This window comes from Chiloscyllium plagiosum, chromosome 5 (assembly GCF_004010195.1).
Source record: "Chiloscyllium plagiosum isolate BGI_BamShark_2017 chromosome 5, ASM401019v2, whole genome shotgun sequence".
Taxonomy (NCBI): Eukaryota; Metazoa; Chordata; class Chondrichthyes; order Orectolobiformes; family Hemiscylliidae; genus Chiloscyllium; species Chiloscyllium plagiosum.
Genome location: NC_057714.1, coordinates 27,566,263 through 27,694,996, shown reverse-complemented (window position 1 = coordinate 27,694,996; position 128,734 = coordinate 27,566,263). Strand labels below are relative to the sequence as shown.

The 128,734-nt window shown below is 40.6% G+C and overlaps 1 protein-coding gene across 6 annotated transcripts; it reads left to right on the top strand.

Annotated features, from left to right (window-relative positions):
- The first annotated feature begins 53,265 nt into the window (after nucleotides 1-53,265).
- On the top strand, nucleotides 53,266-112,885 carry LOC122549773 (transmembrane protein 196). 6 transcript variants are annotated; one of them, XM_043689780.1, is made up of 5 exons: nucleotides 53,266-53,782; nucleotides 56,672-56,728; nucleotides 58,412-58,666; nucleotides 65,523-65,598; nucleotides 111,704-111,787. In XM_043689780.1, exons 1-4 carry the CDS (start codon nucleotides 53,621-53,623, stop codon nucleotides 65,553-65,555), a joined length of 507 nt encoding a protein of 168 aa, XP_043545715.1. In that variant the 5' UTR covers nucleotides 53,266-53,620; the 3' UTR covers nucleotides 65,556-65,598; nucleotides 111,704-111,787. The 6 variants fall into 6 exon arrangements, with proteins under 6 accessions (XP_043545715.1, XP_043545716.1, XP_043545718.1 ...); XM_043689781.1 differs by lacking the exon at nucleotides 111,704-111,787 and adding an exon at nucleotides 103,627-103,882; XM_043689783.1 differs by lacking the exon at nucleotides 65,523-65,598 and having other exon boundaries at nucleotides 53,266-53,764; nucleotides 58,472-58,666; nucleotides 111,704-112,885.
- The last annotated feature ends 15,849 nt before the right edge of the window (nucleotides 112,886-128,734 follow it).

The following is a 128,734-nucleotide window of genomic DNA, read 5'->3' as shown; positions in this document are numbered from 1 at the left end:
CGGGGGACTTGTCTCTCCTCAAGTTGTTCAAAATGTCCAACACATCTTCCTTCCTAACAGGTATCTCTTCTAGCTTACCAGTCCATTTCACACTCTCCTCTTCTCCAATACGGTCCCTCTCGTTCGTAAATACTGAAGAGAAGTACTTGTTCAAGACCTCTCCTATCTCTTCCGACTCAATACACAGTCTCCCACTACTGTCCTTGTTCGGACCTACCCTCGTTCTCGTCATTCTCAGGTTTCTCGCATACGCATAAAATGCCTTGGGGTTATCCTTGATCCTATCCGCCAACGATTTTTCATGCCCTCTCTTAGCTCTCCTAATCCCTTTCTTCAGGTCCCTTCTGGCTATCCTGTATCCCTCCACTGCTCTGTCTGAATCCTGTTTCCTCAACCTTATGTTAGCCTCCTTCTTCCTCTTTACCAGACATTCAACCTCTCTCGTCAACCAAGGCTCCCTCACACGACCATTTCTTTCCTGCCTGATAGGTACATACATATCATGGACACGTCGTATCTGCTCTTTGAAAAAGTTCCACATTTCCACCACATCCTTCCCTGACAGCGTATGCTCCCAACGTATGCTCCTCAAATCCTGCCTTACAGCATCGTAATTTCCCTTCCCCCAATTATAAAATCTACCTTGTTGTGCGCACCTATCTCTCTCCATAACCAAGGTGAAAGGTCACAGAATTGTGGTCACCATCACCAAAATGTTCACCCATTAACAAGCCCATCACTTGTCCCGGTTCATTACCGAGTACCAAATCCAAAATGGCCTCCCCTCTGGTCAGACAGTCTACATACTGAGTTAGAAAATCTTCCTGGACACACTGCACAAACACCGCCCCGTCCAATCTACTTGATCTAAAGAGCTTCCAATCAATATTTGGGAAGTTGAAATCGCCCATGACTACTACCCTGTGGCTTCTGCACCTTTCCAAATTGTTGTTGAAGGGAAAACAGCCCCAGCCTATTCAACCTCTCCCTATAGCTCTCCAACCCTGGCAACATCTTTGTAAATCTTTTCTGAACCCTTTCAAGTTTCACAACTTCCTGCTGATAGGAAGGAGATCAGAATTGCATGCAATATTCCAACAGTGGCCTAACCAATGTCCTGTACAACTGCAACATGACCTCCCAAATCCTGTACTCATTACTCTGACCAATAAAGGAAAGCATACCAAATGCTGCCTTCACTATGCTATCTACCTGTGACTCTACTTTCAGCAACACTCCCTAGGATCTTACCAGTAAATGTATAAGTCCTGCTAAGATTTGCTTTCACAAAATGCAGCACCTCGCATTTATCTGAATTAAACTCCATCTACCACTCCTCAGCCCATTGGCCCATCTGATCAAGATCCTGTTGTAATCTGAGGTACCCTTCTTCTCTGTCCACTACATCTCCAATTTTGGTGTCACCTGCAAACTTACTAACTATACCTCTTATGCTCACATCCAAATCATTTAGATAAAGGACGAAAAGTAGTGGACCCATCATCGATCCTTGTGGCACACCACTGGTCACAGGCCTCCAGTCTGAAAAACAACCCTCCGCCATCACCCTCTGCCTTCTACCTTTGAGCCAGTTCTGTATCCAAATGGGTAGTTCTCCCTGCATTCCATGAGATCTAACCTTGCTAACCAGTCTCCCATGGGGAACCCTTTTGAATGCCTTCCTGTAGTGATATAGATCACGTCTATCACTCTGCCCTCATTAATTCTCTTTGTTACTTCTTCAAAAGACTCAATCAAGTTTGTGAGACATGATTTCCCAAGCACAAAGCCATGATGAATACCCCTAAACAGTCCTTGTTTTTCCAAATACAAGTACATCTTGTCACTCAGGATTCCCTCCAACAACTTGCCCATGACCAATGTCAGGCTCACTGGTCTTTAATTCCCTGGCTTGTCCTTACCACCTTTCTTAAATAGTAGCATTACGTTAGCCAACCTCCAGTCTTCCGGCACCTCACCTGTGACTATTGATGATACAAATATCTCAGCAAGGGGCTCAGCAATCACTTCCCTAGCTTTGTACAGAGTTCTAGGATACACCTGATCAGGGATTTATTAACTTTTATGCATTTCAAGACACCCAGCACTTTCTCCTCTGTAATATGGACATTTTTCAAGATATCACCATCCATATTCTATATCTTCCATGTATTTGTTCACAGTAAACACCTGATGCAAAATATTCATTTAGTGTCAACCCCCAAATCTGCGGCTCCACACAAAGGTCGCCTTGCTGATCTTTATGGGGCTCTATTCTCTCCCTAGTTACCATTTTATCCTTAATGTATTTATAAAAACCCTTTGGATTCTCCTTAACTCTGTTTGCCAAAGCTATCTAATGTCGCTTTTTGCCCTCCTGATTTCCCTCTTAAGTATACTCCTACTGCCTTTATACTCTCCTAAGGATTCACTCGATCTATCCTGTGTATACCTTACGTATGCTTCCGTCTTTTTCTTAACCAAACCCTCAATTTCTTTAGTCATCCAGCATTCCCTATACCTACCAGCCTTTCCTTCCACTCTAACAGGAATATACTTTCTCTGGACTTTTGTTATCTCATTTCTGAAGACTTCACATTTTCCAGCTGTCCCTTTACCCACTAACATCTTCCCCCAATCAGCTTTTGAAAGTTTTTGCCGAATACTGTCAAAATTGGCCTTTCTCCAATTTAGAACTTCAACTTTTAGATCTGGTCTATCCTTTTTGGTCACTATTTTAAACTAATAGAATTATGGTCGCTGGCCCCAAAGTGCTCCACCACTGACACCTCAGTCACCAGCCCTGCCTTATTTCCCAAGAGTAGGTCAAGTTTTGCACCTTCTCTAGTAGGTACATCCACATACTGAATCAGAAAATTTTCTTGTACACACTTAACAAATTCCTTTCCATCTAAACCCTTAGCACTATGGCAGTCCCAGTCTATGTTTGGAAAGTTAAAACCCCCTACTATAACCACTCTATTATTCTTAAAAATAACTGAGATCTCCTTCCAAATTTGTTTCCCAATTTCTCGCTGACTATTAGGGTGTCTATGATACAAACCCAATAAGGTGATCATCCCTTTCTTATTTCTCTGTTCCACCCAAATAACTTTCATGGATGTATTTCCACGAATATCCTCCCTCAATACAGCTGTAATGCTGTCCCTTATCAAAAATGCCACTCCCCCTCCTCTCTTGCCTCTCTTTCTTTCCTTCCTGTAGCATTTTTATTCTGGAACACTAGGCTGCCAGTCCTGTCCATCCCTGAGCCATGTTTTTGTAATTGCTATGATATCCCAGTCCTGTGTTTCTAACCATGTCCTGAGTTCATCTGCCTTCCCTGTTAGACCTCTTCCATTGAAATAAATACAGTTTAATTTATTAGTCCTACCTTGTTCTCCGCTTTGTCCCTGCCTGCCTTGACTGTTTAACTCACTTCTTTTCTCAACTGTACCAGTCTCAGATTGACTTCTTTTCTCACTCTCTCCCTGGGTCCCACCCCCCACTGTACTCATTTAAATCCTCCGAAGTAGCTCTAGCAAATCTCTTGAAATTAACTAAAATGATCTGTATCCAGTGGCGTACAGATTATGTGAAATGGCCATGCTAAATTCCCCATGGTGTCTAGGTATGTGCAGGCTAGGTGGATTAGCCATGGGCAATGCAGAGTTATAGGGATACAGTAGGCGTCCTGGGTCTGGGTGGGCTGATCTTCAGAGGGCTGGTGTGGACTCAATGGGCTGAATGGCCTGCTTCTACATTGTAGGGATTCTAAGATTAAGTCAAGAACATTTGAATAAGGGCCAAAAACTAGTAAAAGAACCAGTATACAGAAAACCATGAGCATAGCCAAACATCTGTGACAGAATTTTAAATAGAGGAATTATTTCACTAGAAGAACTCATGAAAGAAAAACATAAGCAAAAAATTAGACTTATTTTTGGGGACGTACAATTAACAATTATAACATGTCTCTTTCTGCCACAAAAGAAATTAGAAAACAACAAATATATTAAAAGACATCCAGAAGATGCAGCCAGTTTAGGACAAAACTGTGTTGAGATTAACACTAAAAATGCCCTTAAATGCTGAGACAAAAAAATCTAATGAAATTATAGAGGTTAGTGAGTATTGATTTCTTTAAATCAATTTCATTGAATATCTAATTTTTTTTGGATTTGAACATAGTTCATAAACTTAAAGTAGAAAAGTTGTGTTATGATATTCTATGATATTAAATTCATTCCTACAATATAGTTTAGAATTGATTCTTACAATAAGTATTCATAAGCATGCATAAAAGAGTTATAGTCTCATACTTATAACCTGCATCAATATAAAAACATCAAAGAATTCTTTTAAGTTATGATATAAGGTTCTGCTACTGGTAAACTTAAAACAAAAGTTGTTTCTGCTACAGTATAGCTGTAGATATCTTCTTCCCTGCGATAATTGTGGATGTTTGAAAACTCCTGGGGGAGAGATTTATCAATACAGCACCAAGTCTATGGTTGGTATAGCTTACTAAGTTCCTTTCAATGCTCTTGGTTGAGGTTTAAAGCTGACATTACTGGACCCAAAACATTAATTCTGATTTCTGTTCACAGATGCTACCAGACCTGCTCAGCTTTTCCAGCAACTTCACTTTTTATTATTAAATTTGACTGAGTAGTTTACATTGCTGGAGGTAAAGATAGTCACATCATTAATAGTTGATCTGAATGTCCTCACAGGCTGCATTGAAATTAGAAAGGAAGACATGGCACAATGGCATGAGTTCAGGCTAATTTCTCAGTACTTAGAAACTTCCTTTCCTGGAATATTTTAGGGGTTGTTGTGGTTCTGTTCGCCGAGCTGGAAGTTTTTGTTGCAAACGTTTCGTCCCCTGGCTAGGCGACATCATCAGTGCTTGGGAGCCTCCTGCGAAGCGCTTCTTTGAGGGGTAGTGTGACCAGGTACAAGGTAGCTGTTTTTGCTTTCATCAAGATTAAAAAAGGCTGCCAGTGCCACAGAAGAGGAATAAACTTTATCCAAATGGCTGAAAGATCTAAGGAAGAGATTTTCCAATTATCTTTACATTTCGTAGAATCATTGAAAGTTTTATGACACAGAAGAGGCCCATTTTGTTTGCTACGACGAAAATACAGTCTAACTCCACTACAATTGCACGTCCAGATGCTTATAAATTGCATTGATGTTTTCTGCCTCTATCATCCATTCAGGCAGTGGGCTCAGGACCCATACTGCTGTCTGAGTGAAAAGGATTTTCTCACCTCCTCTGTAATGTTTATATCTATCAATTTAAATCTGCTCCTCTTTGCTCGGGTGAGTAGGCCCTTCCCATCCATTGTGTGCAGGCCCCTCAGAAGTTTGTGTATCTCAATCAAATCTCCCCTCAGCTCCATCAGTTCAAGGAGAACTAGCCCAGCCTATGAAAGCTTTCCTCAGAGTTGCACTTCTTCCCTGTCCTGGCAACATCCTTATAAATTTCCTTTATAATGAAACCAAAATACTGTGGATGCTGGAAATCTGAAACACACACAGAAAACGCTGGAGAAACTCAACAGGTCTCACATCTATTGAGAGAGAAACAGAGTTAAAGTTTTGAGTCAGATACGATTCTTCTTCAAAATACCGTATTGAAGAAGAGTCATAGCAGACTCAAGTGTTAACTCTGTTTCTCTTTCCACAAAAGTCCTTCGTATGCTCTTTAGTGTCATGCCATCCCTTCTGCACACAGTACGCAAATCATTGCCTAACTAATGATTTATGCAATTCTATTGTAACAACTGTATTGTTGTATTCCACTCCTGTGCTGATAAAGTAAAGCAAGACATAAATCTTTATAACCACCTTATCGACTTGTCCTCCTACCTCAAGGATAAGCGGACATTCACTTTATGTTTCCACATTTTGTCTATCCCACTCAATATTCTTAAATTAATAATATATTCCTTTGCATTGTTTGACCTTCACAAATACATTATTTCATACTTGTCCGGGTTGAATTCCATTTGCTAGCTATGTGCCCACCTGGCCAGTCCATTGATATCTTCCTGCAGAATGCAGATGTCCTCCTCAATGTCAACCATGCAGCCAATCTTTGCAACATCTGAAAATTTCTTAATTATGCATCTTATATTTAAATCCAAATTCTCAAAAAGCAAGGGACATAGAACTAATTCCTGCAGAACTAAAATCAGCCTTCTAGTCAACAATTACTGCTTATTTCCTGTCACTGTGCCAATTTTATAGCCAGCCTTCTACATTTCCTTAGTCTTCATGTCTCCCCCATGGAAACCTTTGCTAAAATCTATGTCAACCTCATAAATTACACTACCCTAATCAATCATTACCGTTACTTCCTCAAAAATTTCAATCACGTTAATCAGACATAAACTTCCTTTAGCCAATCCAGGGTGACCATCTTTGATTAATCTGTGCCTTTTGTGACAGTTTATCCTGTCTCTCAGAATTGGTTCCAATAATTTGCACACTAAGATTAGGTTAGACTAACCATCCTGTAATTATTCAATCAACTCCTCATTCCTTTTTCCAACAATGATACAACATTAGCAGTTCTTCATTCCTCCAGCGCCACATCTGTGAACAGTGAGGGTTTGAAAATGTTAGTCAGACCTTCCGTTACTTCTTCTTTGGCTTTTTTTAACCAATAGGAGTACACTTTGTTTAGAATTGTGATTTATCTACATTCAAGGATTTTAATCCCATTTATACTTACTTTCAGCTTATATTTATCCCATCAAAATTTTCATATTTCTCTTTCTTCACTACATTGCCCCGTCTTTTGCAAAAACAAAGACGTGAAATAAGCATTAAGAACCACACCAACATCTTCCAATTCCACTCATGTATTACCTTTTTGCTCTTTTAATCACCTACTCTTTACTTAGTTATCCTTTTAGTCTTTAATGTATTGACAGAACATATTTGGGATCATAAAGATTTTCATTGCCAATACTCATTCATATTCTCTCTTAACTTTTATAATTGTTTTTATTTTTGCCCTCCACTGTTTATACTCTTCTTGGCTTTATATATTACTGTACTGAGTTCTTGCTGTTGAACAGAAGCTTTCCTTTTAAGCCTTATCTTATTCTGTAAGCTCTGTGACTTGCAGGCAGCTCTAGATTTGGAGAAAGTGAAGACTGCAGATGCTGGAGGTAGAGTTAAAACGTGTGGCGCTGGAGAAGCACAGCAAGTCAGAAAGCATCCCAGGAGCAGGAGAGTCGCGTTTTGGGCATAAGCCCTTCATCCTGATGGGAACATGTTCTCATGAGCCCCTTAAATCTTTCCTATGAATGCTTCTCACAAGTCTGGTATTGATTTACCTTCAAGTAAATTGATTTACCTTCAATCCTTGGCTGAATTACTCCTCAGCTTTAGAAATCTAACTTCAGGTCTATACAATAATACAATACACCTTTGTCTTTTTCCAGAATTATGTTAAACAAATTGAATCAGGATCACAACCATTAAAACGCTCTTCCATTCCCTTTCCTTCCACCTGTCCAGTTTCATTTCCTGAAATTAAAGCTAGAACCAGGCCCCTCCCTTGTTAGACTTGCTACGTATTCACCAAAATGATTTCCTGAAGGTTCCTCATGAACTCTGCTACCTAAATTCCTTTAACATTAAAATATCTTACTTAATATTAAGATAGTTGAAATCTCCAATTGCTCTATTGTTTTTGTGTTTCTCAGAAATTTGCCTTCATATTTATTCTGCCAACTCCCTCTGACTATAGTTCTATAATACATTGCCAATAGTTTTAGTTCTTAGCTCAAAATACAGGGATGATCCATCTAACATATTATCTCCCCACTCAGCTGTAATTGTTTCCACAACCAAAATCGTCAGCCTTTTCAATTTTCTATCCCTCTGTATGTTGTTTGAAAACACTGTACCCACTTGTGTTGAACTGCCATTCCTGTCTTTCTTGAGCTATATTGAGCTATGTCATGTTCCTACCTGTGCCCTCTTTGTTTACTTCCTTGGGACTTTGTAAAACAAAAAGTATTTAAGACTTCTTCAAATTTGTTTTTTTGTAAATATACAAGAATAATCAGGTTAAAGGTTGATTTTATTTGACTTAATGTTTGATAAAGGCAGACTTAAAGCAGAAAGAGATGAAATCATGGTATGGTTATAAGTAATGTAATGGCTTGTAATGTGTAATACTGTCAATAAATATAAAAGTATGTTAAGATTGCCTCCTACAGCTATCAGTTTTCTGAACTCAGACGTTATCCATCTGTCATTTATTTGTCATTTCAAAGAAGCTCACATGTTCATACATGTTTTCACATTTAGTTATTCAAAACAACATTGTGATATTCACTTTTCATAATCCCAGTATCTGACTGAGAACCAGTTACTGATCTCTCAATAATACTCATCAGATGTTTGGACCTTTCTGCACAGTCACTAAGATTTTTTTTAGAAAGGCCTCACCAGCACCAAGCATCCACCATTCAAGGACATTATGAGCTATTTTACTCCAAAATATATATGAGTTTGTGTTTCATTATCGGCAGGAGGGAGACTTATTGGGTTCTTTAGAGACTAAGTATAATTCACTAAAAGCCATTTCACGCCTTAAGTCTATGGAGCACAGATAAAACATCTTTACAAGCACTTAGCAATGCCCATCTCCAAAGGCAATTGAATTTTATGACCACTTGATTTCGTTTGATCCTAAACATCCCATCCAAGCAGATGCTTTGTTATTCATTGCATCATTTTTCTTTTAAAACTTTAACTTTGTATTTTCAAAGAACTGCATAAAATCGAGCAGTTTGCATTAAATTTATCAATTTCTTCCCAACTTTCTTCCAAGTTTCATGCCATGTTGTTGTTCAGATTTGGAGCCTGTACTACCTTCATTCCAAACTAAGGGCAGGATTTTCCTTCCTGGTAAAGTGGAATTTGGGACTAACACAGAGAATGCTGGAGAAGCTCCACAAGGGTGTAGGTTTACTCGCTCAGCTGGAAAGTCCATTTCCAGATGTTTTGTCACCCTACTAGGAGCATAGATTAGATTACATTAGATTAGATTACATTACAGTGTAGAAACAGGCCCTTCGGCCCAACAAGTCCACACCGACCCGCCGAAGCGAAACCCACCCATACCCCTACATTTACCCCTTACCTAACACTACGGGCAATTTAGCATGGCCAATTCACCTGACCCTGCACATCTTTTGGACTGTGGGAGGAAACCGGAGCACCCGGAGGAAACCCACGCAGACACGGGGAGAACGTGCAAACTCCACACAGTCAGTCGCCTGAGGCGGGAATTGAACCCGGGTCTCAGGCGCTGTGAGGCAGCAGTGCTAACCACTGTGCCACCGTGCCGCCCAAATAGGTAGCATCTTCAGTGGGCTGCCGGGCAAAGCACTGCTGATAATTCCTGCTGCCTATTTATATGCTTGGGTTTCTTTGACTTGGTGATATCATCTCCTGAGCTGATGTCATTTCTTGTCATTATGTTATTTCCTGTGATTATGCCATTTCCTGTTCTTTTTCTCAGGGGGTGGTAGATGAGGTCTAACTTGATGTGTTTGTTGATAGAGTTCTGGTTGAAATGCCATGCTTCTAGGAATTCTCATGCGTGTCGCTGTTTGGCTTGTCCTAGGATGGATATGTTGTCCCAGTCGAAGTGGTGTTCTTCCTTATATGTATGTAAGGATACTAGTGAGAGAGGGTCATGTCTTTTTGTGGCTAGTTGATGTTAATGTATGCTGATGGCTAGTATCCTGCCTGTTTGTCCAATGTAGTGTTTGTTACAGTTCATGCACGGTATTTTGTAAATTACATTAGTTTTGCTTGTTGTCTGTATAGGGTCTTTCAAGTTCATTAGCTGCTGTTTTAGTGTGTTAGTGGGTTTGTGGGCTACCATGATGCCAAGGGTCTGAGTAGTCTGGCAGTCATTTCTGAGATGTCTTTGATGTAGGGGAGAGTGGCTAGGGTTTCTGGATGTGTTTTGTCTGCTTGTTTGGGTTTGCTGCTGAGAGATTGGTAGACTGTGTTCATTGGGTACCCATTCTTTTTGAATACACGGTATTCCAAAGAAACCCAAACATATAAATAGAAAGCAGAAATTATCAGCAGTGCTTCCCCCCAAGGCCCACTGAAGATGTTACCTAGTAGGGTGACGAAACGTCTGGAAATGAACCTTCCAGCTCAGCAAGCAAATCTACATCCAGAACCTTAACCCGAGCTACAAATCTTCTCAAAACCTGCAAAGATCCACAAGGTTTGGCAGCATCTGTGAAGAAAGATGCTATCCCGCTATGATGTTTCCTCAAAACTGCTCTTGTGGTTCAGGGTGGTGTCCCTACATCTGAGTCAGGGGCCTGGGTCCAAGTCCCACCTGCTTCAGAAGTATGTCAGAACAAACTTAGGTTTTGGGTCTGTTTTGAAACCCGATTATCAACAAATTGAGGATCACCATTAATTAAAAGTTGACTGGATTAGCTATGTCAGAAGTCACACAACACCAGGCTATAGTCCAACAAGTTTATTTGAAATCACAAGCTTTTACAGCACTGCTCCTTCATCAGGTGAAGTCATTTGCTCATCATAGTCTGTATTGCAGGTTGATTTGAGTGGGTTTGTGATCTGTAGTCTTTCAGGATCTTCTTGGTTTCTTGCATTTCTGCAGAAACTTGGTGCCTATGTTCATGTGTGCAATCTTCTTGGTGATCCTCTCCACTTTGAGCCAAAGGTTGTCGTGTCAATGGTAGCCATGATGTGAAGGTGCCAGTGTTGGACTGGATAAACAAAGAAGTCACATGACACTAGGTTATAGTCTAACAGGTTTGTTTGAAATCACAAGCTTTCAGAGCACTGTTCCATCATCAGATGAAGTGAGTAGCGCTCCAAGAGCTTGTGATTTCAAACAAACCTGTTAGACTATAACCTGGTGTCATGTGACTTCTGACTTTGTCTACCCCAGTCCAACACTGGCACCTCCACATCATGGATTAGCTATATGAGTGGCTACAAGAACAGGTCAGAGTGTTCAGAATATTGTAGTGAGCAACTCACCTCCTGCCACCTCAGAACCCATTGTCTTTTAAACTTTGCTTCTTCTTTTTTCTGACCTATGGTGTATAGCTAATATAACTTCTTTTTTCTTCATTTCTCTATTCCGTAAGGATTGTACCTAGGTAGCTTTGTACCTAAGAGAGCATTGTAAGTGGTGACTTATAATCTTTTTGTTGTACTCATTTGAATACATGTGACAATAAAACTAATTCAAATCAATTAACCGTCTACAAGGCACAAGTCAGGAGTGTGATGAAGTAACCTCCTTTATCTGAATATATGAAGTTCCAATAACACTCTCAAGAACTTGACACCATCCAGGCAAAAGCAGCCTGCTTAATTGACACCACGTCCACAAATATTTACTCCTTCCAGCACTGACACTCAGTAACAGCAGTATGTAGCGCCTACAGGTTGCATTGCAAAGCCTCACCAAGGCTCCTTTGACAACACTTGAAATATCATGACTGCTACCTTATAAATAAATAAGTTCAACATATACATTGGAAACATTGTATGCAAGGTCCTCAACAAATCCTGACTTGGAGGTACATCACTGTTCCTTCACTGGGACTAAATTCTGGAACTCCCCCCATCCACCAACCCACCCCCAACGGCATATAGATCTGTCAACACCAAATGCTTTGCAGCAGTTCAATAAGATAGCTCACCATCATTTTCTTCATTGAGTTCATCTATCAGGTTTTCTCCTGGTCTGTAACGTTAATTTGATTCAGTCACCCACAAACCCCTTCCTAAGGATATTTTCACCATTAAGGCTGTAGTACCTTAAAACCATCAAATTAGCAATTGGCAATACATGCTGGGCCAGCCAGTGATACAACATCCTATCACTGAATTTTTTTAAAAATCTCACCTCCAGTAGAAAGCAGTCTTAGCTGATATTCCCTCTCTAAGCTGTGTGGCTGCACAGCCATAGGAAGGTTTGTCACAGGCTGGTTGGAGAGCTTCCAGCAGCCTCTGCTTGCAGTGACCTTTGAGGTCTACAGACACAACTGTGAGAGGGAATGTTGGTTACAACCTGGACTTTTACAAGGGATGACTTTTAATTGGCTAAAGTGTGGGTTAGGTAGCAATTTAGCAACCGCAGGACAGGAATGAAAAGTGGACCAGACTTGATAGAGCACTGTTGAGACATCTGTCAGCAGTGAGACATCCAGCTTTTAATTACATGAGTCCTTGGCATTTGTCACAAAGTCTTGATTATTTTTGTCATTGCAGAAGCAAGGGACATGTATTGACCACAAGAGGATGCAGACTGGAGGAGAGATTCCTTATCTACACTTTATCACTGGCATCGAGGAGGAAGACATGAAGATCATTAAAGACACTATTGAGAGCAAGTGAAGAAGACAAAATGTACACCCATAATGGCATTTAGTGGGCTAAAACCTAGCAAAGAGAGTTAAATGTAGTAAGGTGTAAAGTCATGCACTTTGGTATAAATAATTAAAAAGCACATTTCCATTTCACTTTGACTTGCAAAGAAACAGGCTTGATTATGGCGCTGAAAATGAAGGAGTCATCGGTCAGTGTACATAATATGACAGGATTCACCCTGCAGTTTGAGAAGGATAAGTGGGAATAAAATGTAACAGCATTACAACTGGGGAAAGGTAACTATAAAGACATGGGGCAGGAGCTGGCCAGAGTTGATTGGAAGGGGACCTTAGCAGGGAAGATGGTGCAGCAACAATGGGAAGAAGAGACATACGAAGGGGACGATGAGGTCGATGAGACTATTCAGGGACAGCAAAAAAAGTAAAATAGAAAGCATACAATGTGCTGAAGATTAGTGGGAAGCCAGAAGATTGGGAAGCCTCTAAAACCCAGCAGAGGATAACTAAAAAAGCAATAAGGGGGGAGAAGGATTCACAAGTTTTTTTAGGTATCTAAATGGTAAGAGAGGGGGAAGAATGGGCATTGGACTGCTGGAAAATGAGGCTGGAGAAGCAGAAATGGGGAACAAAGAAATGGCATAGGAACACAATAGGTACTTTGCATCAGTTTTCACAGTGGAAGACACCAGCAGCACATCAGAACATAATGATATCCAGGAGTAGAGGTGTGTGTACTAGCCATTACTAAGGGTAAGTGGTTGGGGAACCTGAAAGGTCAAAAGATGGACAAATCACCTGGACAAGATGGACTACATGCCCGAGTTTTAAAGGAAATAATTGAGGAGATTGTAGAGATATTGGTCATGATCTTTCAGGAATCACTAGAGTCAGGGAGGGTCCCAGAGGATTGGAAAATGGTTAATGTAGCACCCAATTTACAAAGGAATGGAGGCAGAATACAGGCTAATTAACCTGTCCTCTTTTGTTGGTAAAATTTTAGAGTCCTTTATTAAGGATAAGATTGTGGAATACATGAAAGTGCATGGTAAAATAGGGCAGAACCAGCATGGCTTCATCAAAGGGTGGTCATACCTGACAAATCTGTTAGAATTCTTTGAGGAGGTAATGTGGAACTTAGACAAAGGAGAGCCAGCAGACATTCTTTGTTTCGATTTCCAATAGGTCTTTGACAAGGTACCACACAGGTGGTTGCTAAATAACATTACAGCCCATGGTGTTAAGGGCAAGGTACTAGCATGGATAAAGGATTGGCTGATTGGCAGAATGCAAAGAGTAGGGTTAAAGGTGTCTTTTGTCAGGATAGCAGCCAGTGACTAATGGAGGTTTGCAGGGGTCATTGTTGGGACCACAACTATTCACATTATACATTAACGATCTGAATAAAGGTACTGAGGGCATTTTGCCAAGTTTGCAAATAACACAAAGATGGTGGGACAGGTAGTGTTCAGGAAGGGGGGAGGCTGCAAAAGGACTTGGACAAGCTAAGAGAGTGAATGAAGAAATGGCAGATGGAATACAATGTGGGAAAATGTTAGATTGTGCACTTTGGTAGGAAGAACAAAGGTGTAGACAATTTTCTAAATAGGGAAATTCTTCAGAAAGCTGAAGCACAAAGAGACTTGGGACTTGTCATTCAGATTAATATGTAGGTTCAGTTAGCAGTTAGGAAGGTAAATGCATTATTAACTCGAATACAAGTACTGTTGAGGCTGTATAATGCTCTGGTCAGATTGCAGCTGGAATATTGTGAGCAGTTTTGGACCCTGTATCTAAGGAAGAATGTGTTGGCCTTGGAGGGGTTCTAGAGAATGTTCAGAGATTGACACGAGAGATTAAGGGCTTGACATAAGAGGACTGTTTGAGGACTTTGGGTCTGAATTTAATGGAGTTTTGAAAGATGAGGAGGGAATCTATTGAAACTTATAGACTACTGAGAGGCCTGGATTGAATGGATATGGAGAAGATCTTTCCACTAGTAAGAGAGACTAGGATTCAAGACACAGCCTCAGAGTGAAGGGACTCCCTTGAGAACTGAGAAGAGGAGAAATTTCATCAGTCAGAGGGTAATTAATCTGTTGAACACATTGTTGCTAAGGGCTGTGGAGGCCAAGTCATTGACCATATTGAAGTCAGAGATAGATAGATTCTTGATTAGTAAGGGGATCAAATGTTATGGAGAGAAGGCAGAAGAATGGTGTTGGGAAATGTATCAGCCACAATCAAATGGCAGAGCAGAACCACTGGGCTGAATGGCCTTATATTGCTCCTGTATCTTACGATGTTAACTGGTGGAAAAATCCAAAGATGCACATAAAATGTTAGTGTTCAGTTGCAGTGAGTAATTAAGAAGGCCTGTTTTGCTAGGGAGTTGGAGTTTAAAAATATACAAGTCTTGTTACAACTGTACAGGGTATTGTTGAGGCCATACTTGGAATAACATGTACAGTTCCAATCCCTGTATTTAAGGAAGTTTAACCACAAGCATCCCCAAACCTCAAAGCCAATGGACTATATGACAGGTTCCTGCCATCCCAGCTGCAGACCATTGGTCTGTACATGGACGTAGTAGAAATACAAGGACAAAAAAACCCTTCTGAGGGTATATAGGTTGCTTGGGTTCATTGTAAGTAGAATATCACATTTATACATAGCACAAATATATTGACATAGATGAAGCAGTGGGTGCAATATATTTGGATTTTCAGAAGATGTTTGAAGGTACCACACAATAAACAACTTAATAAGATAAGAGCTCATGGTGTTTGGAGGTAATATAGAGGACTGCTAAAGGCTGTGGAGGCCAAGTCATTTAGCATATTGAAGTCAGAGATAGATAGGTTCTTGATTAGTAAGGGGATCAAATGTTATGGGGAGAAGGCAAGAGAATGGAGTTGGGAAATGCCTGGATAGAGGACTGGCTAACTAATAGAAAACAGAGAGTCAGGGTAAGGGGAATTTTCAGAATGGCAACCTGTGACTGGTGAAGTGTGATTAGAATCAGTACTGGGGCCATATGGAAGAAAGAAGTTATTACTACAGTCAAATTTGGACATGACACAAAAATGCGTAGAAAGGCAAGTGATGAGGTTGATGTAAAAAGTGCAGAGGGATTGGGATAGTTTGAACAAGTGGCTAAAAACTTGACAGATGAAATATAATGTAGAAAAATATAAGTTAATGCAATTTGGTAGAAAACATAGAGGAGCTAAATATTATTTAAATGGAGAAAGACTGCAGAAAGCTACAGGGCATACGTATTTGAGAGCCCTTGTACACGAATCTCAAAAAAGCTACCCTACAAGATCAGTAGGTAATAGGGAAGGCAAGTAAAACATTGATCTTTATTTCAAAGGGGATGGAGTATAAAAGTAGGGAGCTTTGCTAAAACTATACAAGGCACTGGTCTGACCACAGATGGAATACTGAGATCAGTTTTGGAAAGGTTGGAGGCAGTGCAGAGAAAGCTGATAGCAGGTATGAAAGAACTGTTTTATGAGGAGAGGTCGATGAGGTTGGGCCTGTACTCATTGAAGTTTAGTAAAATGAGAGAGATCGCATTGAAACAAACAAGATATTTAGGGGATATGTCAGAGTAGATGCAGAAAAATTATTTCCCCTTGTGAGAGGTTCTAGGACCAGAGGGCATACATTGAAAATCAGGGATATGCCAATTTAAGACAGAGATGAGGAAGAATTCCTTCCCTCAGAGGGTAGTGAATCTGTGGAAGTCTTTACTGCAGAGGACTGTTGAGTTTAGATCAATAAGTATATTTAATGCTGGGTCAACATATTTAATTAGTATAGGAATCAAAGGTTACAGGACAAAAGCCGGAAAGGAGAGTTGGTCAGATCAGCCATGATCTCTTTGAAAGCTGATGCAAACTCAATGGATCGAATAGCCTACTTCCGCTCTTACGGTTTATGGTCTTATGGTCATCTGTCTGATCAACTGTCATTTTAGCATAGCATCTTGTCAATATTGAATATGGGAGCATCATATAATGTAAAACTTTCAAACGGTTTAACTTTTATTAAACAACACAAAAAACAAATAAAGAATGAATAATGAAACTGTATTTGCTTCTGAAACTGAATAGGGACTACTTGCTTTTTGAGCAGCAACCACATTACACCCAATGAATGAAGTCTTCACCCAACACAGACCTATCGGGAGTGGGTGTCAATTACATGCTGTCTGGCTTGTTGCACCCAACACTGCACCACTCTGTCATGGCAAAGATCATGGTCGTCCCACTCAGTGTCTTCATCCTCCTCCTTGAAAGACTGATACTGTTCTTCCAGCTCTTCAGTGTCCATCACTTCCCCACTCTAGTTGTGCAGAGAACAGCAGGTTAAGATTTTGCAGCACACCAGAGACCAATCCCATCTTGAGGAATCTATCACCTATTATGTAAAGTCCATGGAAGAAGAATTGCATTGTATCTATACTCAGCCTCAAACAAGAAGGTTAGGTGATGGAGCCATTAGCCACGCTCGGAGAGGATATCCCCTATCTGTACGAGTCATCCTTGTGTTGTCTAAACCCTTTAGACACGGTGATCAATAAATTATAAATGAATTTACCCAGGGGTCCCACAATAACATAATGGTCAAATTACAGGAACAAATTAGTACTGATGCAAACTGTCACAATATTATAAAGGAACAAGTAACAGTCAGGCTTTAATACTATTCCTAATCCTGCCTGAACCCCTTAGTCATTACAATACTTCACAGAGTCTCTTGTAACTTAAGTCAGGTTCACAAAGTAGTTGTTCTTTTTCTCTCTCAGTCTGGATGGTCAATCATTCTTTGCCTTTGCCATTCCGGTCACCTCTTCTTTGTCTCCAGAAGAGATTGATCTGCAGGTTAGCCCTGTTTTTAAACTTTTTTGAATGGCTTTATGGAACTTTCTACAGTTACGACCAATCAGGGAAACTTGTTGAATGGTTTGAAACATTGTCAACTGTTTGGATGGCTCATTAATGTTTGTTTCTTTGTGTGGCAGGGCCTGGGTGCCTTTCTGTCAGGTGTTTGGTTGAAATTATGCATTCCTTCTTTGTTTGGTTGAACCGTTGATGAGACGTATCCTTTTACATTATTCTGATGTCATTAGCAACCTGGCAGCTGTGTTTGTACTGGGTCTAGTTTGTGGATTTGCAATTTGCAGAGCTTGACTTGGCCAACGTATCCCTTGCCCAGCATCCCCTGCTGTTTGGACAAGTTGGCAATCGAGTTGTGTTTTAGCAGTCATGAGACTATGACACTTGTAAGGCACCCTACCCATGGAATGAAGCAGGCATTTGGGAGTTCTCATGGATATAGGCATCATGGCAGCTCCCAGGTATTTGGCACTGACTTCTAAAATATTGCAGGAATGGTCACAGGTAATTTGGATATTGACTACTTGGAACTCTTTTCCATTAATAAAGTCAATTATATTATAAGGTGGCACTCTCAACACAACAGTGTACAGTCTATAGTGCACTGCACCTGACAAAAACCTGCCATGGAGGCAAAGGCTACTGCCAGGGCTGTGGCACTGATCTCCTTATGGGCAAATGAGTGTGATATTGCACAAAGTACATCAGTAACATAAGAATGAGAATTAATAACAGGCCTCCAACTGTGTCATCTGCTGGAGCAGCACTTGTGATCTGAATGGTGGGTAGCCATCAAAGTAACAGACAATAACTTCAACTGTGAGAAGCAGACAGTTGAAGTTGCTGTCTGTTACTTTGATGGCTACCCGCCATTCAGATCACAAGTCCTGCTCCAGCAGATGACACAGTTTTGTGACCGTGTTCTGGGACATTCTCACTCTGTGGTAGTAATGTGCTTTGCTCATCTGGAAGAAATGGCAATGTGACTCTATGCCTCCTGTATGTCCTTTGCATCCTGAGGAGACCTGCAACTGTAGCTTGTCCATGTGGAAGTTGTTTAGCAGTTGCAGGAGCTTGCTGCCGGTTTTCTGGTGTAATTGGCTCCCCCTCAAATTTCTCTGCACCTTTTCTAGTGATTGTAACGAGGTCAGCCAGGTGGACCTCACAGAATATGAGTTGACTAATTCGGGCTTTTAACCTGGTTCAATCAGGGACCCTTGCTGACAGAGAAGAACAAGAGTGTCGCTGTGGAGTCCGTGGACCACGTGTATATTGGGTGTGGGCGTTTGCACTCCCTTTTTGATTTTCTCAAAAACCTCCTCCTCTGTTTTTGGCTGCACTTCAGTTCCACGCTCCAGATCTTTGGGCACCTGGTACGGAGGAGGGAGGGCAGGTATGAAGACCTCCTCGTGGGTCTGCTCCTGGGCCTGGCCAAACTGGCCATCAACAGATCCAGGCAGCGGGCTGTGGAGGGGGTCGTTAGGGCCGGCTGCCTGCCACTCTTCCGTGGTTACGTTAGAGCCCGGGTGTCCTTGGAGAAGGAGCACGCGGTGTCCACCAACACCCTGGAGTTGTTCAGGGAGAGGTGGGCGCCGCAGGGAGTGGAGTGCATTATTTCCCCCTCCAACTCTATTTTGATTTAGTCCCTACCCTCCCCTTCACTGTTTTGATCACACAGCACTGCCCTTTGATGTGAAGGGCACTGCTTGACACTGGCCACTGGGTGTTTTCCTATCTTCCTGGTGGTGGAATTGAATAAAGATTCGTGCACTTTGTGTCTCTCACTGTGTCTCACACCTGCACACACACACACCATGGATGCTGGGGAAAAAATAAGCACTACCACGGTTAGGCGGTAGTGTGGGGAAAAAAAAGAAAAAAAAGGGAAAAAAAAGTAAACAGGGGATCACACCTGCACACACATACCATGGGTGCTGGGGAAAAATAATAAGCACTATTGCAGTTAGGCGGTAGTGTGGGGGTTATATATATAAAAAAAACAGGGACTTGCCCTTTGATGTGAAAGGCAGTGCTTGTCACTGGCCACTTGGGTGTTTTTCCCTATTGAGAGTTGGATCAGTGTGTGAGTGTGCACATGTGCAAACAAAAAGAAAAAAAAAGAACAAGAGTGTCAGACATCCTCCTCACTCTGAGAGCTGGCTCTGAGGGAGCTGGATCAGTGTCAGAGAATCGCCACGTATAAATAAAAAGTGACTCGGTGACAGGATGCTAGTCTCTCTGGCGTTATTTCACCCTTGTTTTGCTGTGGTCCCAGGAATGGTAATGACTGCTGAAGCTGGATCCAATGATCGATCCAAATCATGGTTCCAATGACCCTATCTATTGGCATCAGAAATCTAGCTGCTATTGCAGACTACTGAAAGTAGCTCTAATTACTGCGGCAACCACAGTTTCATTGTGTGCATTTAAAACTATTGATATTGTGCTTTCAATCATGCAGTAGTGTATGAACTGATTCAAGCAAAATGCCATCCAGTAATGGTGTAGTTCTTTATCTTTTTCCGTCAAGTTTGAAACATGAAGAGACAGAATACAGTCATTGTATTCACCAAGGCTGATTAGCACATACGTGAGCACTTAGCTCTGTGCTTGGTTTTGAATCTGATGGGAAAGTGGCCTATCAAATTCATGCTGAGTTTGTCCAACTCTGTAGTTAGGATGGAGTTGTAGAATTGACCGTTTTGATACTTATCTACAGTCCAGAGAAAATTTATGGAGTATGAATGCATCAGGTTTACCGTGATCTCTTTTACTCAGAACTGAAATGCATGATTGGACCGGAAAATCTGGTTGAGTCCCTTTAACAGTGTTTAGCTTTTTGGCAGTTAAGTGTAAATTCAGAGTTGCTTATGGACTTTCAATAATGTGAGCAATGTATGTACGAACTCCTGACAAGAGTTTTATTTAGTTTGCACCCAACAGAATGCATTAATTAAACCTGGCAGTCACTTCTGAGAGGAAATAAAAAAGCTACTACAGCTCTCAGAAGCTATATATCCCATTAACGCTCAGCCCTGATTCTGTATTTCAGCTCAGGTTAATATATCCTGTCTCAGTAGAGATATCTTACTCTGGATTTATTTTTCTTCTGTGGACTGTGATCATTGGATCCAGTCTCAGCAGGGGTTATCATCACTGTGACCACGTGGCTGTGAGTATCACTTCGAAATCTAATAATTGTTGCCCACCCCTAATTGCTATACAGAGCTTTAAAGTCAGCCCAATAGTGCTGTGGATATGTAGGCCAGACTGGGTAGAAAGGCAGATTTCTTACCCTAAAGGACATTATGATGAGTTTTTATGTCAACTGATGATCATTTCATAATCACTACTGAGACTCTCTTTCCATTCCATAATTATAAATTAACTGAAGTTAAATTAGATTGACTGCCTTGGTTGAAGTTCACAGTGGTACAATACAGTCTTTGCAGGATACTGGGTGGGAGGAGGTGTAGGAAGGGTTACACCTGAAATGTTGACTTCTCCATCTCCTGATGCTGCCTGGCTTGCTGTTTTCTTCCAGCCTCCTGCTTGTCTACCGTGGTAGGACTTCAACCTGTGCAATTATATTGAAATGATTTTAAGCACGGCCTATGTTGTGTGCAATTCTGGTCTCCTTCCTATCGGAAAGATGTTGTGAAACTTGAAAGGGTTCAGAAAAGATCTACAAGGATGTTGCCAGGGTTGGACAATTTGAGCTATTGGGAGCGATTGAATAGGCTAGGGCTGTTTTCCCTGGAGCGTCGGAGGCTGAGGGGTGACCTTATAGAGGTTTATAAAATCATGAAAGGCATCGATAGGATAAATAGACAAAGTCTTTTCCCTGGGGTCGGGGAGTCCGGAACTAGAGGGCATAGGTTTAGGGTGAGAGGGGTAAGATATAAATGAGACCTAAGAGGCAACTTTTTCACTCAGAGGGCGGTATGTGTATGGAATGAGCTGCCAGAGGAAGTGGTGGAGGCTAATACAATTACAACTTTTAAAAGGCATCTGGATAGGTATATGAATAGGAAGGGTTTGGAGGGATATGGGGCAGGTGCTGGCAGGTGGGACTAGATTGGGTTGGGATATCTGGTCGGCATGGACGGGTTGGACCAAAGAGTCTGTTTCTGTGCTGTACATCTCTATGACTCGATGACTAAATGCAGAATGTTGCAGATACTGAAAATCTGAAATAAAAACAGACAATGCTAAAGATAGGAGAGACTGCAAGGCAGGACATAGCCTTCCAGGGCCAAAATAAATGGTAAAGGAGTAAAAGAAACAAAAATGCAAGAAAACAAATATGCAAAGAGCAGGAATGCTCCTCTGTCATTCCTTTTCTCCTGTTGCCATCCCACCTTCCATTTGTTCTTGTCCCATTCAACCCTTGACAAAATCAATTTCATTTCAAGCTTTTCCCAATTCTGGTGCAAGATCACAGATTGAAAATGTTAGGTTGAACTTTGTTGTGCTTTGGCTAAGTGTCAATTTCAGAGAGTTTCATGGACGGTTTCTTCCCTGAGTCCTGCAATCTCACATAATCTTCTGTGGCTCATCTTGTTACTTATGCATCCGGGGTTCACAATATCCTTCTCAGACAATCATGCAATAATCAAAGGTGCAACCAGTGCCAGAACCTTTGAGTGTTCACATGGGTGGCTGTTATATTTAAACTCCAGCCGAGCACCACTTCAAGTTGCAAGCCAGGAGCAGCCAGTCCAAGCAAGTTACTCACGTGCAGTTCGAAAGGAAATGCCTGAGAAAGGGAAATTGGCACCTCACCTTAAGGTCCTGGTAGACAGGGTATGGGATAGGAGGGTTGTCCTCTTTCCTCAGGAACACAGGAGGAAACTATGGCAGCAGACGTTGCCAGCCTGATCAACATAGCAAATTGGATCATAGTCAGAAGAAATGCACAGCAATGTTCTAGGAAGGGCAAAAATCCTCTGTACTCTGCAAGGTTAGATCATAGGACCATAAAACCCAGGAGCAGAAGTAGGCTATTTGGCCCATCAAGTGTGCTTGGTCATTCATGGTCAGGATCAGATTATCTTCATCTTCACTTTCCTGCCTTACCCCCAAAAGTTAGGCTATCTTAGCCAGGTTAAGTGGCAGCAATTTTTCTCAGTTACCTCACGTTCACTGCACACCTCTATGAAGGCTCATGGTCTATTATTCCTACTGATGATATTCATTTATTCAAGGGATGTAGGCATTGCTGGCTGGACGTGCATTTATTGCCCATCTCTAACTGCCTAGAGGAAAGTCAAAAGTCTGGAGTCACATGTAGGTGAGACCAGGTAAGGATGACAGATCTTCTTTCCTTATAGGCATTAGTGAACCAAACGGTTTTTTTTCCAACAATCGACAATGGATGCATGGTCATCGTTACACTCTTAATTCCAGACTTTTTATTGAATTAAAATTCCACCATTTGCCATGGCTGGATTTGAACCTTGGTCCCCAGAACATTACCTGGGTCTCTGGATTAATATTCCAGTGATAATGCCACTAGACCATCATCTCCCCACTAATGCATGCAATATCTCTCCAAATGGCTCAAATCCTCTTCATCTTCCAAAACTACTGAGTATCCTGCCCTCTGTGCTTTCTACACCTTTAATGAGGACAACTCCAAACCTTTCCTGCTGCTGTGGTGCCACTACAACTCTTACATACACTTCCATCATACTCAGTATTTCCTTTTTTCTTGTTACAGAATGAAGTAACCTACCACCTAGACTGATAGCTCCACAGCATCCTATCTGACCTTCCTGTATTTCTCAGATTGGCCAGACTTAATCTAGAGGAATCATGGTGGCTGAACCTCTGGACTGCGGTTGGACAATAGCCATGACTGACTGTGGCGGCACACCCTAACTGATCATAGTTGCCCTTGACTCAACCAAGGATTATTCCTCTTAGATGTTCAGATGGGGCCACCTGGCTGAATCATATGTTGTGTGGCTACCATGTAAGCTGCGGGCAAATGCAGTAGGTGTGACATTGATATAGCGCCCTGCTAATAGAAACATGTCCATACCCATGACTGTTCCATGCTGGCAACATGACAGGGTGCCTGGCTTTCTCTCTGTGATAAAGGCAGGGCAGAAATGCTGTGAGCATCCAAGCAAGCACAGAGTGTGTGAGCATTAAGAAAACAAGCCAGCACTCCAAAGGTACACTCTGTTCCAAGGCATGAGATGGGTGTGCACTCGGGTAACCTGGCAGAAACTTTTCAATATAAGACCTTGTGAGTTGTGAAGGAGTAGTGGAGGTGTACTGAAGTGATTTTATAAGTTAGTCCAAATTCAGTCATGATGTAATGGTGAGGTTGATGTTTTGCCAATTCTAACTGCAGTACATGGAGGGTGGAGGATTGCTGCCCATCAACCGTCTCTGACAGGAATGATGATCAACATGGAGGTCCAGAGAAGCCAGTTAACTGCTCTATGACTTATCTTTAAGCTCTATAGAAGTTCATGTCACAAATTGGCACCATCACATTTCTCACCAACAACTGGGAGAGTCGTAAACAGTCTAAAAGTGAGAAGAGGTTAACCAATAATGAGGTACTAATAGGGTTAGGTAGTTAGCCACTTGGAATATTGTGCACCCGTAGATATTTGCAGTTAATGAACTGTATAAAAGAACGATATTAAGGAACAGGTCCTCGAGTTCATTATCCCCAGATTACAGCCCAAGCCATGTGCAAATTGGCTTAGGGTTAGGAAAATTAGGGAAGTAAACACGTAGCTAAGGGAGTGCGTGTGAAAGAGGGGTTCCATTTCATGGGGCATTGGCATCAGTTTGTAACTGGCGGGATCTGTACTGATGGGATGGTCTCTACCTGAACTGATCTGGAACCAGTGTTCTAATGAAAAGGATAAATAGGGTGGTCACTAGGACTTTGAACTAGTGAGTCGGGGGGAAGGGAAGGGGAAAACGACTGGAAGTATGATGGTACATAAAAAGGTAAGCAGCAGATTAGCATGTGTGCAGGGGGGTTTAAGTACAAGGCAGACTATGAAACAAGTAAAATGGAAGGATGACTCAGGAGATATCATTAGATATGTTGGAAATCATGAGGGTAAGAAAGCTAGCATCAGGGCACTTTACCAGAATGCTCATAGCATTTGTAACAAGGTCGATGAGTTAATGGCACAAATCATCGTGAATGAATATGATTTAGTAGCTATTACGGAGACATGGTTACACGATGGTCACAACTGGGACCTACATATCCAGAGGTACCAGACTATTCCGAAGGACAGACAGGAAGGTAAGGGAGGTGCTGTAGCTCTGATATTCAAGGACAACATCGGGGCGATACTGAGCGATGATGTAAGTTCTGGGGAAAATAGGGTTGAATCCATTTGGGTGGAAATTATAAATTTTCAGAAGAAAATGTCACTGATAGGCATGGTCTACAGGCCATCAAATAATAACATCACACTGGGGCAGGCAATAAACAAAGAAATAACTAATGCCTATAAAAATTGTACAGCAATTTTCATGGAGGATTTCAATCTACATGTTGATTGGTCAAGTCACCCTTAGGAGGAGTTCTTTGAGTATCCATGATAGTTTTCTTGAACAGTGTGTAATGGAACCGACAAGGGAGCAAGCTACACCAGATCAGGTCCTGTGGAATGAGACAGGAATAATTAATGACCTCATCGTTAAGGATCCTCTTCGAAGGAACATTCACAGTATGGTTGAATTTAGAATACAGATGGAGAGTGTGAAGATAAAATCCAATGCCAGGGTCCTGTGATTAAACAAGGGAGACTATAATAGAATGAAGGAAGAGTTGGCTAAAGTAAACTGGAATCAAAGATTTTATGGTCAGACATTTGATGAGCAGTGGAGGATTTCCAAATAAATTTTCCAAAGTGCTCAGCAAAAGTATATTCCAATGAAAAGGAAGTACTACAAGAAAAGGGGTAATATGTCATGGGTGTCTAAGAAAATAAGGAAGGCTATCAAATGAAAGAGAAGGCATACAAAGTGACCAAAAACAGCAGGAAACTAGAAGAGTGGGAAAACCACAACAAGAACTGTAAAGAAAAGTAAGATAGAACATGAGAAAAAAACTAGCACAGAATATAAAGGCAGATAGCAAAATTTTTTAAAATATATAAAATGAAAAAGAGCGGCTAAAGTAAACTCTGGTCTTTTAGAGGATGAGAAGAGACATTTAGTTATGAGATATGATGAAATGGCCGAGGCATTGAACAGGTAAATGTTTTGATCTTCACAGGGGAGGACACGAATAACATGCCAGTAATTGATCAAAGAGATGAAGGTAGGTGAGGACCTGGAAACAATCATTATTACAGAAGAGATAGTGTTAGGCAAACTAATGGAGCTAAGGATACACAAGTCTCCTGGCCCTGATGGAATGCATCCCAGGGTACTAAGAGAGATGGCGGGAGAAATAGCAAGTACACTGGTGATATTTTTCCAAACTTCACTGGACTCTGGGGCAGTCCCATCAGATTGGAAAACAGCAAATGTGACACCACTGTTTAAAAAGGGAGATAGACAAAAAATGGAGAATTATAAACTGGTTAGCTTAACCTCTGTCGTGGGGAAGATTATCAAGGAAAAAATAGCAAGGCATCTCAATAGAAATTGTCCCATTGGGCAGACGCAGCTTGGGTTCATGAAGGGAGTGTCATGCTTAACAAATATTTTTGAATTCTATGAAGACATTACAAGCAAGGTAGACAATGGGGACCCAGTGGATATGACGTACCTAGATTTCCAAAAGGCCTTTGACAAGGTGCCGCACAACAGGCTGCTGCGTAAGATAAGGATGCACGGCATTGTGGGTAAAGTATTAGCATGGATAGAGGATTGTTTGACTAACAGGAAGCAAAGAGCGAGGATAAATGAGTGCTATTCTGGCTGGCAAACAGTGACTAGTGGTATGCCTCAGGGATCGGTGTTGGAACTGCAATTATTCACAATTTATATAGATGATTTGGAGTTGGAGACCACGTGTATTGTGTCTAAGTTTGCAGATGGCACTAAGATGAGTGGCAGAGCAAAGTATGCAGAGGTCTGGGCATCTTTGCAGAGAAACATAGATACTTTGAGTGAGTGGGCAAAGGTCTGGCAAATGGAATATAACATTAACAAATGTGAAGTCTTCCATTTTGGTAGGAGTAACAGTAAAAGGGATTATTACTTAAATGGTAAAAAGTTGCAGCATGCTGCTGTGCAGAGGGACCTGGGTGTCCCTGTGCATGAATCACAGAAGGTTGGTCTGCAGGTATACCAGGTATTTAGGAAGGCAGATGAAATTTTGTCCTTCATTGCTAAAGGGATTGAGTTTAAAAGCAGGAAGGTAATGTTGCAGCTGTATAGGGTGCTGGTGAGGCCACACCTAGAATACTGTGTGCAGTTTTGATCTTCTTACTTGAGAAAAGATGTACTGGCACCAGAGGGGGTGCAGAGGAAATTCGCTAGGTTGGTTCCAGAGTTGAGGAGGTTGGCTTATGAGGAGAGACTGAGTAGACTGGGATTATATTCATTGGAATTCAGAAGAATGAGGGGCCATCTTATAGAAATGTATAAAATTATGAAGGGAATCAATAAAATAAAAATAGAGATGTTTCCACTGGCAGGTGAAACTAGGATAAGACGGCATAGCCTCAAGACTAGAGGGAGCAGACTTAGGACTGAATTGAGAAGGAACTTCTTCACTACTTTTTTTTGAACAATAAAGGAATTAAGGGATACGGTGAGAGAACTGGTAAGTGAAGCTGAGTCCACGAAAAGATCAGCCATGACCTTATTGAGTGGCAAAGCAGACTCGAAGGGCCAGACGGCCTAATCCTGCTCCTAGTTCTTATGTTCTAATGTATTAAAAAAAACAGCAATCCTTTTAAATAGTAGGCAGCATAATTTAGCTAACTTTAGGGAAAACCAGACATCTTTTTCTTGATGTTGACAAACTAACTTTTTCATTCTCACCATACTTTCCCAAGTTTCTTGCCATTGCCCTGGTCAATAATGGAAAATTCTGCTGGAAAACTGGGTTTCTCTCTTTACTCAGATACTGCCTAACATGCTGAGCAACATTTTACCCAGGGATTTTCTGTTTTCCTTTTCATTTATAGTCTGTCCTTCTGGTTGCTGGTCTATTCACACATTGCACCCAATAGAAGCTGCGCAGTGCAGAAGGTAGAATTAAGACAGCATATTCCTCATTCCAATGTCATGTTATCCTAAAGTCAGTTGAATCCATCTGATTTAGTGGGATGGCTCCAAAATTTACATAAACTGGAGTCTTCTCACATAGATAGTGCCCAATAGACATTTTTATTGTCTTCATAAGAATATGCCATACTTGGTTTGGCTGCTGGGCCAGAGATGCAAGACCATCAAAGAAAATATTTTTAAAAATGTAATTCTTGAGCAATTCCTTCTGCTCCTACCTTCACATTGAGCTCTCCCATTCCACCAACTCCTCACTCGCTGTTGGGCAGCCTCTGGACTGACTAACATTACGATGACTCACATCAGAAAGTCTTTGAGAGCATCTTTTTTGGGACAGGCAGGTAGGGCAACTCAATTTAGCTGATAAAATAGTGAGGAGCTACTGCTGCAGTTCTGCTGAGCAACAGCCTATTACTTAAAATTTTCACATATGTACTTACATACACAGATTGTGGAAATTTATTGTTATTTTTCAGCTAATGTTGCCAGAGGTGACAGTTGTGACAAATAAGAAAGGAACTGCAGGGACAATTACAGAATGTATTACTTATCACAAATAACTGGAGGTGAGTCAGGTTCAATGCAGTTTCAGATAATCAATTATAATTATGAGGTGTTTGATTTACCCTTTGAACTTCGTTGGTAGCCATGACTTCTCAATGGATAATGAAAGACCAGGGCTGCTTACAATCATGAAAGGGGATTATTTTGATCAAATTTCATTAACCTTAAATGGTAAATCTGCTCCACTATTTGATCATGGCTGATACGTTTCTCAACCCAAGGAGACAAGGGAATGGCGTTGAGAAATATAAGAGCCATGATCGAATGGCAAAGCAGATTCAATGGGCCAAATGGCCTAATTCTGTTCTGATCTTTTATGGTCTTATAATCTATGATCTTAACTCTGTTTCTCTTTCCATTTACACTGCCTGACCGAATGGGTATTTCTATCACTTTCTATGGTTATTTCAGATTTCCATCATCTGCAGTGCCTTGCTTTTATGACTTGTTAATGATCCTTTTACTGTTTGTGAGTTTTGCAGTGTGCACATTGCTCTCCACGTTTGCCTACATAATAACAATGTCCACAGCTCAAAGATGAAGTGGTTTGGCATGTCCCATATATATGATGGCGTTGTATAGGCAATAAAAAACATTTTAAAATACTTTTATTGATGAAGAACAAGGCATAAGACTGATGATGAAGTGATTGAATTATAAGGGCAAAAAAAATGGAATAACATCCAGAGAAGAGACTGCCTATATTTCAATTATTTTAACAAAGCTGGGAATTTACAAAGATCTCTTAGAGCACAACATCGAGTGCAGAAAGAAGGGAGGACTGAGGCATTTGGACAACATTATGTCATAGTATGGTTACAGATGAGCTATTAAATATGTGTGAGGATGTCACAAGACAGATAAAGATGATGTAATATGTCAGCAGATCTTTTGGTAAGAGCAGTTATAAACAGGATAGGACGAGACAGGGCTAAGTTTTATAAAACAAGCAAAGAATGCTGGAGAAACTCAGCAGTTCCCACAGCATCTGTGGAAGGATGTTTACAGAGTTAACATTTCGTGTCCAGTATGACGTTTTTCAGAACAAAGTTTGACAACGTTGCATTTTTGGACATCGTAAAGCAGTATGCATTCGTGACTTATTCAACCTTTTCTTTTTATACAATTGTGCAAAATAAATCAGGAGGGCTTAGTTAGGTCAAAATCTAACTAATCTAACTAATTTCAAGAACTTCATCTTGAAATAGAGTAGTCCCCCGTATCCGCAGGGGATATGTTCAAAGACCTACCGTGGAAACCCAAAACCATGGATAGGAGTGAACCTATTCATTTAAATTTGATAGATCCAAAAACAGACAGAGTTACCACTGTGTGATTTGCATGTCCACTCATGACAATTGAGGTAAGCAGGCTAAATTATGCTGCCTGCTGTTTGTTAGGATTGCAATGTTTTTATTCTGCACTTCATTGATTGCAAATATCTACAGGGTACCCAATATTCCAAGTGGCTGACACTACCTAAAGACAGCCTGCATTTCTTAAATAAATGCAGAAAGTGTTGCAAAAAATCATTAGCCTGGTGACATCTGTAGAGAGAGAGAGACTTAAGTTTGAATAGAGGAAGATATGTTCACATTTCTATGTTCCTATGCACAGAATCCAGCCATCAGCTGATAGCTGAGGGTGAAAGGTTGAATTAATCTTTCTTCACTTGCACCATTTTATGTCAAATAGACATAACTCAGTTTAAAAACTAAAGCAGAGGGTGGGAAAAGGCAATTAAATATGGTTGCAAAAGGTATGCTCAGAGAAGAATGATCATTAATTTCAATAATATGTTTCAGGGAGTGTGTGAGTAAGTAAAGACTAGTATATTCACTTGTGACAATGCAGGCAAGTGTGGATTTCACTTGAAAATGAGTTATTCCCCTCTCAAATTCATGAGGATGGTGGTTTATATTTTCAGCAATTGCAATGTGAAATTATTAATATCTTTCCATGAGATCCTCATAGAAATTCAATCACACTATAAACTCTCCTGATGGTGATAATAAATGAATTACGCAGATCTTCTCTGAATCAGCTAAAACAGGAACAAACTGTAGCAGAGTTTCCACTGAGAAAGAAAACTTACCTAGGAGTTTTAAGTGAATTGATCCAAAGAAACAATTACAGATGCATTTGCACAGAATGACACCATAGGTTTGAAAGTTTAACATTTATGTTTGTTGGGGGGGGAGCATCAGTTTAGCTCAGTTGGCTAGATTGTCATACAAAACACCATAGGTTCAATTTCTGCTCTAGCTGAGATTCCCATGTTTGTCAAATTCTCCCTTTGCCTGAAGTACGGTGACCCTCAGGTTAACCCACCTCCAGTCATCTCTGTCTAATGAGGGAGCAGCCCTATGGTTGGTAAGACTACTGCAACTTTATTTTTTATTAACATTAGATTAGAATGGATTAGATTATTTACAGTGTGGGAACAGGCCCTTCGGCCCAACAAGTCCACACCGACCCGCCGAAACACAACCCACCCAGACCCATTCCCCCACATTTACCCCTGCCCCTAACACTACGGGCAATTTAGCATGGCCAATTCACCTAACCTGCACATGTTTGGACTGTTGGAGGAAACCGGAGCACCCGGAGGAAACCCACGCAGACGCAGGCAGAATGTGCAAACTCCAAACAGTCAGTCACCTGAGGCGGGAATTGAACCCGGGTCTCTGGCGCTGTGAGGCAGCAGTGCTAACCACTGTGCCACCGTGCTGCCCACTTGCCACCCTGCCAACCAGGCAGCTTAGACAGCAACAGCAACAGCATAAAGCCCATGACATAAGAAAACAAATGTTGGCTAAAAAGAGTATTGATGATACAATAACATGCACGGTGTAATCAATGCTGTCAAAATTATTTGTGGCCCAATCACTCACGTGTCCACCACATCAATAGCCAAGAATGGAGGGGAGTTCATCAGGGCCAGAAGGCTTACTGGGGAAAATATTTTGAGGAACTCCTGAATGGAGATCTGTCTTTGACTCAAATGTTCTCAACTCCACTACTCAACAGCTCAAAAACTCAGTCTACCTGATGTGGGTTGACACACAATGCCATTAGGGAGAGAATTCCAGGATTTTGACCAAGTGACAGTGAAGGAATGGTGTTATATTTCCAAGTCAGGATGATGAGTGTCTTGGAGGGGAACTTGAAGGTGCTGGTGTTCCGATACATCTGCAACCATTGTGCTTCTAAATGGTAGTGGTTGTGGGTTTGGAAGGTGCTGTCTAAGGATCTTTGGTGAATTGCTGCAGTGCATCTTGTAGGTAGTACATGTTGCTGTGACTGAGCATGCTTGTGGATGTAATGCCAATCAAGCAAGCTGTTTTGTCCTGGACAATGCCAAGCTTCTTGAGTGTTGTTGGGGATGCACTCATCCAGGCAAGTGGGGAGTATTTCCGTCACACTCCTGATTTATGTCTTGTTGTTGGTGGACGAGCTTTGGGGAGTCAAGAGGTGAGTTACTCACTGGAATACTCCTAGCCTCTGACCTGCTCTCATAGTCACTGTGTTTATGTGGTGAATCTAGTTGAGTTTCTGCTTAATGATAACTCCCAGTTTGTTGATAGTGGGGGATTTAGTGATGGCAATATCACTGAAAGTCAAGGGGTGAGGGTTAGATTGGCTCTCATTGGTGATGGTTGTAGCCCGGCAGTTGTGTGGCATGCATATCACATGCCATTTGCTAGCTCAAGCCTGGATATTGTCCAGATCTTGTTACATTTGAATATGGACTGCTTCAGCATCTGAGGAGTTGCAATTGGTGCTGAACATTGTGACATCATCAGCAAAATCCCCATTTCTGGCCTTATGATGGAGGGAAGGTCATTGATGAAGCAGCTGAAGTTGATTGGGCTGAGGACACTATCCTGAGGAGCTGAAATGTCTGACCTCCAACAACCACCACCATCTTCCTATGTGTCAGGTATGGCTCTAACCACCAGACACACATTGATTTGCCCTCTGACACACATTGATTCCAGTTTTACTAGGGCTGCTTGATGCCATAAGAGAAAATGCCTAACAGCATCTGTAAGGAGAGAAAAGAGCTGATGTTTCGAATCTAACTGACTCTTTCTCTTTCTCCACAGTAATTTGTTTTTATCTGCTTGTTGCCATACTCAATTGAATGCAGCCTTGATGTCAAGGGCTATCACTCTGTTTTTGTCCATTGATAGAGACTTATAGACATGATCGTCATGTGTGGCAACTTCAAGAAAAATGCAAGGAACATCAACAAACACTGTATGTCATCTTTATTGAGCTAACAAAGGCCTTTGATTCTGTCACTATGAAAGCATATTGAGTATCCTGCTCAGATTTGTTTGTCTCTGAGATTTGTAATCACCATCCCACAATGATACGCACACTGTGATTCTCACCAATATGACCATCTCAACCCCATCTCATTGAAAACCTGAGGCAAGTTAGACTGTATCATTGCAACAACTCATTTCTATATTTTACTCATTACAACACTGCCCCTCACCTCCAGGAAATTACTCACACAGGTGGAGATAACCGACAGAAACCACAGGAATCTGTTAATCCTACTTCATCTTCAATCCAAAACCAGAGCCATTCTAAACTCAGCCACACAATTTCTGTATGCAGATGGTGTTTTCATGAATGTTCAGGTTTTTTTTTGATCTCCAGGTCATCCACAGTTAGCTCCTTCTTTGAAATATATGAGGAAATCAACCTTCCACTAAATGCTCAGAAAACGAAGGTCCTCTTCCATCCAAAACAACAAAATATCTCTTTTCATTGATGAAATTCAGTGGTGAAATCTTGGAAAATGTGGATTGCTTTCTGTAAGATGGGAGTCTTCTATCAATGAAAGCATAAGGAATAAAATTCATCATCATCTCCAATGTGGTAGCTCAGCCTTCAGCTGACCAAGGATTGGTGTATTTGTGGACTCCATCCAAGCCAGCTGCTGTTTAAAGTTCCCTGAACCAGTTTAAAAATGGATGGTTCAGATCCCCTGTAACTTAGATGGAGGAAGCCATGAGCGGAAAGGGAGCCTGATCTACTTCGAATGAGTGGGGTCATGAACCCTGGCAGCACAAAGAGTGTTTCCCGTTTGACAGATCATCAGGATATGCCACAATCTGAGACATATTGGTGTCACCCATAATCAAAGCTGGGCAGATTTTGGTACAAATGTAACAGCACTTTGCCAGGTTGGCTTCGTCTTCTTGTTTTGAAAAGGCAGATGGCATTCTCAAAGAGAGTTTTAAATGATATGATTATTTTGAGAAAAGTATGACTCTCTGATGGAACGTATTTTGCCCCCAGACATTTATCGACTAATATTTTATGCTTTGTTTGAAATGGGCATTTGTAATGTATATGGGCAAAAGTGAAAACTGGGTGAAGGTAGATATTGGTTCTAGTGAAGAGGTGAAGGAAGGGTGAAGGTGGATTTGTAATGTTTTATTTGTAGTTTTGAACTAGCTGCTGACAGAATGTCTCTTGTGTCTGAACCGCCAGCCTTCCAGCCTGTGGTCTAGGTGAAACAGTGTGCTGAGAACTGGTGCATGATGATAAATCATGGCAAGAAACCAGGCACAGACCTGCACCCGTGGTCTGTATTCACAAACAGATGGAATATTTAATAAATGGAATCTTGTCAAGTCTGTACTTTATTCTTAATGGTTCCAGGAAATGCTATTAGGAAATCACAAACATCAATATCAAATGTGATGTTTTTATTTTGATATTCTGCCTTACTCTTCTAAAGCAAGAACTTTTAAATTAGTTCTGCTTGCCATTCCCTTATCTGCATTATAAACACCGTCCTTGACCTAATCTGTAATGTTTCAGACTATTTTAATCATTAATTTTACCTTCCTGTGCCCTTGGAGAGAGACTGTGGTGTTTGTCTTTTTAACTTTGCTTCTTGCTTTTCGATCTATGGTTATATGGTGTATGGCTGTAATGCAACCTTTCTTTTCTTCATTTCTCTATTCTGTAAGTAAGGATTGTACCTCGGTACTCTGTACCCAAGATGGTGCCATGTATTGGTGATATTGTTACACTATAACTTAACTTGTAACTGAAGAAACTGCACCTAGATACCTTTGTACCTGAGACGGTATTGTTGGTGGCGACTTATCAACTTTCCACTGTACTAATTTGAGTGAATGTGACATTAACATTAACTTCATTCAATTCAATTCAATTCAATACACAAGCTAGCATTTGTTGCTCATCTTGAGTTTCCCTTGAGAAGGCAATGCTGAGTCTGAGCAACCTTCTTAAGTGGCTGCACTCTACCTGGTGCAGATAAACTGACAGTGCTGCTGGGAAGGGAACCAGCATTTTGATATTCTATGGCAATAAGGAACAGCTACTTCAAGTCAGAATGGCACGTGACTTGGATGGGAACTTTGAAATTTGCAATGTTGCCATGTGTCTGCTATCCGCGTCCTGCCAGATGGCAGAGATCAGAGTTTTGGAAAGTGCTATTGAATGAGCTTTGGCATGTTCCTGCCGTATATCTTTAAATGATGCATACTGCAGCACTGTACATCTGTGGTGAAGAGTGTGAATATTTAAAGTGGTGGATTAAGTACTGATCAGTCTCCTTTGTCCTGGATTAGGTTGAGTTTCCTGAGTAATATTGGAGCTGCATTCACCCTGGCATTGTTGCAAATAAGTTAGAATATTGAAAGTACTGATAGAGGAAAAACAGATGGTTTGGATTTCTCTTAGAGAGATGTAAGTGTCCTGAGTCAGGGTAATGCTTTGTCCCATTTTAAAAGCCAATAATTAAAGTCACTCTTTAAATTATGTTAGTGTCTGTCTAGAAGCAAGACCTGCAAAAATATCCCAAAATCTTTGAGACATGATGAAGCTCTGCTCTTCATCTTAAACTTCATTCTGATTATACTCAACACTGACACTAAAGGGATCACTTTTTGTGATGGAGGGAATCTATATACGGTCTCCAGTCTATTAGAAATGGGAACATACACTTTAAGAAGAATTGAGATGTGCCAAAGTGAGTAGTGCAGGAATTTATAAGTTTGTGACCCTATAGCTTTGAGGTCCTCATAAAAATGCTATATAAAGCAGTCAGGGAAACTCTGCAAATAGCTTTCAGTTTGTATTTAGGACTTGTGCAATTAGGGCTTGGGTAGTACTGTGGAACAGAGGGACTTTCAGGGTTCCGGTACGCAATTCTTTGAAGTTTGTCACATTCAGACAGGGTGGTTAAAAAGGCGTTTGGCATGCTTGCCTTCATTGCTCAGTCCTTTGAGTATAGGAGTTGGGACGTCATGTTGAGGTTGTAGAGGACATTGGTGAGGCCTCTTCTGGAATACTGTGTCCAGTTCTGGTCACCCAGTTATAGGAGGGATATTACTAAGCTGGAGAGGGTTCAATAGAGATTTACCAGTATGTTGCCAGGTATGGAAGGTTGAATTGTAAAGAAAGGCTGGATAGGTTGGGGACTTCTTTTCACTGGAGTGTAGGAAGTTGAGAGGCGACCTTATAGAAGTTTATAAAATAATGAGGGCTATTGATAGAGTTAATGGTAGTTGTCTTTTCCCTAGTTTGGAGGAGTTCAAGACCAGGGGACACAATATTAAGATGAGAGGAGAGAGATTTTAAAAAGACATGAAGAGTATTTTTTTTACACAGAGATAGTGGTTCATATGTGGAATGAACATCCTGAGGAAATGGTGCACGTGGGTACAATTATAACTTTTAAAAGACATTTGGATAATTACATAAATAGGAAAGGCTTGATTAGATTCCCTACAATGTGGAAACAGGTCCTTTAGCCCAACAAGTCCACATTGACACTCCGAAGAGTAACCCACCCAGACTCATTTCCCTCTGACTAATGTACCTAACACTACGGGCAATTTAGCATGACCAATTCACCTGCCCTGCACATCTTTGTACTGTGGGAGGATACTGGAGCAAACCCACACAGACATAGGGAGAACATGCAAACTCCACACAGACAGTCACCCGAGGCTGGAATTGAACCTGGGACCCTGGTACTGTGAGGCAGCAGTGCTAACCACTAAGCCACCGTGCCACTCATAATGAATTATAGAAACCTACAATGTGGAAACAGGTCCTTTGGCCCAATAAGTCCACACTGACCCTCTGAAGTTTGGAGGGATATGGACCAAGAGCACGCTGGTGAGACATATTTAGTTAGGGATTATGCTTGGCATGGACTGATTTGACAGTTTCTGTACTGTATGACTCTATTTACAAAAAAGCAGAAGCTATCCTCTGGCATTTAGCAGTGAGATTTATGAAAAACACTAGAAGGTATTGGTTCCCATCCCATAAGCCTACCCTGCTTGGATGCCAAATGGAAGTTTTCTTCCTGGAGTTGACACAACTCTCAATCTCCCAAAATCTTCTCCAGATCCTGATCTGTCTTTCCGATTTCAATCTCACTTCAGTTTTTCAATAGTCACCTGAATGCAGTTTTCTACAAAGAAAAATTAAACACTAAAGAACAAGCCTGCTTTAATTGGGATGAAGAAAAATTACACTTTCTTTCATGAGTTATATAAAAGCAGAGAATTGAGACATAGAAACATGGAGAAAGTGAGGATTGCAGATGCAAAGCGTGTGGTGCTGGAAAAGCACAGCAGGTCAGGCAGCATCCGAAGAGCAGGAGAGTCGACATTGATGAAGAGCATATGCCCAAAACGTTGGCTCTCCTGCTTCTAGGATGCTGCCTGACCGACTGTGATTTTCCAGCATCACACTTTTTGACATGGAAACATGGATCTACCATTGGTCATAATACTGCTGTGATGAACTTTGACCCACTGTAAGGATGCATCCCTAGCCCTGATTGAGTTTTCAGAGTGATGTGTAAGTAAAGTGGACAGAAACTGGTTGTTTTAGGTCTCAAAGCATAGCAACACACACAGACTCTGAGGCAGTTGAAGAATATTTTCAAGGTTGTTGAGCTGTGGAATTGAACAAATTTACTTATGACCAATTCCACTCCTTTTGGAGATTTAAAAATTAAGCCCATTCTCTAACTCCTTACTGTCCGTAACAATGATAGTGTAAGGCAAAAATAGAGAGACACAAGCTGTCTCTTTTACCTGTTTTTGTAAATAATTGAAAATCTAGAATCACCAGGATTCTAAATTACACTCGGCAGCATGTGAGATGTGCAACAAGGGAGAGCAAAGCTAATATAGTATAGAATAAAGGAAAGAGACAGGACCCAGAGATGTAGCTACAGTGGCAGTTTTCAGAATTGCTTACAAGTTTATAAAAGGATGTGTTTGCATCATTGACTACAATACGTAGGTAGGGCTGCAGCTGAATCATCCTGCATTTACAATACTATGCAAAATCTATTGTAAATTACATGAAGGCAAAGGAGTAAAGAAAATAACTGACAAACTTGTAGAAGCTTCACCAAAGCTGTCACTGCCGAGGGATGAATCAGCAATTCCAAGTAAGGAGCCTTTTCCACTACCACACGTAAAGGCTGGAACAAGAGAGGGAAAATTCTATTTTTATATTCCTGGAACTCAAGTGCTTGAGGCACAAACTGCTGAAGCTACTGATTCAGTGCCTCAATCTGCCTGAGATCAGCTGTTTTCCATGAGCACTGTTTTGAAGAAAATTGGATGTCATTCATAAGTGATGGGCAACTGTAACATGATAGAGAAAGGCAGGGATAGCAAATTGTGAATTAAAATTCTCTTTTTTTGTAATAGCACTGCCTAAAACATCATCCTGAGCTCATGATTGCGGACACTGTTCACAACACAACCAACTTTAATCATTCGAAAACCTCTGAAGAGAAAATGACAGTTTCTGCTGTCATTCAGCAAATAAAATGTATATTTGTGAGATGTAAACTGAATAACGTGGCCATGTCCTGGACATGGGCCATGTGTGATTAGCAGTTTCAGTAGCTTACAAATCATGTAACTGTCCTAGAAATCTCTCCATCAACATTTCAAGACTGTTAATACTTTGTTTCATACCCATCCCATGACATACAAGAATTATAAAAGCTTAAACTGATTGTCCTCCAATAGCTAAGTTACAGACCTTGCTCGGGGATGTGCTGAAGAGCTATCAAATCTGTTACGGAAAATTCATGCCCAAGTCATTATCTTGACACATACAAAACACTGAAATAAAAGGCTGTTGATAGTCTTCAGATATTTCAGAGTTACACCGAGGAAGAAATTTGAGGAGGTTTCACAAAGGCTTGGCAGAGTTCAGGCCTGTATCTCGAGTTATGGTGATGTTACTACTGGACAAATCTGATCCCAGATCGAAATCTGGCTTGACAGATCATATTTTGTTATTTTAGTTTTAATTGTTGGTCTCTCACTGAAACATAAGTGTGCATTGTTGGGTATTTTGTTTAAACAACAGAACAGACGTTTATGAAGCAAACAATATTAAAATAAAGTAGAACAAAGCAATTCATGTACTTATAATATGAATTTAAATAGTTTCAAACAACACAGTAAAAATATAATTCTATTAGTCCTAGAACATTCATTTACTAAATCCAAAAATTAAATCTTTTTACAATATCCAAAGGAACCTTTGTACTGTATAGTACTTACACCACAATCCCTTTCTATAAGACTTGATAAGTTTAAGGTAACTGTGACGTCAACTCCTTGACTGAAATCCCTGATAACTATTCCCAGATCTATCACACACCTTCATCTTCACTTCAAGTTCCCTTTGGAGTTTAATCTCAACACTTCCAGTATAGAACATGTACTAGTCACTGAATCTGAAGTAATCTCATTTTATTTTCATTTTTTATCAGAAGTGCTGCTCTATATATGCAACTCTATGCAAGGATTTCACAGAACTGCCCAAAACAAAGTAAAACAGAAAAAAAAACACTCCATTTGAACTCAGGGTACCTTCAGGTAAGAAGACTCACTAAGTCTGGAAATTTCTAACATACCAGAAAGCACTATGGTTCACCCTGTTAATGTATATTCATAAGTAAACAAGCACTCATTAGGCTGCTAAAGCAGACCTCACAAACTATTTTAAAAGAAATCACCATGGCCGCAGAAATACTGAAAGTTCATTATTAACTTTTTACACACAGAAAATCCATTTATTACTAGCCAATGATTCAAAACCTACATTTAAAATAACCAATATTAAAGGTATGTATAAATCATTGTTCACATCAGACCATCAAGCCAAACTGAAAACCAAGCAACATTTGCAACTTTTGCAAAGATTCATGCAATAAAAAGCAATGCTTATAGCATGATCTACACTGAGGTTTGAACAATCCAGACTGCACTGAACAGGATCAAGTAATTTTGTCCTCCAAGCATCATTCAGGGTGAGAAAAAAAGTTTGCCATCTTTTTCACCATTTCAGTTAGATATACAGTAGGACTTTGATAGCATTAGGGACTTGTCAAAAATAAAAATCCAAAAGCAGGCCCAGTAATTTCAAATCTCTTCTGACATTTGTCAAAATCCTTATGCATAGCTGAATAAGAAAGGTTGCTTAGCACCAATGAACAGGTCTCAGGACAGCACTGTTTCATCCAAATATGAGTGCAGCCCCGATTGCAAAGAGGAACAAATGATAACTTAGCATATTGGGCAGGTGAGATATGTCTGGTAGGCTTTTCTCAAACTATAAATAGCATTATCGGACAGATTCTGAGAAATTAAAACTGCAAGCTAGTTAAAAAGCCTAATTTAACAGAAACTGCCTGGATGTGTCAATCAATTGGAAGTTATGCCCTGAATAGAGGTTAATTACAGTGGAAGGAAGCTGACTTGGGGACTGCAAGTTGGGTGTGAGTCACCAGCTCTCTTTAAAAGCTGGAATATTTTTTGAAACTACAGAACATACTAGGTGGAGATGACAAGAAATGAATGTGACAAGAAATGAGCACTAGGCTTTGAATTTGGTGCAGAAGGGTAGGAGTTACTTTTTTCAGCTTGAAGTAGCTGGTGAATGTTCAAAAGCATTGGTTAATGAGTTTTGTGAATTCTCTAGACAGGAGCAATAGGGTAGATCAGTTCTGATAAGCTATAAATATTGCATGAAGTTGATAGCTTAATCAATTACACTACATAATATAATTGCAAATAATGGTTGAGTGATATTTCTGAAATCAAAACTAAATTAATTAAATAAACCCGAATAAAGCTGGCAGGGTAGGTGATGTGTTACGGCTGCAGCACATGAAAGTTACTGGAGACCAGTGTGTTCCACGGCAACCACATTTGTAGTAAATGCCTGCAACTCAAGGATCTTTGGCTCAGCATTGATGAACTCCATTAAGCTCCTCTTAATGGAGGAGCTTTCAAAACCAGTAAAGCACCTCAAAAGGCTATATAAAAAGAAATAGATAACATGTGAAGGTAAGTTTGCTAGGAACATAGAAGTAGATTGGGAAGAGCTTTTTCAAGTGTATATAGAGAAAAAAGCGGCAATAAAGCAAACATTGATAACTTTAGAAACATAAAAAAATGAGAATAAAGCAGAGATGATGAACAAATATTATGTTTGTCTTCACAGTAGAAAACACACTTAATACAAAAAAGGTGTAATCTAGTGGCTACTAAGAATCATATAATCCCTACAGTGCAATAGAGGCCATTCAGCCCATTGAGTCTGCACCGACCCTCCAAAGAGCACCCCATCCTATTCCTGTAAACCTGTATTTTGCTGCAGTTAATCCACCTAGCCTGCACACTATGGGGAGGATAATTCGGCATGGCCAAACCACCTAACCTGCGCATCTTTGGACAGTGGGAGGAAACCAGAGCACTCAGAGAAAACCCACACAGAGGCAGGGAAAATGTCAAACTCCACTCAGATAGTCATCCCAGGCTGGCATAGAACCTGGGTCCCTGATGCTGTGAGGCTAGTAGCACTAACCACTGTGCTGACCTCTTAAATATTTGAAGTCTCCCCAATGGGGACTTGAACCTTGGTCTCCCCTGTGACAGGCCGGGGGTACTAACCACTCTACTACTGAAGATTTCAGCATGAGGCGATTAAGGTAATTAATGTCAGCATAAAGGAAAGAAATTGGCACCAGACTTGGGCCTGAAATTTGATAAATCCCCACAATCTAACGGCCTGTATCTGGAGTTTTAAAGAAGATAGCTAGAGTGATAATGGATGAACTGATTACGATTTTCCAAACTTCCCAGGTGCTGGAACAAACAAAGCAAATTGAAAGTTAGCAAATGTAAACTACTATCTAAGAAAAAAGGCAATTTATTTTTACAAACAGGAAGTCCTATTTGACTAACTTACTACAGTTTTTCAGAATTTAAGTAGAAGGTGGGTAATACAGACACAAACAGCTGTATTATTTTCCTTCCATGTTGGTTGGTTAAAGTCCTGGAGCTCCCTCCTTAATAGCACTGTGGATGTACCTATACCAAATGGACTGCAGCAGTTCAAGATTAGGATAGGCAGAAAGTGCTGGCCCAGCAAATGAAGCTCACATCCCATGAATACATTAAAAATATGTACATTTGGATTTCCAAAAGGCATTCAATGTGGTCCCACGGAAAAAAAAATTAATATACAAAATAAAGGCTCGTTTCATTAGGCCAATATAGCAGCATCAATAGAAGATTACTTAACAAATGGTGAGTAAAGACCAGGGATAAATAGGACGTTTTTCAATTGATAGACTGTAATTGGTGGAGTGTTACAGGATCAGTGCTGGGCCTTCAGTTATTTACAATCTATGTTAATGGTTTAAGCAAGGTAACAGAGAGTTATGTATTCAAGATTGCTGATGATACAAAGCTAGGATGGAGCAGAAGCTGTATGCAGGACACAAAGAGCCTGCAGAAAGAAACTTGAATGAGGATTGAAGTAAATAGATTAACTTTGGGACAAATACATACATTTGACTGTTCAGGAACTTATAACAGAAGCAGGCAAATATGATGCAAAAGTTAGAAGAGTAAAGGTAGCTAGAAGTAATTTTGTGAAGATAAAGAATGAGCTAAAAATAAACTCGAGCTTGTTACAAGAAAAGAAATTCAGTTTAACCAGTGGACAATAGTTTGGCTGATGGAGTATATTACAGAGAAATGTGAAGTTGTCATTTTGGCCAAAATAAAATAGTAGATTTTTTAAAGACATAAAACTTGTAAATATTGAATGATAGAGAGCCTTGGTGCACTCATGTACGGAATACAAAAGGTTAGAAAGCAAATAGTATGTTGGTCTTTTGTTGTAAGGTGATTGGAGTACAAGGATAAAAAAATCTGGCTACAATTATGCTAAGGAATGCATTCCAGGCAATTTGGGACATTAATTATTTGTTGTTACCGAAGAAACCTAAAACAACTGAGTGTGACCATTTTAAAACTAAAAAGGTAATGAGTCATCATATTGAAGCAAGCTTGAAAATCACAGTAAAAAGAAATAATTACACATTTTAAACAGATTAGTGAAACATTGTTTAGATTTAGACCTGGAATTGGTGGGGTGGGGTGGGGGGACAAAAAGGGAATATTTAACCTGAGATTGATCTTTAGAATATTTAGAAGAAAACCAGAACATTACTCATGCTTTGCAGAATATAACAAAATATTCAATTGTCCTTCTCACTAAAACTTAACAGACATCTCACTGAACTAAGACATTACAGTAAATATATGAGATTTATCCAGAGACTATATTGTGACCAAATAGTGGGCATACAGCTAGAAGAGTGACAATCAGATATGTTTCAAAAGAAAAGAGGACTATGATAAAACTGTGTACTGGTGCCAACATTACTTGATCTGCACAGAGAACAAATATTCAGAGATTTAAATGTACTTCAAAAATTGGAGTCAAGATCATAAATTTGCAGAATTGTGACACACAATACTACTTACAGAATCAGAAGCCTTTCAAAGTTTTGTCAATCAAATAACATCTATAAGTTGGAAAAAATGGATTGAGTGTGAAAACCAAAAGGACTAAAATCAAAGCAGATAGAAGGAATATTTTAGAAGAGACCAGAACGAAGATTCATGTTGGAACAGAGATATCTGTAGGTTTGTCTGTTTAGGAAAAGTAATAATAAAAGATGGTAGATAAAATGCAAAATTTAGAAGAAGAGTCATTTTAGCCAAAAGTAATTTTGTGAAGACAAAGTGTATAAGATATAGGAGAAGAATTAAGTCATTTGGCCTATCAAGTCTACTCTGCCATTCAATCATGGCTGATATGTTTCTCAGTCCCATTCTCCAGGCTTCCCCCTATAATTTTCTTACTAATCAAGAACCTATCCACTTCTGTCTAAAATCTGTTCCACAGATTAACTACTCTGGCTAAAGAAATTCCCCCTCATCTCAGTTCTAAAGGATTGGCTGTTCACTCTGAGACCCTTAGTCTCTCCTACTAGTGGAAACATCTTCTCCAAGTCCATTCTCTTCAGGCCTCTCAGTATTCTGTAAGTTTCAATGATATCCCCCCTCATCCTTCTACACTCCCTTGAGTGCAGATCCCAGAATCTTCAACTGGTCCTCCTATGACAAGCCTTTCATTCTTTCATGGAATCTTCTTCCAAAGCCAGCACACTTTCCTTAGATCCGGGTTCCAAAACGGTTCACAGTATTCTGGATGCAGTCTGACCAGTGACCTATACAGCATCAGTAGTACACTTCTGCTGTTGTTCTCTCGTCCTCTTGAAATGAATGATAATATTGCATTTGCCTCCCTAACTGCCAAATGAACCTGCATGTTAACCTTAAGACTGAACTAAGACTTTGTACTTCAAATGTCTGAAGCCAGTCTCTTTTAGAAAATAGTCTAAGCTTCTGTTCTTCCTATCAAAGTGCATTATCCACTTTCCTCATATTGTGTTCCATCAGCTATTTCTTTCCAACTCTTGTAGTCTAAGTCCTTCTGCAGTTTCACTGCTTTCTCAACACTATCTGTCTCACCACTTATCTATGTGTCAGCTGCAAACTTAGCAACAATGCCCACAGTTCCTTCATCCAAATCACTAATGTATAATGTGAATAGTTGTGGTCCTAACACTGACCCCTACAGAATTCTCCTAGTCATCACCTCCATCCTGACAAAGACCACTTTATCTATACTCTCTGTCTTCTGCCAGTCAGCCAATCCTCTATCCATGCCAGTACCTTGCTCCTAACACCATGGGCTCTAATCTTATTTAACAGCCTCTCGTATGGCACTTTGTCAAAGGCCTTCTGGAAATCCAAATAGATCAAGACCACTGGCTCTCCTTTATATAACTTGCCGGTTACCTCCTCAGAGAATTCTAACAGATTTGTATGGCATGACTTCCCCTTGATGAAGCCATGATAACTCAGCCCTATTTTACCATGCACTTCCAAGTACTCTGTAATTTCATTCTTGACAATGGTCTCTAAAACCTTACCAAGGATCGAAGTCAGACTGATCGGCCATAATTTCCTGACTTCTGCCTCCCTCTTTTTTTGCACAGGGGTATTACATTAGCCATTTTCCAGTACTCTGCCCCAGATGTACTTATCCACCTTCAGAACATTCAGCTTCCCCACCACCTTCTCCCTATACACTCTTCTCTGCCCACGGACTCTCTTGAAGTTGTGGTATGCTACTGATATTTTCATACAACACCAGGTTATAGTCCAACAGGTTTATTAGCTACCTGACAAAGGAGCAGCGCTCAAAATGCAAGTGCATCCAAATAAACCTGTTGGACGAGAACCTGGTGTTGTGTGAGTTTTAATTTTGTCCACCCCAGTCCAACACCCGTGCCTCCTCACCACTTTATTTAAAAGTAATTATATACCTTGTGCTCTGGTTACCCAAGCTTTTATCTTAAAAAAAGCCTGCGATCTTCTTTCATATTACCAGCTAGCTGACGCTTATAGTTAATCTTCTCCCCCCACCATGCCGTTTATTCATTTTTTAGATGTCTTCTGCTAGTTTTAAAAGGCTTTCCATTAGCCTTCACATTAGGAATTTGCTCTTTTGCTTCATGTTGTCCCTGACATCCCTTGTCTCATTCTCTCAAGTGTTTTTTTTTCCCTTGGGATGAATTTCTGCTGTGCCTCCCGGTTACTCCCAGAAACCTCTTCCCTAGCTGCTCCACTATCTGCCCTGCTAAGCTCCCCTTATCTGCAATGCCTGAAGTTAGATTCCTGACCATTTTCATACTCTGTCCTATTACCTGTTCTGGAAACATTAATGACCTCTCCTGAGCCCTCCCTGCCTTTAACTAGTTTAGAGTCCTTGTGACTACCGTATTTAGTTTTTCCATGGAATCCTGGTCCCTTTCCCAGGGATATAGTTCCCTCCTGTCCCAATCTTGATGTTACTGCCCCACACCACTGCTTTAGCCACATGTTTACTTCCCTAGTCTTTGTATCTCTTTGCCAATTTGCAAATGGTCAAAAGTTGCTACTTTCTATCCATTTTCCTCTATGTCTCAGAAACCTGGACAGCAAGTAAAGATCCACAGAAGAAAATTGGAGACCTTTAAAAATTTGGATGCCAAATTGTATGCAAAAAATTCCAAGTACTAACCAAAAAACAAGTAAAGGGGTACGCTTCAAAAATTCATTCATGGGATGAGGGCATCGCTGGCTAAAAGCCAGCATTTATTGCCCATTCCTAATTGCCCAGAGGACAGTTAAGAATCAACCACATTGCTGTGAGTCTGAGTCACATATCGACCAGACCAGGTAAGTATGGCAGTTTCCTTCCCTAAGGGACATTCGTGAACCAGATGGGTTTTTTTCTGACAGTCGCCAGTGGACTCATGGTCACCATTAGACTCTTCATTCCAGATATTTATTGAATTCAAATTTCACCATATGTCTTGGCAGGATACAAACCCGGGTCCCCTGAACTTTACTTAGATCTCTGGATTAACAGAACAGTGAATATACCACCAGGTTGTTGCCTCCCCTGTGGAAATTATAAATGTAAACTTGAAAATTATGAAAGTAAAAAGAAATCTTAAACGTGCCATCCAAAAAATAAAATGCCTGCATTTGGCCGTTTGACCAGAGATGAAAAGCAGCCTAAATCTTTTCTAGAAAGCAGAGTGGAGCACAGGCGAAGGAGGAATCAACCTCAGCATGATTGGATGATGGATGTCAGAGTGATTGCAGATGAGTTACAGTGGATGTGTGAAGTTGGCACAAGACGAATGGGGATATTGTGCCATGATAGCAGAATCCTGGCAAGAACAGCTACAAGAATAGCAGTAATTACAATTGTACAAGGCTTCGGTGAGACTGCAGTCAGAATACTGTGTGTACATTTGGTCTGCACATTTAAGGAAGGATATTACCTATACTGGAGGTGATTTCTTCTGTGGGATGATAGGATTGTTTTACGCTGAGAGGCTGATTAAATTGAGTCTATGCTCTCAGGAGTTTGAAGAATGAGAGTAGATCCTATTGAAACATTCAAGATTGTGAAGTGGCTTTACAGCAAGACGTTCTGAGATGTTCTTCCCCCTATCTGAGGAATCTAGGAAAAAGAAAGAATAGTTTCAGACTAAGAAGCTGATCATTTAGGACTGAGATGAGGAAGCATTTCTTCAATCAAATTGTTGTGAATCTCTGAAAGATGGTTGTGGTTGAGCTATTATGGAAAATATTTAAGTTTGAAATAGGCATATTTTTGATCTCTCTGAGAATGAAAGGATATGGAGAGCAAGTAGGAAAGTGAAGCTAAAGCCAAATATCTACAATCAATTATATTAAATAGTGCAGCAGACCCAATGAGCCACGTGGTCCACTCTTGCTCCTAATTCTTTGGTCCTGATACTTTCTGTAAGCCCTATGTATGCAAACTTGTACTGAACCTCTTTTCTTTCTGTAGAGAATGGAAGAAAAAACATATGTAAACAAATAATGCAAGGTAATATAAGCAGGAGAAAGTGAGGTCTGCAGATGCTGGAGATCAAAGTTGAAACTTTATTGCTGGAACAGCACAGCAGGTCAGGCAGCATCCAGGGAACAGGAGATTCGACGTTTCGGGCACAGGCCCTTCTTCAGGAATGAGCAGAGAGTGTTCAGCAGGAGAAGATAAAAGGTAGGGAGGAGGGACTTGGAGGAGGGGAGTTGGAAATGTGATAGGTGGAAAGAGGTCAAGGTGAGGGTGATAGGTCGGAGTAGGATGGAGGCGGAGAGGTCAAGAAGAAGACTGCAGGTCAGGAAGGCGGTGCCGGGCTGGAAGGATCCGGCTGAGACAAGGTGGGGGGAGGGGGGATGAAGAAACTGGTGAAGTCCAAGTTCATCCCCTGCGGTTGGAGGGTTCCCAGTCGGAAGATAAGACGCTCCTCCTCCGACCGTCGGGTTGTTGTGGTTTGGCGGTGGATGAGTCGAATGACCTGCATATCCTCGGTGGAGTGGGATAGGTAATATAAGCAGCCACCTTCTGCTAAAGATAAGACACTGTGGTGGTTGTAATAAAATGACTTACATGCCTTATTTCTTGCCTGAATAATTTGTCGAGACATGGAAAAAGAATATTTTGATAACAAGTTCAATTTGTTTTGATCAAAAATCTGTAATCTTAAATTGCTGAATGTAAATATTTCTTTGAACAATTGTCCAAAGATTTTAGTGGGAGCTTCAGGAGGATGTATTTGAAATAAGGTAATACACCAACAGGTAATTACCTCAACACACAAGTCACCAATGCAGTTCATTATTCAGTTTAATGGTTTTTATTTTCTTCCACAAGGAATGGTATAATAAATTCTGCTGCTAAGTGGTGCAAAATGTTTCAAATAAAACGGTGAAGTATCAAATGTTAATATTTTGAAAGAGGACACTTCACTTAATTTATATATTAATATGTTCACCTCTAAAATTACCATTAATCAATACAATATATTTATCTGCAAAACACATAAAACGGTGTGGCAAAAATGACAATTTCTGCAGAGTATGTCCCAGATCTCCTTAGATGTAGATCACATTAACTTATAAAACTTCCAACAATATCATCAAGCTTTACTTTTTTGACGTACACCTTATTATTCTGTCAGCATAATTTTCAATTTGTTTTGTTTTCTAATTGCTTCAGATTTTGGGGTACATTCTGCCTCACCTCAAGCACACTGAGATACAAGTGAAACAAATCTATAAGTTGTAACTTACTCCTAAACTATTTCATTTCGACAAAAACACATCCATGAGGTTCTAAGCAGAATGTTTATGTCTTTGATATATTACAGAGATTTTCAACTGAGATTTTTATTCACTGCCACAAAATAAAAACAATTTGTAAACACCTAAGGAATAAACCTAAGACTGCCTTTCAGATATAGTTCTGCATTTTTAAGGGAAGGCATTCTTCAAAAAATAATAAATGGATTCTTTATCAAAAGTCAGATTGCAATAGTATTAATAATTTATTGTACAGAAATACATAAAGTGTGAACATCATTCTCTTGGCTGTCTGGTAAATTGCTTGCTCATGTCATAACATTTTCTTGATGATTCAGCAATCAGACAGGAGAGATTTGAATGACGCGTGTAACGGGCAGATTTGGGGCAAAATCATGGAAAGCAAGTTGATGCCTATCTTGACGTCAAAACTAACTTATTGCGTCTTTTCTGCATCTACCAAGCAGTGTGACAAGTTTCCTAAAAGACAGCAGCAAGGTGCCAGTCAAGGGCTTGGTAAATGTATTACGAATGTTACAACTCACCTCCATTAATATTCAGCTTCCTATAACACAAATGCATGGAACATGCTAGACATCAATAATTCTCATCACGGAAGTCAGAGCAGGTATCAGGTGACTTCAATTTGCCACTTGCTTCATAGGACTTCTGTCTTGGACAGTGAGCATGAAAATCACAAGGCACTTTCTGTGATGCTGGCCACACATAGCCCATGTCCACGTACATCAACATCTGACAAGTGCCCCAGTCTCTAAAAACCCTCATGGCATATCTCTGCTCTGCTTTCAGGTTGCTTGTGTATTTCAGTGTTGCACTTCAGGCTACACCAGCAACTATCATTGTAATATTAGTGCAAGGACACTGTGCACTCAGAGACATGCAGCCAGCTCAAGGAGTTGGACCACTTCTGATCTGTTCACTGTCACAGTGCCTGCTCACTCTGAGCTTACCTGGATGCCTACAACATCCTAACCTGCCTTGCCTTGCCTTTTAGCATTTTTCCCCCTCAAAGTGATACCAGGCTCACAGTACAGCTTTATTGCCACACCATTTGGTGCAGACACAAAGCCAGGAAGCTTGTCGTGGATGTCAGCAGTCTTCAGTCAAGTCATGAGATAGCCTTTGCTCATAGAGTCCCATTGCAATAGGTCAAAGGCAGCCTCTGATACCAGGCTTGGACATAGTCAACTACTTCAGACAGTCAAACTCATAATGCTCTCCACATAAGTAGTTAGGAGCCAAATACTGGAAAGCCCGCCACCCATCTTAGCTCCTCCTGCTCATGTTTTTCTCCTGGAATGAGAGAGAGCCAGGTATGAAGGAAGTTTAAAGTGGGTAGCATATCCATTACCATTGGCTGAATCCTGGGTGAGTGTGCAGGCAGTGCAGAGGGCTTACAGGGTTAGTCATGCCAGAGGTAGGTGTGAGTAACAGCACAAGAGAGAAAATGTTGCGGGCAATAGTGAGAGTAAAAATGTGTGGTGCTGGAAAAGCACAGCCAGTCAGGCAGTATCTGAGGAGCAAGAGAGTTTCGAGCATGAGCTCTTTGTCAGGAATGAGGGGTGGCCCAAGGGGGCTGAGAGATAAATGGGAGGGAGTGGGGCTGGAGGGAAGGTAGCTGAGAATGCGATAGGTAGATGATGGTGGTGGTGATGGTGATAGGTTGGAGCGAAGGGTGAAACAGATAGGTGGGAAGGGAAATTGACAGGTAGGATAGTTCAAGAGGGCAGTGCCAAGTTGGAGGGTTGGATCTTGGATAATGTTGAGGGAGGGTAGATGAGGAAACTGGTGAAATCGATGTTGATGCCATGTGGTTGGAGGGTCCCAAGGCAGAAGATGAGGCGTTCTTCCTCCAGGCATCGAGTGGCTAGAATTTGGTCCTCACTTTCTCGTATTAGTGAGGGTGGTAGAGTATAAATCTTGTTGGGAGGTGGGTAGAATAAGTGAGATGGAGTGAATGTGATATAGCAGAGAGAAGACAGTAGCATTTATCCTCATGGAATGGGGAAGGGCATTGACTTAACTTTTATATTTCCATGCATTTGTCTAGATGGCTCAGGTTAAACTGAGCATGTGTACCAGCCCATCCAACAGGGCCTTCAGATCACTGCTCACAAGGTGGGGCACCAAATTTCTCTTGTTTGCTAAGTCCAGGACAAATGTCAGGAATGGTGGAAGGCAGTTCTGTACTGACAGTTCTTGTCTGAGCACTCAGCGGTCTTTTAAAGATGGCATTGGCACCAGTTTTGGAATATCTTGGCAGTAGCAAGTTATTTGGGAATGGCATGTGGCTAGATGGAGTTGGAATCAAGCAAGAGGAATGCCACAATGACAGTGTAAGTAGTTGTTGAGGTGAATTTTGTAAAATAATGTGAAAAATCACACTAGATCTCACAATGAAAAACCCTCTAAGAACTTGCCGCATCTGGCTCTTAACAAGAAAGAAGTAAGATTCAGCCCAAGGACTGAATTTCTTGGGCTGGATTTCCTTCACAAAAGTACAAACAAAGTTGCTGGCTGCAATTTTTGATATTCTGAGAATTACCACAGGTGTGGGGTGGCTCCTGTTCCACTGAAAACCAAACTCAATGCAGGTTTCTCGAGAAAACATGGAACTGAAAAAATGTTATCATCCACCAAAAAATTCATCAGTCTCACCTCATTTGTCTGCAGCATTAGGTTCATACCCATGACACAGGCAAGTTTTAGTGTACCAGGAGCAGATCTTGGTGGAAAGGGAATTCGTATCTTCAAGAAATCTCAAAGTTGTTGCCATTGAAAAATAAAAGCAAGCATTTTTTTCAATTTACTTTGTTTTAAGTCTTCATTCACCAGGATAATGTGAAATGTAATATTGCAAAGATGCTCCTCTTCCATGTACAATGTATAACTCCCAAGATGTGAATTTGCTTTTAATACAAATAACTTGTATTACTGACAATAATTATATTGAAGGAAGACAGGTATTTTTGATTCCTGTCACAGAGACTGAAATATCCCAGGCAGGTTAATTTATTCTTTTTTTTAATGAAACTAAATAAGGTCAGCTTTTAAATTTCATTGTTTCTATTTCTGAAACATATCCACAAAAAAGTGCAAAATCTTTGAATAATGAATGACACTGTCTTGTGTATCCCTATGCCCATGACTTACCGCCTCTCTCACTGTCATACCTGCCATATCTTCTCATCTCTCATCCTTGTGCTCTCTTAATGACCATAAATCACTCCAAAATCATATTTTTGGACATCTCTCATAAAATTCTAAAGTCTCCATGCTTGTACACCTTCATACTGTGGCAGCCAGGCCTTAAATCTTGTCTGATGTCTACTCACCAAACACCTATACTGCATAGTGATTTTGATCCCCATGTAAACAGTGGGAATTCTTTGAGATACTCATGAAACTATCAATATAAACAAACAATTTTAGTTTTAAAAACTTCAAAACCATAATCCAATGACGTAGTCTTGAAACTATCAAGATAAATAAACGCATGATCCCCTTGACAGCTGTGTCAACAATCCCTGTTAAACTGAATCCAATAGCGCAATTCTAAACTCTTCGAGACAACCAGAATGGAACTGGACTGCACAAATGTAAAAATAATGTTTACATTACTTTTTAAGTAGTTGAAAGAATTCAACCATCTCTTGCAACTTAAAAGCAAGGGAACACACAGGTGACCTGTTAGAAGATTAAATCAGGAGAGATAACTGACACTGTGCAATCTGAATATCAATACTATATATGCAAAGAACACTTTACCCATTACATAATACACTCTAATATGTCTGAAGATTTTTCCACTTCCACAATACGGTAAATTTAATGATCACTTACCTTTAAAGATCAAAGCTCTATTTTTAACCATTGCATCAAAAACATATTTAGCTTTTCACTTAGTGTTATATTGGGACATGTGAAGTTTTCAGCACGTTTTGAATTTACCCAGAAAATATTCCCGACCCCAGAATAGGTTTTCCCTTCCCCATTATTGATAACATCTCTAAGCTGCCGTCAACGATGTTTCCATCAGAATCTCGCCCAACTTCATGAAAATTGCAGGTCTAAACCGCCAGTGCCCACAACGGAGCCCATACGGTTAGGAATGCTGTATAATGGGATCACCACTTTGTGTACTAGTTTCCTGCACCAATCAGAGCAGTCATGGACAGGATTAGGGACAAGCCTTCCTTACACGTTACCTGCCCACCTATTTTGTTCTGCTAAATGCAAGTTTTCCCCCTATCGCGACAGAAAGATTCGACCTAACTTCTTCAGACTGAGATCAAGTGTTGTGTATGCACTTCTTCATCTTCATTGCTATAAAGAGTACACTTGACATCGAACTTTGTATTAAAGGTTATTCAAATGAACATAATATTCTGTAATAGTCCATAGCTGTGTCCTCTTCAGTTGTTTCATTTCGGGTACCAAGCAGCTACAGAGTTTGGACAGTGTTATTGTGAGTACATCTTAAAACTAGATGTCTTCCAAATGGGAAGTACTGTGTTCTATGTTATTCTTAAAACTAAATGGCATCTCAAACTCCCCAGCAAGGACAGAGGTGAAGTCGCTTGGATTGAGTGTTAAAGTGATGTAATGACGGAGGCGATGCTAACGAAGTGGAAATAAACAGCTTATATGTTATCAGTTCAGATTGCGGCGAAGAGACAATTAGGAAGACTCCGGTTCAACTCGGAAAAATCGAACTGCAATTTAGTTTTAAAAATTCTCACAATAACACTGTCCAAATTTCATAACCAAACAGTGTTGCTGCTTGGTATGTGAAATTTTAAAAAATGAATATGTGAAGTGTGTTTAAATAACAAGCTTGTTACTGTTCTTCTCCTGGTACTCAAGCTTTGCACCCAACCGACCAATCAGGCTGTCAGCTCGCATTCATGTCTCAGCCTTCAGTGAATGTTGTTGAGGGAAGGAGACAGTGACTGCGATTGTTGCTTTGCTGGCTGGCGGGACCGAAACGCTGTGTTGAAGTAGCCGTGAGGTCACAGTTGCAATGCGAAAGACTAGCGCCGTACCGCTCCCCTGGGACAAAGGTGACATCTGACTTGGCCGTACCCAGTATAGCATGCATCAGGCAGCTTCCACTGAAACAAGACTCACTGTACTTCACAATGAGTGGATGATATGACTTGACCTAGCGAGCTGTACGCGCCTGCTTTCATTAAGACCTGATGCCAAGGGAGACTTTGTCTTAAAAAAAAAGAGATGTTTATGTAATTGTGGGAAAGATTTGTGTCAGGCGTGTTGGTCGGTATTTCTTTGAGAGAATGCTGGTGGGAGCACCATGTGCACCCGCGGTCAGATCATTGCCAGTCTCTTCGTGCTCTCTGCTCTGGAAATAGGTTTCGGCATCACCAGCGTGGCTTTGGGTGCAGTCAGCATCGGGAGGAGCCGTGCTCAGGAACTCCACCTCGGGGACTCCTCACCGGTATGGAGCGGGGTCTGTGTACGTTGCAAACTGTTTCTCTTGCATTTCTTGACTCTGCGTTCAGACTCGGTCAATGCTTTCTGTATCTCGTACAGTCCACGAGCGTGCATCAAGGATAGTTAGAGCTGGGGGAACACGGAGAGTCCGCTAGGGTTTAGAATCGTAGACTTCTATAGTACGGAAGCAGGCCATTCGACCCATCGAGTCTGTACTGCTTCCAGAAAGAGCTACCTAGTTAGTCCCCTCGTTTAGCGCCGTCCCGAAACCCTCTAAATTCATCACTTTCAGTTTTAGTATTGATTATAAAAATTAAAGCAGAAATGAATTTGCAAGGGGAAATACTGCAATTATAATCGAGTTTCAAACTACCAATGTACATAACATTGCATTTCACACCTAAATAACTGCGAGCTTTGCATTTTCCTTGTTATGTAAAGTATTGTATCATTTCAAAAAGTGGCAGCCTCATTTCTCGTGCACCGTTTGTATTGCAGTGCCCTCTCAGTGCAAGTTAGTGTACACGTGAAACGTGAACGGAAGGATTGCATTTACAGCAGGTTAAAGCAAATAATGTAGGTCTGGTCTGAGCCAACACCAGATTCCACCCTAATGTTAGCCCACCCTCTTCCACCAAACCACCAGAACTGTTACGGTTGCTGGATACATCACAAATTGTATGTCTGGTCTGAAAACTGCTGTTTGCAGACGTAATCGGCATCTGGTGAACTTTTGCCCCGCGCTTGATTAGGATTGACTTGAATGACCACTTGATTTTTTTTTATGTTTTAAGCGTCTGGGGAAACTAAGTCGAAAACCGTCCGGATATGAGCATTTCAGTTCTTTTAATCCCCAGCCCAATTGCCCCGGATCTTTCCGTTAAAAACAGAAATTTGACAGTTCGAAACCGGACTGGTCCGGGGATGTGGGTGTGATTTTCTTCTCTGTGCTTAATAAAGCCCACGTTTGACATCCTAATGATAGTCAAAATGCTGTGTTCCAACAGCCGGCGAGCTGTTAACGATGAAGGGGAATGACGAATTGAATTGAAATGTTAACGTTGTTTCTCTCCACAGATCCACTCTGATCTATTTCCAATCCTCTTTTTCTTTAAATTTCAGGTTTCCAAAATATCTGTGATATTTTGCTTTTGTGTTGAGCTATAACTATCATTGAGCTATCCCTTATTTCTGAACTGTATACAATCCTATGTTATTTGGCTCGTGCTGTATTACCAATTTAAATAAATCTATTGAATAGAATCTCAGTTATTTTATGCATTTCATAACTTATGTTGTGAACCAGTTTTGTTTCAAATAATTATTTAGGGGAGTAAACTGAGTTTTCTAATTTGCTGGAGACTGATGTCAGGTATTCAGGATTCTCCAGTATATTTTGTAGGGGCTGTAACATTCTGTTAGATTATTGGGAAAATTGAAAAATAGTTCATAATACAAAGTCTGGTACATGTAATGCTTCTTTAATGGGCTTCAAATGTTGATTGTTAGTACCCGACTGATTTGAACTGGTATGAAGTGTTGGATTATACTGTACCACAATACTATGATTGGTAGTGAGAATGTCAGCTTATAGCAAACACCTCCAGCACTTTTTAACTCTGGTATCATTCTTATGTTAAAATGTAAGGTAACACAGCTTTCCCAGGGACTTCAAGCTCCAGACTGCAGATCAATTCCAAAGCTATAGGACTGGAATTTTCCATGGTTTTCAGGATCCCAACAACAGAATAACCAAGTGACTTCCTGAGCCTGAATTTGTTTGGACTGGGATTAGCAGTGCAAATTTCCCAGCGGTTGCCTCCTGTCTGGCTGCCTCCATTCTTAGCATCTGATGAAGGATAATCAGGGGGCTATTGCATCCCCTGCAGGAGGACAGCAGCTCTGGAGAGTGGGTGCTGCTGAAGTAGGTCACAAACTGTGAGCGCACTTCAATGTGCACATTTCCTCAAGGTACAAATTGAAATGAAAAATTCAGACAACCCAAGTCAGGAGGCTCAGATCAGGAGCAAAACATTTGGCAGAAGTGTTTGAGGTGGGTGAGACATTTTATGGGTGAGACTTTTCCTGTCTCTCGGCCCTCTCTGTGGCATGGAGCCCCTGAGTCAGATGCCCCCTCTCACTTTGCTGCAGGGAATCCAGGTTCCATGACTGTGTCAAGACCAGTGGCAAGATGCCACCAGTGTCACAAAATCACTGCATTTGGGGCCTTAAGTATATAAATGAGCTGATTCACTTCCTAGGTCACAAGTCAGAAACTTTCCCAGTGTGGGATTGTGTTGTGGAGCAGTCCCAACATGAACCCTCCTTTATTTTGACAGCACCGTATGTCCAAACTCACCATCCTGTCACCTGGAAAACTTAGCTTGTATTGTCTCTCAGAAACTGGGTGCTAAAGCAGTCAGCTGAGTGATGAGAAGTGGCAGTCATGAATAGTTATATTTTTAGCAAGCACAAACAGTTATGTCAAACACAGCTTGTTGAAAACATGCAATCTCCATTATACTTGTTAGGTTCTTTTAACCAGGTATATATTGCATGTTACAATTTCTGAGAAATAACCCTTATTCAATATGTTACCAAGAAATTTAGTATGAAAGTTGTAGATTATTGAAATTATCATGAACTATGCTTTATGAGAAAGAAAACATTTTCACTTGCATGTTATATTTTGCAGGCATAATTTATTATAGTGCAATAGTTCTTATAATAATAAAATAGGACTTACTTTAAAGAATGGTAAATTTTGTTGCAGGAAATAATAGGGTAATCAATATGGTTAATCAAAATTACAGCAGAGAACGCAGTGAGAAATTATGTATAGAATTGTGGCAGCACACAAACCATTGGTATGAAGACTTGAAAAATCTAAGCCATCTTTTCCTCTTTCCAGTTTTTAATCTGTGGAGTATGTGGAATTGTCTGTGCCAAAAAGAAGTCGGGTCGCATAGTGAGTGATTTTATTTTTCAAACATTCAACACCAGTCCTCCAAACGCCTAGATGTCAACAGACATCACATCATTATTTTGCCATCACCGTTATAACATTTTCCCTGCAATGATAAACTTGCATTTCTTTTTCTTCACAACATTCCACAGTTTGAATTATTCTCTGAGAAAATGATTTTGCACTGTGCAATTGTAGAAATTGACTAGTCCCACCTTTGAAACTGAATTTAGATTTTTAAATGAAATTAAAGCTCTGCTGTGACATAGCAACCTGTTTCACAAAGAAGTAAATGGAAGACAAATGTTTGTTACAGTTCTTCTGCTGCATTCTGATTCATGTTTAGGTTTGCTTGATGCTAGGACAGTATGCCATTCAAAAGATCTAGTGAGTGGATTTCTAATTAAATAAAGCAGATACCAATTATATAAGTCTGTGCTTTTGCTACAGAATTAAAATGTGTTTTAATAATAGTATCTCTCTTAGACAACTACATAGGTTTTTTTTATTGTTCATTCAGGAGGTATGGGTATCACTGGCTATTGCACATCCCTAATTGCCCACATAGCTGTGCGTCTGGAGTCACATTTAGGCTCGACCAGATAAGGGTGGCAGCTTTACTTCCCTAAAGGACATTAGTAAATCAGATGGATTTTTCCTGACAATTGATAATAGTATCATGGTTACTGTTGGCCAGAGTTTCTTACTGAATTCAAATTCCATTATTTACCATGGTATGATTTGAATACATGTCCCAGAACATTATCTGGGTCTTTAGATTAATAATCTAGCAATGATACCACTGTATCCCCAAATGATATTATTCTAACTAAATGATGGTGGCATAGGTATCATATTTCTTACATATAAAATATAAAAATATGCTTCTTTGAAAAAGTATTATAGTATAAATAATTGACATTTCAAATATTAGCCGTATAAGCTAGGAACATATTTCTTTGAATTATGTAACAATACAAAATTCCTGGGGATGGGGACTGATGATGATTAAACTTTATTAAAATGGTATCTTTCTCATGTTATATAAATGATTTAATCTCTCAGCAAAATATAAAGCAAATGGGTATTTAAAATATAAAAACTTGACTGAAACATATTGTGTTGAAATAAAACATATTGTCAAATGTTGGGAATAACTATATCCACAGTGATAAACACCCTATGAATAGAAAAAAAAAACGCAAGATGTGTATAAACTTACGTAATGTGATTTTGTCTGAATTGGGAAGATGTTATGATCAAATAATCTATTTAAAACCAGTTGTATTGAAGGTTCATTCTGGGAAAAGTATTGTGTAATCTCATTATTACTGTATTTCTGCATAAGCATTCCTTGAGTCAGTGTTCTGTTTCATACAGAAAAAAATTATCTGCTGACAAGAATAGTACTTCAGGTCAGGCCAGTAACTATCCTGTTGGGAAGTTTCTGACCGAGTTTATTGGGATTGATTGTCCTTAACAACAATAAATGTCTCTTTTTTTGGAAAACTTGGAAGGGAATGGTAGGCAAGAGATCAGACAACTATAACTTTAAAATTCTGTTTAAGTGAACAACTTCCTTTAAATACTTCTATATCAGAAAGTAGAACTTTTCTTATGCCTTATAATTGTATTTCTAGTTTGCTGATATGGAGACTGATTTTAATTCTTCCTGTCTCCTGCCAGATGATATTATTTTCTGCCTGTTGTATCTGTGGACTGATCGGAGGAATATTAAATTTTCAGTTTCTGCGGGCACTAGCGAAAAGGACAGAAATCTCTTACCCCAGACATGTTGCTTCCATGTCAATGGCATGCTTGGGCATTGCAGGCTGCACTCTCTCTGCCTGGCTCACTTGTCGCCTGGCCAGCAACGAGCAGCAGAGGATGTTCCTGGAAAGAGATCACTCGTTGCATCACTCCCACGAAATGACAGACAAAGTATGTAAGGTTTGCAATCGAGAATATTCGGTATACATAGATTATATCAACTTTATTTTTGCTTTGTCAGCAGAGGAGTAAGGCGGTAAGCCTTACCCATTTTAGTTTAGCATATTTATAGAAAATTTAGATAATTTTATCTAATTCACTTTATATTGTAAGATACCAATACAGTAATAAATAGTTTAATTTAATTAAGTAATAATTAAACTATTTACATGAAATGATAGTACTGTATTACCAATTATATTAATTATTATTTTATATCTTGATTGTATACCATATTATATGATAATACACTATAACACAGGTACAGGCCCTTTGGCCCGCCAAGCCTGTGCTGGTTCCTAATCCTTATTTGGACCTGTTACTTATTGCCTATGCACGTATCTATCACTCTGTTCACCTCTCATTCACGTGTCAATCAAGATATGACTTAAACTTTGCTAACATGCCTTCTTCCATCACCTCCATTGGCAGTGTGTTCCCAGCACCCAACACACTCTATATGAAGAATTTTCCCCAATCATCTCCCCTAATCCTTCCCCCTCTCATCTTGAACCTGTACCCTCTTATACTTGACCTTCCCACCCTGAGAAAAAGCCTTTGACTATCCACCCGATCTATACCTTTCATAATATTGTAGACCTCTAATAGGTCATCCCTCAGTTACCGTCTTTCCAGTGAAAACAATCTAAGTGTATCCAATCTCTCCTCATAACTAAAACCCTCCAGACCAAGCAACATCCTGGTAAACCTTCTCTGCACCCTGTCCAAAGCATCCACGTCCTTTTGATGGTGTGACAACCAGAACTGCACACAGTATTCCAGACGTGGCCTTACTAAAGTTTTATACAACTGTAACATGACTTGCCAACTTTTATATTCAATATCCCAGCTGATGAAAGCAAGCGTGCTGTCTGCCTTCTTGAACACTTTATCCACCTATGTTGCCACTTTCAGGGATCTGTGGACCTGTAGGCCTCCTCAAAAACTTAATCAAGTTGGTGAGGCATGACCTTCCCTGCACAAATCCATGCTGCCTATCACTAACAAGCACATTTGCTTCCAAGTGTGAATAAATCCTGTCTCTCAGTACCTTTTCAGCAGCATCCTCGCAAGTGACATCAACCCTGGGATAGCTCCCCTTTGGACCTGGAGACTTGTCTATCTTGATTTAATTCAAGACAACCAACACTTCCTCCTCCATTATGTCGATCAGCCTGAGAGTATTCACACAACTGTACCTAATCTCAACATCCCTCATGTCCCTCTTTTAGGTGAATACCGATGTAAAGTATTCATTAAGGATCTCACCCATTTCCTCTTGCTCCACACGTAATGTCCCTCCTTTACCCTTGAGTATTGAATTAGTGTTCTTGTGAATTGTCCTCGTGGATGTATGATGAAAAGATTTTTCAGCAATATGAACAATCCCATCGTAAATTTATAAGCTGATTCATCTTTAAAATCAGTGAGTGTCTGCATAAGGTCTTGCCTGCTAAATCTATTTAATCTGGCTGTGTATGTTGTAGTTATAGCAAGTTCAGTTGCATCATATATCAGATATAATGTGATAGGATTTTGCTGCATAGAAAAGGCCATTTGTCTCATTGTGCTTGTGCCAGTCTCTTACACACATTTGTTGTCCTTTTGTTGGAAATAAATAATGTAAATTTGTATAAACCGCTCTTATTCCTGTTGCTTCCATTTAGTATTTTCTTTCTCTTTGGATTTTTGGATTCCTTTCAGCAATAATTGCTCTACTGAGAGCCAGCATGAGAACTTAGTTATAAGTTGTGCCAAGTTAAACTCCTGAGCTTACTTTGCTCTTAAAATTTATAGTGTATAAAATTTGATTATTTGGTATTCTCAGCATTATGGATGCCATTTTAAATGTGAAATGGCATCCATATTATGTATTTCAGCTCTTTGTCATTCAAAAGGTGCTCACTGAAATCTGTCACATCTTGCGGTCAGGTTTGTAGCCTCAAGAGCATGGTATTGCTATGACTGTAGAAGTGACCATGGTTATGTCGGCATCCTTCCAGGCTAGAGAATGTTGCAACTGTAAATATCTATGAGAGAGGTCACTAATGTGCAGAATGTCAGAAGATTGAAATCAGTTTACATCCTCTGTTTCCAGGGGGCATCGGAAGACTTAAGCATATGGCTTCACCAGGACAGCAGTTATCCCAATGCTGCAGGGTTCCATTGACTGCATACACATCACCTTCATCAATACACTGCCACTGCAGAGGGTCGTGACCTCAGCTGGTGGGTGAACATACTTAGCACACCATGCAGGTCAATAGCCATGATGGTTCATCTTGCAATCATCTGAATCATCAATACGTCAAGCACCAATGGGAATTGAAGGGTGACTTTTGTTTAGCCGGGGCTAGCCATTGACCAGATGGCTCATGATTCTGGTTTGGAACCCATGCACATAGAGACAGTTTTCATATAAGGAGAGCCAGGCTGTCATAAGAAATATCATGAAGCAAGACTGTTAGGCTGCTAAAGCAAGCTTTGAGTGACTGGAATCTAGCAATACTTTCCATACAATGTCTCACAATTTTTTGTAGCCTGCTGCACTTGAAAGAACCTCACCATCATGAAGGCACCAGATATATGGTAAGCAATTGAGAAAGAAGAAGAGGAGGAGGTGCAACAGGAGAGAGAGAAGGAGGACGCAGTCGCACAATTTTCCTTTTCCACTGAGCCATTTCTGATCAGCTCATCTGATTATGGCTCCAGAGAATGTAACTTAAATTCCGTATCCATCAAGTTGTCCCAAGTATTATCTTCTTTCTGTTGCAGCCCGTTACAGCTTGCTCTTAAACACAGTGCTGCAATAAAATCCACAACAAAACAAATAATCCAAATCAATTTTATCAAATAAACTATCCGATATTCAATATAAAATCAACTAAGAAAGTTTTCAGATTCAGTATGTGGATGTACCTACGAGAGAAGGTGCAAAACTTTATCTACTCTTGGGAAATAAGGCAGGGCAGGTGACTGAGGTGTCAGTGGGGGAGCACTTTGGGGCCAGTGACCATAATTCTATTTGTTTTAACATAGTGAGGGAAAAGGATAGACCAGATCAAAAGTTAAAGTTCTAATTGGAGAAAGGCCAATTTTGACAGTATTAGGCAAGAACTTTTAAAAGCTGATTGGGGGCAGATGTTCGCAGGTAAAGAAACGACTAGCAAATGGGAAGCCTTCAGAAATGTGATAATGAGAATCCAGAGACAGTATATTCCTGTTAGGATGAAAGAAAAGGCCGGTAGGCATAGGGAATGCTGGATGACTAAAGCAATTGAGGGTTTGGTTAAGAAAAAGAAGGGAGCATATGTAAGGTACAGATAGTATAGATGGAGTGTATACCTTGAAGAGTATAAAGGCAGTAGGAGTATATTGGGAAGTCTGGAGGGCAAAAAGGGGACATGAAATAGCTTTAGCAAACAGAGTTAAGGAGAATCCAAAGGGTTTTTACAAATATATTAAGGGCAAAAAGGGTAACTAGGGAGAGAATAGGGCCCCTCAAAGATCAGCAAAGCCACACAAGAAATGGGAGAGATACTAAATGAGTATTTTGAATCAGTATTTACTGTGGAAAAGGATATGGAAGATATATAATGTAGGAAAATAGATGGTGACATCTTGAAAAATGCAACATTTAAGGGGCATATGAATAGGAAGTGTTTAGAGGGATATGGGCCATCTGTTTACAGGTGGGACTAACTTGGGTTAAGATAACTGGTCGGCATGGATAAACTGGACTAAAGGGTCTGTTTCTGTGTTGTACATCTCTATGACTCGAGTCACCTTTGTATATTCCCTTTGTGTCTGCCTTTCATATGCATTTGCCTTTATCTTAATGCCCCTATGCTCTGCTATCCCACTAGTTTGCTCTAGTACAGGTGGAAGTCTCTTGATTTTCAGTCTGGGAAACCACACATGGCCTTGCAGATTGATCATAGTAGTTCTGGGCCTAGAAAGTCTGTTTTCAGGTTGCAACATCTCAGCATGGGCAGCAACATTCAGCTGATAGGCTGGAAGAAAACACCAAGAACATTGGTGGCATGGCAGTGATGGGAGGTGATGAATGTTATCTTACTGAGAAGGATACCTGCAGAACCTTGCCACACAGAGCCACGAGCCCATGATGACAGTGTGGTGATCCTAATAATCACATTCTGAAATGCTGTGAGCTATTGCAAGACTATTTCAGTACTGGTTTCTATGGTAGTAAAGGCAGCATTTGGAACCTGTAAGGAAACAAAAGGACCTTTAATGTCTTCAATCTGCGATTCCATTGCAGCAAGGATATTGGGTGGCTTCCATTTGTGCTGGAAGCTAAGATATTGGCCATTGGTAGTTGCATGATGGTTGGATCCACAAGTGTGTTAATGGACTTGTCCTCCACCTCCAAGTTGCAAAGGATCAGCTTCCTCCAAGCTCCTTGACAGTGACTGCAAGATTTCATGCAGGCCTCCCAATATACCAAGCATTTCATTGCGATATCAATCAGCCCTTCTGTATGCCAGACCAACAAAGTGCTCATTTGAGTTCTCTGAACCAGAACTCCAACATCTTGATAGTACCTGTGCTCTCATTTACCTTTGTCTGGACTACTTCCTATGCATGTCCAGTGTCTCACCAACCTTGGTGCAACTCCAACCTTGAAGCTAGCTTGTAAAGTTTGTGTGGTTTCAGTACCTGGGCTGGGAGATGCAAGTGTAAGAGCGAGTGCCAGTGTTTCACTTTCTTCGTTCTGCTCTTTATCTTTCTCTCCTCAGTTTAATGCTGTGTCTCTGCCTGGCCAGGAATAAGTTGCAAGAGTAGGGTTGTGTTGAAGGGAAGGGGAAAATCAAGACACATATGTATATATCATCTACACTTTGCAAATAGGAACAGATGCTGAGCAGAAGAGGAAATGGGATGAATGAATGATGGATATTATCAGTTTGCTGACAGTTTCAATGCTTTCAGCGCTATCATTAGTTACATTCACAGTGATGATGATTGTGCTGTGTCCCTCATTGAGGTGAGGAAATGTATCTTTCCCCTGATCATTATGTGCTGCTGCTTACAGTTATGTCTGAGAACACTCTGCAAGGGAGAGCAGTGTGACAGTGCATGTGCATGTGATATATCATATATCATATATCATAGATCACGATTAAATAACTGACAACATATGCAAGGTAAGGAATGGGACTGTGAGGCTTGCAAAAGTGTGTGATGGTAAGGTAAAGATTTCAATGTATTTAATGATTCATAGTTGATAAAGATTGTTGGAAGCTTTGTGAAGGTGCATTGAACAATGTATGAGGCTGGTGGTTAATCTATAAAGATATTGTAACAGGTGGCTTAAACCCACATGCAATAAGAAAATGATAAAACAGGGATTCCTTGTTCCACTGGCAATGAATCCTTGCAAATGTTAAAGGAAAACTATAGCTTAGCGAAATGAAATATTTGTAATGGGTATGTGCACAATGTTGCAGATCCTTGATGATATTGTTGAGGAGCTTACATCTGATTTCTAATCAGCTGGACAACCTTTTCAATGGGAGCAGCTCCTATGGTTAACTTCCTGTGATCACGTAACACTGATGATCTTGCCTCCCCGACACAAAGGGGATCCGTCTTTTCCTTCTGTCCTGTTGAATTCTGGGTTTTCCTCAAATGGTCCACTTAGGATCCCTACAGATATTACCTCACTCCATTAACATTTTCCAGCTTTCTATCCACCATCAGTGGATTCATGTGTCCAGCCCTTCCATGCTGACTCACCAGGCTGGAGCTCTACTCCAACTCCTGGATGCTGCTCCTCTCTCTCTCTCTCTCTCTCTTTCTCTCGCTCACTCTCTATCTCTCTCACTATCTTGCTCCCACTCCATGAGGCTTCCCCAGCTCAATGGCGCTACTCTTCAATTCAGCTAGTTGTACACTTGCTTCAGTTCCACTTTCTGGTTCCCTAGCCACCAGCAGATGCTTCCTACTCACAAATATTAACTATCTACTTTTTATTTCTTTGTCTCTTGCCCATAGCATCTGCCTCTGCCTACCACACCCACCTCTGGAGGTTGCCAGAGATACTGTTCCCTGGAGGAACTGATGTACTCCTTCCCACTATTGCCACTTGCTGTCAAAGGCTTTACTTCCTTATGTCATTTGGTCTTGACCACTTGTCTGAGCTCCCTGAGCATCATGCAACCTCCTCCCAATGCCTTTGTAATAACTCGCTTTCACATTTCTCACTCCCATGTGGATTCAGTACATCCCTCCTCCTCACCATTGACCACACCAAACTTTGTCTCGTTGTTTTAGAGAACCTTAAAACTCACTCTTTGACAATACATACAATTTTTATCTCTTCCTCAGGGCATATTCATGATTAGAATCACCTCTAGCAAATGTTGCAATCAGAATTAACCTTCCTGCAAGTTTATACTCACTTTGAATTCAAAATTATTTATCATGGTTTTGGATTCCCAGCTTGAGTTTGCTTAATAGTGTGCACTGTGCAATCATGTGAATGAACAGACAGTATGAAGTTTGACGCACAAGCAATGGGCATTGTTTAATTGTGCAACATGATCCCCACCCGGGCCTTTGAGAACAGAATTTTGTGGCTACAGGCGGGGAACAATCAAACTTGATCTAACTTCATGGTTACTTTAATTTATTGTTGCCTCTTCTATACTTTGCAACTTGGTGGTGTTCACCACTGCAGATCCATGAGCGATATAGGTTTCTTTTGTTAAAAATATTACTTGAGTTTTGTTAGAGTGGGGCAGAGGTGGTTTTCCCTCTGATGGTTTCCTCTTTCCTTGTACAGAATCATCACACTTTGTTCAGTGTCTCCTGCTGACAGTCCGGGTGAGATTGGTAATTCACCATGTGAGGAATCGCAGGTGAGACTCCTAATCGCACCACAACACGGCATGACACAATGTCTCTCTTGCTTTGTATCATCCAAAAGAATCACCACAAACTACACATTCAGTTGATTACCTAACCACATCTCCGAACATGATGCAGATCTTCCAATTTGTAAGGCTGTCACCATGTTTTGAGTATCATTTCCTCTCATCTTGTGTGCCAGCCATCTGATAAAACCAAACTTTGATTTCCCTTCCCAACTCCAGCACACCCTCAAATAAAACAATCAAACCTTGGACATGATTTACTGAATGCCTGAAAAGATTGATTCCCAGCAACATACGACTTGATTTTCTCCAGAGAAACGTGTATGAGCTAATAGGGAAAGATTAAAATAATGTTACGATCAATCAACTTTAATCATGGCTTAACTTTTTGTTAAGTATAAAAAAAATGTTCTGTTCTTAGACATGAAACATTTAACATATCATGGTTAGCTGGAGTTGTTTAAATATAGATATGGTGGGATTGTACCAAACATTAGAAGATTTCAGTACACTACATTAAGTCAGAATGAACTGATTGCCCACAAAGTCACAGGAATGCAGTTCTGATGTATCTGGTTCTTGACAGTGATTTTTCATCGTAAAAACAATAGATGCGACATCTATTGTAATAATGCTTTGCAAGCAGTTAATTTACCAATTTCCCGTGAGAGCACTCTAATTCTTGAAAATTGGACCAGAGTAAAGCTTAGCATCAAGAAAGGCAACTTGGGTTTAATGATAGAAAAAAGAAAATTACTGCAGCTGGTGCAAATCTGAAATTAAAACAGAAGGTCTAACAGCATCTGTGGAGAGAGAAACAAAGTTAACACATGGAGTCTGACAAGAACTGAAAAAGTTGTATCGGATTCAAAATGTTAACTCTGTTTTCCCGTCCACAGCTGCTGCCAGACCTACTTGTCCAGAATATCTACTTTTACTTGCTTTCATGTTGTTCATCTATGAGTTCTCTTGAATTCTGTGGATTTATTTCTAGTGAGGGATATACATCAGAGCTTGTGAACTCTGCAACTCCAGCAAAACAAAACGTGAAAATAAGGTGAGACTGTTTCTGTACTATAATTAGATCTGACATTTAAAAAATTACTTTGAAATTGAGTTCATAGAGTGTAATTAGGACAGTTTTTCATAGCAGTACATTCTATAGCTAACTAGGAATTAGGCAACTCTAGACCTGGTAATGAACTCTGAGATCGGATTCACCAATAATCTCATGGTAAAGGAACCTCTAAATGGCAGTGATCACAAGAGGGTAGCATTTCATGTCGAGTTGAAAGTTGTCTAAGACCATTGTTTTAAACATGAGTAAAGATTGTTATAAGGATATGAAGGCAGAGCTGGCAAACTTGATCTGGGACATCAAGTTAATTAGTAGGACGCAGTGGCAAGTCTAATGACTTTCAGTGTTATTTTTGTGTAAGTGTACAGCAGCTTCAGATGGCAAGTAAATGCATAATCAATTTCAAATATGTTTGAGTTATTCTGGTTTATTGCCAGTTTCATGATAGCAGCATCTTGTTATCTGCTTACCATTGAAAAGCATTGAACAGCATAAAGTTGTTATATTTATGGAATAGATATGAACTAAACTTGCCTCAGAGGTTTAAATCCTATCCATTCCTGTTAACAATGTGATAAATATTAATTGCTGTCAATCAAGCAATCTGGTACTGAAAATTGACAAATTCAGTTGTGGATTTTTATTCATTCAGGTTTGTTGATTGTTAATTCAGATTTTAAAATGTGTAATTTGTTTTTTTTTTGAGTTTGCTTTCTGTCATTTTTCTCTGTCACGTAATCCAAACTTTGGTGCCCTCTCTTTCATTTTCTTTCTGTATTTGATTTAGCTTTCAATTCATCCATTGTACTTTATTCTTCTTTGTCAGTCCTTGTGCTGTAATTTCACAATCCTTCACTCTGGATCAGAAGACATATTGCTGTGAGTCCTGTTGACTCAGGTCTCAGATATCCTATACTCTGTTTTCCCATATGAGATATCAGATCACACTCTCAGAATTTCACCATATGAAAAATTAAAAAATATTATTTACGAGGGCTTGTCTAACATAAGTCAGACACCATTAGGTACCCAGCTAGAACAAACTATGACCCATCAGCAAATAATTGTTACAACCAGAAATTACAAAATTATGCAAATCACATTATAGACGGTTTTGAAGAAAGTGTAGCATAAAGTATAAAGGCTGAGTCGCAATGTGTCAACCCTTACCATTCCTTTATTAAAGGCAAACCCAGCACATAATATAAATGTAATTAGTACGACATGTGATGAACTTCGGATGACAACAACTTGAGGAATCAACTGTTCACCAGATCTCAAAGGAGAACTTGAAAGGCATGGAGTCTGTACTCCTTGGAGCTAGCATAGAAATAATATGTCCCATAACATTAAAATGTTTGTTGATTGGCAAAATATGAACATAGGCACACATTTTCCTTATAGACATACATACAGCATGTGATAACAATGCATAACCCATAAGAAAACCTGTGCTTATTTATTTATAAAGCATTTTACCTTCATCATAGGACAAGAACAAGCAACCTCTGCTCAAGGTGAACCAGTGGAGGCAAACCATGAGAGAAATAAAAAAAAACTTTGAATCAGTCTACGTGTGAAGCAAATAGCAGCACAGACACCTCGTGCTAAGTAGATAGAAATACTAAGAGGGAATGCCTGATGGAACAATGTAAATTAGCACTGGTGAGGAAGTGTAGTAGTGGTCGAGGCTAAAGATGCAGTAAAATGCAAGGGAGTGATCTAGCATACTGAGTGTTCCTTCTCAGCTATATGGGATCACTACTCTGTGGGTGGTGAAAGTAGAACTCTATCATATGAAGATCCTGAAAGCTAGATAAACAATTCCATCAATCTCATTAGTGACGTCAGTGACTCTGACATGAGTTATGCCATGGAGGACCAGTTCCTTCATTGTTGAAAGCTTTTCTTTTGTATATCCATTGATGAGAGTGTCACTGGCTGGGCAATCATTCATTGCCAATCCCTAGTTGCCCTTGAACTGCCTTCATAAACAGTTGCAGTCCATTTGCTTTATGGGGACCTACAATACCAAGAGGGAGAGAGTTCCTCAACTCTGACCCAGGAACACTGAAAGAACTGCAATATATTTCCAAGTCCGGATATTTGTGGTTAGAGGGCAACTTGCAGCTGGTGGTGTTCCCATTTATCTGCTGCCTTTGTGCCTGTACATTATATTGGCCTAGGTTTGGAAGCTACTTTCTAAGGACAATTTCTGCAGTGTATCTTATAGATAACATATAATGACTGTTACTAGTGGAGGAAGTGAATGTTTGTGGATGTGGTGCCAATCAAGTGGACTGTTTTATTTTGGATCATATCAAGCCTCTTGAGTGTTGTTGCAGCTGTACTCATCTGGGCATGTGGGGAATATCTTGACTTGTGTCTTGCAGATCATGGACAAGCTTTGGAAAGTCAGGAAGTGAGTTGTTTGCTGCAGGATTCTAAGTCTCTGACCTGCTGTTGTAACCACAGTACTTATATGGTTAGTCCAATTCAATTTCTGGTCAGTGATAAACCCCAGAATGTTGATGGTGTTGATTCAGATATAATAATTGTCTTGAATGCTAAGAGACAAGGGTTATGTTTTCTGTTATCGGAGATAGTCATTGCCTGCACTTGTTTGGCACAAATATTAGTTGGCACTTGTCAGCACAAACCTGGATATTTTCCAGATCTTGCTGCATTTGGACAGAATGCTTCAGTATTTCACAGGTCAGATATCAGAAATCATAAAATTCCTGGCTAGTAAGAACATCTCTCAAAAATGCCCTGCCACTGCCCATGAACTTTCAATGTCCAAAGCTGTGAGAGGCTTTTATATCCAATTTTAATTTGTACTGAAATTAGCAATTGTCAAGAAGGAACTTAAAACTTTGAGAATTTCTACTGTTTGTTGCACGATCTGAAAATTAGGTACAATAAGGACATAGCGAGTTTCGAGAAGATGTGTAGCTCAGGTTGAGGTTCTGGATGTAGGTTCGCTCACTGAGCTGGAAGGTTCATGTTCAGACATTTCGTCATCATGCTAGGTAACATCTTCAGTGAGCCTCTGGAGGAAGCATTGCTGGTGATTCCTGCTTCCTATTTATATGTTTGGGTTTCTTTGGGTTGGTGATGTCATTTCCTGTGGTGACATCATTTCTTTTGCTCAGGGGGTGGTAAATCAGACCTGAAACGATAAAGAAATGACATCGCCACAGGAAATGACATCACCACAGGAAATTACATCACCAACCCAAAGAAACCCAGACATATAAATATAAAGCCGGAATCACCAGCAATGCTTCATCTGGAGGCTCACTGAAGATGTTACCTAGTATGATGACAAAACGTCTGAACATGAACCTTTCAGCTCAGCGAGCAAACCTGCATCCACAATGAGGACATACTCCTTGCAATGGCATATATTAAATTAGTGGAATAGCAGCTGCATGGTATTCACATGAAAGGGAGTCTGAGCTGCCAGCATGGTAGCAGACCACTCCAAAAGGAATAAACTCACACCCAGTTCATGGCAGGTGATCCCAAAAAACTGCTGCATAAATATTGATCGCACTGACAGAACATGAGCCTTCTGCATGTTATGGAACAGATCAGTGGACTAGTTATCAATCAGTGAAGCTCCTCCTTCAATTTATTCACTCACTGGCTCACTTTATGTTAGACTCTGTTAAATTTTGCCAAAAGGGAACACTTGTATAAAACTTGATATATCCCATGTCATTCTCCGTAAGAAATAAACAAGTGAAGCAAGTTGTAATCCATAACTAGTAAATTTGTCTATTAGAAAATGTTAACAAGAGGTATTGTGGAAATACAAGCCCACAGCTTGGAACACCTCATAAGAATATGTTCTTGCATATAAAATGAATAGAAGGCAAGCAGAGCAGGATAAACTGTTGAAAGAGCAAGAAGTAAGAGAAGGACAAAGGATCTTAGCAGGAGACTATATCCATGTGTGATTATGTTAACTAGATGTTCAAATGTCAAAACCAGGACTCATATAAAAGCTTTGATAAATTTGGGCTCCATGACAACTGCCATTTCTGGCAGCCAATAACAGGAATCAGAGGGTGTGGCAGTTCAGACTAAGAGGTCTCATGATAACATTTTGGACTATGTCTAGCTAAGTTGTAAGTTTGCTCGCTGAGCTGGTGAATTTTTTCTTAGACAAATGTGATAAAGTGAGCACGTGGCAAGATGAAGCGATATTTCTTAAAATGCAAGACATTCCCTTGCACTGAAGACAGACTTGGAGTACTGTATGCTGTTTTAGTATTCATAGCTCGGAAAAGATATACTTGCCTTAGTGATAGTACAATAAAGTTGACTATATCAATTCGTAGAATGGGAAGTTTGATAAGAGGCTGAGGAAATTAAATCTAAACCTTCTGAAGTTGAGAAGTCTGAGGTGATCTCATTGACACACACAAGGTTCTGAAGGGGCTTAACAGACTAGATGCTGTGAAATCTAGAATGCAGGGAACAGTCTCAGCTAAAGAGGTTGGTCATTTAATCCTGTGACGAACAGAAATTTCTTAATTTGGAGTGTTTTGTATCTTGGAATTCTAGAGGATTGAGGTTGCTTGATTGTAGATTATATTGAAGACTATGTTACAGTTTTGAGCTCGCAGGCAGAAATGGGGAGAGGACAGTAAAGCTAAGGTAGAAAACCCACCATAATGGTATTGAATGGTGCAACAGGCTTCAGAGGCCCTGTGGTTATTCCTGCTGCAGGCTGGAGGTTCGTACGTACATATGAGCTTATGAGCTCCCTGCAGCACCTGCACTTTAGATTGCTTGACATTGTGCTCATATCAGAGCTGGGACTTTGATCAGCAGGTGCTATATCATGGTTGAACACTCAAGTGCTCTCATGCAAATGCTGTCCAGTTCCTGGAAGGGATTGCTGACAGGGATGGGGACTAAACTCCTCACAAAGTCTCCTTGCACCTTGTTATGCCACACAGACTTCTTAGTAGGCTGTTAAAGCACCAAGCATTTTATCATGAATACCTATCAGATACCTTCTGTCCTGCTCTGCCTCTGAACATTTTGCATTACACCCATGCCAGGAAATGATCATTTTCATTAAAAGAGAATTGAAACATCTCTTGCTGTTCAACCACAGTACCATTACTAAATTCCCCCATTGTCAAAATCTGGGTAGTTACCACAGATTAGAAACAACTGCACCAGTTACTGAAATATAAGAGCAGGTCAGAGATTAGTAATTCTGTGGCAAGTAATTCACCTTCTGACTCTCCATTATCTAATGCCATTTATCAGGATCAAGTCAGGTGTGTGTTAGCATACTCTCCACATCTTTGGATTATTGCAGCTCTAATACCATTCAAAAATCAGCACTATCTAAACCAAAGTAGTCCACATTATCACCACCCTATCCATCTTCTGAAATATTTACTCCTTTGACCATTGAGACACAGTGGCAATAGTGTGTACTATCTTCAAATTGTATTGCAACAACTCATCACAATTCTTGAGACAGTACCTGCCAAACCTGTGATTTCTATTACCTGGAATGACAAGGGAACCGGATATAAGGGAATACTACTATCTGCACATTTCCTTCCAAGTTACATATCTCTATCTGTTGTTTCATTGTTGTGTATCTCAATCCTGGAAATCCCTTCCTTTCAGTGTTATGGGTGAGGTGTGTCAATACAGAATGAAGTGCAGCAGTTCAGGAGGCAATTCACTGTCATCTAGTGTTGTGGAGAAAATATAGAGAACCACCAGGAGACTCGGAGAGTTCTTCAAGAAGTAGGTCTTTTATTTGCAAACAAAATACTGTGGCACTGAGAAAGCAGATTCTCGAATGCCCCCAAACCTCCGGGTCCGTGGATTTTTATGTTTTTTTATCATGTTTCTGTTAGCTTATTAGCATGTCCAACTACATTAATCAAAGTATCTCACTCTAGCTATGCAATAAACCAGCGATGTTAGTTCCCATTATCTCTTTAGTGGTACATTCTACTTAATGTTATTCTAATGTCACGATGAGATATTTATTGCTAACTGTGCTACAGTGATCTTCAATTCCAGACTAACCTGCCAAGATAGATATTTAGCTATTCCATCTGTTACAATAGTCTCCTGTCTCAAGCTGACTCTACTAACTATTAATTAGATATTTTAATGTCATGTCCCAAATTTTTTTTGTCCCAATCCTGTCATAATAACACTTAACAGAGAAACTTGCCTTATTACTTGTGTTATCTCATCTCGCCATAGTGACCTTTCAGCCTTAACCTTACTCTGCTAATTGGTGGGAGAATGTTCCACTATGGTTATCCCATTCTGTCTTCCACAGAACACAGATTAGATTAGATTACAGTGTGGAAACAGGCCCTTCGGCCCAACAAGTCCACACCGACCCACCGAAGCGCAACCCACCCATACCCCTACATTTACCCCTTACCTAACACTACGGGCAATTTAGCATGGCCAATTCACCTGACCTGCACATCTTTGGACTGTGGGAGGAAACCGGAGCACCCGGAGGAAACCCACGCAGACACGGGGAGAACGTGCAAACTCCACACAGTCAGTCGCCTGAGGCGGGAATTGAACCCGGGTCTCTGGCGCTGTGAGGCAGCAGTGCTAACCACTGTGCCACCATGCCGCCCATGAATTGGTGGCACAGATTGCCAGTGGTCTTCAAGCTTTAACCCTTCCCATGCTTTCATGTTCTTTATTTTCCATACTAGTCAGAAGTATTTAGTGGTGACAATAAATGTTGGCCTTTCCAGTAATGCTCAAATCCCATGAATGAATAAAACTGCTGAAAAAAGACACGTTGTGTCACAGCATATTATCTTGCACTCGTCAGCATTTTTACATGAAAACTAATGTATGGGGAAACAGTATGTTTCTACTGTATGTGCATAGCATGCTGCTTCAAACTGATTGGCAAGTGGGCTCTGATTGATAGACTGCTATAGACAATGCACCAGTTAGATAATGACAGGCAGCTACCTGCCAAGCTTTGTTTAAATTTACGGCAGGCAGGCTGACTCTGATTGGAGAAGACATTAATGAGGAGTGAACCTGAGAGTACTGTCACCTATTTTGCTGAATTGTTAGAGACACAATGTGTGTGCATTTTCTTCCTGCCTATAAAGAACAGGGCCCTATGTATTAATATACGTATCTTCCAGTATGCGCAAGTGTGCCCCTGTATGAGCCTGACCGACAATCTTCAACAAACTGCATCTTTGTTTTCAGTAATACTCAAGAAATGTGCTACCAAATGATTGAATAACTTATGCATTTAACTATTTTCACCTGCAAAGTTGCTGTACAGGATCTGGAACCTATGGTAACTTGTTCCCTGCCTGTTTGGGAACACAAATGTACCCATTTTATGGTTGAGAGTGTGGTGCTGGAAAAGCACAGTAGGTCAGGCAGCACCCAAGGAGCAGGACAATCGACATTTCGGACATAAGCACTTCATCAGGAATCTGTAGTCCTCACTTTTTCCCTGTGCCCAGTTTATGACTGGGCAAACTCCACCTCTAACTATTCTCTGAGGTACATACCGTGTAGATTTCTGAGATTGTGAGATCGATTGATAGTGTTTCTCCTTCATCACTGCCTTACTCTGACACCTCTGGTCAGTTTGAAATTCTTGATTATCAGAAAGGCACAAGTGTAAGACTGTGGTGAGAGGAGGAGTTAAGATGAGAGAAAAGCAAAAGGTTCAATCTTACCTCATCTGCAGTTTCTGAATCAGACAACCTTGTGGGAGAAGTGGAATGTGAGACAGTTATGTTGTCACACTTGTATCTTTTCAGCACAGTTGTTAACCAAGCTGTACAACAAAATCCAGATACTAACTTTCTACTTCAAGGTACCAGGGCGCTTCTCAGGAATGTTCCAATGTTTTTTTAATAAATCAAGCAAATTTAAAGACCTAGCCACTTAAAGTTACTGGTTTTTCTTTCTCTGTTTGGTGTGGCTTTTTTTTTGTTACTGTCCCATTACATCAACCCTGCTGCCCTTAGCTATGTTTTCGTCTATGTTTTCATCTGTCTGCTTGTGTCTCCATGTGCTCTGTCAGTGCCATTAGCTTGCAGTGCTGTGAACTTGTTATTTCTGATGAGCATTTTCTGTGCCTTGAGGTGCGCAGACTCGCTTAATTAGCTGATCTGTCAGCCTTTTATCTCAATCTTCAAATGTGCATGTTTTGGCTGCATTTTTCAGTTTTGTTTCGAAGTTATCAATAGGGTCATCTAATACCAATCAGAAACCTTGAAACTCATACCCCCGATCTGATGATTTGATATTGGCTGGAGGTGTGTGTTGAATCTTTCAAAAGTTTTGTCTGGGTTTCTGCTGTCCTCTTTAGTACACTCCCAGCAACTAAATGCATTTAATCCTTTGCCATCTGTCCATAGATGAATATAGCTGACCCTGTTTTCATTGCTAGTGCCTTTTACTGGAACTTCTGACGCTAATGTGCATTTTTGTTTATACCTCTCAAATGCCTCTACAATATCATCATCTCTCTGATTCATTCTGGGCTGTAGCTGTGTACGCATTGCTGTGCCAGTCAACATTCCATTTTTCATTTGTTGCAGGTTTCCTTCCTCTCGCAGGCACTAATTTGGATTGATTTTCCAGCTCAGCATTAAACTCATTGAAAAGGTTTTAGGTTCACTCACAGCTGCTACCATGTTATGTCTTCTTTTGGCTCCCAGATCTTAGGATTAAGCAAACATTGTGTTTGGAACAGTTAGATATCTTTGCCTTTAATCTAATTTGTCATGCTGCCTAGTTAGTAGATTACCTTAAACCAGTGTTATGTATAACCTGACTTTTCAGTGCAGCTGTGAATGTGGAGCACTTGGACACTTGCATATTTGGTTCCTGGCTAATTAGTTACAAGCTTTTTACAGACAAGTGTTTCAAGAAGGTGTTGGGGTCTCCCAGCAGGCTAGGAAGCAGGCAAGAGCACTGCCTCACCTCTTTTTGGTATCCACAGTGAGTGTGTATCAGGCACTTAACAACAGTGGGTCTCCCCAGGATCAATTACCCTTTGGGGCAGGAGTATAATCTCTCCACCAAGAGTTGCTGTAATCAGAGGCTGGTAGCTTTGCACTGTTCAGTAACATCACCAGGGAGGCCCATGGTTGCAGAAGGACCCAGGACACAGGTGACTGACTAAAGGCAATAGGGTGGTAATGGGATGGTCTTTGCATGGGGGACACTAGTAGCAATGCAAAAGGTCACTTTCAGCATTCCCCCCCCCCCTTCCCCCCAATCCTTGCTGATGCTGGACACCTCGATTAGGTAGTGAATGTCTCGGAATGAGGTTGAAGTTGGATAATAGTTTGCATGGACAAATGGTAAAGAGCTGTTTCTTTGAAGAGGTGAGCAATGATGGCAAATGTGTAGGAGAGAGAGGGAAAGAATCTGAAGAGAGAGAACTATTTATTATATCAGCTCACATCGGAACTAGAGAAAGAAATTGGATGTCTGCAAATTTAGTAGACTTGGCTCACGGGAGCAGGAGGCAGGTCTTCTGGAGAAGATGAGCTTGGGGCTGGTGTGAGGGGGATAATAGGGAAATGTTTAGTTCAGGTCTAGCTTTAGTGGAAGCTTGGTCAAATGGGTAAGTGGAAGGGAGAAAACTGACAGAGGCAGGTGATTTGATGGTCTCAATGTTGGTGACATAGAGGCCTATGACTTCTTCACACTTACTGTTGGAAGTGAAGGTGGGGAACTATTCTCATGAATCCTTTCAGATAATTAAGTGTCAGATTGGTTGGTATATTTCAGCATTGCCTTTTAGTGGTTGTAGTGTTGGCCAGAGTGCGTTCTCACCGGGGACTTTATTCTTAATACAAACTGGGCAAACCTAATTTACAGAATTGTGCAGAGGACAAGATTGTGTGTGTGCTCACATTATTTCCTAGTACATCATGAAAGTAATTCGGGAAAATAATATGTTAGATCTAATATTGTACAATTTTAAAAGGTTAACCTGGTAATGAAAATGGTTGGAGAGAAAGGTGATCATAACATTACCAGATTTTACAAGGAGTTCAAAAGTGATCTCATTAAATAGGGCCTGAACAAAGCAAAGTTTGTAGATTGAGGAATGAGTGAATAAAGATAGTTTGGGGATTCATCATAAAGTTAGGGTGGTTGACCTACATGGCAAACACTGAACAGATAAATTCATAATTTGCAACAAAAATACATTTCATTAAGGAATAAAAGCTTATCCCACTGGATAAGTAGTCCAACCATACCTCTCAAGTGAAGTAAATGATGATATTACATTAAATGAGGAGGACAAAAATATTGCCAAAAGAATAGTAAAACTGATAATTGGGAAGATTAATGAATTCCGAAAAAGATGACTAAGAAATAATAAAGAAATAGAAAAGAGAATGTGAGAGTAAACTAGCAAGGAAGTTTAAAAAAAGATTGCAAAAAGCAATGAATCAGCTAACATAAATGAATCTCCTCAGCAAAAGCAGGAGAAATTATAAAGGAGAACCAGGAAATTGCCGAAACATTGAACAAATACTTTGGATTTGATTTTAATTCTATGCAACTGAATAGGTTTTAAGTGAATTAATACCTCAGCCTTCATATCTGTCTATTTGAAAATAAGAAAGAGTGGGGAAACAATGGTCTGGTGAGTATAAGAAATGTAAAGAAACTAGTATTCCTAACAAAAGAGTCCTGGAAGAATTAGTGGGTCTAAAATCTCCTTGAATTGACACTGCACCCTGTACAAGTAGCTGCACTGATAGTGAATGAATTGATTTTGATTCAGAATTTCCTAGATTCTTCCAGAATTCCCTAGATTCTAAGATGTTCTCTATGAATTGGGAGTTAGCAAACATAACCCCACTTGGAAAAAAAGAGGGACAGAGAAATCACAGAACAGTAGGCCAGTTATCTTGATATCCATAGTAGGCTAAATGCTAGAGTTGTTCATTAGGCACATAGTAACTGGACACCTGTAAAATCATAATATGATCAAGCAGTATTAACACTGAAAGGGAAATTGTGTTTAAGAATCAAGAGTTTCTATGTTTGTAACAGATGGGGTGGGTCAGGAAGGATGTGACCTATTTAGATTTGGAAATAAATTTCGAGAATAATTTTTAAACAGTGAGAGACTGTGAAATAATTGCATTCAGAAGGATCTGTTGTGTAAATGAAACACTGAGAGGTAATCTACAGATAAAGCAAGTAATTAGGTATTCAAATTGTGTATTAACTTTATTACAAAGGAATGATAACTTTAAAATAAAAAACTCTTCACTTAGTTATAAAAGACCTTGTGAGACCACATCCTGAATATGGTTCACAGTTTTGGTCTCCTTACCCAAGGGAGAATTTGCCTGCCTTAGACGGAGTGCAAAAGAGGTCCATGAGACTAATTCCGAGGATGAGATGATTATCCTAATCAAGAAGACATTGAAAGTCTAGGTTCATGGTCTCCAATACATATATTGAGATTTATTGGTCGATTGTAGAGTCTTTGATTGTTGATCTCACCATCCACCTATGTACTCTTGCCATGCATGTCTATCATCATATGACTGTATGACCTCCATTTCCACAAAGCGCATGGCATGAGAAAAGTGCAAGATCTTAACAGGCTGTGCCAGCTATGTTGATTCATGTTTCAATTTAGTCCTGATGGAATATGATTACAGTATGAAGTAAGTTTTCTGGTGGGAATGCAAACAAATAACAAAGACAGACACTAGGAAATGATATGTGAATCCAATATTTTACAGTTCTAGAAACATAAGTGGCTATTCTGCCCATCATATCCAGGTGGACTCTCTGTAAGAGCAGCTCAGCTAGTCCCACTCTTCAGCTCATTCTCTGTAGACTGCAGTTTGTTTTCTTCAGCTGCTTATCTAAAAGGTCTATGCAGACCCAAGAAAATGTCTGGGGAATGCTGTGGTACCCATAATCCAATATCCACGCATTGCATGCCCCCATTCAGGGGCTTCCCTGAAACAAATTCCAACCACAGATGTGACCTCTAAGACTCTAGACTTGAAAGCAGCCAGCAACACTCTAGATGTTCCAGAGGTGCGTATCCAGAATCCTATCTGCAGCATGATCAGCAACAAAATGATGTCACAAATTACAAGGTCAAGCAACAATGATGAGCGATGAACTGGCATCATCGAAAAATTAACAAAAATGTACAACTTTCACTGGGACAGTTGTGAAAGATAAGACCATTTACCTTATATATTACCAAAGAGTATCAACAAGTTAAAAAGAGAATTTGGAACAACACCACACAGGTAGTTTTTACTCAAATAGCTTTTTTGGACAAAGAATGTTGACCAACTGAAGGCTTTTTGGAAGCTACTTTTTTTTTTCAAAGTTAGCAGCAAAAACTGAGATCTGCACTGAAGCATTATTTCACATTTGCCAACACAAGAAGTCATTCACACATGGTGAACGAATTACAGAAGCAATAACTGTGGCACTCACTCTTGCATCAAAAACCTTTAAGAACTAGGAAGAAATAATAATGGCAATCCAGAGTGGTGCTTGATGCTTCGATGGTAGCAATGCAATTAGAATCATTGTCCAAAGACACTTTTCAACAACTGCAGCAGAACCTGAAAGTCTGTGAATGCTTCTTATTGCAGTTTGATCAATCCAGCAACATGAATGACACAGCCCAGCTGATTGTTTGTGTGTACATGTTTTTAAAGGATACAGCAACCAAAGAAGATCCTCTCACCCCCTTAACGCAAGGGGTGAGGATATCTACATCGAGTTCAAAAGGTACTTGTTTGAGAAAAAAAACATTCCGAACAAGTATCCATCACAACTGATGGTGCACCAGCCATGTTTCACGTCAGTGCAAAATGTACTTTGCAAAAATGACCTAATTTCCCTTTTTATTAATCAATTACCACTGTATACACCACTAGTAAGGCTTAGCAAATAAAGTTATGGACTTTTCTCATTTTATGAACGTTGTTAAAATTGTAAACTTATTTTGCGTAACGGCCCTTCTGTATCTGTAAATTCTTACTTGTTGATCTCAGTCCTGCCTCTGGTGAAATAATCTGCAATGCTGGTGTGTCGTGGTAATGCCGAGGGAAGCAAGTACTTTTAGCTCTCATGCCTGAAATTGTCACTTCTTCAATCAAAAAATAAAGTCTATGTTGTACTGCCAGACATTATAAAGTTGCTCAACTCCAGGTTCCTTCCAGACATAATAGAAAAACTGTAAACTAAGGAAAAGTACAGGGTCTTAGTACATATGATCATGCATTCAAATTCAAACTGGGCTTGTGGTCCTCCCAATTAAAAAAAGTAAAATCCTGCAATACTTCCCAAACCTGGAGAAAATGCTAGAAGAAGATCAAAGGCAAAGAAAAATGCTTTCACCCAGAGGCCTTCTGTGTACAACTGAAGAAGTTAGTAGAGGAATTCATAGGCAGTTTCAGGAATTGAATGTGATGGAACAAATCACCACATTAGTCTCAAAATCAGGTGTTTGAATTACAAAGCAGTGTAGTTGATATAGAGATAAATATTGTGCAATAAAATATTGAGGTGAAAGTCATATTTTTGCAGATTTGTAAACAGAAAGAAATACTCAGTCCTGTCATCCCTGGTTTAAAACGGAAAGTTTATTTTGACCCCTCAAATCTCTGCGAAACGGCATCTTCTCAAATGAAGGTGATCAAGTCCTAAGTATCATGCCAGTTCTCAGATGCCAGTTTGATAAATTATATATGACTACCAGTCTCAAATTACCACCCAGACTTCAAGGCACTGGCTGATAACGTGGAGATCCCTGGTTCAGGTTTATATTCCTCTGAATTTAGAAGATTGAGAGATGACCTCATCAGCATGTATACATTTCTATAGGGGATGATTAGGATAAAGGGAGAGAGAATTCTTCTTCTGTTTGGGAAGCCTGTCACTATAGGAGAAAGTGAGGACTGCACATGCTGGAGATCAGAGCTGAAAAATGTGTTGCTGGAAAAGTGCAGCAGGTCAAGCAGCATCAAAGGAGCAGGAGAATCGACGTTTCGGGCATAAGCCCTTCTTCAGGAATGAATGTCACTATAGGGTCACAGTCACAGAATAAGACTTACCATTTACAGCTGAGATGAATAGAAATGGCATCTCAAAGGGTTTTGAATGTTTGGAATTTTCTCAAGAGATCAGTGGCTGCCCATTCATTGAGTAGTGTAATGAAACAGATTGATGGATTTTTTGTGAATAAAGTGATCATTACAGTCATATAGCTGATTAGTCTCTTAATATTTAGTAACTGAACTACAACTCATCATAGGATAATGGAATGGAATTCTTGCTGCTAGCTAAAATGTAGGAGTCTTACATGAGATATGTGAGAGCAGCATTCACCAAATTCATGAGCATCACTATCAAGATTATTCCCTGTTCATAATTACATCTATTCTGTCTCTAAATGGTGAATCTTACTTACAGGATAACTGTTGTGGCAATGGAAAACATTACACAGGTACATTAGATGGTAATCTATTGTGGATTTCAACTATAATAAGAAAGGTTTGGGGGGATAGGGGCCAGGAGCAGGCAGATGGGACTAGCTTGGTTTACATTCATGGACTGGTTGGGATGACTGTTTTTATGCTGTAAGTCTCTAGTCAATTTTGCAACTGAAATGAATATTTATTGTTTATTTTAGAAAATGAGTGTGAGTACAAAACTTTTGTTTCTGTATAATAGCCTGACATTATTTTTCAATTAACAAGGCTTTTTTAGGGAAAGCTTGGTAGATTTCCTCTACACTTTGTGTGAAAATGTGTGTTCTCCCATCACTTAAAGATTGGCTCAATCTACTGTGAAGGTTTTGCATCCTTGATGTGGACTCCCCCACAAATGGAGTTTGTTTCTCTCCATTCACCCAAACAAGTCCTTTTATCATCTAAAAATATCAATCGAGTCACCCCTAAGCTTTCCATAATGAAGAGAATTCATACCCGGTCTTGGCAATCTATCCTCATAATTTAACCCTTTTATTCTTGGACTTCAACTCAGTTTGCAATTTTGAATACTTTTTTAATTATCTGCACACCAACTTGAGACGAGATTGTATGATGTTAAGTTTGTGAACTGTTATTAAAGTAGAATGTGTTATACTTAACTTTGGCTGACACAGTCCAATGGACTGTATTGATGCAGTATTCATGACATGTCTCTTTACATTTAGTTTAAAAAGCTTCCTCTAAGCAGAATTCTAATTTTAATGGATGTTTCTTTTAATGGGTCTTCCTGCAACCAGTGCCAAATGACAGCACATCATCTGATGTTGTCACTGGATCTATTTCCCATCCCTATCTCTCCATTGCTGATATTGAGTGAATGTGCCATTCTGCCGATCTGCAAAACATGCTTGTCTGCTACTGTCAATATGGCTATGATTACAAATTATACCTGGTTTTCTATTGTTGACTCTTCTCCTGTAATGAGAGGAGGGAGAGTGTGAAAAGTACAATGTGTGTTCAGGATGGTATAAGAATATTTAGATGACTCACTTGTGAAGGATAGGTGTGAGGAGGCATTAGAGTCAGGGTGAGCATGAGTGTTAGCCACAAAATGGAGATTTGAGGAGATATCTAGAGGCAAGGGAATGTATGGAACTGCAAGGTATGTTGATCAGGAGAATGCTGTGCAAGGGAATACTGGGGAGCTGAGGTAGTGATGGTTGCCAGCTGAAAGTCAGCTTGCCTGAATGAACAACATTGTTTACTTTTCTGTGACACTTAATGCTAAATCCAGGCCTTTGGCACCAGACCCCTGATACAAATGCTGGTACTTCCAAACACATTCTCTTCATTGGGCTCACTGGCCTTTGCCTGTCATCCTGAGGGAAGGACATTTCTTTCTTAATTCCTCGTGGCTCCATCTTTGCTGTCAAGAAAGAGTCAAGAGCTAAGGCAGGAAGAATGGGGAATTGAGTGTTGGGGAGGAGAGTGGCACTATTAGCCTGGGGGAGGGGGTGTGATGCGAGTGGTTGAAGCTGTCCTCCACAGCTTTCCCCTGTCTTCCTCACATTCTGCATATTTCTGTACACCTCGCCTGCAGAATCTCCTGCACTGTTCAAAGATATCAGACCTTTGTGCTCCACATGTCATCTCCTTCAATATTCATTATTTCTAAACTTATTAAAATCTTGTATATCCTGCAGACTTTTAAAGTTCTAATGCTTATTTCTCAATTTTACAAGAACATTTGTATTACTGTGACGTTTTTGATCTACCATCCTTAACAACACTTTCTCTTTTCCTTGACCTCAGCTAGATCATTTCAAAACTTGCCTTATTCCAATTTGGTACCCTCACGCATTTTGAAAAACCTAAAAATGTATTGATTCAGCTCCTTCGGACTTAGCAATTTCAGAAACTAGACCTATGATCCCAGACCCAAGGAACGTTGGAGTTTGATAGCCCATTATCATTAGAAACAAAATGTTAGATAAGAAAATCCTGCTCTAACCCCTAATTGCACAACTGACCACCAGTCAATTAAACAACCCACTTCCTGAGCTCGTCCTCGACCCCTGAATAACCCTAACTTGGGCAATAACTCTGTCTGAACCCCCATTCCATCCACTAACCCCAGATGCCACTCCTGACCCAACCCAACCACTTATCCAATTCACGTTGACTAGCTCCCCACCATCTGACTGTCCCTCACATCTAGTTCTGACTAGGCCCTGATCTGACAACTCCTTTTAACCTGACCCAAATACCTTAGCCCACTCATCCACATGCCCACCTCAAACACCAGATACCCTGTACACCTTCCACACTACCCTCCTACCACCTCACTCACCTGTCTCCCTCCCTATTTACCACCCTACACATCTATTATCTAAACAACTTCCACCCTTTCCACTGGCCTCACCCACCTCACAGTCAAGCCATTTATTTATTCACCCACTTACTAACATTCACATTAGACATTTAAACTTAAGTCAAGAAGGGTGGGGGAGGTTGTCTTCTGAGCTGATTGTCCTTGCATGCTGAGAGAGCTCTTCTACATCATGAATAGGAGGTTAGGCCTGAAAAAAAAATGTTTGCAGATAAGTGGGCAGCTTTCACTCTGCTCAGCATTATACACAATGGTTACAATACTGATCACAAGATTTTGACCATTATTTTGCTGTTTACAAATTGAAAATGTCCGATCATCCATACTGAATTCATCTTCTAGGTCTATTATGTTGCTTCAGCAGGACGTAGCGACATCACTCCCTTTACCAGAAAGCAGTGCAATTCAGGCTTTTCTGGGCAGGGGCTGAAATGTGGCCTGTGGAGGCCATGTATGTGACCAGATACAGGGAAAAATGGGTAAATGGATTCTTGTCAGGTTCTACCTGCCCAATCACAGGCTAACTCTCACCAGCATTAGTTGCTGATAAGCTCACGAGTTATGTTTTGTGACCCTATCAGGAGGACTTGTGAGGAGGAAGCAACATGAGGTAGTAATGCTGCAGTAAGGACTGTGTGCTCAGAGACAGGCACTCAGCTCGTGGACGAGACAAGGCTGGATCTCCGGGCTTTTTGTCTGCTGTCATAGCACTCAATAGCTCAGCCTACATGGATGTTCGAGGCATCCCTGTCCTGTGGTACCCTGTCTTTTTGCACCTTGGCCTCAGCCAGAGATACGGGGCTCACAGTGCTTGTGTCTTGCTGTGCTGTGCTGTGCTGTACAGACATAAGGCCAGGGAGCTTCTCACAGTTGTCATTGTTATTTATTCCAATCCACGAAAATTTGAGGCTGTGTTCACTTAGAAGTACCTGGCATCACACACTTCATCTGCTTATAAATAAAGGTTACTGGTTCCTGGTGAGATAATGCCACAAATGTGGCGGTCTGATCCAGGATCATAACATAATTTGGGAACTCAATGAACATATGAATATCCACAGAAAAATACAATCACTGAGAGTTGCCAAGGTTAAGGATGGTTAAGGTTTTCATGATGAATTTTACTGTATGTATTGAAAACAAAAATGGCTTTGCCAGTTGCTGTGACATTTCTGGGGAGGCAAGGTTGATCCCTCAATGATTTACAAATATAATCCAACGGTAGGCTAATATCATTGGCAGAGAAAGGTGGATATTGAATTAAAAGCAGATTCTCAGAAAGCAGATATAATTCAGTTAATAGCATCTGAGATTGGAAGAAAACGAGTCTCAATCAGGTGGAAGGTAGATGAATTGACTGGAATTCAGTTATGGATGAAGCAGCTTGGAATAGAAATGGACATTTGATTAGATTCCTTACAGTGTGGAAACAGGCCCTTTGGCCCAACAAGTCCACACCAAACAGTAACCCACCCAGTCCCATTTCTCTCTGGCTAATGCAGCTAACACTACAGGCAATTTAACATGACCAATTCACCTCTTTGGACTGAGGGAGGAAACCAGAGCACCCAGAGAAAATCCACACGGACACGGGGAGAATGTGCAAACTCCACACAGACAGTTGCTCAAGGCTGGAATTGAACCTGGGACCCTGGTGTGGTGAAGCAGCAATGCTAACCACTGAGCCACTGTGCAGGGACTTGAACTTGAACGATAAATCCAATGCTTGAATATAACTTTCAGAGAGAGGTTGACAAGTGAGGAAGAAGGTAAAGAGAGAGGAAAAAACTTCAAAGAAAGGAAGAAATCTGAAAGCATGAATTTGTTAAAGAAAAACTAAAGTTATATTGTTGATGTCTGCTTTGTTCCTCAAATCTGGAACAAGTTTTCTGTTTTTCAGAACTCAAACTCCAGCAGAACAGTTTTTGGATATATATCGTTTGTCCCACAGTCTCACTAGATAGCTGAAATCCCTTATCCTTCACAGTTTCCTGATTGAGGGTGGAATTGGTTGCCCCCATATCTGTCATAAATAGGATTGACAATCCAGCTATCTGCAGGGTAATGTTGGGTTCCTGCTGAGGAGTCGTGCTGACAACTGGGAGGTTACTGTTCAGGAATCAGGTGAATGGATTGTTAGATGTGAAATGAGACCGGGGCCGCAGCTCCAGGCCTGGATAGTCAGGTTCTGGGTGAAGTGGGCATTCAGCCTTCCAGTGACCAGGCCTTCCACAGTTGAAACACTGGCCTGGCTGCCTCACTGGGAATTAGCCCCGTCTCCTTCTTATCCAAGGTGCATCAGGGGACACCCCCAGTACCCCCTCCAAGGTCCTCGTGGGGAGTGGTGGCTTGGTGGGTGTCACTGGACAGGCATCTGGGCGAGAGTTTGTGCCCGGGGGTATCCTGGTTCCATTAAAATTTGTTAGTACCGACTGGGGTTGCTGAACAAACTCCGTTTTTGGGTGAGATTTGGAGCGTGGTTTGGGGTCATTCTGGACTTCCCAATAATACATAGGGGCTCTTCTCATCTGGGACCTGGTGTTTTCAGACCAGTCCATGTTGTTCATGCGTATCATGTCAGCAAGCCTTGAGAGGACACTTTGTAGAATCATTGAGTTAAACAAAGGTGAGTCCTTCCCAGAGTTAAAAACTTGATCCCCAGCAAAGGTCCTATAGCAGGCAATAAATCTCTCCAAGAAGTCTCCCCTGGACTCTCCCACCTTGGGTCTGCAGTCAAGGACCTTGCTAATGTTAGCAGGCTGTTGTAGGGTGCATTCTAATGGCTGGAGAATTTGATTCATTTGAGTGTTGTCTTTGAATCTGACACTTAAATCCTCGTAGGTGAGGATTGGCCCCTTTCTATCACTCTCACCCATCTGCTCCTGCCATTTAGTTACTTCTTCTGGTGACAAAGTCATGCAGCAAATTACAAACAGATCACGGGGTGTCGCATTGTATATTTGAATGGTGCGCCAGACGTACTGAGTGAATTGGGCAGGCTTATCTTTATGGTTTGGCGCCTGGTTCATAATCATGATCATCTCTTGGGGTTTCCACGGGATATAAACTCCGATAGTGGGCGGCTCATCTTCCTCAGGATTCAGCAACTGCCTGTTGAGGAACATAGTTTTGAGGGTGACATGGAGATGGTGAACTCCCGTGCAGAGATTGAAGGGTGCCGCAGATTTCCTAGCGTGCATTTTAACCTGGTCGGCTATGCAAGATCTCTTGGGATTCGGGTACGGTGGCGGAGAGGGGTTCGGGGTGTTTCAGCTGGTGGTCTTGGCGCACTGGGATAGCATCCCCATTCTTCCTCTATCTCAGTGTCATTCCCTGCCAGAGTCATTATGCCAGATCTGAGCTCAGGATCGCGAGAAGTGCATTTGTGCTCTTTGCAGTGCTATCGCTTTAACCCCTCTAGTTTACTGTCCTCAGCTTTAGCCTCTTTGCACTGTTTGTCCTGTTCCCTTTCTCGCCTACCATCCACCCATTCACATTCCACCTTTAGTGCTTCCCAGCCCTTCGGAGTCCCATCTGCTGTGAACAACTCAATCTCCCTGTTGCAGGCATTACTTCTCCAGCTGGCTAGCAAGGTGTCCTGCCCTTTATTATCAGCCCTCTCCTTCCTTAATATATCCTTAATTGCCCTCTCCTTAATGATGGATTTCCACCTTTTACCACAATTTCTCTTCCAGATCAAGTTCACCGCTTGCTCACAGGCACCCACATCCCAAGATCACCCCAGAGGCCAAATCTTGTGCCCTAATCTTTGTTCAGTGCTGCACTTAATTTTTGGAAGACCTTTTCCTGATCAGGGAAGTTTTTGCATGTGCTTTGAAAGGTGCGGCGGTGGGGGATCCCCTTATCAGGCACATCTAGTGATTGTCCCATTTTACTACTCTGCTCTACTATAAACAAATTTCCACCGGCCGTGTTAGTAGCATGGGATGAGAAATTTACTGAGCCTGCTCTCTTTTCTATAAACCAATTTCCACCAGCCAAATCCAAAGAGGCAATTTCCAAACCAGAATTCGCACAATATAGAGTAGCCAATGTCACCCCACAGCAATTTAGAGCAACTGGACAACTTTCCTACCTTACAAGCTGAGTCCGGGTGGTTTGTGCGACCTCATCAAGGTGCCAGTTCCACGGGGTGATGGACAGATCATCTGGCTGAACACAACGAGCAGTCTGGGTTAAAACAGCCCGGGATGCCCTTACCGCTCGGTTTTGCCCAATTCAGATTTTCATGCAGCTTACTCAGCCCCGTAAGACGTTCCCTATGTTGAGGTCCAAGTTGCGGCATTAAATGTTGATGTCTGTTCCACAAATCCGGATGACACAGGTTTTCTGTACAACAGCAGTAGCTATATTATCGGACAGCCGGCGAGAGATTCAAAGCGTCTCCAAAGTAGCCAAGTGTCTACTTGTAGTGACTCTTCTTCACGAATCTCTGCCTTACACACAGACAGTATATTTTATAGGAATTAAACAAAGGTATATCAGTCACATGGGTGATTGTCATTACATAGCTTAAAGTAGGTAATTATGAATTTACAAAGCTTGATGAATGTCGATGTCCTATGATAACGTGTGAATGGATTACAGAAACTAATTATCGTATTGCTCATGATTATGTGTTGATGGAAAGACATTAAGGCAGAAGGGTTCTTCCATCAGTAAATGGGGAATTCACATACCTATGAAGGGCTTTTGCCCGAAACGGCGATTTTCCTGCTGCTCGGATGCTGCCTGACCTACTGTGCTTTTCCAGCACCACTCTGATCTAAACTCTGGTTTCCTGCATCTACAGTCCTCACATTTGCCTCATTCACATACCTATGCTAATAGGGAGGGGAAGTAAGACAATGGGAGTGAGAGGCATTTTAACAGGGTTGTGGCCAAGGCTATCAGTCTTGTCTGGAAAGAACAAATTCCTCTGTCTGGGGCTATGGGGGAATCCACATATGTGTGGCTCCAATAGGTTCTATTTCTAAGATACAGTCAGCCTCCCCGCTACTGAGTTGTTCTGTCTGGATTGTAAGAATACAGGCCTTCAGTTGATACTGCAGTAAATCTTTTGGCCGGGGGATGTTTAACCCTTAAGTCCCCAATGTGTCCTGAAAGAGAAGCAAAGCATGGAACTGACCCCTCTGTGGCTTTTTAACTTCCTCATTATGATTTATGGGAACTTGGTCCAGTCAATGCAAATTATGATAAAAAGAAAAGAAATGTTGTTAGAAAACTACTATGTTTCCATCGACATAAGAGAGAGCATGTCGAAACAAATTGTTGGAAGTGAAACGGCAAACCAATGGGAGTAATAGTAACACTTTAGGATTTGTTAGTAAAGGAAATGAGTTTTAAAACAATGGAAATGGTGCACATGAAATGGTGTCCCTCAGAGGCAAATAGAAAGAGGGATGTGTCTCAGGGTAGTCAAGAAAATTCTTCTTTGAATACTGCTACAATAAATCAGTTTATTGGAGATTATAGAGATTTTGTTTCTAAGGTTGAAGTGATCCCTTATTCTTCCAACAACAGAAATAACAGATTAATATTTTGAGAGCTACTGAAGCAAATCAGTCATTGATGGTTGCTGATGTTACAATTTGTCTTCCAGTTGGTTTGGTATAAGATAAATTATGAATAAGGGATCCTTACGGGATTATTGCACCTCTTCCCTTGTACAAAGTTAATTTATGAAGAGACTTATTGAACCAAATGTTTACTGTGGGAATTATTCGCAGATTACCTGTTGAGGGAGTGGATTTTATACTCAGTAATGATTTGGCAAGTTTGAAAATCTTGGCATCTCTGAAAATTGAAAGAGAGCCAGATGAGATGAGAGAGATGGAGATTTTACAGGAGATATATCCTAGACTCTCCCCACTTGTGCAGTTGGCATAGTCTAAAATGGAAAAATAACATGCCCAGGACCAAGAAAAGTTAATGTCTGATATACAAGAATGTCCATGGCAGCATCAGGAACAAGGCTGTATTTTAATAAAACCTAATGAGTTGAGAGAACCAAGCATCCCATATGAAAGATGAATTTGCTAATGGAAAATGCAAGCTGGTGACAACATTTGAGTATCTGTCACTGCAAGTAAAACACTTGGATGTGAACTTGAAGTAAATTGAACAGGAATAGGAACTCAATTAAAACCTGATGACCTTCAAGTATCAGAGATCTTCATGAAGTATGATGGAAAATGCCTTGAGCAGGAAATGGAATTGCTGATGAATCAGAAAGGTTGCTTGAATGTAGAATTTAAAGCCCAGACTGACCCAGCTCTCAAGTGGAGCTTTGTCTTCAAAGAATAAAGAGAGTTTAGAACTCCGATGTAATATGGAGAATAATTAAGATCACCTAAAAATAGAAAATGTTGGTGAAACTCACCGGGTTTGGCACCATCTGTGGAAAGAAAAACAGAGTTAACACGTTGAAAGAGAGAGGGTGGAATCTTATATGGGTCTGCACAATAGCGACACTGGTGAGATTTGGGGCAGAATTGTGTCAGAATTCTGGCGAGGCTTATCTTGTTGTCGGGAGCATCTTGCTTCATTGCTTTTGCATTTCTCAAGTTGTGAGTGAGTTTCTCAGTAGGATGCAGCAAGTTGCCAATTAAGGGGGATTCTAACTTGTTAAAGTGGCAACATTCAGGTTCCTAACATCATTCATATTGAACAAACTAAACATTGAGAATTCTCATCGTGGAGGTCAAGTGGGCACCTGACGCTTTCAGCTAGCTCCTGGCTGCAGAGAGTCTCCATGTTGCCCAACACCAAACAACTCCTCAGCTCTTGACCCACAGGCACCAAACGCATGTACCCCACCACCTAAGAGACACAGGGAGAATGTGCAAACTCTACAAAGACAGTTGCCCAAGGGTGGGATTGAACCCGGGTCCCTGGCGCTGTGAGACAACAGTGCTAACTACTGAACCACTGAATGAGAGAAAGGAAGAGATTGGGAGAGATAACATGGATGGCACAGCTGTCAGTGTTGGTACAGGCAGTGGAAAGGTGCTGAAATGTTCCGAGTGAGTGAGTAGGCAGTGCAGAGACCATGCAGGATTGGTACTGTGGGAGGTTGTGTTTGGGGTTGGGAACACGAGTAGATAAGGAAAGGTGTTGCAGGCAATAGTGAGAATGGCAGTGCCTGAGCTTTGGTGGGAAGTGGATGCACTGGCAGAGATAGAGTGAGTGGGAGGTAAGAGAGAGGAGTGTGGCACTTACCGTGGCAGAGAGGAAAAAGTAATTGACCTTCTTACGGCACTATGGTTGTTCCTTTGCACCATGGAGACCACACTGCCCTGGATAGTGACCTTTGACCAGACTCCCAGAGTCTGGTATTATGATCATTTCTGCCAGTCCTCTGGGAAGAAATCATGCCTCCTCTGGATCACTCTGCCCAGGAGGACCTCCAGATCCCTTTGGTGTATTGGGGCACCGTTTTCCCATTCTCTGAATCTTGGAAATGTATGTCAGCACCAAGGTTCAGATGGGTGCATAGCAGCCTTTTATATATGGCTCACACTCATTGGATGCCCATCTTTTGGCAAATATCTGCTGCTTGGTGAGCTATTCTGGGAATGGTGCATGGTAAGTTGGAGATAAGATCATATGAGAAGGAGGTCATGGGATGGATAGGTCGTTAATGTGGTGAGTTTGTTATGATATGGCCGTGCAATGAAAAAACCTCCAAAACCCTAGCACAATTAACGCTTGGCTGAAAAAGGGTGAGGTTCCACCTAATGTTAACTCACCTTCTGGACAAGTCATATTGGACTCAAAATATTAACTCTGTTCCTGTCTTCCCAGATTCTGTCAAGCCTGCTGAGTTTCTCCAGTACTTTCTGTTTTTATTTCCGATTTCCAGCATCACAGTACTTTGCTTTTATATATGAAAGATGAGATACGTGGTATGGAAGAGCAGGTCTGACTTTAAAAGCAGCAATGGAAAGTTTCAAGGAAATTATTGTAATTACCAATGGAGAAGATTACTTCTTGCAGAAGAGCAAGATATGGTTAAAACTAATTATATTCAATGCGGTTTGAACGACATTGTCAGAAGATAAAGCTAAGTTTTGTTATTTCAGCTCAGGAGAAGCTCTAAAAGCTTTGGAGTCTCATGTGCCAGTATATTCTCAGTGCAGCTAGGAAACAGGATGAAAGAAGCCTATAAGCCTTTCTGGCTTTCAACAACTGAGCAAGATTAGAACTCAGAGAAATGCAGAGGCAGTACCTGCTTAGTGAAGCAAGCTTAGTGTGAAAAGTTGAAATTTTGCTTAGGACTAGGAGTATCCAGAAGAACCTCAATTATCCGAATGAGATAGGCAGGCACTATTTCATTCGGATAATTGATTATTTGGTTAATTAATTCAATGCCTCTCCTCTGGGACATGGAGTTTTCTGAAGTTTCCTTTTCCTTTGCTCCCTCTCTCTGTCTCAGGGTTTGTTTCTGACCAGACACACACTTGTGTATAAGGGACCTACAGCATTGCTGAAGCCTCCACCCTCCTCACCACCTCCCCCACTCCCCACCCCCCGCACTCCCCACCAATCAGTTCAATAGGATTGACACAGCAAGTACTTGCTAAGTCTGCTCCCCGTTCAGGAGTCTAGGCAGCAGCACACCACGCAGGAGTCCCCGCCCTCCCAGCCATGTTCAACCCAACTCAACAATTTTGAGTTTCAAAATAGCACACATACACAACTTTTTACTGCAGTTTTTTGACAAGTTCCACCTTTGTCCTGTGCAGGGCAATTTTGGAGAGTTTATCTGGGGAAGAGGTGTTTAGGGTGGAACTCCAGGGAAAGTATGGGGAGAGAGAGAGGGTCGGGCGGTCAGTCACTTGGAGATAGTGCCTGGGCTCCCATCAATGTCCAGGACTGTTCTCGACAGCATTTCAGTAAGCTGAGTTCATTTTTAATCATTGTAAAACAAAAGCTGTGATCAGTGTTGGAAACACTTCTTTGATATAATGTTTCTATCGTGACCTTGAGCTCTTCTTCAGATAATCCGAAATTTGGATAATTAATATACGGATAATCGAGGTTCCTCTGTTTCCTGAATCCCGAAGGGCAGCGCCTCAATTGGGAGAGTGAATCATTGAAGCATTCTATGAGATCATGGCTTCTGAAGGCATTCCAATGCTGTGTCTTCAAGAATGGAGAATTGCAATCTCTTGTACGTTTTAAAAGAGATTTGTTGACCCACTGTGCCGTGAAGATCTGGGGGACGGTGTGTGGGGGATAGGAGCTGAGGGAGCTACGGGCTCTGTCTGGATTTCGTTTGCTTTCTGATGTGTTCTGTGGGCTGTTCAACCACAGTATCAATTCCTCATGTTTACCTCAGGTGAATACTAATAGATTTTTTGAATAAAAGTGGTAAAGATATTGTAGATTTGTAGATTGAACTTTGTATAGTAAAGTTTATTTTCATGCTTACCAAACCCACGCTACTATCTAAACATTTAAGGGCAGCAAATACATGGGAACACCACCACCTGCAAGTTCCCTTCCAAGCCCCTCCCCAATTTACCTTGGAAATATATCACTATTCCTTCAGTGTTATTGGATGAAAATCCTGTAATTCCCTGCCTAAGGGCACTGTAGATCTACCTACTATACAGTTCTGCAGCAGTTCAAGAAGGCAGCTCATCATCATCTTCTAGAGGGCAACTAGAGGCGGGCAATAAATCCCAGCCTAGCCACATCCATGAGTGAAGAAAAATAAATAAGTAAAAGCTGTACAACATGGGCTAAATGAGCTCCTAGTCAGATTTATGCTCCTCACTGGGAAGAGGTCCTGCCTTCGAGAGCTGGTACTAATCTGATCAGCTGCCAGCTACAGCACTCTTTGCAGCATGAGAGCTCCTTAGTGGACACTGCTGGTACTGCAAGCAAGCTGAGGAAGGAGGCTCACAGGACTCCAGAGGAAGTTAAGTCTATGGAAATTGGACAGGAGCCCCTTCCCTTGGCTTAGGCGCTAGACAAGATTGTTGGGCTTCATACTATGGGAAGGAGGAACTGTCCTCTTTGGGGATTGCCCCGGATGGGCAAAAAGCACACCAAATTATGTCACACTTCTTTTCTTCCGAGCATTTTAAACACTTTGAGGAAAACAGTTTGCTCTGCAACCAAGCTGGATTTATCCTTAATAATTTATTTACAAGTAGTAAGTGGGCAGCTTATTTCAGCACCTGTCCAACTTCCATACTGTTGGATGAGTTGGAGACTGGATGCGAAGGTGAGCCATCCACCCCTGCCCAAAGTATCAGATAAGGGTGTGTAATATTCAGCCTGTTTATAGTTTTGTTTTAAGAAATAGATTACTGTTCTTTAGCAGACTGGTCCAGAATAATAACAGATTATTAACTTGCCTAAAAGCGCACCAGTGAAATGTATATATAGTGTCTCAATGTTGTAAAACATTCCAGGATATTTTATGGGAGCATTGTCAAACAATATTTGACTTCAAGCCACATTGGGGCCATTATGACAGGTAACCACAGTCTGGATCAAAAGTAAGCTTCAAAGTGTTTCTTAAAGGTGGGAAGTGAGGTCATGTGGGGCAGAGGATTAGTATGTATTCCAAAGATAGGGTCTTGTCAGCTGCAAGATACGACTGCTAGGTGTGGAGCAATGACACTCAGAGTTGACCAGGGGCAGGAGGCATTGTAAATCAGTGAGCACAATTTTGATGGATGACTGGGACTTGGTTTGAGTTAGAACAGAGATAACAGAGCTTTTAAAGATGCTAAATCAATGGTGGGAGATGGGTGGTGGTGTCAACATGGGAGATAGTCCAGAAATGTATTTGAGCTGTCAATTTTGGAGGTGACAAAATAAATGTGGATTTCATTTGTAGATAAGCTAAAAAAAATCTAAGCAGTTGGATGTTCAGGTTAGAAATGGCAGTCCCATAGGAAAACTGCTGTAAAAAGAAAAGTAGTCCTTGGAAATGAACAAACTGATCATAGTGAAGCATTGTCATGAGATTTAAGAGACAAGAATTCATCATTCAGAAGGTTTCCTGGTTTTTCCTTCTGATGTTTTAGGTATGGCATAAACATGTGGTTGGAAATTCATCCTAGTCAAATTTGATGCCAGTGTTGCCAACAATCTAGCTGAATCTTAAATTATTGTCAGGGAGAAGGATTCATTCAGTGGCTAGGAAAAGTATTTGTGGCAAAGTGTGAAGAAAATGGTCAAAGCTTATGACAGAAAAAATGCTGAGGTTAGCAGTGCTCACAATTAATCACATGGAAACCGAACACCAAATTCTAGCAACTGCACATGCATAGTTAAACGCAGAAATCCAGAAGTTGTTGTCCATTTGTCTTGCCATCCAAATCTTCGCATTTGGTGGCATCTCACTGAATAACCCATAGATGGAATTAAAATTACCAGAAAAAAAAGATTTATTTCTACCAATGTAAGTAATCTTTTAATGGTGTGCTAAATGTTAATTACTCACAAGCAACCAGGCTAGCATTGAAATTAAGTTTTAAGTATGTGCAGTCTCTTTTGTTTAGATTTTAACTATAATTGGAAATGTTTAAAAGAAGTTTATTTTAAAAAATTTATTTTTATTTTATTTTCCTGTTTCTTTTTTACATTTCTCTAAATCCAGTCATTTATTCCATCTGTTTGTTATGGTTTCTGCACTTGATTTGACATTGAATTTCATATTCTAATTGGTGCTCCTTAGTTTAAACTCTGCACTGTTCATCAGCAAATCTTCAATTTGCTTGTGCCTGCAGTTATGATCTTAAGAGATGCGACTGCAGAGATAGTAAATGCATTGTTATAATCTTCCAAAATTATTTAGATTCCAATTTGGCAAATTTTTGGAAACAACTTACTTAAACAGCTTTATTCAAAAAAGGAGACGTAAAGCAGAAAACCAAAGCCTGCTATCCTAACAGCTGTCAAACAGAAATCACTAAAATCCATTAATAAGGAGTTTATAGCAGGATACTTAGAAAATCATTATATGATCAGGTAGATTCAATATGGCTTCATAAAAGGATAAAAGGGAGCTTCTTGATGTACTTAATGTGAATTTCCAAAAGTTTTTAGTTTGATGCCCCATTATGTTACTACACAAGATGAGGATGTGTGGTATAACATATTGGCATCATTAGGGATTGGTTAGCTAATTAGAATCAGAATGTTATGACCAGATGATGGGAGCAGTACACTGTTTTCTCTAGATGCAATACCCCATCAGTCACGGCAGAAGTTCAGTTGGTTTATTCAGTTCCTGTAATTGCCAATTAAACATTTTCTTTGTGTTAGACGTAAGCCAAAAACAAAGTTATTAATTTATTGTAAAATAAAATTTATTCCATTAAAATGCAAAATCAGTTGACATACACAGTGTATAATATGAAAATATAAATGTTTAACCCTCAATGTAATCCATACACACAATTACACAGTCATTCACTCCAGGAGAAAAAGAGAAAACAAATTTCTGTCATTAGAAATTCACTTTGAGAAAGAGAGAAACTTGTTTTCTCAGTAAGCCTTAGTCTTTGAAGGCTAAAGATGAAGATGTGGAAATTTCAGATGGTTCTTGGTCTGACATTCTCAAATGTGCAGACAGATGTCACCAACATAGACAGATGTCTCCTATGCTCAGGAAACACAGTATTGAGAAGTCTTCAGATGCTCTTCAAGAGAGCAATCAAGATTCACACTAGATTCACCACAAAGCTGCTTCAGAAAGAGGAGACACGAATAGAATGGTTCCTTTCTTTCAGCAAGCCCAACTGACTGAAAACAAAACCATCTTCAATGCTGCAAACACTGTTCAAGCAGAACAGCAATAAAATCTTTTAAAAAGTCAGGTATTTCCCTGAAGTGAGTTCAAGCCACCAAGATCAGTAATTAACTGGAACCATGTGGTGTCTAAGAAATGCCTTGTTAATAAAGTTTTAGCATCCTTCACTGACATCTTTATCAAAACAATTCCACCTATCCTCAATCCTTCATAGTCACATTCAGAAAAAAGTTAAACATAAATCTAACATAACAAGAGAGTTGAAATAAATGGATCATTATTAGGTTTGCAAACTGTACCTGGTGGATTTCCAGAGGGCTCAGTGCTGGGCCTCAACTATATTTAGATGATTTAGATGCAGATAATGAACATACAGTTTGCCATTGTCACCAAGATAATTAAGGAGGTTGTCAAGAGGAGGCAGAGAGTCTGCAAAGGGATGTAGAGAGCTTGAGTGGAAACAAAATGACAGGTGGAGTATAGTGTGGGCTTGATCACTTTAGCAGGAAGGCTAGAAAAGCAGCATAGTGTTTAAATGGGGAGAGATTTCAGAATTCAGTGGTACAGAAGGATTTGATTGTGCTGGTATATATTTGCATAAAGTTTTTATGAAGGTTCAGCAATTGACTTGGAGGGCAGATGGAAAGTTGGTGTTTATTGCTATAGGGATGGAATATAAAAATATCAAAGTTTTACTGCAATTAGTGAAATCCCATCTGGTATACTATGTACAGTTTTAGTTTCATCATTGACAAAAAGGATTAGGAGCAATTCAGAAAAGCTTCTCTTGACTCATTCCTGGATGAAGAGTTTACCTTATATAAAAGATTGAAGAGCTTCAAGAATGAGGCATGATTTTGTGAAAACATTTAGGATCCTGAGTAGACTTGTAAGGGTGGATGACAGTTCTTTTTGTGAAGGAGAGTAAAATTTTGGGACACAGTTTAAGAATTAGAGGTCTCCCTTTTAAGACAAAGGTGAGGAGAACATTTTTTTCTCTGGGAGGGAGAGTCATTAGTATGTAGAATTTTCTTCCCAGAAAGCAGAGGAGCTGGGTCATTAAAGGCAAAGTCAGAAAAGCGTTTGGTTATGAAGCTCAGTCAGGAAAGTGGAATTGAGACCACCACCAGATTGGTCAGAATCTTAGTGAATAGTAGAGAACCTGTAAAGAGTCAAAAAGACCATCTCAGCTACTAAGTCCTGTACTCCTATATGAAGGAGGTAGTTATTCACCCTGCTTGCCCAAGTCCCAATGCTTTGTAACACTTTCATTTTTTTGGCTAGTTTATAGTAAACTAGAAAACAGAGTTCTGTAGGATAGTAAATTAGAAAACAGAGTTCTGTAGGCATCTGCATGTCCTTATTACAGCAGACACTACTTGTTTACCTTGAGAGAGCAAATTCTTTCCATTATATTCCACTCTTGCTTAGTTGACAGCCACATTTCTCTTAGTCCTACTCATTTTTTACAAAAAATTCTTGGGATGGGAACCTCATTTACAAAACCAGCATTTATAGGCCATCCTTTATTGGTCTTGAGAAGGTGATGGTGAGTTGCGTTCTTGAGCCACTGTGGTTTATGTGGTTTTGGTACAACCTACAGTGCTGATAGCAAGGTAATTTCAGGATGTTGATCACGCAATAGTGAAAGAAAGGCAATACACTCCCAAGTCAGGCTTGTTTGTGGCTTGGAGGGAAATGGTCAGATGATGTTGTTCCCATGCATTTGCTTTCTGCCTATGGCCTCCTAGTTGGTGGACGTCAGGTGTTTGGAAGATGCTGTTGAAGGAGTCTTGACAGGTAGCTGTGCTGCATCTTGTGTATGAAGCACACTGTTGCAACTGGGCATCTGTGGTGTCTTCCCATGACATAATTTGAATCCCATAGTTTATTTCCCACATTCTGAACATTGCAACGCATGCTCTTCACAAGTTTCCTTGCCTGTATATTTAACATCAGTCACTTCACTTGATACCTTTTGTGTCCATACCAGCTGACATCATGTTCCTTTGACAGAGCCTTTCCACTTTTTCTAACCTTTCAATTATGTGTTACTCATAAATTCCCATTTGTTAACCATTTGGTTGAACACTTTTAAAAAATTTTTATCACATTAATCTCTATTTCTACCTTATCCTTGCACTTCTCAATTGCTTTCATTTTCATCTACCTCCATTCCATCTGAGGATTGACTTTAAGATTCTGGCATAGACTTCAAAAAGTTCCATTGGCCTAATCATCATAGAATAAGCGTTCAGCTGATTAAAGATTTGATCAATACCCATAAAAAAGTCACTTAGCAATTATTTTATTAGCAGAGGATTTTAATTAAACAAAGGGAGTGCAGTTGTTGTAAAAACTCATGACTATAAGCATTTTCGATGTATTTACATCAGATTAGATTTATTGTTCTAGAATTGATCTTAATGATGAAGTAGGCCACAAGTGGCATCTTTCCTACCTCATTACTCACCGGGATTAAATTAATCCTTTTTTTTAAAAGCTAGGGCTTCAAATTAACATCCATTATGAATAGAGTAAATTGATGAGAGCACAATCTTTAGAGTTCAGATCTTCACAAAATGGCATGACTTTATAACTTACACTGTACTGCTGATTTCTGTCATTGGTGCCTAAATTTCCATGTCTCTCAGACCCAAAACCTATTGGGAAAGAAGTGAGGTCAGCAGCTAAATATACCTAGCTCCATACATACAAACAAAGAAGGACACCACTTTGACTGGGACAACACACACATCCTAGGACAGGCAAAACAAAGATACATATGAGAATTCTTAGAGCCATGGCATTCTAACCAGAACTCCATCAATAAACACATCAACGTAGGACCCATCTACCTTCCCTTGAAAAAGAGAACAGGAAATGACATCACCCACGTTAAGAAACCAAGATCCATAAATAGAGAGGCAGGACATACCACCAGGGCTTCACCGGAGACTCTCACTGATGATGTTACCTAGTCATAGTGACAAAATATCTGAAAACAAACCTTCCAGCTCAGCGAGCTAACTTACATACATACCTAGCTCCAAAATTACATTGGCTGAGAATTTCCATTACTTCCCAACGTGTGGCAAGAGATTAAGTTAAAGTTAAACCTGAATCATTAACTGTTCTATCTAAATGTCCACTGTGGATACTGCTTACTTTGTGAATTATTTATTACAGACCTCCAGCCTATAGTTTTCCTTTATACATAACCCTTATCTGTGTGTCACAGAAACACTGGGAAAGGCATGATGTTGAATTTAGGCATACTGTCTTTCTCACATGAGCATTTAAGTGACTTCCAGTAGGTTTTACAATTCCATAAAAGAAGTGGCAAAAGAATACACAGACAGGTGAAACAAAACCAGAGTTATAATCTAAGCAGTAACTGGCAATAATTCCCACTTAGATTATTTTGTGAAGTCATGAATCTGATGTGGCCATGCATGTGACAAAGCCGCTGCTGTGACTTTGAGTTGATTCCATTTGTTGGAATTAGATCCAAACAAGAGTATACCCTATACAGAAACAGTGGTTTTTATGCAAAGGACATTTTTAACCCACTTATTGTGAAAAACAATTCACATCCCTTCAGCTTTTTCTAAAACGTAACGACTCTGACCATTGACTTTCTTTCAACTCGCAAATCAGAATTGGCGATAAAACCAGTGCGCAAATAGAATATTTAGAAATTGCTATTATTAAATGTGTAAATAACCTAACAATATTTAATTCAGAAACATTTATCATCTTGCAAATTAATAGGCTGTGAAGAAAAGGTCATTTATCCCTCTCAAGTTTGACTCTTCAGTATGCTTACTTCTCTAGTTCAGCACCATATTGCGAGTTTTATTTTTCTCAAAATATTTTAGCAGCTCCCATTTGCAATATCAGTTTTAAATGCTGCTTAGATTGCCTTAATTTGCATTCTTTGGTCCTTTACTTCCTGCTTTGCTGCAAAAGAAGCAAGGATGAAGTGAGGAAAATATTTTTCAGTCAGTGGGTAGCTAGTGACTGAAAATGCAGTAATTTAAAATAGTTCAGTTGAGGTATTCAAGAAGGCATTGGATAAAAATAACATGTGTTGGGGAGATTTCACTGCGGTGTTTAATGTAGGGCTAGGGAGGGTGACACTTCCAGCCCTGAAATGGTTAACAACAGCCAAGCGAGCTGCTGCAGGCGATTGCATGACTGCTGGAGTTTGTAAGGGATATGCATAATGTTAATTAAATCTTGGAGCCTGTAAAAACCAGCCAGTATCAATTGCCCCATCGAAACTCGGGATTAATAAAGAAACTGATCGGAATCTGTAACTGTTAGACAAGTGTGAATTGCTCTATCAGAACCTGTAACTAGTGAGTGTGAATGGCTCTATTTAAGTCTAAAGATGATAAGTGTAATTGACAATTTAGTTAAACTAAAACTATTGAAAATGGCTAGCCTGTCAGACGCATAGTAATTCCTTGACACAATGGACTATTGAATACGGGATCGGAACCGCTCCCGGGGATGGCTGAGCCATTGTCAAGCACAGCAGGAGCTGGACAGGCACTTCGATGCGGCCAATAGGAGGACGGATCCCCAGCGCGCGCAGATGAATGGACCAATGGGGAAGGCGAACTGACCGGGGACTCCAGGCAGCGCGAAGTATAATTGTGTCAACTTTGAACGGGAAGGCAGAACGCCTTCTCCAACGAATGCATGCTTGTAGATTCGTTGTATCAGTTAAGATTCTGTGAATAAACTGCTGTCTGCGTCTAATCATAGTTGCCAGTGTGAGTCTCTCCTTCCAAAAGAACACGCAAAGACGGGACCCTCCGGGTCCGTCTTAACACATGCAAGGGTGTGGGGAAAAGGCACGCGATAACAATGCTGGTGTAGGCACTGGACCAAACAGCCTCTGTCTATGGCATAACAGTTCTGTGATTTTTAATTTAATATTGTGGGCTTACCTCATCCAGACAACTTAATCTTTTATGCATGTGAGAGAGGAGCATCTTCTCTCCCAATGGCAACCAGCTCTCAATCCAACACACCACCTTAATTCTAGGCGAGAGAACTTGAACTTTTCTTGCAGACCCCTTCTAGTTATGTTTCTAATCAAATTGCTCAATGATGTTATGACACACTTCTGGACTAGCTGGGATTTGAACCTGAGTTATTATCCATTATCACCCACATTACCATCTAATCTCGGCCTCATTAATATGCAGGCTTCATTCTCCCATCATACAGATAGAAACTCGACACCAAGAATTCCCAGCACGTAAATCCAAATGGGTAGCTGACAATTCCTGTTCGCCTCCTGCTTCTCTAACTTCCATCTCCACCGGACATGCCAGCATCTCTGCTTCATCATGCCGCATCTCCAGATCACTTTCAATGCAGTTCTAGACTTCAGTGAACTTTGGAATGTACCAGCACCTTTCAGTGCAACGCTGCTGCAAAGATACTTGGTGCTGATGGACAGGAACCCAGCTCACAGGCTGGACAAAGTTCCACCTCAGGACTTCCTGCTCACTGTCTTAGTGCTCACTCACTTCAAGCATACTCACAGCATTCCTGCCTTGCTTTGATTTGTCTTGCTTTGCCTTGTTTCCACCTATATTTTAGTGTGTTGCCACTTTAGCCGCACCTTAAATGCTCACAGTACTTCTGCCGTGCCTTGTATTTTAGAGCACAACAAAGCCAAGCAGTTTGCCAAGCAGTTTGTCACTGGTCATCAGTCAAGTAGGCAGACCTTTCGCTGAATGGCACAGTGCTACATTAATCTCACACCCAGACCTTGTGACAGACTTAGAGATGTTGTTCACACTGTGCATCAATCAAGTGGTCATGTTTCAAGATCTGAGGGGTGTAGTCCTTTATCAAGCCCAGGGAGACAGCTTCAGGCAGGGAGTCCAAGTACAGAATGTCAAGGGCATTCTGCAATATCAGTTCATGGGCTTGGACAGAATCAGAGCAGAGTGGTCAGCGTCAGGGAATCCACACCTCTTCAGGCCACAAAGTGGACCAGGGTCAGCCCTGTGGCTCCAGTGTAACTAGTCCAGGGAATCACGGAAATGACGTCGGGGAACTGTACAGAATCAGGTCAGGAGTTTGTCGCTTATCAACTGCAGCAAGTGGGAGACTTGGGCTAGCATTAGATGTGAGGGAGATGGTAGGTAGTTAATTAGGTGAATTTAGAACTATTGTATGAAACAACTCACCAGGCCTGACAGAGAGAAGGACGTCTATGTTAAGGGACAGATGTCACGATGGCTGAGATAAGCCTTTATAGTGAAGGCTTGAGCAAGCGAAGAAATGTAAGGAAGGTGTGGGAAGGCTGCCCTTTGTTCTGTAACTCTTATCTGAAAGTATTGCTGGAGGAGATGAGTATCCATAAGGATGTGCTGTTTCCTCAGGACAAGAGAAAGAGATCGGTGTCCCTGAGGGAATAGGCGTGACTGGAAATGGTGCTGTGTGCAACAGGAATGAGATGTCAAGGACCTGGATAAAGTGTCTGAAAGATTTAAGCCTCCACTTTCTGACCTCCTCTGCATTTTTATGCACAGCATTCCTCCAACCAACACACTTTGCTATTCCACGCATTTATTTCTTTCTAGGAATCTCCTCAAATCTCCCACTGAATAACTAAGTCGAGTGTGTGGTGCTGGAAAAGCACAGCCAGTCAGGCAGCATCCAAGGAGTAGGAGAATCGATGTTTCAGGCAAAAACCCTTCATCAGCACCACACTCTCAACACTGATGTTCCGCATCTGCAGTCCTCACTTTCTCCCTCTGAATAACTAACTCTGATTCTCATAATAACTTCAGCTCGTATGCATTCCTCATAGTCACCATGCTGCCACCCACCCCATAAATGTTCTCATTTCATCCTGACAGCCAGCTTCCAACTGCTTTCATTGCTCTCTGCTTTTCTCAAGATGGGGAAGAGATCACACAACTCTAGAGAGAGGAGCGAGCCAGCACTTGATTCGCAGTGCTAGTCACCTTGACCACATTGCAGGAAGTGAGTTTGGAGACTGACAGAGTGGTGCTGACATTTGACATTACCAGTGGAGAGATTACTATTATTCACAGAGCTGGTAACAGAATTAGATATGATGCTGCCATTCGTTTTGAACAGTTTTAATCACTCATGGAACTTAGGGTCTATACAATGAAGACTGTTAACTTTTTCCCATTGGCCAGTTTTAATCAATGTCCATCACTTCCCACAGATACTTTAAGACTGTCAGAGAATCTGGAACAGTAAGAGGCCAAGGACTCCTTCGTGGACAGTGAACACTCTGTGATTCACTGACAGGCCTGCACCGTTGACCAGCTCAGGTCTGTGCATCTCCATGGGAAGTATCATCAGAGAAAACAAGGCTGCCACATGGTGAGGAAAACAATACATGGGGGCAGTAGCAAATGCTGAAAACAGGGACAGTAGTGGAGAATACATTTCAAAGAGCGCAGGATGCTACAGTGCTCAGGTGAATGCATTTTGGAGGCCTTCATCAATGGGGATCTCCTGGAACAGAAAAGTGAAATGTTTGTACTTCTTCAGTATTTCCAGATGTAATGCAAACCATATGGTAGAAATTGGAGGAGTCCATTGCAAACCACAATAGTATAATGTCTCAGACATTTGCACTGCTGTCAATATTTGTGAAAAGAATGACTACCTGAATGGGAATTGGATGTGATTGGGAACCAACCCCTTCTTGTTTCTGACCTGCACATTCTAACTGGCACTTTACACATCATACACCAAAGCCTTACCTTGGTAGCTTCACTGACATGCAGCCAAATGGTCCCTAGCTTTAACAATTAAAGAAATATAGCTGGGAATGAGAAGGAAGATAGAGATGGGAACATGGCCAAGGGACACCTGTCAAGGTGTTGCGACTCCTCATTTCCTGTCTCCTCATCTCCAGATAGAGCCACACTTCTGTCACCTTTATCAATGACCAAGACCACCCATGCAAAGGTGCAGAAGGGAAGGTTTTAGCAAAACTCTCAAGAGCTCCAAAACAAAGAGGATGTCCACCATAGGCATCTTTTCTATCAACACAGAGGGACTAATGCCTTGTCTCGTGCTCTTTTGAAGTTATTGGGATTGTGCCACCTGTGGTAACAATAAGAGGATGAAAAAGAAGTAACTGTTGCACAAGTGGGCTCACAAGTATGTACAGCAGTGTTCATGGATTTATATTTATGCTTATTTCAATAAACAACTTTGGCCTCGATTTTCACCACACCAAAGAGTCTTTCTATCATATAAAAATAGGCAGAAGAGCCTAAAAATTGCAAGTCCAAGCCTAACACATCATTTGTCACTTTCACAGGGCCAGACATGCCTCTGGTGGGATTTGCACGTGCACAGTTCACAGAATAAGCTGGCTATTTAAATCATCAGCTGCCAACACTGAAGGGGGGTTTTGATAACTTTGGAGTGTGAAACCTGAAGTGTGAACTTTGTGCGTTTCTTTGGCTAGCCAGTGATACTCTTTTGGAGGCATAAGGTACCCTTTGGACCTGGTCCTGGGACTGCTCTGGTGAAGATGAGATGCCATTTGCTGGAGGTATGGTACCTTTCGCTCGAGGTCAAGTGCTCTTTGGTGTGAATCATGTACTTCACATGGTAGGTAAAGTGCCCTTTAGAATTGTCAAAAGTAGTTGTACAGGTATGTAAAAAGTGTATAAAGCCATTACTATCAAGCACATTGAAACTGTCAAAGGATGTTTCAAGAGGTCACATCAAAAGGAGCTATCAAGAAGACCTGTCAAAAGTGTCAAAGAGATCTGTCAAAAGGATCTGCCAAGAAGAGCTGACAGAAGTATCAAACATATCTATCAAAAGAACCTGTCAAAAGGGTCAAGAAGATGTATGAAAGGGAACTGTTAAGCTGGCAAGGAATTTTTAAATCTTCAACAGTAGATTTTTGAGAAAAAAATGTTTCAGTTGTTAAAAAATTATTGCTTGGTATTTCACTGTTTGTTTACATGTATCTTAGGGCCTCCATCACTTGATTATTGTGGCACGACAGTATTCAAAACCATCCATTGTCACAGTAGGGTGTCTGCCAGTTCACAGTCTAATTAACATCTGTAATTGATTTTAAACTGTTGAGGGTCTGTGAGTTCCAATTCTTGTTTTAAATAAGGGCTTGTGGTCTTAATGAAACATTTTGTGTGAAAGGTTTTATTTAATTAAAAGAATGTCAAGGTAATAAATGCTTTGTATTTTTGTGAATGCAAATTTTTATTCCAATATAGTGAAGCATGCAATAAATACCTTGAGCATTATAGTGTGTAAAAAAATAATCTCTGCATAGATCCTGAGGTGTATCCATGGTAGATGTTGTGTGAGATGATGTATGTAAAAACTAGGCAGAGCTGAAACAACTCAAGATTAGGTAACTTTAGATGGTTAGATAATGGGTGTCCATAGAGTTCTGTAGGAAGGAGGCTTTGTTCCAGGACACTGCATATGTCAGAAACAACTCATTGCAAAAGTCTAGAACTCATGATGGACTTTTGCTTGAGAAACGGGTCTTCTATTTAAATACCTTGTATTGGTGGTATTGGTTGTTTTGAGGTGGACCTCAGTCCATTCCATCTTCTGAAGTAGCACGCAGCTTTGTTGAAGCCAGCTGCTGTTTCTTTTTGCTGCTCCCACAGCTAATTCTGCTGTACATGTTAGCATGGCTCCTCATGCTGCTGGAGTTGTTCCTCATCTGAGATCCATGTTACAGCTGCATGATTCGCTCCCGCACTGCAGTGAAGGCTGGTAACAGGGAACAACTCATCACAGTGGATAAAGTACATGGTTGGAAGTCACTTCTGGAGCAGGCTCAGAAAAGGATGCTCTGAGCACGAACCTCTTACATTGGCAGGGCAACAGATATGCCAAGCCATGTCCATTTCATTGAATAACGCCTCCAACCTATGCTCACTCCGTTGACCCTGACATGTTAATTCATTCCTCAGGAAACCAGGAGTGAACTGTTAAAGACATAATAATGGGTGAGGTCTATAATTATGTTGCATTTTGAAAATATTTACCCATTAGCTCCACAGCATTTTCATACTTAACTCCCAACTTAAGACACTTGAAGCTGGAAGAGTGCAGAATCATGATGAGTTTCCAACATTGTGCCACTACTCACAATCCAACTTGTATTCCTTAACAGTTAGTTCTGAATCTTATTTTTGACTTTACTCCGTTATTACATCTGTTGAGGTTTTCTTGAATCAATCTGCAGCACAGTGGCGAAAAGCTGAGGTAGATACCCCAAGGAATGGTTTCCAGCAATCGGATTTGAAAAGGTTCTTCCAATTGCTTTTTCTTAATTCACCAAACTGTTCCTAATTATTGATTTTCTGAGTCATTGTAATGGAATAGGAAATTGGAGGCACGTGTAATGAGGATAACACAGTATTTGTGTGGGAGTTTAATCTTCATGTAGATTGGGTAAACCAAATTTACAGTGACAGTGTAGAGCAAGACTTCATGGATTATAAAGAGAACCATTTTTGAGGTCACCATGTTAAAGAACAGGCTAAGAAATAGGCTATTTCATATCCAGAAAATGCTCAACAAGCTCAGCAGATCTGACAGCATCATGAAGAGAGAAACAGAATTAATATTTCTGAAAAAGAGTTGTATTCAGCTTGAAATTTAACCCTGATGGAACTACACCTGGTGAGTTTCACCAGAATTGTCTGCTTTAATTTTAGATTTCCAGCATCTGCAGTACTTTATTTTCGATCTAGTATTGTGCATTGAAAAACATCTCATTAGTACTGTTATATTAAAGGGGCCTCTATGGAAGAGAAATCATAATATTGATTGAATTTAAAGTTTAAAGGTTATTTAGTTAAATCAGAAAGCAAAGTTTTAAATATAAATAAACTACATAGCTATGAAGGTTATGTTGTTTGCAGTAGATTGTGAAACTCCAGTAAAAGAAATGTATTGACAGACAAGCAGTGGCTAACAGTTAGAACTCCAAATACGTAATTAGCAACAAATATATATTGTTTGGAGACACAAAAACGCAACAGAAGAAAAAAAGCTTCATTGTGTCTAACAAGATAAGTTAACCACAGAGTTAGATCAAGTGATTAGCCTTATAATGTTGCCAAAAAGAGTAGTGTGCCTGAGAAATAGGAGAACTTAAATATTCAGCAAAGGAGGACCAATAACATGATAAGGAAGAAGAGAAGAGAATATCAGCATAGACTACAAGTGACAAAAAATTGTAAGCTTTTCTATCACAATGGAACTACTCAGATTAGTGAAAGTAAAAGTGGGACCAATAGAGGTAAAGAGAGGTGAAATGATGTGAGGAATAAGGAGGTATTATTAAATACTTTGTAACTGTCTTCATGGTAGAGACATAAAAGCATTATGAGAAACCAGGAATTTAGCAAGAATGCAACACTCAAATAAATCACTATATGTAATGAAATAGGACAGAAAATAATTAAAGGAACAATATGGGGACAAATGCCTTGGACGTGACAACCTATATGCTTGGCTTTCAAATTAGATAATTTCTGCGATAGTGGATACATTGGTTTTGATATTTCAGAATTCTTAAGTTTTCAGAACAGTGGCTAGGGATTGGAATGTGACAAAAATAATCTTGCCTTTTAAGGAACAGAAAAATTGTGAGCTATACTGTAGTAAGCAAAATGCTAGAACGCAAAAATAGGTGTGTTGTAAAACACCTGGAAAATCGTACAAAGAAGGATTTACGCAGATTTATGAAAGGCAAATTATATTTGGCAAATTAGTTTGTTTTATGATAATGACCAATAACAGATATATAATAATTTTGAAAAGCATTTGATAGGGGTGTCACACAAGACATTATCAGGATCATATGAGATTAGAGTAATTTAAGCATTGAATGGGGATTGGAAAATGGGCAGAAAAAAATGTTAGTTATAAACAGGACTGTTTACAATTGCGAGACTGTAAATAACAAAGTACCACACTGATCAGCACTTGGGTCTCAGTTATTGACAATCTATAATAATGTCTTAGATGAGAGGACGGAGTGTAATATATCTAATTTTGCTGTCAATATAAATTTATGTGTGAAAGTAAATGGCAGGGAAGATACAAAGGCTGTAAAGGAATTACAGACAGGTTGGCTGAAGGGGCATACATGTGACAGATGTGGCCAGGGAGAGCTTTAAAAAAAAAAGTCCTTTGGATGATAAAAGATTGCAAAATGCTTACATTCAGCGTTGACCCATTCTTGTACAAAAATCACAGAAAGCTAGCATACAAGTAGAGTAAGCAATTAGGAAAACCATTTCATCCACTCTCTTCCCTGCTTTGCACAGTCCTTTCATCACCTCACTAAATTCCTCTCCCACTTCACTCATTCTATTTGTCTCTTTTTACTGATTGAGGATGATCTGCCATGGTCATAATGAATGGTGGTGCAGGCTCGAAGGGCAGAATGGCCTACTCCTGCACCTATTGTCTATTGTCTTCACTCACTAATTATAATTGGGGTAATTGTGTTTATCTACTATTTTCAGACTTCATTCATGCACTAAATAGAGTTTTCAAAGGTAGAGTCTTACCTCTTATATGTCTGTTTGAATAGCACCATTTTTAATGCAGGTAGCTGCCTCAGATGTTGTTGACAGTGACATCATGGGCATTGACTCTGGATGTGCAGGATATGGTCTTTCAAACGTGTATTAACAATGAATGCTGAATGAAACAGTGGTGTATGAAGTTAGGAAATGTAACCTTATGTTTAACTCCAAACAAGCATAAGATGGATGAAGAATTGGCGCCAGGATTATCATTCACCAATTGACTTTCTGAATTATAACAGCATGTTGTTTTGGACACCTCTGTAGGTAAGGATGCACTCACCCTGGAGAAATTGAATTGTCCCATGAGAAGAGATTGAGTAGACTAAGTGATGTTAGGTACATTGAGAAGGATGAGTGATGATCTGGTTGAAACGTAGAAATATCCGTAAGAGGTTTGATAGGGTCGATGGTTTCCCTGGATGAGAAATCCAAAACACAGGGTCACAGCCTCAGAATAAGACATTGATGAATTGACACTGAGGTTAAGAGACATCCTTTTACTTAGAAAGTTCCAAATCTTTGCAGTTAACTCTGCCATAGAGCTGTGGGTGCTTGGACACTGAGTATGTGAGGCCAGTAAAATTTGGGGGTTTGAGGGACTTATGAGAAATGGAGATAGTGTGAGAAGATGGGGTTTTATGCACGGCTTGAGGCACGAAATGGTGTGGCAGTGAGGAAGTCCATCACACCCTCCCAATGACCAGGTGCTGTGTCTTACCAGTGCCGACGTGAGGAAAACCCTTTGCAAAGTCAACCCATGTAATGCTGCTGGACCAATTAACACCTGACAGAGTGCTCAGAGGATGCTCTGACGTACTAGCGGATGTTCTCATGGACATCTTCAACATCTCCCTGAGCTGCACCATAGTTCCAACGTGCTTCAAGGCCGCTACCATTGTTCCCGTGCTGAAGAATTCTTCAGCGTCCTGTCTCAACGACTATTGCCCTGTTGTGCTTACGCCCATCATGATGAAGTGCTTTGAGAGGTTTTTGATGAGGCATATTAAGACCCTGCTGACCCCTCTCAATGGACACCCTGCAGTTTGTGTATCGATCCAACCGCTCAACAGATGATGCCATTTCCACCACCCTCCATCTGGCCCTCACCCACCTGGAGAAGGACACCTACATCAGATTACTGTGCATAGACCTCAGTTCTGCATTTAACCTGATCATTCCTCAGCATCTGATTGGAAAGCTGAGTCTGCTGGGCCTAAGTACCTCCTTTGTAACTGGATTCTGGACTTCCTGATTGGGAGACCTCAGTCAGTCTGGATTGGGAACAGCATCTCCAACACCATCACACTGAACATGGGAGGCCCCCAGGGCTGTGTGCTCAGTCCACTGCTGTTCACTCTGCTGACACACAACTGTGCAGCAATGCACAGCTTCAATCACATCATCAAGTGTGCTGATGATACGAATGGAGTGGGTTTCATCTGCATGAGCAATGAGTCAGCACACAGAGAGGAGGTGCAGTGGTTAACAACCTGTCTCTGAATGTGAACAAGATGAAAGAGATGGTTGTTGACTTCAGGAGGGCAAGGAGCAACCACTCTCCACTGGATATCAACGGCTCGCCCGTGGAGATCATGAAGAGCACCAAATTCCTTGATGTACACCTGGCAGCATATCTCACCTGGACCCTCAACACCAGTTCCATAGCCAAGAAAGCCCAGCAGCATCTCTACTTTCTGCGCAGGCTGAGGAAGCCCACCTCCCACCCCCCCATACACACCACATTCTACAGAGGGTTCATTGAGAGTACCCTGAGCTGCTGCATCACTGCCTGGTTCGGGAATTGTATCGTCTCGGCTTGTAAGACCCTACAACAGATAGTGAGGACAGCTGAGAAGATCATCGGGGTCTCTCTTCCCTCCATTACAGACATTTACACCACATGCTGCATCTAAAAGGCTAAAAGCATTGTGGAAGACCCCACACACCCCTCACTCAAACTCTTCTCCCTCCTGCTATCTGGCAGAAGATACAGGAGCATTCGGTTTCTCACGGCCAGGATGTGAACAGTTTTTTCCCCAAAGCCATCAGGCTCCTAAACACAGTATGATCGGACTTCAAATTGCTTCTAGAAAAATGTTTATTATTTATCATTCTTCTACTATACTGTAGCTTTCGTGTTTTGCATTCTTATGCACTTTATGCCGAGTACGATTGTATAGTTAGTGCTGTCCATGTAGCACCCTCGGTACTGGAGGAATGGTGTCTTGTTTTTACTGTATCAGTTGTATATGGTAGAAATGACAAATAAAAGCTACTTTACTAATGTAGAGAATCAGCTTCAATCCATTGAGTGATGGAACATGATTGAAAGACTAAACGGGTCTGATCTTTTAAAAAATACTCTCAATAACAATATTCTCAAGTCCTATTGTTTAGCACCAAACAGGTGAAAGTGCCTTTATGAATGACTTTTTTTGTTGAGTATCACAAAGAATCCATTTTCTTCCATCAGATCCTTGTGCATCAGACAAGTCATTCCCCCAACAAAAATAAATTCCTACAAGAAATTCATTTCCCAAATGTGTTCTTTTGTGATCATTGTGTTGCTGATTCAATTGCAAGTATAGAGGATTTTACATTCATCAATTCCTGCTTGCGTAAAAGGACACATGCCGATGGTGCAGTAACAGCAAATTAACCTCTTGATTTGTTATTTTTCAGGTGCAGGAGATTACAGATAACATAAGCAATGGAATACCACAAATTATGCAGAATGGCAGACCAACATGATGAAAAGAATACTTCACAGAAATAAAACTTTTACTGCAAGTTAACTCTGCATGACGAATGTGATATTTTTACATAGCCCATAATTATTAATACCAAAGTCTGGAGTTCAGGTTTCTGTAAGCAAACCACTACCAGGTGCCAGAAACAGCAGAGTGGCACTACAATCTCAAGGAAGCTTCAAAGAAATACTCAGCTCTGAGTTTACAAGAAGATTTAAAAGAGATTCAAGAGGTTCAGGTGTATCGCTTTAAGGAATGTTTTGTGAGAAATCAAAGGCTAGAATTTTAAGAAACATCACTCAACAGACTTTCCAAGAAGCATGCAAAAGAAGCTATTCAGCTTTCAAAGAAAGCACGAAAAGTTATTGATATTCAAAAGCAAATTTTCATGGAATGCCAACAATACTAAAACAAATTCAATCTCCAAGTTACTGTATCTATGCTAAATGCACTACTATATATATATACACTATGGGTGAAAGATGGACAATATAATGACTATTTGTTGTTGAATTCTATATTTAAAATTTATGAATCACTATTTTTCTATAAATGTTATTATGACTTCATAACAAATAACACAGTAAATAAGCATAGCTTCATCAGTCTGCACTTGGGTTTCTTAAACATATTTCTTCTTCTCCCACAGCAAAACATTTGTCCTGCCTTGATTGAGAAAAGTTAAAATAATGGTAATGAGGATATTATCATAGATGTAGGATTTGTTATGCCACAATATTTTCTCTTGTGACCTCAGTTTGCTGTTGTATGTAAACTGCTTTTGGTTGGGCACACATTACAATGTACTCTTGATGCAGATAATACTGAAAAATGATTTCTGATTGCAAATCTACAATGATTAAACATTTACTTTTGGCAAAAAGAACATGAAGCAGTGGGACTAGTTTGAGAATAAAGTCTTTTACTCCAAATGCAATGAATAGCAGTGTAGTTTTAGTTTCTAGGAGGAGCTGGAAAAATATTTCCTCAACAATATGATGAATATTGGTACTGCATTCAAAATACCATCCATTAATCTTCTGATGAATATTAATAAATATTAGTACATTTATTAAAATATGTTGCTTGTTGTTTCAGTCAATAAATGCTCTGTCCGCCACAATCCAAAGCTGGTAATTTCTTTGTAATTGCTCTCACTCAGCTGCTCTAAGTTTACATGCAGGATGTCAGAGAAAATTCCTGGCCCAAGAAATGTTTCAGGTTTCATAACTGGACTAAGCTGCATCACCTAACTTCAGCCAAGATAGGGATGGAAATACTACATTTAGTCTCTGGGTACCCTTAGACTAGGCTGGAATGGAAATCAGTTACAATTCCTGATACTGTTTGTCCAGTAACTACAAGTGGATAAAATACATTAATGAACATGGGTGAGGATGAGATCAAGATGACAGTAATGTCTTCCTACTAGACAAATGGTGTGCAATTGTCTGGTAATTGTCCCTGTCTATATTCATAGAGTCCTACAGCATGGAAACAGACACTTTTGTCATGCTGACCAGATATCTTAAATTGATCTAGTCCCATTTGCCAGCACTTGGCCCATATCCATCTAAACCCTTCCTACCCATTCAGGTGCCTTTTAAATGTTGTAATTGTACCAGCCTCCACCACTTCCTCTGGCAATTCATTTGATACATGCACCATACGCTGCATGAAAACATTGCCCCTCAAGTCCCTTTTAAATCTTTCCCCTTTCACTTTAAACCTATACCTTCTAGTTTTTGACTCCACTACCCTTGCTAAAAGACCATGGCTATCCATGCCCCTCGTGATTTTTTAAACCTCTGTAAGGTCGCCCCTAAGCCTCCAACATTCCAGAGAAAATCCCACAACTCAAAAATCAGTATAACTTAGCCTTGAATACATTGAATCCCCATTACTCTCTGGGGGAAAAGAAGTCCAAAGACCAACAACAAACTCCTCCTCATCTCTGATTTAACCTTTCAGTTTGATGCTGCGCCCTCGGAGTTGGAAATCGCCCCACAAGGGAAAACATCGACCATTTCAAGCCCCGTCAGAATTCTGTGTTTTAGCATGATCACCTCTCATTCTTCTAAACCTAACTTGAGATAGCAAAGTTGAGTAACCAGCAGCATAAAGGTTACTGACTGCATGCGCAGTAATAAAAACAGCGACTTTACGAAGAACAGGAGTCTGATTTAATTCACATGGACAAAGTAGCATCAGTGGGTCAATGAGTGGCATACATCAGCAAGGAAACACTTGGAACACTTGAAACAAGGAACTCCTCGTTGGTCAATACATCTTCAGTATTCTACAGAATGAGAGTCATTCAAACATCGAATGGTGTAGCAATAACACCATGAGCAGCACGGTGGCTCAATGGTTAGCACTGCTGCCAACAGTCCCAGGGGCCCAGGTTCAATTCCACCCTCGGGTGACTGTGTGGAGTTTGCACATTCTCCCCATGTCTCCGTGGGTTTCTTTTGGGTGCTCTGGCTTCCTCCCACAGTCCAAAGATGCGCGGGCTAGGTGAACTGGCCATTCTAAATTGCCTGTGGTGTTTCAGGGATGTGTAGTTTAGGTGCATTAGTCAGGGGAAATGTAAAGTAATAGGATAGGGGAGTGGGTCTGGGTGGGTTACTGTTTGGAGGATCGGTGTTGACTTGTTCGGCCAAATGGCCTATTTCCACACTGTAGGGATTCGAACTATAGACAGATTAACATCAGTGCTAGATAAGGTTTTAGAAACAATAATCCAGGGGAAAAAAGCCACTGACACTTAGAGGGGATTGAGTTAATTAAGGAGAGATAGCACGGATTTGTAAAAGGCAGATTGAGTTTTATTAATCTAATTTCATTTTTGGTGGAGAAAAAAACGTGTGAAGTGGGAGAAGGAATGGAGGAGGCAATGTAGATTTAGTGGCATTGTGCTAAGGAGTATGTTGGAACAGAGGGAGCTAGGGTTTCATGTGCATATATTTTTGATGTGGCATATGAGATCTTGGTCTTTACAAATAAAGGTATTAAGTACAAAAACGGGATCTTTATACGACTCTGGTTAGACCATAACTAGAATATTGTATACAATTCTGGTCACCACACTTTTGAAGGTGTAGAGAATCATTTCAGGGATAAAAGATTTTTGCTAGATTTTTGTTTAGAGAAATCAGGGTTTCTCTTTCGGAACAAAGAATATTGAAGGCAGATTTGATAGAGGTGTACAAGACTGACAAGTTCAAGTGAGATAGATGAAGAAAGGTTTTCCCATTGCAATGATGGATGACATAATTTTAAGGTTTGGTTAAGAAATAAAGGGAGGGTGAATGTGCGAAAGAATTTTTTATTTTTTACAAAGCTATTAGCAATGACCAGGAACTTGTTGCTTATGAGACTCGTGAAGATGGAGACCATTTGCTGAATTTTATTTGAAATTTGCTAAGTATCAATCTTGGAGAGTTAAATGGAGGTTTGTCTTCACAAGTCTCGTCAAATTTAGTCACACTATCTTCACAAACTCACTTTATCGCCTATGCACTGCACCTCTATGGCACCATACTTGTCCACAGACAGAAATTCTCTCCACTGATGGGATTGCCAAAGATTCCTGTGTTGGACAACACACATAAAACACAGTTTTGAACCAGAGTGAGGGAGGTCCAGAGCTGACTTGTGTGGTCCATGTCATTTTCCACACACATCAGACAAGAGAAAACTGGCACCCCTCTTTAAGACCAGTGGCCTGGAGGTTGGAATGGTACAGAGAAGGGCATATTCCTCCCACAGGACTAGCAGAGTAGATTGCAGCACCAGGCCCTGCCAGCCTGGTCTGAAGCTGTCACCCAGGTCAGTGAAGTCTCCACAGTCTGTGACATGCCTGCATCAATGACACTAATTGTTCTATCAGGATTAGTGCCTACTATTTTTCTCTGCTATCTCATACTACCTTGGTCACCACACAAACTTCCCATCAAGGCTTATGGTCGACCACTCTCACTATCATATGCAACATCTTCCTTAATTTGTTCTTACCACCCTAAATCCCCCTCACCCTAACCCTGCATGCCCCCTGCCCTGCCCATGCACTCACTTGAGTCACCTCATCACCTTTCTCCCACCTGCACCAGCACAAACAGCCACATCACCCACTTTCATTTCACTCAATCCCTCCCTTCATACCATTCCATGAAAAAATGGCTCACATTAAGAGAGACAAAGTGGGTGGTGGGATGCACAACATTCAGTTCCTTGTCCCTTATGAAGGCAGGATGTTGCTCCTCCTGGCCAGTGAGGGCCACAAATGCTCATGTGATGATGCCAAAACATCTCTGTCCTAAATCACCATCCATTGCTGTGCTACTCTCCCATTACCACCACTGTAAAGGTATTGTTAGCATACCCAAACTATGACCCTTATGTTACAACACAGGGTAAACTCTCCTGCTTAATTTAAAACCAGCAACATAGAAAAGGTTTATCCTGTGCAGTAATCTGTAAAAAATCGAGTGGCCAAGAACTATATAAAGTAAAAATTAGCAATTTTATTTCTTAAAGTATAAGAGAATAATTAACTAACAACTATTTACAATTTCTATATTTTATCTTCCCTTCTATAATACTAGTCCAATAAAACTCCCAATTAAGATTTACAAAACAACACATCTTTTTATCTCAAACCCAGGTAGCTTTGTCTTCGAATCTTCCTGTGTCTTCATTTTTCCTTGTTAGGAATTTCTGCATCACAGGTTACTGATTGAAAAGGTACTATTAAGAAATATATTTTTACAAGCAGTCTGTTACATGCTAGGACTTGGCAGTTCTCCTCTCAACTGTTCAATTTCCCCCAGTCTTATACCTCAAAGCATCGGATTATGTCATTGGCTTTTAAGATTGTCAATATACTCAATTCAAACTTGATTGGAAATTGGTATTTTTCGGGTTAGAATATAAACTGATTGGCCAAATTCAAATTTGTTTTTGTCTCCAGGCAACGACCTAATTGACATGTTCGACCCAGCGTTATATTGTTGCCTTATTGAGAACGCTTGGTACTGTGTCCGGTAGTTCTACTGCTTTTAACTCTCTTAAAGGTACACCCATATCTTCATAACACCTCCCCCCTTAAGAAAAAATGAACCATCATAATGAAAAGATGGTTTCATTTTTTTCTATCTTTTAAACACATTACTCTAACATACTGATAACTTTTATGTAAGTTCACCTTAACTTCTTCCCATATACCTATACATAAAACATTAAATAAAGACAAATCTCATCTAAACTCTATCAGTTAAATCTGCAATAATGCGTCTGTGATTACATTCTTCTGACCCAAAACATGAATGATTTTTAACTCCAACAAAATAGTCTCATGTTCTCATCTTTAAAATGTTCTATGAATGTAAGCGGATTGTGATCAGTGGACACAATCATCTCCGACACATTGTTCGTGGCATATATATCAAAATGCCGTAAGGCCAGTACCAAACTCAATGGTTCCTTTTCAATTCTGGAGTGTTTCCTCTGGTGGATGTTGATCTTCTTCGAAAAGTAACCAACTGGCAGCTCAATCCCATCCTCACCTTCCTGTAGGAGTGCAGCTCCAACTCCAATGTCACTAGCATTGATGGCAACTTTAAAAGGTTTTGAAAAAGTTGGTGTAGCTAAAACTGGTTTGGTGGTTAATATCGATTTCAAATGGTCGAATGCCTCCTGGCATGACTCTGTCCACCAAAACTTTGTGTCCTTCTTCAGCAAACTGGTTAACCGTGCTGAAGTTTGGAACAAACTTCCGATAGACTCCGCTGAGTCCTAAGAATCAAAACACCTCTTTCTTTGAAGTTGGTCGTGGAAATTCCTCGGTAACCATCGTCTTTGTGTTCTGTGGGGTCAACCTTCCATGACTGATGTTATGTCCCAAGAATGTTACCTCTGCTTTCGCGAATTCCGTTTTATTTAAGTTTATCACCAGCTTTGCTTCTCATAGTCGTTCAAAGAGCTCTGCCAACGGTACCATGTGATCTTTCCAAGACTTACTAAAGATCACTACATTGTCCAAACAGACTGCACAGTTTGTTAACCCAGTCACAACTCTGTTCATAAATCTTTGGAATGTGGCAGGCGTGTTCTTTCTTCCAAAGGGCATCACTTGAAACTGATATAGCCCAGTTGGGGTGACAAATGCAGAAATTTCTTTTGCTGATTCTGATAAAGATACCTGCCAGTAACCACACAGTAAGTCCAACTTGGTGGCATAACTGGCTTGTCTGACTTTCTCAATACAATCCTCTAATCTAGGAATTGGATATGAGTCTGATTTTGTAACAGCATTGACCTTCCAACAATCCACGCAGAATCGTTGTGTCCCGTCCGGTTTGGCAATTAAGACAATCGATGAACTACACTCGCTCTGGCTTGGTTCGATGATGTTTTCTTCAAGCATGGCCTCCACCTCCATCTGGACCTGTCTAGCTTTGACAGGATTAAGCAGATAGGGGTGTTGTGTTATTGGAACAGTATTCCCTACATCTACTTCACGTACAATAGCTTTAGTCCTCCCTATCTGATTCTTACATATGGCCTTACACTGCAGTAACAAATCTTTCAACTCCATTCTATGTTCCTGAGACAAATACCTTACTAATCTATCCCACTCCTCAAGGACTTCTTCATTTTTAAATCTATTTTGAGGCACCTCAAAATCCATGTCATCTGGAATTGATTCCCCATTCTGCGTGGCAGTAACTAACACCTGCTTCTCCAGTTCTTTCTCTCTAGTATCACACTGTTTCAACATGTTCACGTAACATACCCGATACCTTTTTTTTTCTATCTGGCATCTTTACTAAATAGTACACCCGACTCAACTTTTTCTCAGTTTGATAGGGACCACTAAACCTGGCTTTGAAGGGATCTCCTATCATTGGTAACAGTACTAACATGTTATCCCCTTGGGAAAACATCTGAGTCTCAGAGCTTTTATCTGCCACCTGCTTCATTCTACACTGTGCCCTCTTTAGTCGCTGTTTAGCAACTCAACTACTTGATTTAGTCTCTCCCTCAACTCCAATACATAATCTAAATGTGAGATTTCTGACTTTGGTCCTGTCAATTTTTCTTTAATTAATTTTAAAGGGCCTCTCACATCATGACCGAATATAACTCAAAGGGAGTAAACTGAGTAGGTTCATTTGGGACATCTCAAATGGCAAACAATTCAAATGGGATACCTTTATCCCAATGATTTGGGTAATCCTGACAGTATGCTCTTAACATGGTCTTCAAGGTCTGATGTCACCTTTCTCAAGTTCTCTGGGATTCAAGATGATAAGCACTGGATTTAAAGTACTGTATACCTAAGCTATCCATAACCTCCTTAAACAGCCTAGCAGTTAAATTTGACCTTTGGTCCGACTGAATCTCTCTGGGTAGCCCATACCGTGTGAAGAAAGATACTGACTCCTCGACTACCCTTTTTTGCCTTGATACTTCAGAAATCTGGTAGACACACCCATTATGGTTAACAAGTACTGGTTCCCACTTTTAGTTCTCGGGAGGGGGCCTAAACAATCAATTATAACCCACGTGAAAGGTTCTTCAAATGCAGGAATTGGCAACAGAGGTGCTGGTTTTATTACCGACAGCGAGTTAACTACCATTTGGCATGTATGACACGTTTGGCAAAAGTTAACCATATCTTTGTGCATTCTAGGCCAATAAAAATGTTTTTGTACCTTAGTCTGAGTCTTTTGTACCCCTACGTGATCTCCTACAGGTACTTCATGTGCTACCTGTAACACTTCCTGTCTGTATGGGCGGCATGGTGGCACAGTGGTTAGCACTGTTGCCTCACAGCGCCAGAGACCCGGATTCAATTCCCGCCTCAGGTGACTGACTGTGTGGAGTTTGCACGTTCTCCCCTTTTCTGCGTGGGTTTCCTCCGGGTGCTCTGGTTTCCTCCCACAGTCCAAAGATGTGCAGGTCAGGTGAATTGGCCATGCTAAATTGCCCATAGTGTTAGGTAAGGGGTATGGGTGGATTACGCTTTGGCGGGTCGGTGTGAACTTGTTGGGCCGAAGGGCCTATTTCCACACTGTAATGTAATCTAATCTAAATCTATGCTACCGGCAACACAATCTGGTGCACTTCAGCCCATTTCTCCTCTGCACTAACCTGCCGTGGTCTCCATTGTACGCATTCACATATATGTCTTTTATCATCTTGTCTTACTGTTGCAGGTCTCTTAGCCTTTCAGGACTAAACACTTCTGTCTGACCCTCAGTATGTTGAGGCTTTTCCTGCACTATTACATCAAACAGGGTATCTGCTAACTGAACTTCAATCTTTCTCTTTACTTTTCACTTAGTGCTGTGACTTACGAAAGTGGGATCTGGTTACCACACAGTCTGGGAAAATTCCAGGATACCTTTGTTTTAACTCCTCACTTTCTTGGTCTTCCTTGCGCTTCTCCACAACAAGGGGTGTCACTCCCACCTTGGATCCTGCCAAATCATTCCCAAGAACAATCTGAATTCCTGGAACTGACACTCTGTCAGTCACTCCCATTGTAACTTCCCCAGTCCTGAGTTGGCACTCCAACCTGATCGTACATAGGGAACGCTAAATTTCTGTCCATCTATCCCACAAATTACCACACTCTCGGGTAACAGATCAGAAAGAATGCATATTCTCTCATCCCTTACTATCAGCAACTGGTTGGATCCTGTATCTCTCAAAATTATAACTTCTTATCCTTCTCTGCTTGTTTTTTTCTGAGTAAATTTTACCCACAGAGGTGAATTCTTTGTAGAGATCAGGTACTAACTCCATACCCAGTCCCTGCCTAGGCTGTGCACACTCCTGCAGCTCCTCAGCTCTTTTTTGGGGTCTCCTTTATTACCTTCATTAATGCCACTGGCTTAGCTTCTTTAGCACATCTTTTCCCACAGTGCCTTTCTTTAACAAACAGCACTGTGTCTTTACATGTCCCACCTTCTCTGGCAGTGAAAATACCTTTTCCCAGTGCCCTTCTGTAACCACCGGTACTGATTTTCTGTGTCCCATTCCATTACAGTGAAAACACCTGAGGCCTATCACCTCCTATCCACCCTCTTGTGCTTCTTTAACTTGTGATAAAATCTTACCAGTGCCCTTTATTGTTGGATAGTAGTGTAAGATATCCCCTTCTTCCAACTTCTATCCCTCACAGGACATAATTCTGCCCAGAAGCTTGTCTTATTCACCAGCATGTTCTCATCTGCTAATTCTGCTGCCCTTCTCACTTCCTGAACTTTCTGTTCCTCCACGTGAATTCTTACCATCTCTGGAAGTGAGTTTTAAACTCCTCCAGCAGAATAATCTCTCTTAGAGCCTCAAATGTCCTATCTATTTTCAAACCACGCACCCATAGATCAAAGTGACTATGTTTAATTCTTTCATACTCAATATAAGTCTAATCTGGTTCCTTCTTTGTGTTTCTGAACCACTGTCTATATGCATCTGGTACCAGTTCATAAGCACTTAAAATAGTCTGCTAACCTCTTCATAATCTCTTGTCACCTCATCTGACATCGCAGCAAATACCTCACTGGCTCTGCCTACCAGTTTAGTCTGAACTAGCATTACCCATAAATCCTCGCACCACTCCATCTGCCTCGCCATTTTTTTGAATGAAATAAAGAAGGTTTCAACATCTTTCACATCAAAATGTGACAGAGTTTTGACATATTTATATGTATCACTACCTTCTCATTTAATCTCCATCCTGTTAACTTGACTTTGCTGAATAAGTTGAAATTTCTCAAGTTCAAATTCTCTTTCTCTTTCTTCTCTCTCCCTTTCTTCTCTCTCTTTGCTCAGCCAAGAACCTTCTTTCTCTCCCTTTTTCCTCTCCCTCTCTCTTTTTCTTTTTCCTCTCTTCTCTTTCTCTTTCTCTCTCCCTTTGTTTATCTTCTAACTCCATTTTCCTCAATTGTAATTTAAGTTTTTCTACCTCTTATGCACTTGACTGTTTCTCTGACTCACATAAGTATTTGAGTAATTTCCTTACAATTTCAGCTTTACTTTTGTCCTTTATTAACCCCAAATCTAACTTCTTTGCTAATTCAAAAGGTATGGCCTTTTTCTTTCCTTCTAAACTTTCTTGGTAATCCCAGAACCTCTTTAACAATTTTAAGAGCCATTTCTCTCACTTTTAATTCAATCAACCACAAGTCATTGTAATTAAACAAGTTGTCTATGGTTTATTTAAAGATCTAGGACACTAACCTGAAAGTGTTTAAATCTGGTGGGATTTTACATACCCCCAAATCTATTCAAATCTGTCTAAACGAGTTCAAATCACAGCCCCCAGCCCCCACGCTGTTATGACATGGGGTAAACTCTCCTGCTTAATTTAAAACCAGCAACAAAGAAAAGATTTATCCCATCCACTAATCTGTAAACATTTGAGTGGTCAAGAACTATGTAAAGTAAAAATTAACAACTTTATTTCTTAAAGTATAACAGAGAATAATTAACTTACCGCTATTTACAATTTCTTTCTCTAACCTATCTTTTACCTTCCCTTCTATAACACTAGTTCGATAACACACCCAATTGAGATTTACAAAACAACACATCTTTTTATCTCAAACCTACAGCTACAGTTTCTTGTCTTCGTATCTTTCTGTGTCTTCTTTTCTCCTTGTTAGGAATTTCTGCGTCACAGGTTACTGACTGAAAAGATACTTTTACGACACATATTTTTTCAAGCAGTCTGTTCCATGCTCGGACTTGGCAGTTCTCCTCTCAACTGTTCAATTCCCCCCCAGTCTTATACCTCAGAGCATCAGATTGTGTCATTGGCTTTTAAAATTGTCAACATACTCAATTCAACCTTGATTGGAATTTTGTATTTTTTTCTGGGTATAATTTAAACTGATTGGCCCAATTCCAATTTGCTTTTGACTCCAGGCAATGAACTAATCGAGTTATTTGACCCAGTGTTATATTGTTGCCTTATTGAGAACACTTGGTACTGTGTCCGGTAGTTCTACTGCTTTTAACTCTCTTAAAGGTACACCCACACCTTCATAACACTTAGTTCTCAAATAGGCCAACCTCAGAAGAGATCTCAACGTCTGAAGAGAAAACCACAGATACTTCTGAGGATGTACCAGTAAGGCTGCCTCCTACACCCTCCACCAGCTCAGATACTGATACCACAACAACTCAATAGTTGTATTAACATCAGGCACACTTGCTAGTCAGCACATCACTGTTGTGTCTCTACTTGTGGTTGAGGATGCGGTTTGGAATCCAGCACTATCAGTGTCTGTTGGATTTAAGCATGAACTTGCACTTTCTTGCTTGACCACAGGTGCTCAGTCCCTGTGGCAAGGATGATGAGGCATTTTGAACTCACTCCTTTGTTCACAAGGACACAAGGCATGCCAGTAGGTACCTCATTAGAGGAGGAGCCCTACTCAGGCCTCTCAGACATTTCCAGTCAGAATACTCTAGAGATGACCAGGTCTTTCATCTCTGCCATCAGCTTGATAGGAGTTCAAACTGGGCATTAACACTCAGCACGTCTGAGTCCTCTATTCAATTACCAAGCCAAAATTCCAAGGTCAACATTCTCCAACGTAGGGCAGAGTCCCTCCATCTCAACTGTGGACCCTGAGACTGCACCTGTACAGAGTTAGAGAGAAATGAAGAAGACTTTGTAATGGGACATAGTCATGTGGGTGACAGTTAATTGTAAATACATGATCGTATTTATATATTTACATTCACTTTCCATCATCTCCTGTGCGCATGAATGTTAGTCTGGCAGAAACAAGAAATTGAAGACACAGAACCTCACCATCCTTAGCGCTAGTTTTATCATCCAAAATATGAAGTGAGCTGCTCCTGCACCAGGTTCAGGCTATGGGAACTTAGAGGTGTTAGTTACATTGACAGATAGAGTCAATCTATCCAGGCTGCAATACATTGCTTGTACATTAAAGCCATTACTGTGATTGATTCATGATAGGCTACTCAAGACTGCTTGGGGTTACGATTTGGAGTCCATACATTAGGTTAGTGCTTAAGGTACATAATAGCAGGTGCTTTTCACCTGTGCTGAACAGATAGCTGTGTTGTTCTGCTGCCCACTGAAGGACCTCAAATCACTCAAGCGTGAAGTTCCCTCCTTCTCAGAATGAGGGATAGTGTAGTAAGTCTGGTACTTGCCTAATGGATGGGGTTGCATGAGACTCTGCCCTCGGAGCATGCCCTGTGTCAGTGGTGACTGATGTTCAAAATGGTGATCCAAAGGATCAGGTGGTGAGCTGGGTTTAGCAGATTAACTGCTCTGACTTTCATATCAGGAATTGTCACCATATAACTCCTATCCAGCAGGTGGAAGAATGGGATAACTTCATATAAATGAGGTGAGGTTAAGTAACAACAAGGATGTTAATGCATGCTAATGCATACAAATAGACTGCTTTTTGCCCACTAATAAGAATCTCATCTTGCCATCTAATACTCAGTTGGAAAATGGGACATTTTGCTCTCGATGTCAAGAAGCTCCTTGCTGGCCATCTCATACGTTTCCCAACTCTCTGACCAATATTGAAATCATTCCAAAAATGTCACTCAATGAGTTATTTCAAATGGGTATTAGAGGTATATAATGTTGGCGGACTGGGGGATAAAGCAGAGGAATAGGGAGAATGGAGTGTTCTACAAAGTGCTGGCATAGACTCCTTGGGTTGAACAGCTTTACGTTGTGCATATTGGCTTCATACCTCTATGACATTGTGTGTCAGGGTCACTGAATGACCTTAAGCCTTTCTATATTTATCAGCTAGCAGCTGTCCATTCAATTAGTTTACCAATTGCTTTGTATCAAGTTGATTGTCCTTTCAATCAATCAAAAATACAATATGCTGCATCTTTTAGGGGTCTCAGTGAGGTGGACTATGGCGAGAGCTATGGCAGAATCATACAGGAAGTCTGCCAAGGCCTGTCTTGAGATTGTGAGCAACTTGCTGCTTCTTTACACTACTGCCCAGTGGCAAGGTGAGTTTCTTGCTAGGCAGTGGTGAAGTTGCTAATTAAGGGGGATCATAGTTTGAATGTAGCTAGAACCAAATGCCTTATTAACAATTCAACTAATCTTATAATATTCAGCTCTCTGCATTACCAAACATGTGAAATTAACAAGATGCCCAGAATTCCGAAAGTGGATGTCAGCGCAGGTTCCAGGCAATTTCAGCTCACTGCTGGCTGTGAGGAACCTCCGTGTTGCTCCGCATAAGCAGCATTTCAGGGCATAGTCCATGGGCACCAGCCACATACGTGGACAGTGGTATCTGACGATTTCCTCAGAATCATCATGGTGCCTCTCTAATGCAGGCTGCTGAGGAAACACAGACTTGCATTACAGGACACAGTGGTAACTCACATAGAGAGGCTACTGTAAGGACACTTCTCAGGTAAGGACAGGAACCCAGCTCAAAAGTTAGACTGGGCTGCATCTCAGAGTTGCTTGCTTTCTCTCATTGTGCTTGCTTACCCACTGTCAGCCTGCATGTTGGCAGCATCCCTGCCTTTCCTTGCCTTGCCCAAATTAGAGCAGTCACACAACCAGGCAGCTTGCCTTTTTAGTCAGCAGTCCTCAGTTAAGGGAATATTCATCTTGATGTGCAGCAGTGAGCTTTGAGATTCTCACAACTACACCATGTGCCAGCAGCATGTTCAGCAAGCACACTGCATGTGCTGCAAGCAGGCCGCCATGCCTAATGGGAATATTCTTCACTGAAGTCCATGGAGGTACCAGTGAAGTGCGGTGCTCACCACCTTGTGCTCCTCAATTCTCAAAAGCTAGTATTCCCAGTGTCAGTACCTGAGCTAGCCGGGGTGTGTAGGAGGCAGTCTTGCCAATGCCTCCTGTGAAGCCAATATCCTTTTGTCCTCTGAGGTTGAGGAGGTGGCTTCTGGGGGAGCTAACTGTTTTTCCATGGAGGTCGTGGACTTCCTGCTGATGCCTGCAAGATAGAAGAGAGTGAAGTTAACAATGATGAGCAATGAATGACACTGGAAATGCGGTTACTGTTAGAGTTGCAGCGGAATGGAGAATAGTACTTACTCGGTTGGTGGGCTATGGATGTCGCCAATATCCCCAGAGAAGCAGTCCCTGTCTTCACCTGCAAGGGGCAGGATTCTCTCTACATAGAGGCTGAAGTATCTGTCATCAAACAGATTCCACCCATCTGGTCTTTTTCTACTCTATTATAGGCAATCTGAAAAGCAGGATGAAGAGGGATTGAGTACACTTAATGAGGGTGGCAGGGGAGATAGTGACGATGTAAGTTATGGAAAGGTGTTGAGGGATTCAAGTTAGTGAGTAGGCAGTGAAGGCTTTGCAGATTTAGTGTTGGCAAGTTTTGGGTGGGGGGTGGTGTGCAGGCTAACTGTGAGTGAGGGAAGATGTTGCATGCAATAATGAGAGTGGAAGAGCCTGGGCCTTGGTGGGATGTGGGTGCAGAAGCGGAGATGGAGTAGAAGAGAGAACAATGCGGCACTCACACCGCAATGACCTTCTTGGAGTTCTGCTGGCCATTCCTCTAGACTGTAAAGACTTCAGACCAGGCTACTGGGCTCTGGTGTTATAGCCTGGTCTGAAGTCTTCACAGTCTAGAGGAAAGGCCAGCTATCTTCCCCTTCTCTGAAATCTTCACATTGCATTCATCACTGAGCAGGGCAGCTCGAATTGCCAATGGCTCATCCGGGTCCACAGAAACCTTATAAGCACAGTGCATGGCCAGGGATACAGATTCCCACTGAATGGTAAGTTGTTCTGGGAATGCGGGTGAGGATGGGGATAGAATCAGATGTGAGGAATGTCATTGGGGCAGAGTAGGAAGTTGATGAGGTGAGTTTAGTAAGATGTGATGACACCATCAGCATTCAAATAATGATAAATAGTAAACCCAGATCTTTCTCTCTTAAAAACTATGTCATCAATTAATCTACAGAAAGTTAGGGGTAATGTGTTTTTCAAAAAGATTACAGTGCGTGCTGTGAAGGTTGTCACTAAGGCAGGGGAAAAATAGGATACGTACTATCAAGGCATAACCCCAATGATCAGTTTCCCGAGATGTTCAATATAACTTCATCAGAAGAATGGCTTATCTGTATTTCATATATCATAAAATTAAGTGGAAGATAACTGAATTGAATAACCTTCTGCCTGTGAAATCAATAGAAAGCATGCTCTCTGAACAACTTATCTTAATTTTCATGTCTCACAAAGTGAGGAAATTTAAAAAGATGTTAAACCTAAAATATTATTAGCATTAATTTATCCTAATAGCATTAAAATGTCAGCCCAAAATCACTAACCAATGCTGCTGATTGAATTTTATTACAAGTAGACATTATATACGTAAGATTGTGGTTTAATTCAATATCTGATGTAAGGGTCTGCCAGTTTTAGTTAAAATGCTGATTATTTGTCTGTTGTATAGATTGTCAGCAGTTTATTTTTAATGGAACATGAGATTTTGTGTGGGTTTAATTTTATTGCTGACTCCTATTACTATATGAAGTCATATCACAAAACATCCTGAGAATGAGTTGCTGTTCAGTCCACTACAGGTTTAGAGAAACCATTTATAATGGCTTTCTGCTTTCTTTCACATGTTTGAATTCTGAGGTGTAAGTGTGAATCCTGTCACTTAAATGTAATGTAAAGGTGCTTTACCAGTTTAATGATGAATCTGATTGTGACTTACTTGAGGATTTTTGAACCTTTTTTTCCACAGAACGGACACAGAAAATATAAATCTTATTCTGGATTGTGTTTTAAATCAAAATATATTCATACCAGTTTGAAGAAGTAGTTAATTGAAAGTAATTAACTTTTAAGACCATGAATTTGATACAATTAATTTGTTTGTCCAAGTGATCAAAAAAATCACACTCATTTTGGTCCTTAATCCCAGGCAGTCATAGAGTCATAGAGATGTACAGCATGGAAACAGACCCTTCGGTCCAATTCGTCCATGCTGACCAGATATCCCAACCCAATCTAGTCCCACCTGCCAGCACCCAGCCCATATCCCTCCAAACCCTTCCTATTCATATACCCATCCAAATGCCTCTTAAATGTTTCAATTGTACCAGCCTCCACCACATCCTCTGGCAGGGAAAAGACTTTGTCGATTTATCCTATCCATGCCCCTCATAATTTTGTAAACCTCTATAAGAGCGACTTGACCAAACCCTCCACGGCAAAATAAATCACAGGAGCTGACTCACAATGAGTCAGAATTTTATACAGAAAATTATCAGGGTAAGTTTTCAGCAGCCTGAGAAGCAGAGTATAGAAGGAGGCATTTCATTTCAAAATTGGAGGTGTAGTGGACAGCGAAGAGGGTTACCTCAGATTACAACAGGATATGGACCAAATGAGCCAATGGGCTGAGAAGTGGCAGATGGAGTTTAATTCAGATAAATGCGAGGTGGCTGCATTTTGGGAAAGCAAATCTTAGCAGGACTTATACACTTAATGGTAAGGTCCTAGGGAGTGTTGCTGAACAAAGAGACCTTGGAGTGCAGGTTCATGGCTCCTTGAAAGTGGAGTCGCAGGTGGATAGGATAGTAAAGCATTTGGTATGCTTTCCTTTATTGGTCAGAGTACTGAGTACAGGAGTTGGGAGGTCATGTTGCAGCTGCACAGGACATTAGTGAGGCCACTCTTGGAATATTGTGTGCAATTCTGGTCTCCTTCCTATCGGAAAGATGTTGTGAAACTTGAAAGGGTTCAGAAAAGATTTCCAAGGATGTTGCCAGGGTTGGAGGTTTTGAGTTATAAGGAGAGGCTGAACAGGCTGGGGCTGTTTTCTATGGAGCATCAGAGGCTGAGGGGTGACGGTATAGAGGTTTACAAAATTATGAGGGGCATGGATAGGGTAAATAGGCAAAGTCTTTTCCCTGGGGT

Coding starts and splice junctions, on each gene's coding strand:
- LOC122549773 (XM_043689776.1), top strand. CDS start 53,621: ATGTGCACCCGCGGTCAGATCATTGCCAGTCTCTTCGTGCTCTCTGCT. Junction 53,783..56,671: donor CGGTATGGAGCGGGGTCTGT/GTACGTTGCAAA, acceptor TCCTCTTTCCAG/TTTTTAATCTGTGGAGTATG. Junction 58,667..111,703: donor CCCACGAAATGACAGACAAA/GTATGTAAGGTT, acceptor GTTATTTTTCAG/GTGCAGGAGATTACAGATAA.